This window comes from Leptidea sinapis, chromosome 3 (genome assembly GCF_905404315.1).
Source record: "Leptidea sinapis chromosome 3, ilLepSina1.1, whole genome shotgun sequence".
Taxonomy (NCBI): domain Eukaryota; kingdom Metazoa; phylum Arthropoda; class Insecta; order Lepidoptera; family Pieridae; genus Leptidea; species Leptidea sinapis.
In genome coordinates this window covers 1,597,253-1,741,431 of record NC_066267.1, presented here as the reverse complement: position 1 = coordinate 1,741,431, position 144,179 = coordinate 1,597,253, and the positions used below count along the sequence as shown (strand labels likewise).

The 144,179-nt window shown below is 36.3% G+C and overlaps 4 protein-coding genes, 1 long non-coding RNA gene and 1 other non-coding gene across 7 annotated transcripts; 2 read left to right on the top strand and 4 right to left on the bottom strand.

Annotated features, from left to right (window-relative positions):
* Positions 1-28,978: 28,978 nt before the first annotated feature.
* Positions 28,979-31,598, bottom strand: LOC126979482 (60S ribosomal protein L35a). The gene is made up of 4 exons (XM_050828807.1): positions 31,456-31,598; positions 31,026-31,246; positions 30,243-30,473; positions 28,979-29,044 (listed from the first exon to the last, which is right to left on the bottom strand). The coding sequence occupies exons 2-4, from the start codon at positions 31,242-31,244 to the stop codon at positions 29,021-29,023; spliced, it is 474 nt and encodes a 157-aa protein (XP_050684764.1). The 5' UTR covers positions 31,245-31,246; positions 31,456-31,598; the 3' UTR covers positions 28,979-29,020.
* Positions 31,599-39,713: 8,115 nt separating this feature from the next.
* LOC126979426 (dnaJ homolog subfamily C member 3) lies at positions 39,714-60,799 on the top strand. The gene is made up of 10 exons (XM_050828729.1): positions 39,714-39,918; positions 40,007-40,117; positions 40,226-40,320; positions 41,806-41,910; positions 45,449-45,775; positions 46,824-47,048; positions 49,042-49,159; positions 50,960-51,092; positions 54,916-55,045; positions 57,768-60,799. Exons 1-10 carry the CDS (start codon positions 39,840-39,842, stop codon positions 57,912-57,914), a joined length of 1,470 nt encoding a protein of 489 aa, XP_050684686.1. The 5' UTR covers positions 39,714-39,839; the 3' UTR covers positions 57,915-60,799.
* LOC126979442 (uncharacterized) lies at positions 60,790-74,282 on the bottom strand. 2 transcript variants are annotated; one of them, XM_050828752.1, is made up of 6 exons: positions 74,178-74,282; positions 68,709-68,866; positions 67,846-68,093; positions 63,880-64,087; positions 63,070-63,252; positions 60,790-61,508 (listed from the first exon to the last, which is right to left on the bottom strand). In XM_050828752.1, exons 1-6 carry the CDS (start codon positions 74,216-74,218, stop codon positions 61,186-61,188), a joined length of 1,161 nt encoding a protein of 386 aa, XP_050684709.1. In that variant the 5' UTR covers positions 74,219-74,282; the 3' UTR covers positions 60,790-61,185. The 2 variants fall into 2 exon arrangements, with proteins under 2 accessions (XP_050684709.1, XP_050684708.1); XM_050828751.1 differs by having other exon boundaries at positions 68,709-68,869; positions 74,178-74,275.
* Positions 74,283-80,750: 6,468 nt separating this feature from the next.
* Positions 80,751-85,370, bottom strand: LOC126979503 (uncharacterized). Its single transcript, XR_007732829.1, has 3 exons — positions 85,273-85,370; positions 83,378-83,580; positions 80,751-82,266 (listed from the first exon to the last, which is right to left on the bottom strand). It is a non-coding gene; the product is annotated as an uncharacterized LOC126979503 (long non-coding RNA).
* Positions 85,371-85,372: 2 nt separating this feature from the next.
* LOC126979054 (protocadherin-16) lies at positions 85,373-136,027 on the bottom strand (the record flags this gene model as incomplete). Its single annotated transcript, XM_050828243.1, has 13 exons — positions 135,744-136,027; positions 122,001-122,186; positions 99,593-99,682; positions 97,126-97,325; positions 95,310-95,507; positions 93,748-93,975; positions 93,154-93,348; positions 92,076-92,432; positions 90,747-90,893; positions 89,094-89,311; positions 87,960-88,080; positions 85,640-85,788; positions 85,373-85,445 (listed from the first exon to the last, which is right to left on the bottom strand). Coding segments are annotated over exons 2-13 (2,046 nt in total), but the record flags the coding sequence as incomplete, so codon positions are not given.
* Positions 111,647-111,719, top strand: Trnaf-gaa (transfer RNA phenylalanine (anticodon GAA)). The gene has a single exon. It is a non-coding gene; the product is annotated as a tRNA-Phe (tRNA).
* Positions 136,028-144,179: the final 8,152 nt, after the last annotated feature.

The window sequence follows — 144,179 nt, the reverse complement described above, 5'->3', positions numbered from 1 at the left end:
ATTTTCGGGCATTCAGGCGGACTTACTCCAATTATTTGAAAGTAGTTTAGGCATAGTCTCGTTATAGTTCTCACGAGCACAACTTTTTCCGAATATATGGTAGGTTAACATATGTAGTAGTTATTTAAATTAAATATTTATAATGACGATTCAAAAGGGCTTAGATTAAACCTATTTGAAGAAAATTTACTTGACTCTGAATTTAAGGGTAACTACCAGAAATAAGTACTTAGTACTTAATACTCTGGTGTCTTTCTGTCAGCCAGCTGTGTCTCATAAATCACATAACATTATGGTAAAATTGTGACCGAGTATACACTATTGCATCAATACTAACACATTCTTAAAACCAATGAGCATATTTTTTTATGAAAATAAGGGACGTGATGAGCAGGACGTTCAGCTGATGGTAATTGATACACCCTGCCCATTACAATGCAGTGCCGCTCAGGATTCTTGAAAAATCCATAAATTCTGAGCGGCACTACAACTGCGCTCGTCACCTTGAGACATAACATGTTAAGTCTCATTTGCCCAGTAATTTTACTAGCTACGGCGCGATTCAGACCGAAACAGAGAATTTTTTACACATTTCTACTTCACGGCAGAAATAGGCGCCGTTGTGGTACCCATAATCTAGCCGGCATCCTGTGCAAAGGAGCCTCCCACTATATCTAAAGAGTAATGAATGTAGAGGTTTGTAAGGATGGAAGCTAGTGGCGTTCTTTTGTCTCTGTCTACCCCGACAGAAAAATGGCGTGTGTGTGTGTGTGTGTGTTTTAAAAAGAATCAATTCCAATTCAGCGGCCAAGCAAAGAAAAAATGTTTCATTTACATAAGTAGCTATACTTATTTCTATCAGTTCTCTACGTGAAGGAGACATGCTGTTGTGAAGACAAAGCTCTGTTACATTAATGTTAGGGATATGACACTCGCAATAGGACAATTTGAGTTGCAACTGTGTCATTAAACTATTTCTCAAGTTTATATCAAAAATATTGGCGTTAGCTGAGTGCGTTACTGAAAGGGTATGTGTGAACATCATATTATATTTAACGATCAATGACTTTATAAAGGAACAAACACTGATATACATGACTATAATAGATATACAAATCACTCACAAAGCATATAACTAAATAACAATTATGGTAATAAAATCAAAAAAAGTAACTAAAATTTTTATTAAGGTTATAAGGCTACAAATTACCAAATCTTATTTTCATTTTAAAAAGAAGTATAAAAGAAACAATGTAATACAAAAATTAATAAAAGTGCATCTTTAAGATGAATGTGTCAGTGTGTACCTTTATTATATTGAAAAATAAAACTACACCCTAACAAGCATATAAACTCCTTGAACGAAGCCAATTTGAACACTCATGAAATTCCTCAAGTGTTGCAAGAATCTCCCGGTCTATCTTGCACACTCTTTTTGTAATAAAAATAATATGTTAGAGTTTTATCAACTTATGTTCTGTACCGTTTGTCTAATAAGAATTTTTCTCTTATTAAGTGGGGGTATCAAATCGAAAATATCAAAAAAATATATATATATATCAGGTATATATATACCCATATTACATAGAGTTACAAAATAAAGCTGGTTAAATCCATAGTATTATTTTTTATTTGTTTATTTCAGTCACACTTACAACTATTTTTACAGGCAACATACCCAATACAATAGTATAACCTATCCTTACGAACAAAATTTGTGAATATACTCAGAGAGCACGAGAATAAGTTTTTATATTTATTTATTAAGGTTTTATTTGAGGTGTTTGTTTTTCAAATCAGGTCAAATTCCATTGCAAATTCATTAGATTTCGTTTAATAGTTTTTTTTTTGACAAACGATTTCTCGTAGTCATTATAGTCACCGCAAAAAATTTTCAACATTAAAATGGCACTCGCGCCTAATTACCTACTTAACTACGTCATAACTATGATAAATATAAATTATATTCCGGTAAAAATATTTGCAGAACATTAACGACTCTCGAATAATGAATCTATTAGTTTCGTCGATTAACAGTTTGTTATTAAGGCGCGGACTGACTAGGATTGTAAATGCTACAACCAACCCTACAATATTTGTGTTGATGAAGTGGCTAAGATGCAAATGGGCATTTATTTTACTGATTTTTATTTCGTTTATTAAAAATTTACGTATTAAATTGAAAAATCGTTAGGTTTAAGCTTTAGAAAAGTACTAATTCTATTAAATTCTTTAAAAAAAAAAATTTTGAGATTTTTGACTCCAAAGTTTATTTTTAGGAAACAACTTCCATATTTTTATTGGATATTTCAAATTATATATAAATATTTATAATATTTATGTCTTTCTTGGTGCACTGTATTTTTTGCTTCGGAATATTTTCATTGCGTTATGTTGTAACCGACTCTCTAAGAAACCAATTTTTGTGGATATTGAGGTATGACTGCGCCTTAAGTGTGTTCGAACTACAATTAATACTATCATAGTTGATGTTACTTCAAGGAAAATTATTTAAATGTTACCTTGCGCAAGGGGTCGAGGTTGGCGTTTTTAACGTGCTTGGGCATTGCATGGAAAATATTTTAAAATCTTATAAAATTCTTACTATTAATGAATATTTACAACATAGATGAAAAATTAGGACTTCACTAGACATAATAAAATTCGGTCATAATAATTCATTGGGGTTCCTTCTGGTAATTAATTCGTCTGGTGTTACAAGAGTGAATCTGATCATGAATGAGGGTGGTGATTACTTGATTTTTTATATACTATCTTATATTTAAATTCTCATGTCGCGGTGTTTGTAGTTAAACTCCTTCGAAACGGCTTGACCGATTCTCATAAAATTTTGAGTGCATATTGGGTAGGTCTGAGAATCGGTCATCATTAATTTTTTATAACCCAATTTTTTTTTATTACTTTATAAGGCTATAAAACGTCTGCTGGTTCAGCTAGTGATATATACTTATAACTTATCTTTTATGCGTCTTATCTAGACGTGACTATAGCAGCTGTGAAAACGTCGAAAAAACACCTAATAAATGAACTAGGCTTGACTATTCTATTATAACTATGAATAAACACATCGATAGAAATAAGCGTTTGGTAGTGAAGAGACTAATCACTTACCAACACGTGTACATAGGAAATGATTGCAGGAAATCCCTAGTTAAATGAAATTATCAAAGTTGATTAATCAGTGAAACCATAACACTGTGTAACTCTCCTGTACCAGTGGGAGGCTCCTTTGCACAGGATGCCGGCTAGATTATGATTGCCTATTTCTGCCGTGAAGAAGTAATGTGTAAGCATTACTGTGATACGGTCTGAAGGGCGCCGTAGCTAGTGAAATTACTGGGCAAACGAGACTTAACATCTTATATCTCAAGGTGACGAGCGTAATTGTAGTACCGCTCAGAACTTTTGGGTCTTTCAACAATCCTGACCGGCACTGCATTGAAATAGGCAGGGCAATTACCATCAACTAAACATCCTATCCATCTCGTCCCTTAGTGTCATAAAAAAAAGTTAACTTTGGATTCGCCTCCGCTACTCCGTAGGTGTAAAAGCGACACAATCAAACTGTATGTTTGTATTTATAAAACAAGTAGGGACATGCTGATGAATACGTAGAATAAACAATGATGAAAAAACAGCGTCTTGTTGACAAATAGGTCGGGAGTCGAACCCACCTGACTCCTGAGACTGATTACCGAGTGACGTAATTGTGTTTACATTCGAACATGTGCCACCCGCCGCGCCCCACGCCCCTCGTATCTCACGGCCTTCCTCGTGAATATTTAACGATTTACCGATAATTAAAAGGGCGGCGGTGATCACTTGAAATAGTATATGATATATACTTACACCTTATATCATTTATACGTCTTGAAAGACTATGACAGCTGTGAAAAATTCGAATTGTGAAGAAATTGAGTGTTGAACTATTATACCTCTATTTTGAGCAATTCACGCACACTAATACAAAATATCATACAAATCGCGAGTGTAAGACGTAGCTTGTCACGCAAACTAAACTAATATATTACTGGCCTGTTTTTATCGGTTGTCTAACAGCAAGAGACTCTATCTCCTATTATATGTATCGTGCTAATGTGTACGTGGAACAAACAGTGGTGAAAAAACAGCGTCTTGTTGACAAATAGCTCGGGAGTCGAACCCACCTGACTCCTGAGACTGATTACCGATTGACGTAATTGTGTTTACAGTTGAACATGTGCCATCCGCTGTGCCCCGCGCATCTCACCGCCTTGTTCGTCAATATTTAACGATATACCGATAATATTACATAACAAACATAACAACGTAATTAATCTTAGGCTTATCTGTCTATGACTTATTAGACTATGTAATTAAATGTTGTGATCAAAATTGAAATTTTCTAATAAAACTGTCGTCACAAGTTCACACGATAGATAACAACTTTATAGATACAATGTCTTATATCTTGAAACGAGCTATTCTTGTACATATACAAATCTGAATCTCGCAAACGGCTCCAACGATTTTCATAAAATTTAGTATTCCGGTGATTTCGGGGGCGATAAATCGATCTAGCTAGTTTTCAATTAAAAAAAATATAGTTTCATCCGTGTTTTGATGAGAAACAGCTACATTAGAATACAAAGGTAAATTACGCCACCATATATAAGACTATAATATCATAGATGTGTAACCATATTTATATATAGGGCCACCACGTTTTTACAGTATTCTCATGAATTCTTGAGGTTTAAATTGGCTGAGAGGCTGATTAATGATTCGATTGGATAAATTAATCGATTTTTATTGTAGACAGCATAAAATAATGATGCAAACAATTAAAAATAGAACTTTTATCAACTTAATTTTTATTAACAAAACTTTTTATTAACAAAAGTTTAACTTTGCACCCATCCGTAAACAATACTGTCCTCCAATCATTCATATCCTATGCAAGAGGCTGCCTTGTGAACGATAATCGCTTTGCATGATGAGCACTTGTTAATGGTATCCGCACTACGCGTCTCCTGGAGAACTGCTAATCCTCGTGTAAAAGAGTTCTAATGGTTTGATCACTAACGCGTGTACCGGTCGCCTGCCGCAAACGGTTTTGTAAGGAGCGGGCTGTGCTGCAGCGTTCTCTGCGCGCAGTCAAGCGCACGTAGCAGTCCTTTTGTGCGGTAGTTGCTTAAACTTTGCCAAATCCTCGTCTCCTGGTTAGACTCCCAGTCTCTTGAAAACGATTCCAAGCATACTTGATCGCTCGCCCGGAAAAACCCAGCTGTAACGCCACAGAACGCTGCGCATGGCCTTCTTGATGCAATGTTACGGCCCTAGTTACGGTACGCAAGTCCATATGACGTTGAATTCTCGGCATAACTTTCTTAAAATGTTAATTCAGCTACTAGTTAAACAAAACTTACAGTGTTCTTGACAGAATCGTCAATTTGACTGAGTTGAAATCTGTCTTAAAATCAGGTAGAATCAAGTGTTTCCAATAAATTATCAAAAACTACCCACCTTAAACAATTATGCAGGTGTATTCCACCTGCATAATTGTTCAAAAAAAATTGCTCAAAAAAATGTGTGTAAACAAATAAGGTAACACCACGATAAATATCAGCTACTTAAGAATGCATAAAAAATAAAGTACCGCTAACGAGGTCGAAAAAATCAAGTGGCCCTTATTTTGTTTAGACTAGTATATATAGAAATCTTAGAAAACCGAGCAGAGCTCGGTCGTCCGGATATTTATACTTATACAACAGAGCAAAATTCACAAGTCAAGCGTCGTGACAGACACCACGGAGCCCCTCGTTCTATAAAATCTAATATTATCACAGCAACGTGGTGTGAGTTTACTACTTCTATATGATAAATTAATAAGTATTCATTGATTTATAATCTATAATATATAAAACTGCTGGTTTATTAATGAGAAGGCTAAAACTGAAAGTTGTTATGCATATTTATAACAAAATATATTAACTATTAATAAATTATAAAATGCCATAATGCCATTTAAAAAGATGTGATGCTATTTATTAATATGACAATACATATTGTATATTCCTGTCAATTTTATAAGTCCCTAAGGATAACTCTTTAAAGAGGGATTGTCCCGACGAACCCCACATCATCGAAGTGATGCATACTTCCTCCACTTTAGGTTTTCAATAGCTTCCGCCACCGGTCACTCTCTCTCACCTTGGTCTATCTCACCTTGAACAAGCATCTGTCTATCATAGGTATAACAAACAGCCCCTTGTGCAGAGGATGCATAGAGGCAGAGGAAACGCCAGAACACGTGCTTATGGAGTGCATACTCCAATCACTAGCATCGCTTCCAGATGCCTGCAAAAACTTAAAAAGACTGCTAGACATTGGAATGTTCTGGGCTGGTTGGAGTAAGAAGACATTTTTAAAATCGCACAATGACCCAATCAAGAGGTTAAATGTGTAATCAGCCCAGCTATACTAACTAAGCTTCCGCCACCTTAAAAACCGCTACCGTTAAATCAAAATAATAGTTTGTAATACAGGCAAGCGGTATAGTCGTACCGCGTTATAGGAAAACGAGTTTTAGGGGTATCACATATAACGCGTTTTTATGACCTCTTCATTCGTAAAATAATAATTATTAATCACATTTCCTAACAAATATATCCAGTTGTTTGCCTAGTATTACTATTTAATACACAAATTAATCACACAAACTTGTGTAGAAACACATGCTGAGTGGCTCATTTTTAAACACCACACGTTTTTATATTTGTTTATTTTTAAGTTGCTTCATTTTTTTATTTGTGTGTGGGTTGAAATAAATGATTATTCTTTCTTTCAAATTTAATAAAATAATTTAATATTGTCATAACATTTGACACACTTGCAAAAGTTAAAAAAACACGTGGAGCTAATTTTGAACTGTACAAATCTTTATAAATTTCACAGTACAGAAATATGTATATTTGAAATACGTGTTATAATGAGAAATGCCCGTGTTATACGAGCGATTCAGTATACTTAATGAAAACGAGTTATAAGAGTATAGCGTATTAGCGCGGTATATATTCTTGATAATGTAATGTATGTTCATAGTCATAACCATAATGTTAACACCAGAAACAGGCATAAACTTATAATGCCTACTACTCGGCTAAGTCGAGTTAGTAAGTATTTTGTGGCGCGTTGTATATGCTTTTACTACAAGATCCCAAAAAATATTTAAAACATATAACATACGTATTACGAAATTCAAAAGAATTGTTAAAAAACGTTTGTGTGGTAAAGGTTAGTATACTATAAATGACTTTCTTAATGAAACCACAGATTGCAAATGGAGCGACCGCCCTCGGGCTATTAAATAATAAGTTTAATTGTACAATATTACTTTGTAAACATATTTTTTCGATGAAACAAAAATATCGCTGAGTTTGTCGCGCCCATTCTGCTCAAATCTGAGGCATTCGTTTTGGAATAGGTGGTAGTTTTTGACTTTCAATAAGTGATGTCACGTCCTATTTTGAATAAAAATATTTTATTTTGAACTGTATTTTATTCGTTAGATAAGGATAACAGTTATTATCTCAGACTGGTAACCGGATGGAAGTGATTTGTGTTCAACATAAGAATCGTTTTACTGCGACATGCGATGTACACACTCCGCTGCCCTCGACCTTCACCTCAAGCTGCAGCCGAGAGCTGTCAGAAGCACTCAGCAGCCAGAGTCCATATCTGTCGATACATCTGGCTGAGTGATCACATATACATGCATATGCAATCAAACTATTGTACTGAATGCAGCGGACTAACACAGATTTATAATACATTACGCGTTCATTTTAGTTTAGTTTACTGTTTATCTGATATTGGTTTTTAGCCTTAATTTTTTTATGACAATAAGGGACAAGACGAGCCGGAAGTTCAGCTGATGGTATGATACGCCCTGTCCATGAAAATGCAGTGCCGCTCAGGATTCCTTAAAAAATCCAAAAATTCTGAGTGGCACTACAATTGCGCTCGTCTCCATGAGATATAAAATGTTAAATCTCATTTGCCCAGTAATTTCTTTAGCTACGGCGCCCTTCTGACCGGAAGACAATAATTTTTACACATGACTGCTACACGGCAGAAATAGGCACCGTTGTGCTACCCATAATGTAGCCGGCATCCTGTTCAAAGGAGGCTCACACTGGTAAGCTCACATGTAAAACCGGGTAAATACTTATTTCATAAGCATCTTGTCTTACGTCTAATATGTAATACTAATTTACAAATACGACAGTACAAATATTTAAGGCGGCTTTATAACTGGATGCAATTATTTCCTCGTGAGAAACGAATTTAGAACGAGATAATTTATTACAATATACAGGGTTATTATTATTCCCGTACAGAGGTATTTGCCATAATTTTAACCCCCATGTGCATTATGCAAAAGTAAACCATTTTTGAGTTATCAGGTTATTTAGCTTTTTTTTATGGAAAAGGAGGACAAACGAACGTACGGGTATTCTATATTATTATACGTACTTCCATACTTTTTCGAATGAGTATTAGTTTTACACTTTCAATAAGTGATATGATATCCTATTTTGAATAAAAATATTTGAATCTCAATTTAAAGCGAGAATAATAAAATAACTAATGAATACATTGTTCTAAGTTTTTGCTATGAGTTTCACACGAAACATGCTGCAGATGCACGTGACAATGTTTTTTGACAACACAGAGTGGAGCTGCAATAGCGACATTAAATAAACACACGGGAATAACTAATTTATAGTAATTATAAAAAAAAACATAATTCACATAAATAAATTAATTTTCCATAATATCATTTTAGAACATCCTGTAAGTAATCTAGTAGCCGCGGACTGACGCCTACTTGTTCCACGCTGGTCCGTAGCCGTTCAGTAACGCTGACGTGAGTAGCGCCCACGTAAGGGTGATTTAAATTATGTTTTTTAAATTAAATAATTTATCTGTACAATTTTTTGTTAAAGTGATAACCCCCACTGCTGGGATTAATTACACAAATTAATTTGTAAACAAAATTTATGAAGGATGTGGGACTCGAACCCGCGACCTCTCGCGTTCCGTGCAGTAAATTTCGTTTTCAAATAAATTTGTGTAATTTATCTGTTTGAAAATACATAAATTTAAATTATTCACTTATATTTATTTTTTATGCTTAGTTATGGTTTTATGGTGAATTAGTTCTACCCGCATTTACTGTCGCCATTTTAGCGCCATCCTGTATACTCTCAACAGTGTAATACAGAGAACGTCACGGTCGCACGCTCGCTGGAAACAAAGCGATGCACCCGCGAGCCGTGACCTCCACCAAGGTCACTGCCAGTCACGTGCGGATATAGATCATACATGGAATTTCTGTATTAGTAATTGTAGTGTGCCTTACAGTCGACGGATCTCTTACCAACACGAACAATTTCACAGATTACGATATCAGAGACGATAACAAAATAATAGAAACGAAACGCCAGTTGTCTACAAGTTTTGAGACTGATCTTTTTGATTCTATAGCGTACAGAGCTGCCTGACTATCTGTGTAAATATAAATACATTTGCCAACGTAACCTTTATTCAGGATGGTTTCCCCACATTCTATTATGGCATTCCGACTGGAAGACAGAGGCAAGGTTTCCCTAGTTGAACAGTCATAATAAGAGAAACAGTGTCCCACTCACTCGGGAGGAAAGCCAGCCTTGTTTACAACGGGAAGTAAAGTTGAGCAATTCATCCACCCAACCAAATGTGTGTGAAATTGTGCAATAATAAGTAACTGGTTGCAATTTGATCATTCAACTTTTTTAAGGCCGCTATCCCAAGAAATCGCCAATATAGGGCGTAATTGTAACCATTTCTTCACGGTTTATATAAAGCTTATATTTTTACAAAAAATAATTATATATCTTCAGAATATGAGAAGAAAATTCAATTTTTCTTCACATTTTTATTTTTTAAGAACAATGCGAAAAAAATACCTCTAGCTTTTACAGTTGATATGAATTGTACACCAATACTATTTAACATAACATAGATTTGTTATTTTTGTAAAAAAAACTTTTGTTATATTTGTTATAAATTAATAATGCTTCTAATTATGAATTAAAACTATGCCAATCTTGTGTGAGAGAGGTAACCTAGCTCCGCTCGATTCCTCAAGGCCATCGGCCCGGTCCCCAGCCTTAAGGTGGCTTGGCACCGACTTCAAAGCTCTCAATATTAACGTAAGAATTACGTAAATTGGATCATAAATCTCAGAGTAATCGGTGTACATACGTAAAAAAAACCGATCGAATTGATAAACTACTCCTTTTTGAAGTCGGTTAAAAATAATTAACGGTTCACTCTCGTTGGTGATGTCCCTAATTATAATATCAATTAAGCCGACAAATATCCCTTGAGCGAATTAAACTCGTATTTAGATTTATGATGCAATTAAATTATAAATGATTGATATTTTATTTCAAAAAGTTTTTAGGTAATGACTAATGTATCAGTTTGCATTTTAATATAATATTTAATTTTAAAAGTCTTTCACAATTATTTTTGTGGTAATAGGTTTAGTAGATCCTTAACAATTTCCTTTAGCAAGATGTATTGCTGAAGGTTGATTTCTTCTTTGATTGATTCTAGCAGGCTCGTCAAACTACACAATAGTGAATAGTGTTAATGGTAAATGTATACACTATTATAATGACACGACTATTAGAAACAGTCGCTAAATAAATTTAAAGGTTTTATAAATAAATAATAATTCTTAAGATATTTTTCTGTTGTAAATATTTTCACTCGAATCATCTAAATGAACAAACTGCCTGAGAACATTTTTCATGTTTTGTCTAAAATAACACTTATAATTGTCCAAGTTATATACATTTTCCAAGTTAAACATAATATCATCGGAACTAAACATCGGAAAAACTGAGCTTTTATAAAAAGGATGTAGCAAGGAACTCTTAGCCTCTACTTAAATCAAAACGCTGACCGAATTCTCAAAACTTTGAATGTTCTATTTCTAAGAGATCAGACGGTATTGGTAGCCAACTAGAGCTGAAAAAAATGTGGAAAATTTCATCCAAAAAAATAATCATATAAAAATTTACTGTTTTTTTTTGTATGAAAATAAGGGACGAGACGAGCAGGACGTTCAGCTGATGTTACTTGATACGCACTACCCATTACAATGCAGTGCCGCTCAGGATTGTTGAAAACCCCAAAAATTATGAGCGGCACTACAATTGTGCTCGTCACCTTGAGACATAAGATGTTAAGTCTTATTTCACTAGCTACGGCGCCCTTCAGACCAAAACACAGTAATGTTTACATATAACTGCTTCACGGCAGAAATAGGCGCCATTGTGGTACCCATAATCTAGCCGGCTTCCTGTGCAAAGGAGCCTCCCACTGTTAAAATTTAGATTTAAATGTGTAATAAGATTCACAGCATCGGGCAATATAATCTGTTCAAATTGATTTAATACAAATACACGTTTTGAACGAAAATACCAAACTTTTAACTTACTAAATGGAAAAATGTTAATAAATCATAAAAAAAAAACATCAACAAAGCTACGAGATTTGCATAAATGTACACACACTGTAAATGAATATCATTTTACATTACACATTGCTGCCTACGAAAAATACAATATGGCGACGTAAAACTATATTGTATTTGTACATAGCCCGAATTAAAATATAAATAGAAAACCTGCTAGCTTCACAGATCAGGAAAAGGGCATTCAAATGTTTTATCTATTATTTTATCGTTATCATAAAATTTTATTTATACATAAAGTTTTACATCTAGAAGCTTCTTCATTCCTCTTTATGCAAAAAAGACAAAAATTACACTAAAATACAACTATAAGTAGTTCTTACCTTTTATAAGTATGGATAGACTGTGCGACATTGATTAAAGATTTTCACATTCTTTAAACATCTGACTTCATCACATTTTTAAAACAAGAAATTTCTTTTTTATAACTAGTTGACCCCGCAAACGTTGTTTTGCCATATTTATATATAATTATTTTTAGAGTTAGGCCGTTTCTTGGACATTGCAACATTACTTTATTTTTTATATTATTCTAAAATAAATGTAGCAACTTATACTTAAAATTGTAAAAAATGTTATTTTTAGTCTATATAGTATACATATTCATATACATGTAGTAAAAAAACGGTTATTTCAATATTACAAAAAGGCACTCCAATTTTATTTGTGTGTGTGTGTAAGAAGCCCTAAAATAATCAATTTAAATAAGGCCTTGTTTCAACGTATATCATATCAGTTATCTATGTTTACTTTAGTAACGGAAACGTGTGGTGGACTTCTGTAATCACTGATATGTTAAACTTTATAACTTAATAAAACATACACACAATGCCAGAATCGATTCAGCTATTGCTGTTGAGAAAATCCTTTACCGTAGTCATGGCAACAAGTTACAAAACAATCTAAATAAACTCTATATTGATACAACTATTGCAAAACGTTTTACCACTACACATACAAACGTATAAAAATTAAGAGACTACCAAGGGTTTTTAATTAATGTAATATAATATACACACTTTTTACACAAATTATCATGCCCCAAGTTAAGCATATATAGCCTGTGTTATAGGTTACAAGACAATGATATATTTAATACAATATACTTACTTAAACATACATAAATTCATATAAACATAAATCTAAATAAATACATTTAAACGTCCATGACTCATAAACAAACATCCATATTAATCATATAAATATGCTTGCACCTACCGGGATTCGAACCCGGGATCTCTAGCTTAGTAGGTAGGATCGCTAACCACTCGGCTATACAGGTTGTCGACTATGTAATGAATAATAATAAATAACTTTATACAGTATTAATTTGAAAATTTAAGAAAGTAAAACATTTTCAATAATAAAATGTATGTTACGTATAAGTATGAGGTGGAACGATATAGAAACTCAGAAAATTTACATTTATATTCAATATGAGATTTTACGTATTATATTTATTTTGTACTTACCTCAAGTTATTCTGTAAGCCTCAAGTAGGGCGGGCGGGCGGCGCCTTTCAGTGTTGTCAGCTTACTGAAGTCGACACTCGGCAGGCTGTGGTATCAAGCTGCCAGCTGAACAAAACTTGGCAGGGCGGCCGAGTGATTCATTAATTACACTAATTATTCTTGATAATACATTCCGAAAGTTTGCACATCATATTTTAAATATTAATCGTAATTAAAGAAATTATATTTTTTTGATCCTCTTAGCCCAATTTGTTTAAAAATGGCCATAAAACATTTCTCTTTTTGAAATTCGAAATAAATATATACAATTAGTTCACCTAGCAAACGTTGTTTTGCCATATTTTTTTTTAGTATTTGTATATAGGACAGTTTGTTTACACCGTAACATTTCTCTTCCTTAGAGAGTTTTATACCCGTCATAACTTCTAAACGAAAAGCCTAATCCGAATTATTTAAAATGGAATTCACACATACACAATTAACCTTAATCATCAAACCATTTAAATGGATAAAGATTATTACTATGGTATCAATATTACCACTATTTGATACGACCTGAATTTGAACTTAATAACTTAAATAAGAATTATTAATATGTCTTAACTTATTATAATTAGACATATACCATCGTGGAATCTACTAAGAATTAGATTACATAATTATATTGATTGTAAGAAATGATGACGGCTGGATTTAAATAATTTTTGATCAGTTTACCGTTGAATGTTAAATGTTAGCTGAATCAGTTTTAGGAGATTAAAATGCATTTTCGGTGACCGCTTTTAGTTGATTTGGTAAGTCATTTACAATAATAATAAATATTACTTATGTACAGAGACGTGCGTTGGTTTTCCCATGGCCCATTTCGTCAATCTGATACTTTAGTTTAATGAGTGGGTGTTCAATATAGGTACTATTGAATACTGAATATAGGTACTGTTATTTTGAATTAATACATATATTATATTAACGGAACCAAATTGAACTAAAAAAATATTAACTGTGGTGCTTCATTTATTCAGGTTCTTTTTGAGGTAGGCACTGACTTATTGCCTATATGGTATGCGGTCCCCTGTTTATATATATCATTTTGAGGTCGGTGGGTATAGGTGGTAGTCGGATAATAAGTTTCATTTGGAGTGATGATGCCACTTCTGCTATTTCTTTGTAAAGTTTATGTATTTGACGTTGAAACTGTATTAAAAGGCATTTATTTTTCTCAAAATTCATTCCTTTAGAATTCTTTTTGATGTCATTTCTAATATACTAGATACTACTACCGCTTCGGAAACAAATGGCGCTCTGAGAGAGAAGAAGCGGCGTAAGAAACTCTCCCACCATTCTTGTTTTGCGCTCTTTGAGGGTGACGATTTTTGTAAACGTTTATTAAATAACGGTCATAACATTTATTTCGCTAAATTTTTCTTTGAGTAAAATACTTAAATACTGTCTATTGAAAGTAGCTGTAAATGAGCTAGAAATCGTGTCAATGTTGGATCGATATTATGTTAAAACGAACCAACTAGCTATCGAAGGCTGTATTTGGGTCACGGCGACGCACTACTTAGATTGAAGAAAAGTTAATTTGAAACTTTATTACTTTGTAGCTGAACGACAGCGTAGTAACTAGAAAATGGTAATGTTTTATTAGTAGATATGTTATCCCTACTAATATTATAAATGTAACATAAGTTTGTTTTATTACTATTATTACTACACTTTTAGCTACTGAACCGATTTTGGTGAAATTTGATACATCGATAGACTGGCGTTTGGAAAGGGAATAGGCTACATAACATCCCGAAAAAATCCATGATTCCCGCGGGATTTTTGATAAACTGAAACTCACGTTGACGAGCAATGACTATACCAATAGCAGGTTTACTTTGCCATAGCAATATGTTATCCCTACTAATATTATAAATGTGGATGTAAGTTTGTTTGTTACACTTTTAGCTACTGAACCGATTTTGGTGAAATTTGATACATCGATAGACTGGCGTTTGGAAAGGGAATATGCTACATTTTATCCCGGAAAAATCCATAGTTCCCCCGGGATTTTTGATAAACTGAAACTCACGTCGACGAGCAATGACTATACCAATCGTAGGATTAGTTAGCCATAGCAATCTTCCTCGAAATAAGATTCATATTATATGTTGGGAACGGGATCGGAAACGGGAACCGGAACTGAAATAGGACATGAGATAATCTTCAATTCCAAAGTTGCTTAATATTTTTAGAAACCCCTTTAACTACGCGGACGAAGTCGCGGGCATCAGCTAGTTATAATTAAAATCGCAATAATGCCACCAATTTTCACTCTTCTTCAGAGATTATGTTTTCAGCTATCCAAGTCTGTTTTCTACTTCATTAAAACGTTACTCACAAATGTTAGTCAAAGTCAAATAAAGGTTTTCAAGGAGCTTTCTTCCACGTCCTACAAAGCTGTGAAATGAACTTCCTTGTGCGGTGTTTCCGGGACGATATGACATGGGTACTTTCAAAAAAAGCGCGTACACCTTCCTTAAAGGCCGGCAACGCTCCTGTGATTCCTTTTGTGTTGCAAGAGAATGTGGGTGGCGGTGATCACTTAACACCAGGTGACCCGTACGCTCGTTTGTCCTCCTATTCCATAAAAAAAAAAACATTATTACGTTACTTGCACTGAACGCTTTTGAATCATCATTAAAAACATTTTTTGTACCTAATTTGAATTACTGAATATGTTCGGAAAAAGTAAAGCTTGTGAGAAGAACATACAAGAAACTCACCGGCCACTCTTTCCTTTGCTGTTAATGGTGACTAGAAATAAGGGATTACTTGTAACTAATTCTACATAGTTAGTTAGTAATTCATAAGATACATAATAGCTTAAAGAATAAATGTATACACTCCCAGCCACTGTTTAGGCATTATCTATAAATGAATTGCTAAATGCTTTATGAAAAAATAGCTCTGTCGTAAATCCTACTACTCCACAGCTGAATATCTAAGTGATCGGACAGCCTGGAACTAGATTATGATTATTTTATCGAAATATTGTTATTTCTTGTTGTCAGTACAATATTGTATATTTTATTAAAAAGAGCGCAGAAGAAAAATCCTGGGAGAGTTTTTTTCGCCGGTTGTTTCCGAAGCTCTAGTAATGTTAGATTACATCAAAAAGTTTTCTAAAGGAATCAATTTTGAAGAGAAAATAAGTGCCTTTTATGCCATTTCAATCAAATAGAATATATAATATACTATACTATACAAGGGTTGTAATATATATAACAAATTAGTTTGTAAGGGCTGCATCCAATATATATGAATCATGTTCAAACTTAAAAGCGTTCAAAATCAAATAATTCATAAAAAGTTATGAGGAATAAACTGCAAAAATATAAATTATCGTTAAAACTTTTAACTCTCAAACCACAAATACATATTTATTAAAATTGCATTACTTCGCTAGATTATGGGTACAACAACGGCACTTTTTTCTGCCGTGAAGCAGTAATGTGTAAGCTTTATTGTATTTCGTTCTGAAGGGCGCCGTAGCTAGTGAAATTACTGGCGAAATGAGACTTAACATCATATGTCTCAAGGTGACGAGCGCAATTGCAGAGCTGCTCAGAAATTTTTGTAGTTTTCAAGAGTCCTGAGCGACACTACATTGTAATTGAGCTGGGCGTATCAATTAACATCAGTTGAACGTCCTGCTCTTCTCGTCCCACACAAAAAAAGCTATTAAATTTTTCATTTATAACATAACAATACTTCGATATAAGACGAAACTGCCAGTAACGCAATCCACATGAGTTATAAGACAATAGAAGCCACAGCAACATGGTGCAGGAAATACTCGTGGTGTCGGGTTTGGTTTCCTGGTGACCGCAGCCGCGAGAACACACTATCTTGAGCATTCAACAACCTTGACATTCTATACTCGGATATAGGAATCGTAGAGTGTTGAACATTAACGTTTCGTTTACATTATCTTTATAGTTTGAAGTGCCCTTCAATAGTCACTATAAATATTTCTTTTTTATTACTGAATTTACCATAGGTTCGGAAAAAATTGAGCTCGTGAGAAGAACGTACAAGAAACTCAACGGCCACTCTTTTCAATCAAATAGAGTATTTTACAATGGCTGTAATATACATAACAAATTATTATTAAATGTGATATTTTTGAGCTTGAACTCATTGTTTGTGTAAGGATGCTTTGTGAACATGATTATCATTATTACACAACACACAACTAGTAATTGCATCTAATACAATGATTTATTAACTATAGCACCTCGACCTGGCACCACAAGCAGTCCGTTCACGAGTTGACGCATGGACCAGCCATCGTTCCCTTCGCCCATATTTGAGGGAAGGAGACGACCTGGCATACGACGACGCCGCAAACAATGCCATTCAGTGAGCTAACGAATGTTATAGCATACCTACGGGCTACGCATGATAACTAAAAATTACAAAATGTATGCTCACAAAACAAGCCCATAAATGATTATATAATGCAATTACAGTGGATTTATATAAACCAAAAGAATTGAAATTTCATGTTACATTGATTATACAGTCATAGTAGAATCAATTAATCTTAGAAGAGTTATAAGTGGACCAGGAGAATCTATTTTCCATACTTCTTTATCCTCTATAACACCAGTTCACCAGTGGGAGCCTCCTTTGCACAGGATGCCGGCTAGATTATGAGTACCACAACGGCGCCTATTTCTGCCGTGAAGCAGTAATGTGTAAGCATTACTGTGTTTCGGTCTGAAGGGCGCCGTAGCTAGTGAAATTACTGGGCAAATGAGACTTAACATCTTGTCTCAAGGTGACGAGCGCAGTTGTAGTGCCGCTCAGAATTTTTGGGGGTTTCAAGAATCCTGAGCGGCACTGCATTGTAATGGGCAGGGCGTATCAATTACCATCAGCTGAACGTCCTGCTCGTCTTGTCCCTTATTTTCATAAAAAATAAAATAAAAAGAAAGTCCTCTATAACATCATTACATTACATATTATCACGCCTCTTTCCCGTAGGAGTAGGCAGAGACCACTTCTTTCCACTTGCTACGATCCTTACATACTTGTTTCGCTTCATCCACTTTCATTATTCCTTTCATACATGCTCTTCGTCTATCCTCTATAATATATTCTTTAATCGTATAGTAGGACTTTTGAATAAGGCGAATCTTTATAACATTTTTATATTAATAACTTGTTGACCCGACAGACGTTGTTCTGTATGTAAATGTTTTTTATGAATTTGTCAGTAATATATCATAACATCAAGAATTATTTCGTAAAATATGCTCCCTGTTGTTGTAATGAAATTGTTTTACAGCAGAACTGTCCAACCGTGCGTCAATATATTCTCTCATAGAAAATATGTCCATACAAAACAAATATCGGACGACGGGGGACACATCAAAGGAAAAACAAATTTGTTGTTTTTATTTAATTCCGAACACTTTCATATTTATTCACCTTTTAAACCTTCCCTGGACTTCCACATATAATTCAAGACCAATATTAGCCAAATCGGTCCAGCCGTTCTCGAGTTTTAGCGAATCTAACGAACAGGAATTCATTTATATATATATATATATATATATATATATATATATATAGATTAATAAGTATGTACCTACTACAACGATTCATTTCAAATATTACTTATTATTGTCATATATACGAGCAGTGCCGGATTAACCACAAAGCTAGAGTAACAATTGCTACGGGCCCCACGCGAATAGGGGCCCCGCATTATACACCCACTAACTGAGCGTAGTTTTTTTAGTGAAACTTATTAAGATGGAGAAGTTGGAATATTGAATTTACTTGATATCACAAATACGTCAAACTTTCAAACTTTTCCTACCAAGATAATCGTCAGACTCTCGGTAACAGACTATTTCCAATATAGATTAAGGCTCTTTCAAGGAATTTGCTACGGGCCCCACACTTGCTTAATCCGGCACTGTATACGAGTAAGGTTGATCTGCAACTGAGATACAACATCATATTAATAAAAGGACATAACACCGAGGAACCCGTTAGCTGTACACAGTAACGTCTTGAACTCATATAATATTGCAATCTAGCAATTATCGTGCACGTGTGACTGGCACTCTTTGTAATTTAACACATTCCTCAATTTTACTACTCTTTTTTACTTTTCATTATCCCACTGTGCATCTGGGTAATAAACAGTCTTTTTTTATGGGAAATGAGGACAAACGAGCGTACGGGTCCACCTGGTGATAAGTGATCACCGCCGCCCACATTCTCTTGCAACACCAGAGGAATCACAGCAGCGTTGCCGGCCTTTAAGGAAGGTGTAGGCGCTTTTTTGAAGGTACCCATGTCGGATCGTCCCGGAAAAACCCCACAAGTAAGTTCATTCCACAGCTTTGTAGTACGTGGACGAAAGCTTCCTCAAAACCGCACTGTGGAGGTCTGGTATTGCAGCAGCAATCCAAGTACAGAGGACTAATTCATGCAATTCATTTCAAAGAAAAATGCGTTTTGAAAGACTAAAAAACACATAAAAAAATATATTAAATAAGCTTTGCCCCTAAACTAAAACCTCAGATAAATTAATTAAACGGTAGGTACCAACTATTTAACAAAATTCAAATCCTTATCACAATTATTTTGGGTAACATGTCATCCATTTGATTCTAAAGATGATGTTAGAATGACCATAATTTCATTCTACATGCTTGTGATGAGTCATCTACAAAAACAAATATTTTTCCTCTCTGATATAATTTTTTTTATGGAAAAGGAGTAGTAACGAGCGTACGGGTCACCTGGAGTTAAGTAATCACAGCCGCCCACATTCTCTTGGAATACCAGATACAGGAGCGTTGCCGACGTCCAAGGAAGGTTTACGTGCTTTTTTTGAAGGTACCTATGTTGGATCGTCCCGGAAACAACCCACATAGAAGCTCATTTTACAGCTTTGTAGTACGTGGAAGAAAGCTCCTTGCAAACCGCACTGTGGAGGACACACATCCAGATGGTAGGAATGATATCCTAATTTGTGGCGTGTCATGCGAAGGTGGAATTCGGCGGCAGGAATTAGGTGAAACAGCTGTTCGATGCTGAAATGGCGTCTCTACGCAACGCCAAGTGATCCAGCCGTTCATAGAGCACTTAAATATAATTTTTACTTTTACTAGTATATACTATATCCTAGTATATACTATATCCTAGGATATACTATATTATAATTATGGTTACATATCACTTGCGAAGACAGCGACATCTGTTGACGTGAATGAACCTTAACGAGTAATGTTCTCATTGTAAACACATGCACGACGAGTCAACAGTCAACACCCCGTGCTTTATGAGTTTGTTTGTCAAAGAAAAAAATAAGAGATTACCGACTGCCGTACCTCCAAATTCACCAACAAAAATGTAGATTCTGTGTTTGAAAGTGTAGATACCGGTTTAAGTATTGAGCTCTCAGAGTATTTACCTTGTGTTTGTATATAATTATATCTCGGTGTTTGGTCATGCTGGAGTCAGTGGAGGCTCTGACTTCTGGTTCTGGTTGTGACTGACCATGGGGTGTGATATATAGGAAAATATTCCCAATGTTAAGTTATAACGAAACATAAGCTATATGTAGTCATATAGTTGTTTAAGATGCTAAAGTCACAACGACTTTGACGATTGAGTGACGCCAATTCACTAAATAAAATCTACTCGAGGGTAAGGCAGGATATGACGGGGTGGCAAAGTAAGGTCGTAACCCTACCAAAATAGGTAATGCAGTGTCACTGGCAAATTTATTTCATTTGACGATGTTTAGCATAAGTTGTTAGTGTCACATAAAGTTTTGTTGAGGCTCTGTCAAGCCTAAACTACTGATCGTATCGATATAAAACTAATTAACATTACATGCGAAATTTATCCTAGATGGTTTATGGCTACTTATTTTTTTAATATACATATTTGTAATAAGATGAATAAAATTTAATTTATTTCCGTTTAAAATTCGCCCAGCGAAGCGGGTGGAAACGGCTAGTTGACGTATATAAACTGCGGGACTTTTCGTTATATATGGTATACAAGCTGCCTTATATATTTTTTTTATTAATGTTTGTTTATTTTACTATTCTTAACCAATTAATTTCGTTTTGCTTTGATTTATAACCTCAACTAAATCAATACAACTTATAAGTACAGTTTGGGAAAGATGGGGTGCTAATTGGGCCTGACCCAACCGATGCATTCAAAGCTGAGACCGTTCAACAACACTGCACAGGATGCCGACAATTTGGCTGTGTACTCATCTAACAACTTCCTATGTCAAACACGTCCACACATCTATATGATTAATCCCCTGAAGCACCTAATTGTGTAAGTGTGTCAAATGTCAATGTAATATTTACGACTAACTACTTCAATTCACTTCACAGAATCCTTACTAATATTATAAATGTGAATGTAAGTTTGTTTGTTACGCTTTCACGCCTAAGCCACTGAAAATATTTTGATGAACTTAAGTACAGAGATAGACTAGAACTTGGAAAAGGACATAGGCTGCATAATATCGCGAATACGAGGTTTGGAGGGGTTGTAATAGGGTATGGAGGTTTAGACTTTATCAAAGATGACACCATGAAACTTTGTATTTATGCAATAGATAAGAAATAAATAAATATTTGTTCTAGCGTTTTTTAAATTTCGTGTGTGGGGTTGAAATAGCAGATGTAATTCGATTGGAAGTCCAAAGTCACGCTTAGCTAGAATTCGATTTTGATCATATTTGGTACAAAAATAGAACGCTTAAGAGTTTCAGGAAAACTTTAAGAAAAAAAATGGTTTTCCCATATGAAACTATATCATTTGTCGTTCTTACGAATATCAAAATGTTTTAGCAAAGGATGGAAAAACACAAAATAAAGTAGTTAATAAAAATATATTAAAAGCTAAAAGCTAGTAATCTAAGATAAAGAAATTTAAAAAATGTCGACAGCCACCGAAATTTTTTCACCTCTGGCTGTTTCTCGTAAGTTTTCAGGTTGGTCTGACATACTATAATACATATGCATTTTTTTATGTAACTGTTATTAATTATGGGCATACATATCCGTTATGCTTTAAGATATTGCTTCCTTCACAACTATCACGCTTCTACTTCAATAGAAAGTAACTACTCTATAGGTTTTAAATAGCTTTCTTTATTTTTTTAATCGAATCTTTTAACATAGGCCGCACTTAGAGACCGTATTAAACCGCTTATGCCGCCTGAGTGTCAGTTATGAGTTTTTTTGGGATTAAAGAGATGACCCACCTATCTGAGCCCTAAAACAGCACCTCAAGAGTAGGTACAAAAATAAATTCAATGGTTTCTCATGCGCCACATCATTCAAACCGGAAAATACAATATTAGAGCAGTTGCATTTTGCGCCAGAAGCTGGTGTAGTGGCAGTATTGCCCGGACAAACATATTCAGCCGATAATTCAACTAACATGTCCAAGAGTTGTCGAGAAACATTGTCTCGGCATACGGACACTAGAAGACACACTTTTCTAGAGGTACGTATGCCTATGAAGAACAACAGAGCAAAGTATAACTCTTCCAATAGCAAGCTTCCTGCCTGCCAAAGAAAACGCACAAGCACCGACCGTCTGATTAGCATGTCATCGAATTGTTCGAGGTGACGCCGCTGGTATCCGGAACTGTGCCTTGTTAAGCTCAAGTTCGTGGGTCGGGGTGAATGATTACTCTCTTTTGAAGACACTCAGTTTCATCGAAGCCAATTTAACTTTGCCTTAGGTACTCGGGGGAATAGTGTTCTCGGGTTAAGCTGAACAATTTTTCAGTAGACCTTGAAAGTCTTTATCGGCACTCGCAACTCATCGGCAAGTAATCTTTCACAGGGCACTGGATCCTCGACAATTCTAGCAGCTCTGCGTTGCGCGCGGTCAAATGGGTCGAGCTGATACTGGGGTGCGCCACAACAGAGATGACAGCTATACTCCAAATGCGGCCGGACCTATGCTTTGTAGAGCGCTTGAAGTATTGCCGTGCTTTATTTATGACGTTCAACTTCTTCGAAGTCAATTTGGCATGATGTCCGATCAACAAAGACTGAGTGAAATTTATAGAACACTTCTCGGAATTAAGCTTCTTGAAAGCATATTTTAAGCTCTAAAGAAGTTCAAAGCTTACATACTCTATATGTATGTAAGCTGCGAATGCTGCGGATGTAGGAAAGCGATAGCTGCTTGATATATTGATAGCTGCAGACCCATATTTAAAAAATATAACTTATTAACGATTGTTGAATTATACATATTTGAGTGTTGAGTGTTTGTTCGAAAAAATTTTTGCGAATTTAGTAAATATTTAGAAAACACTTCTCTTTTTCCATCCAGGGACAAAACCCAAAAAACTGCTAGAACTGGGCTAGAACTACATTGTTTGCAGAGAAACTATTTATGTATGTGCATAAAAATCTATAATCACATCACAAAGATAATACGAGAGGTATCGTCAAATAGGAATTTCTCATCTAAATTGAAAATATACCTTTGTTAAAACTGCTTATATTCTTATATAAACGAATATTTTCAATTGAAAAATTTGCATTTTTTAATAATATAATATATAAATAATAATAATTTAACATTTGAATTTAATTAATATTTATGTAAGTAATGATTTTGTAAGAGACCAGTGTTGAAGCCTTTGAAAATGATAAAAAAATAAACAAAATAATAGTAGTATGAAACGCATTGGAAAAGGAAGAGAATATAACAAAAATTAAAGGAAAAATAAATTACAGGCGATCCGAGGTCGGGAAGTGGAAAAGTGGGGCGTGTTTAAGGGTAAGAAATGGTTTATCTCGATTTCCCGTGAAACTACAAGTCCTATGGAAAAAAGGGTAATAGCAAAGTTGTAGGAAATAAAAAGATCTACAACTTTTCTTTTTACACTTTTTTGACATAACCTCAAAATTTAAGTGACAAATTCAAATAATCTATAAAGGATGGACACGAAGAATCCAAAGCTGAAAAGATCTGTGTACGTCATCAAATTTTGCGAGCAGCTTTCAACCCGGAACACGGCTTTCTGGACTTCAAATTCATCAGCAATTCAATCCCATCAGCTTCAGATGACCCAGCCTCAGGTACACTCGTTTGTCATGCTCCTAGGTAAAAAGTTGTTATGGTGTTGATTTGAGAGTTACTTATGACGTTTTAGCCCTTTTTCTAATTAAGGCTTGACTTTTCCGCAGTGGCGATAAATTGTAAATATATTTATAACTACAACATTCATCTTTCGAAATCGGCAGTGCCCCAGGGCACTAAATTTTTGACAGACGCTGCGCGAGCGGCAAAATCACGCCGATCTGAGGGCATACCGCGTGATTAGTTTCGCCGAACGGAAAGGTTCATAAGTATCATATTTTGACCAAAATGAATAAATGAAATTTTATTCATTTTCTGACCTGCCGCTGCACACAAAAAGTAGCTCTCTCACACATAGCGTAAATATACCAGGTACATAACTACCTATAATTTACAAAATCAACTTACGCGTCGTCATTTAAGCAGAAGATTCGTTAATGTTGGATCATAAAGCGGTATGTTATGTAGTATACAAACACGAAGATCGGTTTTATTGGCGGAGAAACATTCCGTGACGGCGTTCTATTAATATCTTTTAGAGTAGGAGTGCCGACGGATGTTTCGCCCGCGCTCTACGGGTGACCTTTCGTAAATGGCTGCAGAATGCGTCCTCTTGTGCTTTTGCTACTATAGAAGATACCTTCTTACTTAGGGTATTTATCATTCAGAGTACACGCATGGGTCCGATTTCGAGTAATATAGGTGCAGTTTTCTATTCCTACCTGCAATGACGTTCTTGTGTATAGAACGTCATACTTTTCTGTCCCAATAAACTTATCGGTGGTAACTCACCTTATACGTACACACTGTCTGTCAATGGGACGACGTATAGCTTACCAGTGATAGAAGTTTGAATGGAAATTTCAATTCACGCGTCCCAATATAAGGCGATAGGAATGACTTATCGGGTATATTGGGACAGCTTCAGATTATTGAGAGCTAATTACTGACAGTAGAAGGTAGTAATTTATCTCTATCTGTAGATAGTATATTGGGAACGGCTGTTAAACTATTGGACGAGCAGATCGTATACCTTAGTACGGGTAGCAGACCTTATAAAGATATACTTTATTATAATAGAAAAAAACACAAGCTAGTATTTTTTGCGGTCGACTCTTGACTCACATTCAAAGTGAAAAGAAGCCAAGATTTATATGACGAAGTAAAGAAGTTTTAGCAGTCTCCTCTGCACAGGATGTCGGCTAGATTATGGGTAGCACAACGGCGCCTATTTTAGCCGTGAAGCAGTAATGTGTAAGCATTACTGTGATTCGGTCTAAAGCCTAGTGTTTCGATCTGAAGGGCTCCGTAGCTAGTGAAATTACTGGGAAAATGAGACTTAACATCTTATGTCTCAAGGTGACGGGCGCAATTGTGGTGCCGCTCATTTTTTCAAGAATCCTAAGCGGCACTACATTGTAATGGTCAGGGCGTATCATTTACCATGAGCTGAACGTAGGTATCCATCCTATTCGTCTCATCCCTTATTGCCATAAAAAAATCAATGTCTACATGACATCGTGTACTGGTTTAGCGCCAATAACCTATTGTTAAATAGTCATAAAGCTAAATATATTAAATTTACTGCGCCAAATGTCAGAAATGAAGATGCGAATATTTTATTAAACGGAGAGTTGCTACAACCGGTGGTATCTGCTATATTTCTTGGCATTGCTCTTGATTCAAAATTGCTATGGTGCATTGCAGCCGATATTAATACCATCTTAGTGCTGCAGAAGAGGGCTACATGGAGCAAACTAATAGTTTTGCACTTCTAGCTAATCGGAACTATTTGAATTACGAATGTTATATTTTTTGAAACGTTGCGACCTTCTTAGTAATAAAAAAATAGATTTTAAAAGTTCTCTCTTCGAAGTGTGCACGAAGCACCTTGCTTGAGCACAGTGACGCGTTGGTTTGCTGAATTTGAGAGAGGTCGGGTTTCTTTACATGACGAATTTCGGGAAGGGCGGCCTTCAACTGCTGACAACGAAAACAATGTGGCAACTTTTAAGCGGTTAATTCAAGAAAACCCACGGATTATCTACGAGACAATTGGAGGACTATTGGGGATTGGTATGAGCCAAATCAGAAAATTTTACACGAAAAATTGATAATTCGGAAGCTTTGTTGGATCCCTCATGAACTGACAGCGGAGCAGAAGCGGGCTCGCGTGGAATGGTGCTCACAGATGCTTATAAGGTACGACCACGGACATTCTAATGCTGTTGATGACATTGTCACACGAGATGAAACTTGGATTTATTTTTTTGAACCCGAAAAAAACATCAATCTTGTGAATGAGTATTTGGAAATGAGAACAGGCCAACAAAAGTGAGGCAGGCGAGAAACGTTGGTAAAAAATGATCGCATTTTTTTCTCAGCTACGGGTCTGGTTCCGCGTTCTCCTACTAGTGGGAGGCTTCTTTGCACAGGATGCCGGCTAGATTTTGGGCACCATAACGGCGCCTATTTTGTTGTGAAGCAGTAATATGTAAGTATTACTGTGTTTCGGTCTGCAAGGCGCCGTAGCTAGTGAAATTACTGGGCAAACGAGACTTAACATCTTGTCTCAAGGTGACAAGCGCAATTGTAGTGCCGCTCAGAATTTGTGTTTTTCAAGAATCCTGAGTGGCACTGCATTGTAATGAGCAAGGCGTATCAATTTCCATCAGCTAAACGTCCTGCTCGTCTCGTCTTGTATTTTCATATAAAAAAAACATCATGACAACGGTTCTTCACACACGGCCAACAAAACTAAGTCAGTTATACGTTCCGAAAAAGTACAACTCGTGACCCATCCTGCCCCGACCTAGCACCCTGTGATTTCTGTATTTTCCCCTTAAAATCAAAAATTTGATTAGAGGTTTCACTTTAACAATTCCGAAGAGGCAGTGATAGCGTTCAATCGGCACGTAAAAAACATGCGTTCAGATCTGAGGTCCTTCTTTTTAAAAAAATAGTTCGATCGCATGAAAAAATGTTTCAAATGTAGAGTATTTTGAAAAGCAATAAACATAATATTTTGGTTATAACATGTTATTTTTTTCTGGAGTTTTCCACGGCAATTCTTCAAGCCGGCCCATATTCTAGCGCTCTACAAAGCGCAGGTCCGGCCACATAAGGAGTATCGTTGTCATCTCTAGTCTGGCGCACACCAGTATCAGCTCGATCTATTTGACCGCGTGCAACGCATATCTTCCACCGCATTTATCACGAGGAGTGTTCCGAAGAGCTCTTGCACCTGATTCCTGCCGCCGAATTCCACCTTCGCAAGACACGCCACAAATAAGGATATCATCCCCACCATCTGGATATGTGGCGGTTCCTCCACAGTGCTGTTTACAAAGAACTTTCTTTCATATACTACAAAGCCGGTGGTTGAGCTTCCTTGTGCGGTGTTTCGGGGACGATACGATATGGGAAAACCCAAAGAGGATGTAAATACAAGGTACGTAGGTAATAAGTGGCGGGACTGCCTAAGTAAAAATTGAAATTTAGTTTAGTATGAAATGTGCAGTGAGATTTGACATAAGTTTGAAATAGTAATTACAATATGGGGACGAAGTATAATCCGCATAAGTTTGAAAGCGAACAGTTGCATAAAACGTAGTGATGTCGTCTATCTCTGTTTTTTACAAGATTATAGGTGTCATCTGTCTATCTATCAATGACTTCTTCCATTCATTACTTAAAGGCCGGCAACGCTTCTGAGATTCCTCTGTTGTTGCAAGAGATTAAGGGAGGTGGTGATCACTTAACACCAGGTACACACCTTTGTCCTACTTTTCCATGAAGAAAAATAACTTGTTACCAGACTTAGTATTTGTCTTGAACTTCAGTTTATCTAAAGATAAAACCAAAGCATTGCCTTCCAGATGACAGTGGTATTGTCAACATTTGAATACTAGGCAAGGAATTAAGGGTTGTTGGAGACATTGGTTTTTTTTTCATAGTTAAAGTGCAAAGCTTGAATGTTCTTTAAATTAAATTGAACTATGTTCACTTTACCCCTTTGAGTAGAAAGTTCTTCTTTAACATAGTTGCGACTTCTTAAGAGTCAAGAGGCTGGATAACAGATATACCTGGACACAGAAAAGCTTTAAGGGTAAATGTATAGACTTTTATAATAAAGTACCAGCAACTGTTCAGGCATTATCTATAAATAAATTTAAATGTTTTATTAAAAAATGGCTGTCGTAAATCCTACTACACAGCTGAATATCTAAGTTATTGGACAGCCTAGCAATAGCAATGATAGTACAATATTGTACATTCAATTAAAAGAATGCTGAGAGAGTTTCTTGCGCCTCTTCTTTTCTCTCAGAGCTCCATTTGTTTCCGAAGCGGTAGTAGTATCTAGTATATTAGAAGTTACATCAAAAAGGTATTCTAAAAGAATCAATATTGAGAAAACAAATGCCTTTTTATGCTTTTATTTCCATGGAAGGTGTTTACACCACCTCTAGTACTGTCATCAGAATAACAATGCATGTTGAAGGCTTCTCCAAGATGTTACGGTCTCAGCCACAACCATTGATCTGAATACCGAGACTAGTGAGATATCTGTTGATCCATTTACTATTTTCTTTTCTTTCTTCAATAGCCTGGGCATTTGATATATTTTGGGTCCAGTAACATAATATCTGGTACTACCAGATAAGGTACCAGGTGCCAAACTTGTGGTGGTGTGATGTAAGGAAATTCTTAATAAAATATGTAGCAAAGGTCAACTACATATTACCAATAAAATTAGTTTTTGATTTTTATATTTTATTTACTCTTAAATATAAAGTTCTTAAATTCTTGATGGATACAACATCTGAAAAAAAAATATTCAGTTACAAGCTGTAAATAATATGAAAAGTGCACAACATATTATTTAGTGCTAAAACACAACATTATGGGTTTTTATGATCAAGCCACTTTTGTAAAAAAACAATGTAAGCACACTTTTCTCCTTGGTCGTGTGTCAATCAACAAGCCTAAGTGTGCTATAAAAGTGGATAAATAATACATTAATGACTCAAAAAAAGATTGTGCGAGTTATTATCACTAAGGTTATTTTATTTATATAATATTGATGTGCAAAATGCGGAAGTAATTTAATAAAACGAATATTTTTTCATTAAATATGGTACAATATTATTTACAAGTCCCCAGACAAAACCCGCTTGTCAGAATGGGACAATCGGGTTCTAAATTCAAAATAAACAGCTCAAACTGAAATAGTATTTACATAGCTCTCTATTGACCGTTAATATTTTAAACAACTGAGTAAACGCAGAAATGTATAGACATAGCTGTCAAAGGTTATTATGGTGTCATTTGTGGCATGTGCCAAATTCAGCTTTGATTTTGTATGAGGTGCATTGTCTATATGTATAGAACATCATTAGTTATAAAGAATAACATATAAATTATTTAAGTGATTAATGTTCTGAGTGACAAATGCAAATATAGGTAAATAAAAAGAATGAGAAAATATTGTAATTGATAATATTAACCCACTAAAAAAACTATGTTTGTTATTCACTAATTTAAATCTCATTTTCTATGCTGTAATGTTCTAACTCAAAATATTTTTTTTGAAAATTGAAAAAAATTATGAGTATCAACCAGCTGTAACATAACCCTGCTTAACCCAAGTCAATAGTAGGGAATCTAATATGATGTCACTTATCACACAGTTAGCAACATTGCTAACTATAACCACACATGCAGCTTTACTAGGTCCAAAAATAATTCAATTAAATTTTTTTGTGATATGGCATGTGGCTGCACCATTCGGGCTCAACTTATTTTAATTAATGATAACTTTTTTGCTAACTGTACTATTGTATTTACAAGTACAAGCCCTATATGAATATTCTTTCCTCTATTTACTAGGCTTACACCAAACTTAGTGTACTCATATTAGCACAATGGTATTCTGCTATACATCATATAATATCCTTTTGCTTTGTGTGTTAAATACAATAATTAAAAAAATGAATGGTGTTTTATTCAATCATGCTTACCACTCGTATCCTGTGTCCCATAGCTTGAGCTGGTAGATTTGACTTGAAGCGAGCTCGGACACTGCCAGAATTGCCATGGGGGCGAGTCACTTTTCCCCAGATTGCACGCAACTTTGTTTTCACCCCACGAGGACCACCAGCAATTGGTGTTCTTTTCTTTGCTTTGTATACATATACACATTTTTTGCCAGCATAGAATACCGCATCATCTCTGCTACGAGCTCCTTCAACCTGTAAGTTTATTTTGTAATGTATTTCTTGAAAGCAGTTCTATGAAGGGGTAGAATTGTTACTAAGATGTGATCAGCAAAAAATTTTCCACATAAAGGTTCAGGTTTCAAATGTCTAAAACATCATTTTCACACACCTAAGCTAAATTTTCATCTCAATATATTTAATATTATCTTATGCCTACAATTCACCTTAAATATTAATGATAATAACACAACAAAAAGCAATCATTTCCATTAGAATGTATGACGACAGAATGAAGTAATTATTTTATTGATCAGCTCTTGTAGTACCAAATCAATAATTTAACAATTCACTTTAAAATCACCCCAATGCAACATTGTTATCGTATAGCCGTAGCAGTGGCAAGTAGACTAAACAATTTATTAACAATTCATTGTTTTTCAAAATTAAAATTATAGATTAATTCGTTTCATCTATTTTGAGAGCTAGTCTGTTAGTTATCTTTAATTAATAAATGTCAAGCACAAGTAAGATTTCTGCAAATTAACTGCTAAGTGTTGATTATTAAAATACACAGACTTCACATACTTTCAAAAGTGCAGTATTTTCGTGTTGATTACGAAGACCACGTTTGTATCCAGTGAACACTGCCTTGGCGTACAGCCTACCATGACGAGGCTTTGAAGCTTTACGTACGGCCTTTTGAGTCTCTACAGGTGCAGCAGGCGCTTCTTTAGCGGCCTTTTCTTTATTAGGCTTAGATTTAGGCACCTTAGCTTTAGGCGCAGTTTGCGGCGCGTCTGCCATTCCTAAAAATTTCAACACAGTCAGTTATGATACTGGTTAAGGTTATGTTGACATACAATTTTTAATCTCAATTTATCTAAACATGAATAGTCAATCCAACACTAAACAACAAACAGAAAAATTAAAAAGGGATCCCTTTGGTCCCTTAAACTATTATTTCGTTACAAATTAGTAATTACAGATTTTAAAATAAAAAACAAATCACACTGACCGGACACTTGTTTATGAAAGGAGAGAAAGACCGTAAGCGGTGTTGCCAAATGCTTGGAACTTGGAGTTGGAAGTGGCAAATGGCAACTATTAATTATTAATTACAATCCAATTTATTGGCGATTACAGCTTGCGAGCTCTTTTATAAAAATTAAAAATATCCCAATTGATTGAATAATAATAATTTTGAGCACTATCAGTGCCTAAAAATTACTCAAACCAAAACTAAAATAAAATAAAAGAAGCATACACTCATCCCGTAGTGGGCTGGGCTTACAAACTGTCCCGGCACGCTACGGGATCAGTTCGGTAAAGTTATAAATACATGATCAGATTTGGTACTGTCGAACCATTGAACGTGGTCCAGTAGTGGATTATATTGGACGGTATAGCGCATTGTCCCTAGCACAACATTATTACCGTCCGGACCATACCGAATTTGACGCCGAACCAATAGGTGTAAGGTGCCCACCGGACCGTCCTATGGTCCTGCCGTACCAAATCCGATGCTGTGTTCACGCTATTATGCGAGGAAGCGCGATTGAATTCCTATCAGACCAGATTTTTGAAACAAACTAAACAAGACTTTTTAATTTAAAATGCCGTCATGTTTTGTTAAGTGTTGTAGAAACCATACGGATCATCATCCCATGACGTTACAAGATTCAATAACATACTTCATTCATTAAAATACACTCAAACTCATTATTACACATGATGTTCTGTTGGTTAAAAGCGTGATTTAAGAGTTCGTAAAAACTTGTATGCACTACATTGAAAGAAGAGCCTCCCCCCTACTTCACTCATCTCGATTCTGTGGAAACATTACTTGTAGCAGTTTTATTGCAGGATTCAGGCAGTAGTAGTGTAGTTGCAGTTATTAAACAGAATTGCATTCCAGGCCTTGCATTGGTAAATGAAAAAGCAGCTTGTGTCAGGTCAGCTGCTCATACAGATTCCCAACAACCTTCTCAAATCTTCTCTCATGACTTTTACACTACCTTGAAACCTAAGATGTTTGAGAGTTAATCCAACATGTGGCAGATAAAGCAATCTAAAACTTCGAAAGGCAAATTTTATGGTGAATTAATCAACAGTTAGCCGGTTACTAGTAAACCACTCTTGCCCACCAGTATTTCTAGCCAATCTTAGAATTAGAGAGCATTCTCTGTGTGACTGTGGACTAGACGAGGGAAATGTGGACCATTTATTATTTAGTTGCCCCGTAATGTCTTATATATAAAATTCTCGTGTCACAATGTTAGTTACCTTATTCCTCCGAAACGGCTTTACTGATTTTTACCAAATTTTATATGCTTATTTGTAGGTCTGAGAATCGGCTACTATCTATTTTTCATCCCCTTAAAGGTTAAGTGACCACCCCTAAATTTTCATTTGATGTAATTTTTTGTTTTTATTTTTTTATAACAACATTAAAAAATACATACAACCCAAAATTTTCAACCCTCTTCAATCAACCCCTATTTATGTATCGCGATTTTTATATTATTCTGTTCCATCCACAAATCCGCTATAGGGTTGCAAGATGGAAATGGATCAATACTTACAATAATTGTAGTACCATGAATTTGGTAGGTCTGAGAATCGGTTGCATCTACTTGTTACACCCCAAAAAATTTTTTATTACTTTTTATGGCAATACAACGTTTGCTGGGTCAGCTAGTATGTTTTCTAATAATATAAGAGCGCAAAAAAGAATGCTGGGAGCGTGTGGAAGTGATGGTAGTGTTAAAAGTGAAATCAAAAAGAATTTTTAGAGACTGAGCGTTTGGCGATTAAATAAAACAACTGCTTGACTGTGAGGAATAAGTGGAAGATATCCTTTATTTGAAAGTTACATGATACTTATATATACAAAATCCTTAAAACTAGTTACCCAATTACAATTGTTACTTAAATATTTACAAGTCCAGAAAATACACACCAATACATACATACACACAAGCTTACATTTTAAGCAATAGTACAACGTTTCATTCAATAAGAATTGAGAATAATATTATGTGTTCTATCTCGCTCTAAAACTAATGCTATCGCAGTAAGCCGGCCAGAGAGCGCGGTTTGTGTAAACTCGCGTCGAATCTCGATCATACGATGTCAATTAGCATTCAGCACCTACGCTGTCGCTCATTGATTAAAATTGCATGAATAGCGATTGACCCCCGACGACGACCCGACGACGCGTCATTCGAGGACGCTCGGCCTTGCTGTGCGGTTGTGTAACGCGGAGCATATGACTGATCACGTGAGTATATCTGCGGTCGTCGAGAGAACGTAACGAGTCTCGTACATCGATGCGATGACTACCGGTGATCTGTATGATTCTATGAGTTGACGTACAGCATTATGAAATGGTTCTTATCAGAGCTAATATTACGTTATATAAAATAAAATGTTCTTTTCAGAACGAATCTTTCGGCATACGCTTATTACAGTTATTATTTCTACGATCTATAATGCTACGTTACAAGTTAGATATTAGACATTTGTATTAATTGATATTATTGGTTGTAGGTACAGCTACAAATTCTAAAGGAATAAATTTTGAGGAAATAAGTGCCTTTAATATCTTATGTCGAAGTCTCCCTTGGACAATTTATACCTCCTTAGATTGCCCGCACCTCTTCTATGAAATGCCTCCTCTCCCTATTTTTCATTCCTTGTGTAAATATTTTATGTAAATATATTCAACAAAATAATATTAAGTTATGTGCAAAATATTGTTGCACTTTGCAGACACGCTGCAGTAGATGGATACCTAATTATTCCATTATATTCTTTTCTATTCTTCCGACTGTGGCTTCTGTGGAAGACACATCTCTAAGTGATCCGTGTAAAGATTACTTATAGTTTTATTTTCTTATAATATCTGAAAAAAATAATATGCTATTAGACTAGATAGGTATTCCAATCCCTATTCTATTCTATTCTTTCTAGTGGCTTCTGTGGAAGGGGCACCACAACTCGCCAATGTCACGTTTCAGTAGACCAACAAGCTTAGAGTGTGTCATTTGATCGGTGTAAACGAATTTACAAGTGATTATAGTAATGACCGGTGCCCAGAATCAAAACAGATTTATTTTCTTATTATACCTGAAACAAATATACATGCTGTTAGATTATAATGGACAAACACTGATAATATTACTTATATAAAACATTTATTGTGTTAGTTATAACTTAATATTATTTTGTTTAATATATTTACATAAAGTATTTACAAAAGGAGTGAAAACAAAGGTGAGGAGGCATTTCATGGAGGTGGGGCGGGGGATTTCAGGAAGTATAAAGTTGTACAAGGAAGACTTCATTAAAGGGCAATTAAAGAATAAATGGTCTACATTTCCCTCATCAAGTCCACAGTCACATAGAGAATGGTCTCTAATTCTTAATTTGGCTAGGAATACTGGAGTGCAAGAGTGGTTTAAGCGTAACCGGCAAAGTGTTGATATTATTGATTTATTGGGGAATCTAAATTTCGAGAACCACGGTTTTAAAGGGATTACAGGGATCACATGTATATCACCATAAAAGACGCCTTTAGAAGTTTTGGAAGCCTGCCAGATGTTTGACCACCTCTCAAACATATTTATTTTCAAGGTGGAGCACAAGTCATGAGAGAAGATTTGAGAATGTTGTTGGGAACCTGTATGAGCAGCTGACCTGGCTCAAGCATCAGCACTTTCATTGTCGATTATACCTGCATGGCCTGGTATCCAGCAGCTTTTGGAGTCTGATAATATAATAGAATTGTTTAGGCCATGGGACTTAATAAATAAAATAGCTTCAAGTATAGCAATTGCCTCCCCTGTGAATACCGAAGTGACAGTTGGGCAGCTATAACTTAATATAATTCTTGTGGAGGGTCCATACTACAACTCCAATTGGGCTCATGTGTGTTTTAGAAGCATCAGTGAAAATCTTATGCCAATTTTGGAAAACTGAATGCATAACATGAGAAAATGTTTTGTTAGCTTCTATGGTGAACTTATTAAATGCCCAGATCTAAAATTATTAAGGGTTGGAAGGTGAGTGCATTGAAAGGCATTCAGAATAGGGGTAATTTCGAAAGTTGAAAAAAGGGGTTAGGGAGTTGAGAGTACAATAGGTAACTATTGGCAAGACATGATCTCTTATCTTGAGACATTTGGTTATTGTTGTATAGGCCAACTAATTGATCTAATTTATGCAGCAAAGGGTGATCCCGTAATTCCGCTAATTTAAAAAAACAGTTTATTAGCGAGGAACTGTCGACGAAGCGAGAGGGGAGGTTCTACACACTCGACCTGCATAGCATTAATAGGACTAGATTTCATAGCTCCTAATATAATGCGCAAACATTTTGCCTGTAATTTGTCTAACTTATCTAAACCTGCATTATTGCCTGGAATCAAAAGTAACGTGCCATAATCCATGTGGCTACGAATTATGGCATTGTAATGCAATCTTTGGGTGAAGGGGTGAGCCCCCCACCAAACGCCAGATAATGAGCGAAGGATATTAATATTTTTTTCACACTTTTGAGAGATGTAGTATATAGAACAATATCATCTGCATATTGCAAGATTTGGCAAAAGAGGGCAGCTGTGCTAGAAATATCAGATGAATACAGGTTGTATAGTAAAAGACTGAGAACAGAACCTTGAGGTAAACCTTTCCAAACTGATTTTGGAGGTAGGTATGAGGATGGGCCTTTAATGGTAATTGTTCGCTCCATTAGCATATTGCATATGAATCGAGTTAACTTCGCTGGAATACTCAGCTGAATGAGTTTGCTCCTGAGCAGAGGAAGAGACACGTTATCATACGCGGATTCTATATCTAGAAAAACTGCCAAAAGAGGTTCTTTTTGGAAAAGTGCTAATCTTATATCAGTGGTAAGGATACCCAAGCTATCTAATGAGCTCTTCCCCTTTCTGAATCCATACTGGGAATCGGAAATGAGGTTATTGTATTCAACAAACCACTCAAGTCGATGTTTGATCATATGTTCACATATTTTTGCAAGAGTAGATGATATTGCATTGCAATTGGTCTATAACTGGTGGCTTTAGATGGACTCTGACCTGGTTTGAGTATAGGAATGATCACTTGATTTTTCCAAGATGGAGGTATGGCACCGACATCAAATAGGTTATTGATAATTTTGAGATAGTATTCTTGGGATCTGATTGATGATTGTTTAAGGAAAGAATAGAGGATGCCATCGGCCCCGGGAGAAGTGTCAACTAAGCCATCCAATGCCAGAAGAAGTTCTGAAAAAGAGAAAGGAGTCTAAACTATGAGTTGATGAGAGAGGGATTGGAGGTGAAGGGAGATAGTCTTCATTAGGAACTGAAAGGGGTGACAACCAACCTAGATATGGCTTGAATCCTTTGCAGATGCAAAGGATTCAAGCCATACAGATGGATCTACACTTGAGTCATGCTCCAAAGGATTGTAAGAACCCCTAAATTTTTTAACTTGTTTCCATAAAATTGTAAATGGAGTACAGGGATAAGCTCTGGCAAAAATTGATCCAACCTTGTTTTTTCTTTTTGGCAAATAAATTAGTGGCCTTGGCAGCAGCTTTTTTATAATTAATGAAGTTGGTCAAAGTCATGCTCCTATTATATGTTTTTTCTGCTAATTTTCTATCCTTAGCAGCCTTGGTGCATTCTGAATCCCACCAAGGAGTTGAAATTTTACTATTGGATGGTTTTTTATGGGAAAATTTTGGTCAGCACTAAATATCATGGCCTCTGCTAATTTATTATAATTTTCAACAGCATTTGAATGGTTAGGATCGGGAAAGCTTAAAATTTTTCATCAAGGCAAGTGGAAAATTGCTGCCAATTAGCATTTGTTAATCTGTATTTGAGAGAAGGGGAAAAATTTTGAGCAGGGATTACTTTATCAGGTAATGAAATGATAATAGGATAGTGATCACTGCCATTGGAATTTTGAAGGATGTTCCAAGAAATAAGAGAAGCAAGACAAGGAGAACATAGGGTCAGGTCAACTGCACTTTTTGGATTTTGAGAAGGAGCAATCCTGCGGGTTGGAGTGCCATCATTTATTATGCAGAGATTACATTCATCAAAAATATCAAGAAGGGAAAGAGAAAAATAATCAGTAGTGCTAGAGCCCAAGACATGTGATGTGCATTAAAATCTCCCATTAGAATCATAGGAGAGGGAATAGACGAGATTAAATGGAGGATGTCTGCAATCATAGTTGAATGAGGTTGAGGGATGTATATAAAGACCATGGAGATGTTCAAAACTTTTACAGCAACAATATTTATACCAGGATGTTGGTTTGGAAGGATTATTTGGGAAAAGGGAAGGGTGCGTCTTATAAATAAGGCACAGCCTGCGCCAACACCATCTGCTCGATCATCCCTGAGGCATGTATAGCCCGGGACCCTGAAGTGTGATCCAGGGGCCAGCCGTGTCTCAGATATGGCGATGACAGGGGGAAGGTATTTATTTATAAGATGAATAAGGCTTGGTTTCCTAGGACGTAGGCTTCTGGTGTTCCATTGAAGAATGGACACTGGGGCCATGATTGTTACAAAGGGATAAGATGTGAGATAGTTTATGGGCAACGTAGGACGGTATGTTAAGAGTGTTACTTGATATGAGAGTTAGAATGAGTGAAAGGAGAACCTCCAGGAGGTTTTCATTCTGTACTGTAGAGGAGGGAATAGACTGATACATTAATGCTGAGCCATTGGGGAACACTGAACGTACCTCAGCAATAATGGTCTGATGAGCAGCTTTATCATAGGACTTGCTTAATAGGGCTCTAGAGTGTGGAAGAGAAGTAACAGTTTTCCTATATGAGGTAGTGGGAGCAGAAAGAATACTAGTCTGGCTCATGTGGGTTGTAGGGGCATTATGGGATGAGGAAGGACTACTGAGAATTTCTGTGAATGGCCTTGTAGATTTTGGGCAACGGTTTGCTGCCTCTTCATAAGAGATGTTCTCTTGCGACATTATTTTTTTAATTGTTCTTTGCCTACCATGTTCAGGACAAACTTTATTGGTGGAAAAATGTTGTCCAGAACAATTAATACAATTTGCATCTTTTTCAAGTATATTAAATGAGTCACCAGAGTGGGATTGGGAACATTTATAACAACTTGAGTTGGATCTGCATGTAGTTTTAATGTGTCCAAATCTGCAGCAGTTCTGACATTGAATGGTGGGGAAAAGGTAAGTTTCTACTGGAAGGGAGTTATGAAATAGGAATATTCTGGTAGGGAGTGATTTTCCTTGGAAAGTAATAACTATAGTTTGGGTTGGGATCCAAGAAACTTTATTATCCTCAATAACTTTTCTATTGAGTCTGCGAGCTTTTAATATCTTTCCACAATCTGTGGGAAGATCAACTGACTCGACAAACTCATTCGTGGATAAGTCCACCGGAACCTGGCGGGCAATACCCATCTTTGTAATATTATAATTAGGTATATTTGCTTCATATTTGTTTGCAGTTAAAAGTGGGTTATCTAAAAATTTGTTGGCACCTGAAGCTGATTTGAAGATTACTGCTATTTTATTCCTACCAACTTTTTTAATACCATCCGGGCATATATTGGCAACTTTATGTCTGTGTAAAAGTTGACCAAATTTTATAGGTCTTATTGTTAAACCTGAAGAGGGATCTTCTTCAGTGCGGGAAACATGAATAATGGACCTTTATCTAATGAGGTGTATTCTTTAATCCCCACAACTAAAATTGGGTGATTATATATATTTTGTATGGATGCAGAGGCCATATCGGTATCAATAATTGTCTTTTTAGAGACTGCATTTGCGTTATGTGTTGCGCTGTCCTGTAAACGACGTTTCGATCCAGGTAATGGAATATCCGGAGGATCCGGAGGTTCTGGGGGGGTTATATCCATAATGGATAAGTTGGTAGTAATTCTAAGTTAGTAAGCACGCAATTAGTTATTATCTATGTTAAATTGTTAATAAATACTTACTAGTAAAAAATACTCCACCACCAATAAGATAATAAAACTGCTATACACAAGTTATTAATAGGCACTGTAAGAAAATGTAATTATAAACTGAAATAACACTCGACTCACGCGTGTTAGCTACCAAAAAAACCAAACAACTATTCTTCAAGTACTATGTACCTTATTCATAATTATCATTCCAATCCCTATTATTTTACCGACATGTGACAGTGACATTCTTAACTCATCATGACAACAGCTTATAACTGATTTGGACCAATGAAATCATACCACGAAAAGTAACCAAGGCGAGATGGATAATGAAAATAGTTGTGTCAAATAACTTTAGTCTATTTTATGGAGAATTACAATTTTTTTGAAAACTTTGTATAGAGAAGAAAATAAACATAATGGACAACCTATCGAATATACAATGGAACAAAGTTGCGCCATGCCTTGTTTTATTAATTTTAGATGTAGTATTAGAATGTGAGTTTGAATAGTTCTCATTTTTATATTTTGATCAAGTAAATGAATGAAAAGTGTGCTGTACCTAATTGTGTGAAATGCGTGTTAGTTTCAGAATGTACGACACAAGCAGAAGTGAACAAACACTTACAACTCGGAATGGATTTCCTAGTTCGCGGTCAGCTCTCTGATGCTCTGACACACTATCATGCAGCTGTTGGTGAGATGTTATTCTAGTGTCATATACTTATAATTCATTATTTTTTTAACATTGAGCTTACCCTAATATTAATAGGTAAATTAGATACAATATTCTAATTATTTGCAGAGGGTGACCCAAACAATTACCTCACATACTTTAAACGAGGCACAGTGTATTATGCTCTTGGAAAAGCCAAATTTGCTCTACAAGATTTTAGTAAGGTCAGTATTATTATTATTAAAAACCTCCATTTTGTTTAACCAGGATAAAATCGAATATGTGTTTGACAAAATATAAAGATGGATGGCCAATTTATAGATTCAAGATATATAATGGTGGTCATATAATTATGGTTATTAATAAAGAACACTTATTTAATGGGTTGATTTTATTCAAACCATCAATATTTGTTGGCTTGACAGTGGGAGTAAAAAAAACCTGGGGAGGATAGTGCTGTTAAGCTGTTAGACAGAAACTTGGATCAATTATTTAGTTATCTAATTCTAAAGATATGATTACGGTTGCTTGGACTCACATGTACCTGCATGATAATGATCCAAAGCATACTGCACACACTGTTTAGGAATTTTATGCCTCACAATCAGTTTCTGTCAGCTGTTGGCCAGCTAACTACTCAGAACTAAATATAATAGAGAACCTTTGGTCCAAAGGCAAGAAAAAGATTTAAATCTACAATATCTGCCATGTTGTTGTTTTACAGCCGTTCCCACTATACTATCTACAGATAGAGATAAATTACTACCTTCTACTGTCAGTAATTAGCTGTCCCAATATACCCGATAAGTCATTCTTGACCCCTTATATTGGGACATGTGAATTGCAATTTCCATACAAACTTCTATCGCTGGTAAGCTATATATGTCATCCCATTGACAGACAGTGTGTACGGATAAGGTGAGTTACCATCAATAAGTTTATTGGAACAAAATAGTCAATGATAGTTACGATTTTTATCTCAAATGAGATAGACAGAATATTGGGAACAGCCGTAAAACTTAAAACTTGCAGAGCTGTTTTCTTAGATGAATGGAATTGTATATCTATTGTGAAGTCTTTCAAACTGATAAGAGTCAGTGACTCGCCCTTTTAAATCAGGTATAAGCAGTAAAAGCTATGTACATACAAACTATTAATTTTAATTTAAAAATTATTAAATTACTTATTTTCTATACAGACTTCATATTCATGTGATTTATTTAATCTAAGTTTCATGTAAAACAACTCTGAAGTAATTTTAAATTTCCTTAATTCTATATCCAGCTGCATTAATATTTGTATGTGTTACTAGTTAGAGAAATATCAATATTGTTAAATAAAATATGTGATCCATCTTTGATGATTCATTTGGCTGTTTGTTGCATCATTTTACATATTATATTGTAATTGAAATGATTTGTAAATCGATGTAAATGTAAATCTTGATATAAAAGAGTCGCAATGAGTTTCTTGCTACTTCTCATTAGCTCAACGGAGTAGCGGTAGATTCAATAATTTTTTTTTTTTTTACATTCATAAGTGTCATTTCCGTGACCTATGTGAATAAACTGATTTTGATTTAATTTGTATGTGGTTCCTATCATTTCACTTTTATTTCCATGCTCTTGTGTGTTGTCCTTCTGCATTATGTAGGCAAAATATATATACATTATTTATTAAAACAAGCAAGGTGAAATATAAAATTGCAGGTGTTAGAATTGAAGCCGGACTTCACTTCCGCCAGAATGCACCGTGCTGAGGTTTACTTTAAGTTAGCTGAATACTCCAAAGCCAAAGAAGAATTCCTACAAGTGGTATGTTCGTATAATTAAATGTTACAAAAATACATAAATAAATATTTTAATTATACACATTATTAGGAACATTCAACAAATATTTATTAACATAATATATTAAAAAAAAAAAACAATTCAAGTAGATACTTGTGAAGATGCTAGGGATTGTCAAGTAGCAAATATTCAGACACACTCAGCCAAAGCACCAAATATTTGGTTGTGGTGGTTCAGGAAAATATATATTTTTTCTAAAAACTGAGGATGAAGAAACATAATTTGATAAGATTTATTTAAAAATATATATGTGCTATATAATATATATGGTGTCCCAAAGTCATGGGACATGAAGGGAAAGTACCTTAAATATCGTAGATAGAGTATTTTACTGAAAGAAGACTTTATATTATTTTTAAAAGTTAGTAATTCTGCATTCAAAGATTTTCTAAAAGTTACTTAGCTCGTCTGGGAATCGAACCGACTTAAATGTATAAAAACACCCCTACTTTTATGATATGAAGATATGAGAAAGTAGTCAATTAAGTGGGTATTTTTTTGTAAATTAATTAATTAAATGCTCAAAATGTGTTCCCTCCTGTCTTACACAAATCGAAGCAATGAGTCTGCTGCCTTTTGATTTTATTATCATTTTATGGTGAATACTCGATATGATATGGCACAATTCTGTTTGTAACTCGTATCGCTTTTAAACTAAAAAAAAACTATAAGTGGGTACTTATTTACGAATAATCAATGCTATCTATGGAATGATAATATCTCTACTTTTCGAACATCGTCGTCGGCAATAAATAACTTTCTTGAAATTTGACTCAAACATTTTACGTTGTTCCTTTTTTTTAAAATACTATGTTACCTACTTAAGAAGAGTTATTAGTTTTTGGCCATTCTTTCGATTGGCATCATAAAAGTAGGGCTGTTTTTTTTGTACATTTAAGTCGGTTCGAGTCCCAGACGAGGCAAGTAATTTTTAGAAAATCTTTGAATGCAGGATTACTAACTTTTAAAAATAACAAAGTCTTCTTTCAGTAAAATATCGTATCTACGATGTATAAAGTACTTTCCCTTCATGTCCCATAACTTTGGGACATCCTGTATATATATTTTTAGGCGCTAGTGTTGGCTATGGGGTACTGTTCTTTATTTTTCTTCCATACACATTCCACATTCTCCCTCCTTTTTAAGCCTAAAAATGCCTGAATATGAAATCAGTATCGACCGCTAGCGCTTGTTGCACTAGGTCACGTTTTTTATAACTTAATACTTACCAATTATTGTAATAAAAATATATCAATTGTCAATATTTATACTTATCATTGCGAATGTATATTTGAGAAAATTTTGGAATCTACACTAAAAGTTAATTTTGTAACAGCTTACCCACATCTTCCACGTTATCAGCTACTTTTTATCTATATTCGCCGCCCAATACCATCATAACAAATTAAACAGCATTGATATTATGTTTTTATATAAGTTGTTAAATTACTTATTAATATGGCGTTACTCACGATTTATCTGTGTGGGCGTCGACTAGTTTCGGACCATTCGGAGGTAAATCGTGGCTTTACCATACTATTAAATAACTTAAGCACGATTTTATGTAAAACAAAAAGTAGTCAGGGGATGCCCTCGTCTAGGCTTTAGTAAGCTACGTCCACATATAGGCCGGTTGCTTAGCGCTTAGAGCCTAGTGGCTCGCATTACCATTTTCGAAAATATCTTTAAAATTGATTACAGAAAATTCACCCTTAAGCCATTTCACAGCTTTTATCATCATTTTGGGTTCATGACATGTCAAGTTTTTCTTTAACAAAATTGTATTTTTATGGAGTTCAATAGCTGGATTCCACAGAGGTTCTTTTTTGAAAACTGATGCAATTAATATTTCATATTTTTTTTCTAAAATGCCTCGCGCCTAGTGATTAAAAATATATATTAACGATCTACCGTTTGTGGTAGATGATAGCCATGAGATTGTATTGTTTGCTGATGATACTTCACTTATTTTTAAAGTGAAGCGACGTGCAGATATTGATGACGAGGTAAGCAATGCACTCTCAAAGATAGTACGTTGGTTTGAGACGAATAATCTGCACTTAAACAGTAAAAAAACAAAGTGTTTACGGTTCATTACACCAAACACAGCGGAGGTACAAACCAACGTACTTATAAATGACCAGAGATTGGAACTTGTGGACACTACGGTCTTCTTGGGTATCACGTTAGATAAAAAGCTTCAGTGGGGTCCACATATTACCCATCTAGCAGATAGACTCAGCTCTGCGGCATATGCAGTTAGAAAGATTAGAGAGTACACGAATGTTGCGACCGCTAGATTAGTGTACTTTAGTTATTTTCACAGCATCATGACGTACGGTATATTACTATGGGGTCATGCTGCTGACATTGATATAGTGTTTGCATTGCAAAAGAGAGCTGTTCGTGCTATATATCAGCTTGGTTAAAGACAGTCTCTCAAAGAAAAATTTAAAGAAATAAATATTATGACTGTTTATTGTCAGTACATTTATGAAAATTTAATATATGCTCACAAAAATCGTCACCTTTTTGCTCTTAATAGTGATTTTCATTATTATAACACTAGAAATAAGGGATTGCTTGTATCTAATTCTAGTAGGCTTCATAAGATACATAATAGCTTTATGGGTAAATGTATACACTTCTACAATAAAGTCCCAGCCACTGTTCAGGCATTATCTATAAATAAATTTAAATGTTTTATAAAGAAATGGCTCTGTCGTAAATCCTATTACTCCACTGCTGAATATCTAAATGATCGGACAGCCTGGGACTAGATTGTGATTACTTTATAGCGACTGTACAATATTGTATATTTTTATTGAAAAGAGCGCAAAAAAAGAATGCTGGGAGAGTTTCTTGCGCCGCTTCTTCTCTCTCAGAGCGCCATTTGTTTCCGAAGCGGTAGTAGTATCTAGTAGTATAAGAAATGACATCAAAAAGAATTCTAAAGGAATCAATTTTGAGAAAATAAATGCGTTTTATGCCTTTTAAAACTAGTTCGTTTAATTCGTTAGACGCTAAGCGACTAGCTAGGCGCATAGCATGCAGAGCGGCCGTTGGCGACATTTTGAAACGTAACTATTCTCTTGGTGACTCGCTAGGATCTAGGCGCAAAGCAAGCCGCCTGTCTATGCCGACGTACCCAAAGAACAACTAGACTGACTGATAATATTGCTGTCATTCAGTATTAATAATACTATCACTGAAAGTTAAAACACATTTTTTTATTGCAATAAGGGACGAGACTAGCAGGACGTTCAGCTGATGGTAATTGATACGCCCTGCCCATTACAATGCAATGCCACTGAGGATTCTTGAAAAACCCATAATTTCTAAGCGGCACTACAATTGCGCAGTCATTTCACTAGCTACGGCGCCCTTACATAATTACTGCTTCACGGCAAAAATAGGCGCCGTTGTGGCACCCATAATCTAGCCGGCATCCTGTGCCGGAGCCTCCTGCTACCTATTCAATATATTCCATTCCATCCTGAAGACATACGAGGACCCGTACAACGAGGAGGCGGTCGCGTACTACAACCAGTGCGACAGCTGGGTGTCCGAAGCACGCCTGGCGCAGGCCTACATCCGCGGAGGTGACCACCGCGCGGCCGCTGACACTCTGTCGCGCCTGCTTGAGGTGTCGCCATGGTCTGCTGCGCTGCGCCAGCTCCGAGCTGACTGCTACATCGCGCTAAACGACCTGTTCTCAGCCGTGTCCGACATCCGGGCTGTCAACCGACTGCAGCAAGACCACACGGACGGCTACTACCGCCTGGCCACGCTGCTCTACCAACTCGCTCACGTCGGCGATGCCTTGAAGGTTTAATATATATTAATTCACAATTTGTTATGCTTTTAAAGTGATAGCCCTCACTTCTGGGATTAATACACAAACAAAATGTTTATGATCGATGCGGGACTCGAACCCACGGAAGGAAGGAAATTTACTTGATTCCTAATATGCAAATATTGGGGTTGAACAGGTTATCCACAGTAAAGTACATTCTGTAGATGAAGTCACAACCTGAGAGTTGAACAAAGCATACAAGATTTTATGATGATATGTCACTCGAACGGTTAGCTCAGTTGGAAGGAAATTTATTTGTGTATATTATATTAATTAACAAACTATTTTAATATGTTTGGCTATACTATTTGTGACTTGTTATTGTGTATAAAGTATTTTAGTTAGTGCCGCTTTTGGCGGTATATATTGGTTCGCTTTCAAAATATATTATTTATTTTCTTTATCTAAAATAGACATTAACATAATTTGAGGTAGTGGCTCCCAGTGAGCAATTGTGCTTGTTTTATTGTGTGTGTGTGTGTGTTATCAGCTGATATTAGACTAATCACACACATACCCTTATGTACATTTTTCAAGCGTATGAGTTTTATTCTCTGACCTGTATAAATACCACTGGACTGGCTGTTCCATATTTTAGAAAGCAAATTTTTTGTACCTATTTGAAGAGCCACTCGCGAGCGTCCATAGAACTAATTTTGACGTAAAATACAAATGACTGCGAAGGAACGTACAATACTCTGAAGTATTTTTGCATGTTGAATTAATTTCGTTCGTTTTCCGTTTTATTTATACTTCAAGAATCAACATAATAAGATACACAATTTTTTTTAAATAGTTTTCCACCATCTCTCTATGTTTGCTGAGGTTGTCATCACTAGTTTTAGTACCGCAGACTCTCGCTACATAGCCACCAGCGCCAAAATGGTGCATATCAAACAGGCACAAAAGCACTTGGACAGCCGCCAGTCCAGTGGTATATAGTAGAGGTCAGTGATTTTATTATTATTAAGGCGGTTAGTTTTTAAATTTATTAATACAACATATAGTGTGTTGGCCACAGGAAGTTCGAGAATGTCTTAAACTAGACCCGGAGCACAAACTATGCTTCCCATTGTACAAGAAGCTCAAGAAGGTGGACAAGTTGCTGCTGCAGTGTGAGGAGCTCAGCGAAGGCGGTCAGTTCTCGCGCTGCGTGGAGTCGGGTCGACAGGTGTTGAAGACAGAAGATACAGTCACTCTTGTGGTGTTCGAGGCCAAGCGCTGGATATGCAGTTGTTCTGTCAAGGTAGTTTAGGATAATATTACATTCGAAGAAATACGATCAAAAGGGAATTTATTACAAAAAATTCCAAACCAATAAATAATAGTTTAATAAAACTATAAAACACGCTTTATATAAAATTCCGCTGAAAAATTGAAAATAAATTTTAATTAATTTAAATTGAAAATAGTTTATAAAATATATATCACTATGAAACAAAAGCGTGGGGTTTAGAAGAATTATTATTTTAATAATATCTTAAAAAGCACCCCACGTTTTTTTTATAATGAATTATTATTTTAATAATATCTTAAAAAGCACCCCACGCTTTTTTTATAATGAATTATTATTTTAATAATATCTTAAAAAGCACCCCACGCTTTTTTTATAATGAATTATTATTTTAATAATATCTTAAAAAGCACCCCACGCTTTTTATAATGAATTATTATTTTAATAATATCTTAAAAAGCACCCCACGCTTTTTTTTATAATGAAATATATTATATTTACACTATTTTCAATTTAAATTTATTAAAATTAATTTTTTAATTAAATGTTATATACAGGTGTTTTTTTAAACTAAGTATAATTAAGTTTCCATTTTTTAGTTAATTTTTTCTATAAAAGGGTATTTTTAAAACTATTAAGTATTTTAACATCAATTCCTGCCTTATCGACTATAGATAAAACTTATATAAATTGGCAAAAATCTTATTTTGCAAATTGAATAATGGAATAATGTTATCAAATTAATGTATTGTCATCGGTCCTCGATAAATCTACAAAGTTTGAATGAAATCTGGCCGTTTAAAGTGGGTCAAATCGCGTCTAAAAAAACGTTCCAAGCCACAAACACAACATTTTAAGGAATCCGTGCTTAAAGTTTAATAAATATTAGTGTATTCCATACATGTGGGTTGGACTACTAAGTCATGATGTCATTTAAAGAGTGATAGTAAGGCTGCCTTTTTTTGTGAGTCCGTTAATATGAATGACGTCACCAGTTTTGTGTTCTTAACTCGATTTCGGCATGATTGTGGTTTGGAACGTTTTTCTGGAGTTACGTCCAATTACGAATGACACTGACTACTTCATATTCGAACAGAAATTAGGCAGAGACTTTTGTAGACATCTACTTTCACTTTATTTCTATGTTGTTAACAAATTTTCTTGACTAAGATTAGGTCTGCTGGATTTAGTAATTCTAAAACTCATTCAGCTCTTTCACAGTATAAACGCATTAAAATTTCGACTTCACTATAATTGTTTTCAGTGTTAGTAGTACTAGTGTTTTTGTCCGCTATTGCCTCTGTAACTCATAGTTGATATTTCAGCTCTGAATTACTATCATTCCGCGAGATAGATTGTCCATTATTTACGTGACTTACCAATTCACACACCCTGTTAAATGGGTTAACACTGATCTTTATTATTCTTGAAAAATCCAATTGCGCTCGTCACTTAGCGACAGTTCATGTTAAGTATCATTCAAATTCAAATATTTTTGTTCAAAATAGGATGTGACATCACTTATTGAAAGTCAAAAAACTACCACCCATTCCAAAATGAATGCCTCAGGCCTGAGAAGAACGGGCGCATCAAACTCAGTGGGCTTTTTTTCATCAAAAAATATGTTTACAAAGTAACATTGTACAATTCATCTTATTATTTAATAGCCTGAGGGCGGTCGCTCCATTCCCAATTTGTTGTATCATTAAGAAAGTATTTTATGTTATAGTAACCTTTACCGCACAAACGTTTTTTAACAATTCTTATGGATAACGTAATACTTTTGTTTTGAATATTTTCTGGGATCCTGTTGTAAAAGCATATACATCGCCTCACAATAGACTTGCTAACTCGACTTAGCCGAGTATAAGGCATTATAAGTTTATGTATGTTCATGGTGTTAACATTATGGTTATGACTGTTTCTAGCAAATTCACTTATGTGCCTATGAACATGCAATATTAGCAATGTTATAGTAAATAGTGCGTGGTGCTTGTGTTGGTAGGATGAGCAATTTACCGAGGCGTTGTCTGCATGTGGCTCGGCTATCAAGCTGCAGCGGGAGGCGCGTGTTCTGGCGGACCTTGCTGATGCCTACATCGGACTGGAGATGTTGGACGATGGTATGATACAAGCGAAAATATTCTGACATTGATATTAGAAATATTTTAAGTTTAATACCACGCACACTAAGAATTTTTCCACAGGTATTTATTATTAATACACACAAATTAACAAAAATGAAACATCTTAAAAATATATAAAACGTGTGGTTTTTAAAAGAGGAGTCACTCAGCGTACCAGTGGGAGGCTCCTTTGCACAGGATGCCAGCTAGATTATGGGTACCACAACGGCGCCTATTTCTGCCGTGAAGCAGTAATGTGTAAACATTACTGTGTTTCGGTCCGAAGGGCGGCGTAGCTAGTGAAATTACTGGGCAAATGATATTTAACATATTACGTCTCAAGGTGACGAGCGCAATTGTAGTGCCGCTCAGAATTTTTTGGGTTTTTCAAGAATCCTGAGCGCCACTGCATTGTAATGGACAGGGCGTACCAATTACCATCAGCTGAACGTGCTGCTCGACTGGTCCCTTATTTTCTTGAAAAAAATGTGTTCCAACAAGAGTGTGTAGCAACACTGATCTTCTGTGACTTAAAGGGGGACACCTGGCCTGAATTAAGTTGACTATACATTAGACATATATAAGACATAAAAAACAACAATTAGAACAAAATCAAAGTAAAAACAAATAATAAAATAAGGTATCAAACTCTCCGTAATTCATCCCATTCATAATTCAGGGGATAAATCGTGTGCTAATAGTTTTAATTCAGTTTTAGTTTCATCTACTATTTATAAAATATATGAAGTCTTTTCTAGTTATAGAAAAATCTTATTTAAGTATCAGTATAGCTGTAGGCAAAGATCAACACAGGATGCAGTATAGAATCTATCAGAATTTATAGCAGACTGCTTGGATGCAAAGAAAAATCATATTAATCATAATCATCGTATTTCTGGACCCTGCGAAAGCCTTGGACACAGTTTCTATACAACGACGTTTAGACAAAACGGCTGCAATTGAAATAAGTGGAAAGGTGCATGCACTTTTAAGGATTATCTTATAAACAGAAAGCAAAGTTAAAAATTCATCAATTACCTTAGCTCTTTTCGTCCATAACTTACGGAGTAACTCAAGGCAGTGTCCTCGGTCCTACCCTATTTCTGACTTTTGTGATGAACCTTTGTCACTTCATTTCAATAAATAGCAAATAATTTATGTATGCTGATGATAAGTTCAAGATTTAAGATCAAGTTTGAAGTAGGACTTCGAAAAACTTTTCAGTAGCTTCAAAAACTTAATATTCCTAAACATTCTCAAAAGAAAGCAAATCGCTTTTGGTATTACTACACGATTCCCTCATTCATTCGTTCGTGTAGCCTCAGAAGATTTACAATTAATTAATTGAAACAAAATCTTGACACAAACCACTGTATGCTCTTGTGTTTATCTAAATCTAATCGAAAATAATAAAATCCCCATCCTCGATAATAATATAACAAAATTTATTAACATCTACTCCTAAAACAATTTTATTTGTTAAAAAAAAGCTATGTTTGGTTATAAAATGAAATGTTTGCTGAAATTTAATATTTATTTATAAAACTTACAGCATGATTGTATGGTGCGTATTGTGCGTAGTGTGTTTGTTGCATCATTTTGCATATTATATTGTAATTGAAATGATCTGTAAATCTTGATATAAAAGAGTGGCAATGAGTCTCTTGCTACTTCTTCTCATTAGCTCAACCCTTTACGAAGTAGCGGTAGATTCAATAAGATTGTTTTTTTGACATTCATAAGTGTCATTTTCGTGACCTACTTGAATAAACTGATTTTGATTTGATTGTGTTACAGCGATCAGAACGTTCAAAGAGGCTTTGGAGCTGGATGAGGGCTTCCAGCGGGCCAAGGACGGGCTGGCGCGTGCGCAGCGGCTGCAGAAGCAGGCCGAGCAGAGGGACTACTACAAGATACTGGGAGTGAAGCGGTGAGTGGCACATTTATATTACTATTTAAGTCAAGTTAATAAGTCTTGTTGGGCGATGTATGTGCTTTTTTTGATCCCGGAAAACAATTGTGTTACGAAAATAAATAAATATTTTGAATGTTTGTGTGATTAAGGTTATTTTAACAAGCTTTAAAAATAATCTTATGCAAAATAAATCTAAATTAACATTACACAGTTCCGGTCCCTACCCAATGTCAGTTAAAATTTATAATAAGTTACCAGAACACTTAAAAGCTGAAACCAATATTAAAAAATTCATAAGCTCTTTGAAAAAGTTACTTTTGGAAATAAGTTACTATTCCATTAATTAATACTTAGAGGGGAAAATATTTGAATGTCTGCCCCTCTGTCGTTCATTGCTATGCCTTATTACGAGGTGCATGTGATAATTATTTAGTACTACAATTTTGTTAGTAACTAAGTCGCATGTAACGCAATTTAATTAAATAAATAAACATAAATGTCATTCTCAATGATACTATATATTGGGAATGGAGCAACCGCCCTCAGGATATGTAATGATATATTTTTATCTACACCCATGCTTTAAATCCTCTATTAAAGATTCTGAAACAGTTAGCTTATTGCCAACATTAAAACACCCAATGTTCTAATAATCATTACATCATCCAAACAAAAAATTAGCAAGCCGTTGTGGCTTACGCGGTCCGTTATCGTAGCAAGTATATTACATGATAATCAATTAATTTACACTAAAACTGTCGTTAATTGAAGACTGTGTTAGATAAGCCCTCGAAATAGCGGGCCAACGAATTATTGTTCTTTACAGCATACTTACAATATTGAGCATTAAAATACCTGTTTTTATTATTCTAGAAACTGTATTAATATATTTATCTACACCCATGCTTTAAATCCTCTATTAAAGATTCTGAAATAGTTAGCTTATTGCCAACATTAAAACACCCAATGTTCTAATAACCATTACATCATCCAAAGGAGTGTTGTAATGTTGTACTGAATTTCATAACAACACTCCTGTTTTTTTTTTCGATCCCTTCATGCGCAAAGAGTTTCAACAGACAGTCACATTCTTATTGCTCAATGCGTGGTATCTGTAGGAATTTAAAAAAAAACATTTTCGTTTACGCGCGTTCCACACTACCAGAACGACGCGCGCCGTAAAAAAAAGTAGGTTATTCGAATCCCCGCCATTTTTCTTTGATAATTTTATTGTTTTGTTTACAAAAATGAGCGATTCATTTTAAACGCTGCAAAAGAACATTATATTCGAGTGAATTTTAATTATTGCACTATACAAAATGTAAATTATTACTAAAATAAATAATTGTTTCATTAATACTTAGTTTATTTGTATGTAATCAGTAATCAATGATATTAGGTTACTACTAGGACTGGTGTTTTAATGTTAGCAGTAAGCTTACTGTTCCAGAATCTTTTAGAGGATTCACATTCTGGGTGTAGATAAAGTCTTGTATGCAACTTTTTACTTTTTAACAAAAAACATTTTACCGTCAATTTAAGAAAAAAACTTGTTAATATAATTTGCCAAGTTGCTAATAGGTATATTCTGTAATTTTAAACGTTTTAAGACTGTATGGATGTACCTTCGCCATTCCTTGAAGTAAAAAATAAAACCACTTACCAGGAGATAAAAGAAAGTACGAAACTTCAGCGGTCCTTAAAATGAATATATCTTTTCGTTATGATTAATAATCAATAATTAATAGCTTTTATGCAAATGTTGTGTAATAAGGGGTATTAAAACACGAATGTGGATTTATTATAACGAATGATAATAGTATCACGAGTGTTTTAATACCTAATTATCAACAGTTGCATACAAGACTTTATCTACACCCAGAATGTGAATCCTCTAAAAGATTCTGGAACAGTAAGCTTACTGCTAACATTAAAACACCAGTCCTAGTAGTAACCTAATATCATTGATTACTGATTACATACAAATAAACTAAGTATTAATGAAACAATTATTTATTTTAGTAATAATTTACATTTTGTATAGTGCAATAATTAAAATTCACTCGAATATAATGTTCTTTTGCAGCGTTTAAAATGAATCGCTCATTTTTTGTAAACAAAACAATAAAATTATCAAAGAAAAATGGCGGGGATTCGAATAACCTACTTTTTTTTACGGCGCGCGACGTTCTGGTAGTGTGGAACGCGCGTAAACGAAAATGTTTTTTTTTTAATTCATACAGATACCACGCATTGAGCAATAAGAATGTGACTGTCTGTTGAAACTCTTTGCGCATGAAGGGATCGAAAAAAAAACAGGAGTGTTGTTATGAAATTCAGTACAACATTACAACACTCCTTTGGATGATGTAATGGTTATTAGAACATTAGGTGTTTTAATGTTGGCAATAAGCTAACTATTTCAGAATCTTTAATAGAGGATTTAAAGCATGGGTGTAGATAAATATATTAATACAGTTTCTAGAATAATAAAAACAGGTATTTTAATGCTCAATATTGTAAGTATGCTGTAAAGAACAATAATTCGTTGGCCCGCTATTTCGAGGGCTTATCTAACACAGTCTTCAATTAACGACAGTTTTAGTGTAAATTAATTGATTATCATGTAATATACTTGCTACGATAACGGACCGCGTAAGCCACAACGGCTTGCTAATTTACCTCTAAAATAGACAATAACACTTGTCTGTATATCATTATGTATCATAATAGGATATCATCCTCTCATCTGGATATGCGGCGTTCCTTCACAGTGCGGTTTTCAAGAAACTTTCATGGAGTGAATAAGCTTCCTTGCGCGGTGTTTCCAGAACGATACGAGATGGGTACTTTAAATAAAAGCGCGTTCACGTTTCTAAAACGCTCCTGTGAATCCTCTGCAACAGCAAGGGAATGTGTGCGGCGGTGATCACTTTACATCATGTGACCTATATGCTTGTTTGTACAATATTGGAATGAACACAATCCATGGAGCAATGAATCTGATGAAAACATGACGATTCAACTTATTTCCTATGATTGCCATAAGGAGAACAATAATCATATTTTAGCGTATACGCTTGATACGCTTGATGAAAATATAGGCTGGCTATATCCAGCCTATATTTTCATAAAGATGCAAAAAAAGTAATTGGATTTGTGCCAGTGTATCATATGTGAAGCAGTAATGTGTAAGCATTACTATGTTTCCGTCTAAAGGGCGCCGTAGCTAATAAAATTACTGGGAAAATGAGACTTAACATCTTGTCTCAATATGACAAGCGAAATAATTGTAGTGCCGCTCAGAACTTTTGGGTTATTCAAGAATCCTGAGCGGCACTGCATTGTAATAGGCATGGCGTATCAATTATGATCAACTGAACGTCCTGCTCGTCTCGTCCCTTATTTTCATAAAAAAAATCGTTAAACTAATATTTACCACATAATTTGGATAGAACGTAGGAGTAACATAGATATGATATTATTTATCTAATATATAAAATTCTCATGTCGTGGTGTTAAACATTGAACTCCTCCGAAACGGCTTGAACGATTCTCATGAAATTTTGAGTGTATATTGGGTAGGTCTGAGAATCGGACAACATCTATTTTTCATCCCCCCAAAATGTTAAGGGTGGTCCACACGTTTTTTTTTTTTTTTTTTTTTTTTAAATTTGTTTGATTATAAGTCAGCATTATAAAATACATGCAACTTCAAATTTCCACCCATCTACGATCAACAGTTACTTTTGTACCGCGATTTCAATATCGGCAATACAACGTTTGCTGGGTCAGCTTTTGTGAAACTCTCTACATTTATATTTTTGTTTGTTGCCAGGTCGGCCAGTAAGCAAGAGATCGTCAAGGCATACCGTAAGGCGGCGCAGAAGTGGCACCCCGACTCCTATCAGGGAGACGAGAAGAAGGTGGCAGAGAAAAAGTTTATCGACATCGCCGCGGCCAAAGAGGTGTGTCTCGCTCTATGTATTTCGCCATGGTCCCTGGTGGTCTCATGGTAGCTCTGGTGCCATGTTAAGGTTTAGGCGAAAGCAGTAATGCAGGATTAGACAACCAAGTCCTGACTCAATGATTTACTATCATTATCGGAAGAGGTCCACTGTTGGACAAAGGCCTCCACCAACGATTTCCACGACGATCGATCCTGCGCTGCCCTCATCGGTCGTCCATCCTGTGGGGGGCCTACCAACACTGCGTCTTCCGGTATGTGGTCGCCATTCGAGGACTTTACTGCGCCAACGGCCATCTGTCCGTCGAACTATGTGCCTGGCCCACTGCCACTTTACTTCACTGTCGGTGACTTTGGTTCTCCTACGGATCTCTTCATTTCTGAAACTCCCAGCATAGCCCTCTCTATTGCCCTCTGATTCACAATACTTATATAGGAATGTCGCAAAAAGTGTTCCACAGAGAGAATGTTAGTGGTCTTATAGAAGTCTCTGGAGTTATAGAAATCTAGTTAAAACGAAGGGAAACCTGGGTCATGTGTAGGAGATCCTGTCGCACTGTAACACACAAGTGATATTTGGGGATACCTGCATACAATATTTCGATTTGTGCCAAACACCAACGATCAAATTAGCTATACAGCTGGCTAAAGTAATATCCATTGAAAGATTTGCCTAAAATAAAGAAGGGCACAGGGTGGAGAATTCATTTTGGCAACAAATTTATTTATTTATTTTAGATGTACATACATACTTACATACTAATTCAAGGTTGGTTATTCTAATTTGGTACATTCAGCATTTTAAATAAGAAAAAATTAAGTAACTTAATAATAAATTTTAATTCTAGAAACTGTACAATGTAAATAATTATAATGTGATGAGCGTGAAATTAAATAAATTAAAGGAAAAAATAATAAGTGGTGTGGTCGTTATTTTTTCTAAAACTTTCATTTATATATGACCTAAACGTGTCATGAAAAATGTCAACCAAATATGTGTCCAACAAATATGTGAGAGGCTACATCTGTCAACTGCTGCAGAGCTTTTTGGTCTATGCTGCGTAATAAATCCTGGCTTGTTAGTTTTTTAAAGGAAGAAATTTTAGATAATCACCGCAGTAGGCATCACCGTCTAAACGCGCAGATGTTATCATTACAGTTACACAAAGTGACTTAACTGTTCTGAGGAATTGCTTCCGTTTAGAGTGCAGATGACTAAAAAATCCTCTATATTATAGAAGAGTGCCTGTAGCAGTCTGTTGTGGTGATGTGGCAATGGCCAGCTATTGTTATTGCTATCATTATTTTGATGTTGATTATTTTTAAGCTCAGAAGACAGTAACTTGTGGTCCTATTTTGTAAATCCGCATGCAGTCTGTGGTCAGTGTTGATCTACAGTTCTGTGGACCCTTGGCAAATCCACGTATGAGACACAAAAGTTGTATGAAAAGGGACCTCCATTTTGCATCCCAATTTTGCAAGTTCATATTGTGTGCCAAATTTACAAGTGATCCTATTTTCTATTGAAATTAACGTAATCGTTTAAATAAAAATTAAATTAGCTTACCAGTTGTCCTAAAATTTCGACATCGTGCGAATGAATGAATTGATTCCAGGCCAGGTATGGCTAACATCTTTTGAGAATTGAAACTTGTTAAGCTTAACACTCAGAAGACTCAAGCTTGTGTGTTAACCACTGGGAGAACCTCATTTGTCGTATCCACAGCTCTTCAACAACACTCCCCTACATATCTCACCAAGTATGGGCTCCTCAGTCGGCTGCATGGCCAAAATCAAATTAGTTTCTAAACTGGATAACATGTGACGTTAGCCTACAGATAGCCGCTCTATAAGCCACAGTTCTAGTAGCCACGTGTTACATCAACTCGAACTAATTGTTGTCGAGGATCCAGTACTCTACGAATTCTTCGATCGATCGGCGTTTCTTTTCGTTGTTTCTTCTACAGTATTTATCACGACAAGTGTTTCGAAGATCTTTTTGTGATTCCTGCTGCCCTGAACATGAAACTTAACTTTACCTACTTGTGATATTAATCCTCTACAGGGCGGCAAGGAACTTTCTGTCGTGTATATCAACACCGGGTCATTTCAACTTCCATGCGCAGTTTTTCAAGATTGATACGACCTTCTTAAGCGTGTAAACCGTAATGTGGAGTATAGCCGGTGGTTCCCATAAACAATGTTCGGCAGCGGCGCACAAGTGGCACCGTGTACAATTTCCATAAAGATGACATAACAACCCTGGAGAATCCATTGACTTGTTCGAAACAACGTGGAAGAGATTAATATATCGCCATTATTAGTACTGCGATCTTAAGCCAGTTCTTCAGTTAATCAAAAATGGCAACTACATTAAAAAGTAATCATTTGTAAAAAAAATCTTACATTTTAATTTTTATTTTAAATAAGATTCTTCATTATTGGTTAGTTTCAAATAACCATGGTATAATAATATACTCCGCCTGATATAATAGCGATCGCTATTATCGTGTCGCTCACATCTATAGCAAGCCATCGCAATTCAGTATGACATATTTATTTATTTATTAAGGAAACAAACAGACACATCACTATAGCAAATAAAATATATAATATATATGACATAGTCTTAGACCATCGTGGGAAGAGAATACAAGGCGGTGTATATTATTATACCATGCAAATAATGATGTAGTGTATCATTGTAAGTTTTATTGCCCCAGGTGCTGACGGACCCTGAGAAGCGCGCGCAGTTCGACTCTGGCGTGGACCCTCTGGACCCCGAGTCCGGCCGCCAGCCCTTCCAACAGAATCCCTTCCATCACTTCCAGCACGGCTCGCCCTTCCAGTTCAAGTTCCACTTCAACTGACCCACACCCACCAACCATCTTACCATCTCTATTGTCCATTTTGAGTCTATTCTTCCGACTAATCCTCTCCTCTCCTCTCTGTTACATAATGTGCAAACAAGCCTTCTAAATTTTTATATCGCAATATACAGGGTAATCGTGATTTCTTGCACAAGATCTCAAAGGAATAGCCGATTAGCATCGTTAGATATTAAAATTTCGAAAATCCATCTATAATATCATTACGCCCTTTTTGCACACCAACGAGTAGATAGACGAGGTAGTTTAGTAGCTGATAAGAGCGTGCGGCGCGGGTCGTGACAGCCAGTACAGCTGCGATGGTGAACCCACCTTGTACCATCGATAAAATTAATCAGTGAGACGCTCCTTTGCACTGGATACCGGCTAGATTATGGGTACCACAACGGCGCCTAGTTCCGCCGTGAAGCAGTAATGTGTAACCATTTTTGTGTTTCGGTCTGAAGGGCGCCCTAGCTACTGAACTTACTGGGCAAATAAGACTTAACATCTTATGTCTCAACGAGCGCAATAATTGTAGTGTAATTCTTGGATTTCTCAAGATTCCTGAGCGGCTCTGCATTGTAATGGGCAAGGCGTATCAATTACCATCAGCTGAAAGTCCTGCTCGCCTCGTCCCTTATTTTCATAAAAAAAAATATATTCGCACGCAAAAATTTTTTTATGACAATTAGTGGACTGTATCTAATTCAAATTCAAATATTTTTATTCAAAATAGGATTTATAATCACTTATTGAACGTCAAAATCTACCACCCATTCAAAAGAGAGTGCCTCAGACCTGAGAAGAATGGGCGCAAGAAACTCAGCGGGCTTTTTTTTTATATAAAATATGGATTACAATGTAATATCGTACAATAAACATTAATAATTAAAGAGCCTGAGGGTGTTCGCTTTAATCCCAGTCCGTGGTGTCATTAAGAAAATCGTTTATGCTGTAATAACCTTTCCCACACAAACGTTTTTTAACAATTCTTTTAAATTCCGTAACACATTTGTTTTGTACATTTTCTGGGATCATATTGTAGAATATACATCGCCCAACAAAAGACTTACTAACTCGACCCAACCGAGTAGTAGGCATAACAAGTTTATGTTTGTTCCTCGTGTTAACATTATGAATGTCACAGTTTCTAGAAAATTCCTCAATGAACATACAAAACATTATCAAAAATGTATTGAAAAGCAACAGTCAAAATGTTTATTTCTTTAAATTTTTCTCTTAATGATTCTTTAGGACCTAGGTTATAAATCGCGCGAATAGCCCTCTTCTGCAGCACAAAGATAGTATTAATATCGGCCGCACTGCCCCATAACAATATACCATAGGACATAACACTATGAAAATAACTAAAGTATACTAAGTTAAATGATATTAGTTATTTTGGAAATGTATGTTCAAGCGCATTTCGACCTACTTGTTTATTATGATTGTAGTAAAATGACATTAAGGTGGGTCACTATTCAATTTTGTCGGTAGTACGTTAAGCCTCGACACGTAGGTCGAGCATGGCTTTGATTTGAATGGTGTTCTAATAGTTGTTTTACCATTTACTGAAATTTTCAAGTTAATAGTATGTATTTGTTAGTAAATTCGTTTTTACTAAATTATTAAATGTAATAACAGCACCATAATTGCTTCACTGATTAATTAATAATTATAGCCTCCTTTTTGCCTAATATTATAAAATCACCCTGTATATATACCGCGCGTGTACTGTTGCCCTAGTCTTCGTCCAGCGCTCCGCACAGCTTTATTCAGTTCCATAATATGATGATGTGATAATTTGATTGGTTATTGAGAATTATTATAATGTTCATGAATTAAATTATCATTTGATTTAATTTAAAACTATTTTACATACAACTTTGTAAAAGCAGTTATAAATCTGTACTTTTTGTGTATGTATACTAACTATAAATTGTAAGTTAGGATTCCTGTGTTCTACTATTAACGTTTATATATGTATCCATAGTTTCAAATGCGTGATATATACAACATTAACGGCCGTTCCCAATATTCAGTCTATCTTATACTTGAGATAAAAATCGGAACCATCGTTGACTTTTCAGTCCCAACATATAGCTTACCATCGATATAAAGTTTGTATGGAAATTGCAATTCACGCGTCCCAATATAAGGCGATAAGAATGACTTATCGGGTATATTGGGACAGCTTCAGATTATTGACAGCTAATTACTGATACTATAAGGTAGTAATTTATCTCTATCTGTAGATAGTATATTGGGAACGGCCGTAAGTTGACCAATCAAAACGCATATCTAGTCCAATCTAAAAAATAAAAAATTATATTAAACTTTTTCTAATGAATGTTATAACAGCTAACTACAGGGAGTGTTCCTTTGATCCAGTTTAGGTTAGGATTCACAAGTTATGTGCTTTATAATGAGATCACTATGTTAATTAAAGCTTTATTATAATTAAACAAAATTTTGTATAAATAATACAAGAAAAGCATAATAATGTTGCCATAACAAATAATTTTTTTGAAGCCAGTTAATAATGATAGTTAATTCTTAATATTCCCCACCCTAACCTGTTTTGTGTCAATTTTTCCTAGTATACTCCGTGATTGAGACAATACAATGTAGGATGTTAATACAATGCGTGTAGTGGTCCTAATGTTATTGCGAGTGACGTCACTCATGTTTCAATGTTGCCAGCCGCTCTCCGCCATCGTTCTTTTCCAACACTAACGTCATTTGTTGACCGCGGTAAAACAAATGGTGTTCTTGTTGGTGGTAGACTCGGCTACTGTCGAAATGTCAGTGTTTTATATAATTAAGTTATTTTTGTTGTGATTTATAACTTGTAAATATTTAGAAATATAAGCGATTATAAATTGGCACTGTTTTTTATTTACAAACTGATAGTTATAATAAATAGACATATTTTACATAAATTCTATTATAATCATTTATTCAGTCTTAATAAATAGTATTTATATTTAAATAATCTTAAATTACCTATTTGAAAACATTTACCATTATAAATATTCATTAAGATAATTTTTCTATAAAATAGATTAAATTCGTAACTTTTATCCTGAAATTGCGATTAAGTCCCTCTTATTAAAGTAGTTGTTCCAGCTTATTATATGGGTTCCGAGATGAAGAACCATTCATTATCAAATAAACGCTATGGGGACATTTGGACTGCCCAGTGATTGCGCTTGTGTTTAGCTATAAAACTTCGTAACGCAATTACGGACGGTACGGGTAGTCAGCTTAATCAGTTAGGTCTGTCGTCCCAGAGTGGAAGGAGTTTAGTGTGTCTGGCGCTAGAGGGAGCCAGCTTCCTGTCTCTGGCGACGCGCTCGATCTCGTTGGCCAGCCTGCCCTCGTCGTGCAGCAGCTGGCACACGTAGCGGTGCGCCAGGGCACAGTCCTGTCCGCGGTAGTGATAGACGGCCCGCGCGGCGTCGTGCACCAGCGCCAGGCAGCGACCCTCGCCGGGTACGCTGCTGTTGCTGCCAGAGCCCTCCACGGGCCGCGCCGACTGCGACCAGATCCACAGCAGGCCCGGGTTCAGCCCGCCCGTCCAGAAGTCCACACCTGCAACGTCCGGACTTACTAATGGCCGTTCCCAATATAATATCTACAGATATATAACTACCTTCTACTGTCAGTAATTAGCTCTCAATAATCTGAAGCTGTCCCAATATACCCGATAATTCATTCTTATCTCCTTATATTGGGACGCGTGAATTGCAATTTCCTTACAAACTTCTATCGCTGGTAAGCTATACGTCATCCCGTTGACAGACAGCGTGCACGGATTACCGTCGATAAGTTTATTGGGACAGAAAAGTCAACGATAGTTACGATTTTTATCTCAAGTAAGACATAGACTGAATATTGGGAACGGCTGTAAGTGAAATCTAGTCCATGCTTCAGTTACATGTCACAAACGACAATTTGGTACGATTATTTTCGTATGAACCCAAAAAGGTTAGATCTTTATATGTCTTGATAGACTATGACAGTTGTGATGACGTCGAAACAAAATTATATTTAGGACTACCCTCTATTTAGAATAATTCACTACAAACAACTACAAAGTGTCATACAAATCGCAAGTGTAAGACGTAGCTTGTCAAGCACACTAAACTAATAATCCTGGCCTGTTTTTATCGGTTGTCTAACAGCAAGAGACTGTCTCGACATATTAATTTTCTATGCCAACATGTCAAAAAATCAGTGGTAAAGCTTATAGGCCGAAACATCATCTTGACACATATTACCAACAAGCTACATTCGGCCAATAGCTTCAATCCTTGTTTGACACCAGGCGAAGATAATACAAGAAAAGCTGAAAAGTTCCACAAGTAGGTATAGACTTGTGTTAAACGTGTTCTTTTAAAAACTTGCTTATTTTTACTTTTTATGTGAACAAACAAGAAAACTCTTCCAGCTTCCAACCAAATTGTATAGTCTGTATAAACAGAGGCGTGCTGGAAAATCCGCAATGTACACGGAATGATGTTCTTATGGTGTCTATGTAATATGACATCGTGCGCATGACGTAAAAATATATTAAGTAATTCTCGCTTCATACATAAGACAATCTCTTCTTCAACTATGATCGCCTAGTACCAAAACACTGATAATGCTTCCTATCTCATTTTCTCCCACGTTAAATCTTATGAGTTTATGTGTCTGTCTCATTTGACCCGCTTTTTCGTTTCATCGACTCTCAAATCGTAATGATGCTAAAGAAGTTTTCACTTCAAAAACTGACAGCGGTAAACTGTAAATCATCATGCTAACATTATAAAAATTGTGAGGAATCAAGCCTGGGAGACAAGGTCTGTGTGCGGCAACTGGTCGCACTTTACTGTGTCGTTGTAGATGATGAAGATGATGTAGTGCATAATATGCAAAATGTAAACTGATTTTAGCGAATATCTCGGGTACCAAATCTTTCTCGAGGAAAAGGCAAGATGTCAGTTTTTCGTCAATTTGCTATTCAATGAGGCATATATTGTGTTCAAAATTAATAATTGAAAATTAGTAAAAAATATATAAAAAGCACAACCATGGGAGATCCATACGTTACGTACCCCGTCTTGCCCCCTACAATAAACTGTCAGCCCAGCGTCCACCACCAACGTACCCTTGAGTTGTCTATCAGCCAGGATCTTGGAGACCACCACCTTGTGCTGCTTGTCGCTGCGCAGCTCCAACAGCGCGGCATGTCGCTTGCGGCACGCGATGCTGGCGCCCTTCCAGTCTGCGGTCTCGCTCGACCACCAGTAGCACTCCTCCCCCACACGAGTGAAGTTCGACTCACAAGGCTCTGTGAACAACATTGTCGTTAGATATTCTTCGACTGAATGGTGAGATTTACAGCAGTATTTTTTAAATAGATAAAAACTTTAAGGGGGTTTAAAAATTTTGGCCACGTCATATTTTTTTTTATATACTTTACTTACTTATAATTCTAATATAAATATAACAATAATTAAAAATCTTTCACTAGTAGAATGGTAGGCATGCTATGAAGTAGGTACTTACTTATCAAGGAACGGAAAGTAACGGTTACTATATGGCACACGCACATTTCTTGAAAAGAGCGCATAAAAAAGAATGCTGGTAGAGTTTATTGCGCCGCTTCTTCTCTCTAAGAGCGCCATTTATTTACAAAGCGGTGTTAGTGTTAGAAAAAGACATAAATAGAATTTTAAAGGAATCTATTTTAAGAAAAATAAAAGTTTTATTCCTTTTTTTTGTCGTCGACACAATCACCACACCCATGAATGCCCACCTTTCGATTGGCACCGTCGTAAGTAATGTCTTAGGTCGACTAACTGTTAAGATCCATCTGTTAATCAATTTGTCTCCGCATCATATTTTAATATAAATCTGAAATATGAAGATGCGCGCATCTCATGCTCATGCACTTCACATTAATTGTAAAACAAACCTGGCTTAGTCTCTGTGCCCACCACCAAATGATGCAGGCCCTCTTCCACCTTACGCAGCCGCTTCTCCATGAGGTCGACTCGGTAGACCAGCTTCTCAATCGCACCCAGCAAGTATAGATCCGTCTCTGTGACTTGCTTGCGAGGAGGATCGTCCAGGCGGTCGATTGAGTTTGATGACTGAGGATGTGAGCCGGAATGGGCGGGGCTCTGGAACGATACGTGCTCACTACAGGTGCTGTCTAAGAAAAAAGCGATTCACTCGACTGTATGAAACGTGCAGTCATTGATAGATTGACAGATGATTGTTATAATCTTATAAAAAATGAAATCCACTAGATACGTTTTAAGCAACTTTTTGCTCCCAAACTTAGCCGGTTTATACTTCGTCGCCAATAGCCATATTGTAATCACTACTATTTCAAACTAATGTCAAATGATTATACCTTTCATACTAAATTTAATTTTTAATTAGGTAGTCCCGCCCCTTATTACGTAGTATTTACATCCTCTTTGTAGGTTGGGGATAAAGTCTCCTAAATATTATGTAGGTTTAGACTTGTTATAAAATCTCTGTAGGCATCTGTATTATTTGTATCTAGCTGGCTTTGATAGCGTTAAAAGGTAACATTTAAAAAAAAGCAAACATTAACAAAATCTCAAATTAGTCTCCAGTGTTTTTTTCCGTATTTCGATATTTTAAAAACTGACAAAATGCAACGATAGAAATTAAGACGTTTACACCTAGAAAAAGATTCAGATTAATCCATTTTAAAACAAATAATATACAAAACTGGCGGTGGTTTTTAACATGATTTGTAGAATTATGTTGACCTATTTGTAAGATTATAATTTGTTAGGTATCGTGAATCTATTCACATCGGATTCTAACACATTATTACCTTACACTCACTAATAGGTACTATAAACTAATGACTAGTGCACTAAATATAAAAATATCAATGTAATGAAAAAGCTCAATAAATAAATACATGAACGATGCGGCACTCGAACTCGCGTACTCTCGCGTTCTGTGCGAGCGCTCTTCCACTGAGCCAACGGTTCGAGTGACGTAAGGTTTTTTTTTTATGGAATAGGAGGACAAACGAGCGTACGGGTCACCTGTTGTTAAGTGATCACCGCCGCCCACACTCTCTTGCAACACCAGAGGAATCACAGGAGCGTTGCCGGCCTTTAAGGAAGGTGTACGCGCTTTTTTTTAAAGGTACCCATGTCGTATCGTCCCGGAAACACCGCACAAGGAAGTTCATTCCACAGCTTTGTAGTAAGTGGAAGAAAGCTCCTTGTAAACCGCACTGTGGAGGACCGCCACACATCCAGATGGTGAGGATGATATCCTAACTTGTGGCGTGTCGTGCGAAGATGGAATTCGGCGGCAGGAATTAGGTAAAACAGCTCTTCGGAACACTCCCCGTGATAAATGCGGTAGAAGACACACAATGAAGCAACGTCTGATCCAGCCGTTCACAGAGTACTGGGTCCCCGACAATTCGAGCTGCTCGCGTTGCACGCGGTCAAATGGATCAAGCTGATACTGGGGTGCGCCAGACCAGAGATGACAGCAATACTCCATGTGTGGCCGGACCTGCGCTTTGTACAGCGCTAGAATGTGGGCCGGCTTGAAGTATTGCCGTGCTTTATTAATAACGCCCAGTTTCTTTGAAGCCAATTTGGCTTTGCCCTCTAGATGGCCACGGAATTGGCAATCGCTCGAGATTTCGAAACCCAGTATTCCGATACTAGGCGAGCATTAGGGAAGTGTTGTCGAAGAGCAGTGATGCGACAAATGGGGTTTTTTTAGTGGTAAACGCGCAAACTTGAGTCTTCTGGGGGTTAAATTGGACAAGGTTCAATTTACCCCATTCCTTGACCTTCTCAAGAGAGGACTCGATAGAAGACACAAGTTTCTCCCGGCACTGGTCGACGATTTCCCGAGAGAGACGTGCATGGCCCGTGTATACGGCATCACCAGTGCTGTCATCTGCATAGTGTCATATCTTTTGCCGTATGGGCCAGGATGTCATTCCTCATGTGCAACGGCGGCATGGACGGCTGGCTGAAGTTACCAAGAGCAGCTTTCGACAACGACCAGAACTTGCGTGTTCCGGTCGGGTAATTGGAAAGCTGCTCACCGATTTTGACGACGTGTTTTGACGTTGCACGGGCGATTTGCCGCTTAAAAAATCTGGAAGCACGGTTGTATTTCCTCTTAAGAACTATGCAGTTTGGATCCTTTGTGCCCAGCGCCGCAACCCAAGTTCGATACGCCTGTTTTTTGCAGTCAGATGCAGTTAAAGAACTGACGCATCGAACCAGGGCTGTGATCTGCCACCGATCGGTACTACAGAGCTTGGTAAAAAAATATCCATGCCCTGTAGTATCACATCGGCTACTGCAACGGCGCAGGCACTAGGATCATCCGAAGGGAAACAAACCCTGCTCCAAGGGTAGGATGCAAAAAAGGAACGCGGCGGGTCGCTGGTGGTCTGCGACGTGGGCGTCGGATAGGCACTACACTCCTGACCAGGCAATGGTCGGACGTTCCGAGAGGGGCGTCGACAATGACCTGGTAACCATCGGGATGTGTAGTCAGCAGAAGATCCAATAAGGACGGCATGTGGCTATCCACATCCGGGAGCCGCGTTGGCGACTCAACCAATTGGGACAGATCGTACGCCAATGCAAAATTATGCACAGATCGCCCTGCGTAGTCTGTGGTACGTGATCCAAGCCATTCGGCATTGTGCCCGTTGAAATCACCCAAGACTACGATTTCAGCGGAGGGGATCTGTGCAAGCACGTCGTCAATTGCCGCTTGAACGCAGCCCATGAGATGATCGGTTTCTGCGTTACCACTATGGGACCTGTAGACACACGCATAGATGCGGACGCGGTCCTCTAAATCTACGCGGAGCCAGAGAGTGGACAGGTCCCTACCCTCAAAATTGCCGAGACGGCGACAGCAGATATCCTCCCTAACGTACACACATACCCCGGCATGAGGCAAAAAATTGTGCTCAATTTTGTACCCGGGGTACGTTAAATATGACGTATCGCTAGGTCGTCTCCGTAAGGAAACACAAGGCCGGCTTCGCCGTCTCAAGGTGGTGGTGGACGGCGTTTAAGTTGGAGTGAATTCCCCTGATATTGCAAAAGTCCACGTTGAGTGTGGAGCGGGGTGCCGTGGTGTTACTGCCTCGTTTGTCCTTGGTCATGCGCGGTACTGTGCCCTCCCCAGAATACGAAGGGCAGCCCGATCTAGAGTGCTCGGGGAGGGATTCTCCGACTCTGGTAGAGTACGGTACCCTCCTGGGGTACTATCTCTTTAGGGACCGCTTTCATAATCTTTGTTGGGGAAGGGGGGGGGGGGGGAATGGCCTCCGGTCCTCGACACTAACCTATGAGAAACATAGCGGCACTAGGCCGCTATTTCACGCCGGTATTCTGTGCGAGTGTGGCAATTAACCCGGACAAGTCTGGCCCGATTGTGCTGACGTCAGAAGACGGCTGCGTGACTCTCCCACTTCTAAAAAGCCCTTAGTCGCCTCTTACGACACCCATGGGCCTGGGACTCCCCTATTCTTTTTATGCCCCGGGGAAAGTACAGGGCAAAAGGTTCATAAATCTTGATGTCGTATTATAATACTGTAATTATTTTTGTACAATAATATCAGCTGGACTCAAGTGGAGCTTCGCGTAAGTAGTGGATATCTACTAATTGGACTGTTACCAATACATAAACAAAGAAACAAACACAAACATGATTATATGTATATAAAAGAGAGAAAGGATAAGGACAAAGATTTTACATAAACAACATAGACAAAATATAATTCTAGAATTTAATATGTACCTAACCCGCAGTCGGCGTACACCTACACCTGAGTCACAAATTTTGGTCTGTGTTCGGAGTTGGCAGAACTGATCATAGATCACATATCACTTACGTAGTTAGGTTTGTATTTATCCTTGTAGGGGCTGGGCGCTGGCGGCCTATTCACGATCTTACCCCCAGGGGGAGGCGGCGCTTCCCACTCCTTGTAGGTCTGCGGCCCATGGTACTGCGTGGGGACGTGGTTGGACTGCGGGGGACCCTGTGAAGGTCTGTGGGGCCGGGGAGGAGGTGGTACCAGGGGGGTATCTATACGTTCTGTAACGTAGTAGCCTGTCGTCGGGGGCAGTGCCAGTATTCGACCTGGGAACCAATGTAATAAAACTGATTTTATTCTATGCTGGATTGTTTCTTTGGATACTGTGATTACTTCACGATGTCATACATATTGTAATGACCGCGTGCAGATTCAAACTAATTATCTGATCCCGAGTGCATTTTGCTAAGAAAGATATATTTAAAACTTATGAAATACCACTCATATAATCTTATAATAACAATTCGTAACAATAGATATCCTAATGAGAAATAAGATCTTATAAAATTACTTTTGTCCTTTTGATTGATCTTGTGTCATATTTTTTTTATGATAATAAGGGACGAGAAGAGCAGGACGTTCAGCTGATGGTAATTGATACGCCCTGTCTATTACAATGCAGTGCCGCTCAGGATTTTTGAAAAACTCAAAAATTCTGAGCGGCACTACAACTGCGCTCGCCACCTTGAGACATAAGATAAGTCTAATTTGCTCAGTAATTTCACTAGCTACGCGCCCTTCAGACCGAAACACAGTACACAGTACGCTTACACATTACTGCTTCATGGCAGAAATAGGCGCCGTTGTGGTACCTACCCATAATCTAGCCGACATCCTGTGCAAAGGAGCCTCCTACTGGAAATATGGTTCAGTTTGGTTACCTTGTCTGTTCGGCGCGGGTTCTGTGATGGCCCACTCCTCGAGCAGCTGGCTGAAGGGTCCTGGGTAGCTCGACTGACAGGAGTCTTCTTCCATCGTGCTGTTGTCCGAGCGTGCACTCCTCACCGACACACACACCAGCAACAGGTACAACAACATTCTGCTAAAAAACATTACAATATGTCATGCAATGTTTTGATAGAATCAAAACCGTACCAACCAGAGGTAACGTAGAGTCCCGAGCCTAATGGCGCCCCTCCAGAATCGGCGATTAAAGGCGATTACACGCGAGCACGATCTTGTGGAGGGCTTATTCCCTCCATAATCGTCAAAGTGATCGGTAATTTGTCGGTTTTTCGGGCACGCATCAAAGGGTATTCGTGTGTAGTTGTGTGCGCAACACTGGACAAGTGGACAGTGACGGAACCATATGTACTTCGCCTCATCGTCGGGGCGTTGTTATGTTTTTCCTTTATTTAGATAGTGATACTAAGATGGAATGACTACTGGGTGGTCGAGTGGTATCGAGGTGAAAATTACACAAAATATTTCCAATCGTTCTGATGGTCTAATACCTGTCCATTAATTAACACCATATCTTTATTGAATAGTGAATTTCAAACACAAGGATTCTAATTCTCCTTTACATTGATCGGATTAAGATCCGATTGTAAGCAGTTCTGCCCGATACTGACTCTAGATACTAAAAGAAACCAAAGAGAAATTGAAATTTAGTTTAGTATGAAAAATGCAGTTAGGGGCCATCCATAAAGAACGTCACACGAATTTTAGAACTTTTGAACTCCTCCCCCCGTCCTTGTCACATTTTTATAACCTGATGTGACGTCACACATTTTTTAAATTTATGTATGTATTTATATATATATATATATTTTTATTAAATAATAATCTAATAAAATCAACATAAAGTCCAAAATTTCATAAAACCAAAAAAACAAACGACTAGTTAGAAAATAACGCCGCTCTAGAAGTTAAATGACGTTGCATGAGAGATTATCGCATAGCGAGAATGCTAAATTATTAATAAATATAGATCAAGTTCGTAAATTTTTAAAATTTTTAATTCACATCCAAACTGTACGTTTTAGTATTTTAAATTTTAACATGTGACGTCACAAAAGTATTGACCCCCCCATGCCCCTTGTCACACGATGTCACACTTCGGTGATACCCTCCCTCCCCATTAACGTGTGACGTACTTTATGGATGGCCCCTTAGATTTGACATAAATTTGAAATAGTAGTAACTTAGTGGAGTTTGGCTATCTCCGTTTTTTATAAGATTATATCCGTCACCTGTCAATCTGTTAATGACTGCACGTTTCATACATTCCAAAAAAGTCCTGCCGGGTTGGTTCACGGTAGCTGGCGCAGTGCAATCTTAATGGAATAATACTAAAAGAAACCTGAATGATATGACACATCATCACCATTTCTACTAATGCTGTCAGCATTGGCATCTGAATTGTTAATTTCGAATGTCCACAGATAAACATGTGTTCAGCCGCTATGGCTTTTCGCAAAAATATAGAGAAGCTAACAATGTAACTATTTCAAATGTTGTCGAATCACGATATTATCTGCAGTGAAAACTGCTCACTTTAATAAGCATTACCGGCGATAGATATCTCTCTATTACGTAAACAAGACCAGCAGACTATTCATGTAAGAATTTGGAACACGTTTGCATATTAAGTACAATTATTATTGTTAGTGAATCATGTTAGGTGTTGGCACATCACATGCGGGCTGAAGCGGATTTCAACGTAAGAAGGTATTCCCGTCACGATCACCTCAACATTACAACACAGAAAATATTATGACATAGGTACGATATGGTACGTGTCCATTGCACTGCCAATGTTTGACTTGCCTTCGATAATATTACATTATACTAGCTGACCCAGCAAACGTATTGGCGATATTAAAATCGCGATACAAAAGTAACTGTTGATCGTAGATGGGTGAAAATTTGAAGTTGTATGTATTTTTTTAATGCTGACTCATAATCAAATCATAAATGAAAAAAAAAATCGTGTGGACGAATTTTTTATTTTTTATTATTATTAACGTTTCTTAACATTTAGGGGGATGAAAAATAGATGTTGTCCGAGTTCAAAGTTTAAAACCATGACACGAGAATTTTATATATTAGAAGATGTCAGACTTGTCAGTGTTGTCGTTTTACTAAACTTCTTTTATTTTATAGGTCGCCATAAAATTTAAATTTTGAGTCTTTTTTCGTATTTGACATTAAGCGACGCTTGTTACTGTATGTGAGGCACGAGACGAGCAGGCTGTGGCGCTCAGGATTCTTGAAAAACCCCAAAAATTCTGAGCGGCACTACAATTGCACTCGTTACCTTAAGACATATGATTCTCAAATGCCCAGTCATTTCAATAGCTACGTCGCCCTTCATTATTGCTTCACGGCAGAAATAGGCGTCGTTGTGGTATCCATAATCTAGCCAGCATCCTATGCAAAGGAACCTCTTAGTCAACAAATAGTCAACTAAGGTGGTGAATGCAACTATATATTATTATGTATGTAGCTACCTACTTCCGTTGATATGTGAATCTACCGACACCACAGTGCCACCCAAACCAGTGGGAGGCTCCGTGGCATCGGATGCAGGCCAGATTATGGGTACAACAACGGCGCCTATATCAATCGTCAAGAAGTAATGTATTAGCATTAGCAAAATTACTGGGCAAATGAGACCTGTCATCTTATGTCTCAAGGTGACGAGCGCAGTTGTAGTGCCGCTCAGAATTTTTTGTTTTTTCAATAATCTTGAGTGTCACTGCATTGTAGTGGGCAGGGCGTATCAATTACCATCAGCTGAACGTCCTGCTCGTCTAGTCCCTTTTTTTCATAAAAGAAAAACCAACCATATGTGCGATATGGCAGGGCCGCCGCTTACTCTGGAGATCACTCCCTACTTGACAGAGGAGTAGGTAGCAGTAGTAAATTAATTCAAATGAATGATCTCGATCGATTAAGTACTAACCCCCTTATTCATAATAGTCTACTAACATAAAGCATTGCTAATTCTCACTCTGTCTTCTTTTAATGACCTAAGTCAGAATAAGAAAAAACACTCCTTAGCGGCTGTTTTAAGTTAGCGGACCATTATGAATAAGGGGGTAAGTATTTAGGTACTCTAAATGGCTTAAAAAGCGCAGACAACGAAATATATTACGAGTGATACCGCGACTTGTGCGCCCAGTCACAATATTATTGTCAGTGATAGCTCTCTCGTATTTGCTGGTGACGTAAGTGTTATGATATTATCTGGTCCGGCCGGGCGCGGCCAGGCTCCCGCAGCGATTCTCGGAGGTTGTATTACGTAAGGAGAAAGTGTTTGAGAGAATGTTTCGTTCGAACATCCGCATCGCGCTCCGTGCCTCGGCCGCGTGCTTCCCGCGCACTGGGGTTGCCAGGAGACGCGACTTTATTATTGCAATGGCGACTTTCAGAAATGATTTCAATTGAATTTTTTCGTCGGTATTCAAAGTTAACTAGCAATAAATTGTATTCATTGTTAGGAGCTCGAATGAAACTCCTTCCAAATAACAATACAACATCTGCCATAGCGGTCACAATAACGTTTCTTCTTAGATCATTAAAACGTCTAGATATCAATATGACAGCTATAAAAACGTCGAAAAAAAATTGACTTTAGAACTAACCTCTATTTTGAGCAATTCACGCACACTAGCACAAAGTGTCATACAAATCACGAGTGTTAGAAGTAGCTTGTCACGCACACTGAACTAATATATTCCTTGCCTGTTTTTATTTGTTGTCTGACAGCAAGAGACTCTATATAGACGTATAACTTATCTAAGCGTTTTTTATTTATATTTACAAGTTGTTATTCTCTCATTTTGTAGATATATACTGCAATAATGTGGATATTAATTATGAATTCAATAGTGTGTGTGCAACTATTTGTGTCGAAATAAGTAGTCAACAAAATGTCTAAATAAGTAGTATAGAAAAATATTTAGGTATGTGTGTTCTTTCTTAGGAATACACACCTGTTAGAAAGTACCTACCCAAAGAGCAACGAAAGCGTGTTGCTTTTATAACAGAAACAAATTTTGTTTTTTCTTAATTTATTTAGGGGCTTTTATATCTATGTATGTACATGTCAGCTCCATTATAATCTAAGTATATTAAAAAAAAACAAAATTCTTATCTTAACAAACTAAAAAAAGTTATTAAAAGGAAACGCAAATTGTGAATTAGAAATGCCCGCCATGCAAGTTATTGTAAAATTATTTGTCTTTAATATAATTATCAATATTGTTATACAATGTTACGGAATCTATCCCAAAATAAAAATAATTGTGAATCTCTCCTAATATTCCTTTAATTAACTATTATCTAAAAAAAATGTATTGGGTGAATCATCTGGTCTTATCTTTGAGCTACAATAATTGTTACTAGACTTGGCAACACAGTTTATGTCTGTCGCGAACGTCAATCCAACTTGATTCATAAAACGTAACTTTCCCTCGCTTATCTGTATCTTTATTGGTACAGGTAATATTTTATAACCTCACTAGCAACATTGAATTACTACTAACTCGCGTTGTCTTTTTAGTAGTCGAAGTTTTTACGTAATTAATCTGATATATAAAATTCTTGTGTCTCGGTGTTTGTAGTTAAACTCCGAAACGGCTTGACTGATTCTCATGAAATTTTGTGTGCATATTGGGTAGGTCTGAGAATCTATTTTTCATCCCCCTAAATGTTAAGGGTAGTCCACCCCATGTGATTCAGCATGAAAAAATAGATACAACTTCAAATTTTCGCCCTTCTACGATCTACAACTATTTTTGTATCGCGATTTTTATATTATTCTGTTCCATCCACAAATCCGCTATAGGGTTGCAAGATGGCAATCGAATACAACAATTGTAGTACGATAAATTTGGTAGGTCTGAGAATCAGTTGCATCTACTTTTTAAACCCCAAAAACTTTTTAATTACTTTATATGGCAATACAACGTTTGCTTGGTCAGCTAGTATATAATAATAATAATAATTACGTAGGTAGCAAGATTTTATTTAAGCTTATGCCAAGCACAACTTTATTGCTTAATTTATAAACTATATGTTTACATAAAGTATACTATCTAATCCGACAGACGTTGTTCAGTACGTAATAAGTAAAATAATGTTTTTATTATGAATTTGTCAATAATATTATCATAACATCAATAATTATTTCGTAAAATATGCTCAGTTGTTTTAATGAAATTCTTTCACAGCAGAACTGTCTAACCGTGCTTCGATACATCGAAATAATTAAATTATTTTTCTTTGATACGATCTTTTTTATATATTAGGCATTTGTTTAGGTGAAGCGAAGTACACCGGTCACCAGCTAAGCCGTGTTAAGTTATTTATAATATTATAAGTAACCCGTAACCACTCACCTAAGATTTGTTTGTTTCAGGCGACGAAATTCAATGTTCATATATAACCATGCGGTAATAATATTGCTCACAGTTAAGTACACTGGACCGTCTACGGCCTACACTGGATACTGACTGACTACTCTGTCATCCGTTGGCTTCCACGCTCTCTGCCACCACCCACAAGTGATGGGGGAACCACCACTACAAACTTTACAAAACGGCGCCTATTTCAGCCGTGAAGCAGTATTGTGTTAGCATTACTGTGTTCCGGTCTGGCGCCGTAGTGAACTTACTGGGTAAATGAGACTTAGCATCTTCTGTCTCAAGGTGAGGAGCGCAGATGTAGTGCCGCTCAAAATTGTTGGGTTTATCAAGAATCCTGAGCGGCACTGCATTGTAATGGGCAGGGTGTATCAATTACCATCAGCTGAACATCCTGCTTGTCGTACCTAATCGTCATAAAAAAAACTTCAACACATAACATTAATTAACGTATGCATAAGCATATCTACATATAATACCTAAGTTGTACTAGTAATAATACTGTAGGTACTCCAGAATAAGAACCAGGTCTATAATACATTTATAACCTTCTTCCCTAAATTTATGCATCATAAAAAATATTATGCACTTATCACAAAAAACGATACTTTAAATATAAATTTAGAATATAATAGAGTTAGATTATAGTAACCTGGTCGTTTGTAAGTGGCTATTTTATGGATCAGGCTCCGAAGTATACTTATACTGTAAGGAATGATGGTGAAATATCAACACCCAATTACGTTTTTCAAAGAGGTAAGAGACGTCGGGAGAATATATATATTATTGACCAGTTAGATGACTTTAAAATGGAAATTAAAGAAATGATGTCTAGCTTTTTAAAAAACCAAACTAGGGAGTCTCAAAAAGTCTCTGAAACACTAAAAGTAACTTTAAAATTATAACTTTAACTTTTCTCATGTCTCAGAATCAAGACCACGAAAATAAAATTCTTCATTTAGAGAGCCAGGGAAAAGAAGATAAGAAATACATCACGTTCTTAGAAAAAAAAAATAGAGGACATGGAAACAGGTAGCCGTAAAGCCAATTTCGTAGTAAAAATGTTCCGAAAGCTTCCGGTGAGTCCAAGCAGGATTTAATTGACATGGTTATGTGTCTCTCCCAGAACATAGTCTGCCCACTAGCCAAGTCTGATATTAAGGACATCTATAGAGTACGTGGAAAAACCAATGAAAACAAGAATTCACCAATCATTGTAGAAACTGGATCTACGCTTCTAAAAAACGAATTTCTGAAATCTGGCAAGATTTTCAATGTTAAACACAAATCAAAGCTATGTTGTAAACATCTCGGCCTTAAGATACAAACAGATACACCCATTTACTTATCGGATCACCTGACTAATAAGGGATCTCGCCTATATTTCCTTGCTCTACCTATCAAAGTCGGGATCGTATAAATATTGTTGGACTGCTTATGGAAAGGTGTATATCAGAAAAGATGACAACGCTCCTATAATAACCCTAAGGAGTGAAGAACAAATCGATCAACTTATGACTAAAGCATGACTAGGTTGTAATTTTTACTTAATTTTCTGTATTTGCAATGTAAATGTTTTTTTATTTGTTAATTTCGCAGCTAAAGCGCTGAAATACTTGCAAATTATTAATAATTTTCGTATATTCGTCTTTTTTGTTATTCTTGGCACACTAATACAATCACTCCATTGTCCTGTACATTTAGAATTAAAAACAAATATTTATACTTTTATATACAAACTCTTAAATGAACAATTAATCCTTTTAAAAATACATATATACACCTAGGTTGCAAGAGTCTTTCACTTACACATTTATTACACAAATAGTTAACATTACTGTAAATACTCTGGAAAAGAACATAAACACTTACAAAACACATACATTGAACAAAATAAACAGTAATAGAGCACACATATTATCATTTGATACAATGTCACAAAATCTTTTACAGTCATACAAAATACACCCAAAACTAATATTTTATATACACAACAACCATACAGCGAGTATTATTCTGTCTGCAAAATATTTTTATGACATATATATTGGTGACACATTACAAACACTCAACGAAATAGACAGCATTTCAATGCTATTTCAATATCCAACTCAGTTGAATGTGATTGCTCCAGTCTCTCTCATCACATTGCTGTAAAGAAAAGTGACTTTACCATATTTTCATAGAACATCAGGAGTATTTATCGTAATTTTCATGACTTTGAGTTTGTTATCTACTCTAAATTTTGAGCCCGATGTATTAATTTTAACAGAGTGCAGATTAAGCTCTAATAAACCCATTCCCCAACTTAATAATTATAGCTCCTATATAACTACACGTCAAATGAATCAAAATGATGGGGTAACGGTATATGTAAAAAAGTCACTTAAACCAATAATCCAAGAAATACAGCTTCCTCAAGCATCTTGTTTGCAGATTGATGTTCTAGATAATGTTGTCCTTGGTATCTACCGTTCTCCCTCATATACAAACATTGATAGCTTCATTGAAACACCCAGCACACACTTAGATACAATACCACAACCACAAAATAATTTAATAATAGCTGGAGATATTAACATCAATATTCGGCCTAAAGAATTTGAACCATTTCATGAAAATAAAAACCGTATATCTTAATACTTTGTCGACCTATGGTATACTACCAGGTCATATATTACCTACTAGAGAACGGAACTGCCTGGATCACTTTATGTTGAGAATCAATAGAAAAAAAAACGTCAGCTTCTATTGCTATTTTGCAAACAACAATCACTGATCACTACACAACATTTTTATCACTATCCAAAATAAAATATTATGAATTTGTAACAAATTTACAACTACAGCACACTATAAAAAAGCCCTAAGGTATTTACAAGAAAAAAATATGTCTGACTTAATATTCTGTGACGATCCTAATTTACTTACCGACCTTTTAATTCAAAAACTAGTTGACGCCATTAAAACCAACTCTACTACTACTATAATTCCAAATAGTAAACGTGTAATCAAGCCATGGATTACCCCGGGAATACTTCGATGTATCAAAAACCGTAACAAGCTACAAAAACATTCTAGGAAAGAACCACATAATACAATTTTAAATTAACTTATTATCGATATAGGAATTATTGCAATAATCTCATTAAAAAATTAAAAAGGAAATATGAGAGTGAACTTCTTACTAAATCATTAAAAAACACAAAGTTAGTATGGAAAAATGTAAAATATATAACTTACACAAATAAACAAAAAAATCAGAGTACAGAATTATTAACTATTAAAAAGACTCCAGATCAATCAGTGAATTTTGTAAATGAGTACTTTGTGAACATTGGCAAAGACTTAGCTCAGCAAATTCAGCCTAAAGCAAAAACCTTCCCTGTCGTACGGCCCAATACATCTCCACAAATAAATTCTTTTGTACTATTAGATACTGATCCAGTGGAAGTTGAAAGAATTTTGAATGGCATAAAATCAGATAGCGCTCCAGGATGGGAAAATATCACGACTAGATTTCTATAGTTAAGTATATGATCTGAAGTATATTAGCAGTGAAGTTGTTCCCATCATTACTCACTTGGCTAACCTCTGTTTCAAAACGGGCATCTTTCCAGCAGCATTGAAACAGTCCATTATTACTCCGGTACACAAGGGTGGGAGCAGAGATGATGTTAATAAGTACAGACCTATCTCGATCTTACCCGCCATATCTAAAGTCCTAGAAAAAAAAAATTAATGCAAGGCTCGTAAATTTTCTAGATAAATTTAAAATTTTAGCGTCTATACAGTTTGGGTTTAGACATGGAGTTTCCACCGAGGATGCAGTTACAGCACTTAGCTCGCTTATAACTCAGAGTGTAGACGAAGGTTGCAAGTGTCTGACTGTATTTATAGATTTAAAAAAAGCCTTCGATACTGTTTCTGTCCCAACCCTTGTGTCCAAGTTACCAAAAATTGGAATACGAGGAACCCCTCTAAAAATATTCAAAGACTACCTATGTAATAGAAAACAGAGGGTCAAGATAGCATCCTATACTAGTAGCGACGCAGATGTGTCATTTGGCGTACCTCAGGGAAGCGTGTTAGGCCCAACATTATTCTTGATATATATTAATGACCTCTGTAACCTCCAAGTCACAAACGCAAAAATCTTCTCCTATGCCGATGATACTGCAGTTGTCTTTCATGGGAAGACTTGGTCTGAAGCAAAGAATAGTGCTGAGAAGGGCATGTCACAAATTTATGATTGGCTTAAAGACAATCTTCTTAGCTTAAACACAGCTAAGACTAATTGTATATATTTTAGCATATCCAATCGTTCACAACCAAATAAAAATTTTAATATCAAAATACATTCTTGTGAAAAAATGTTAAATAACTGCACATGTCCAATTATTGAAAAAGTCTCACATACAAAATATCTTGGTGTCATTATTGATTAGGCTTATCTGGTACCAACACATTGAGCACTTCACTGGAAGAATTAGAAAACTGGGATGGATATTAAAAACACTCAGACATGTCGCTTTAAAATCAATAGTCAATGAATCAGGCACCAGCAGAAATATTTTAAATGAAATTTATATTGCACTAGCGCAATCTTTGCTAGTTTATTGTATCCCCGTGTGGGGCGGCGCTGCTAAATCCAAATTTATTGAATTGGAACGTGGACAAATGAGCCTAATAAAAAACATGTATTTCAACAAGACACGATATCCCACTGAAAGACTATACAATATCAGTAACCTTTTGTCTGTTAGAAAATTATATATTATTGCTATAGTTCTAAAAACATTTAAAACTGTTCCATATGATGCAAGCATTTTATTAAAAAGGAGAATGGATATTGTTGCAAAAATTCCTGCAACAAAAACCGGATTTGCAAATCGCCAGTACAGCAAGTTTTATAATCAAGCTGCTTTATAATAGGGTTAACAAGGAAATATATATCCATTTAAAACCACTTTATGAATATAAAAAAATGCTAGTAAGTTGGATAAATTCACTCACTTATACAGAAACTGAAGAACTTTTAACACAATCATAATATTAATTTAACATTCATTCATTTGATCACAAACACACATTGACTCACACACACTTCATAATACCTCTCACACCTTCTTATCACTCACAACACACCTAATGCACACACCTTATTTCTTACTATACATACTTTTTAGAGTTGGATTGTCTGTAAATATTGTAATAAATATTAATAAGCTATGGAAGAGCGGAGTCTTCTAACACAGGCGCTATAGTGCCTAAAAGGAGGCTCCAATCATGAATATTGATTTATCTACATACTTGCTAAGGAAAATAAACATTTTGTATTTGTATAATGAGGCCCCGTACAGTTCCTAAGGTCGCAGCGAAGAGCTAATTATTAATTGTCTCCTTGATAATCCTACCGCTAGCCAGCCTTGTCGGGTATTATCAGTATTTCTAAACAATATTGTTATGTTTTAAAAGTGAAAAACCCCACTTCTAGGATAAATACACAAATACAATTTGAAAAACAAAATTTGATGAACGATGCGGGATTCGAACCCACAACCTCCGGCGTTCCGTGCCGGTGCTCTAACCAACTGAGCGGAGGTCGGGAGTTCGAGACCCGCATCGTTCATAAAATTTTGTTTTTCAAATTGTATATGTGTATCAGTAGTTTATTCCTATTTCACAAATCAAAATCAGATCAGGTTAAAATCACTTTATTCATGTAGGTCAAGGAAATTACACTAATGTCAAAAGTTTTCTTTTCTTTTTATATAAGTATCTAGCCACTTCGGAAAGGATTGAGCTTTTATAAGAAGAAGTGGCTGGAAACTCGTTGCCACTCTTTTAATATTATGTTGTTGTGTCTATGATCTCATCCAACCCCTTATTTATTGTGTAATGTGAAACTGAATCACTAACAAGCTGTTAATAGTTCGCAATAGCGCGTGCTACTATGTAACAAACTATTCCGGTTCCGGCCTAAAACTGTTACCTCAGGATATACTTGTAGTTTGGTTCTCTTTTAAATTATAGAAAGCCAACAGCCGCTTTATATTATGTCCTAATTTTTACTAGAACACTAGCTGACCCAGCACACGTTGTATTGACATCTAAAGTAATCAAAAAAATTTCAATAAGAGATGACAACCGATTCTCAGACCTACCAAATATATCGTACAAAAATTTATCGTACTACAATAATCACTATATTCTATTGCGATCTTGCGACTCTATTGCGTATTTGTGGATGGAATAGAATAATATTAAAATCGCGATACACAAATAGTTGTAGATCGTAGACGGGTAGAAAATTTGAAGTTCTATGCAATGAAATTCTATACATAAGAACGTTGTTCTATGTATTTTTTAATTCTGAAGCGTGACACACGTAAAGGATACAAAAATAAGTTTAAACAAAACTGTCAACAATTTATTAAATTAAAACGATAAAACATAAAATAGAAAGTAGATTTGATTTTCTAAAATACAAAAGTAGAAATATTATTTATTATATAACAGAAGAAATAATATTGAAACAATTTACATAATTTATTCTTAATGTAGACCTTAATATTAAATACTGATCTATAGGTATGTACATGATTACATTGTTATTGTAGAATAAAAATATTTAATATAAGTAAAACTTAATCTTAGTAACACAATAACATTTTGTACATCAGTAGTACTAGGACCAAGTGAGAGAATGACACAACTCATAACGCCATACAAAACCACCTCAAGTCTCCCTCTTCAACACGGAAATAGCTACAATATCATACAGATCACTAGCTGACCCGACAGACGTTGTTCTGTACATAATAAATAAAATACTGTTTTTTTATGAATTTGTCAATAATATTTCAAAACATCAAGGATTATTTCGTAAAAAACGCTCCCTATTGTTATAATGTAATTGTTTTACAGCAGAACTGTCAAACCGTGCGTCAATAAATTCTCGCATAGAAATATGTCCATACAAAACAAATATTGGAAATAAAAATAATTATGGGTCTCAAATCGAAATAAAAACTATACTTTCCCTCAAGTTGGACTAAATTGCACTCCATGAAGTAATCCCCATTAAATTCATTCATTAGTTTAGGAGTTCACTGGAAACAAACATCAGGACAATGGATTTGTATATTTTAAGAAATATCTTCTTCAGAGATAGTAGTTTCTAACTTATGATCACGTTCCAAAGGCTACTGACCTACAGGACCGGGGTAACTTGTTTAATAATTTCTTGTAGCCGTCAATATTAATATCAAAAACATCAAATTAAAATGTTTATGTTTTATTTTATAAATATCTACAACAAAAACACGTATGTGTAAACCAGATCTGTCTCGGGGCGACTTTTTTTTAAATGAAAATAAGGGACGAGACGAGCAGGACGTTCAGCTGTTGGTAAGTGATACGCCCTGCCCATTACAATGCAGTGCCGCTCAGGATTATAGAAAAACCCAAAAATATGAGTGGCACTACAATTGCGCTCGTCACCTTGAGACATAAGATGTTAAGTCTCATTTGCCCATTAATTTCACTAGCTACGGCGCCCTTCAGACCGAAACACAGTAATGTATACATATTACTGCATCACGGCAGAAATAGGCGCCGTTGTGGTACCCATAATCTAGCCAGCATCCGGTGCAAAGGAGCCTCCCACTGGTAAACTCCACTGATACTGATCACGGTTCGCTGATGATGACCACATAATGACAATGTTATTTCTTATGCTTCCTAAGTATCCTATCATCATACGATTTTCAATTTATATTACAACATTGTTATGTTTGAGATTGAGTTCCTCGAACAATAAATAAACTTTCTATTCATAATTGACAAGGAGAAAGCACAATATTGATTCTTATATCACAAATTACTGTAGATGTGTTATAGCAACACGAGGTGGAAGTCATGTAGTTGATCGTCACTGGGCGCTCGTTAGACCCCTCGCTGGGTGAAGGAGACGGTGGATCAGCTAGAAGTAGACGGTGAGGTTCATGTGTTCAGCCAGGGTCGGGTTGGTGGCCTCTGTCACGTCGCGGCTCTCCTCGTCCTGTTCAGGATCAGGAAACATCAGGAATATAATTTATATAATAATTAATAAGGGACGAGACGAGCAGGGCGTTCAGTTGATGGTAATTGATACGCCCTTTCCATTACAATGCAGTGCCGCTCAGGATTCTTGAAAGACCCAAAAATTCTGAGCGGCATTACAACTGCGCTCGTCACCTTGAGACATAAGATGTTAAGTCTCATTTGCCCAGTAATTCCACTAGCTACGGCCCCCTTCAGAACAAAACGTAGGCTGGCGACGATCGAACCGGACCGTGGTAGAAGTCTACCGTTGACTTCTACTACGTTGCGTCTATGGACTACTGCCCGTCTATGGAGGACTGCTCTACCTATGGACTACGTCAATTATATACCATCAGGTGTCCGTATGATGTGTGATCGTTTGTCCTCCTCTATCAAAAATATAATGAAGCAGGAGGTAGTCATTTTTTTTAATAATAATTAAGACTCATTAGTTTACATTGCAAGTGCATGGGTGATAGATAATTCCTATGGTGAAAGTTTGTATGAAAGTTCGTCATTATTGAAGATAACCATGAAAATTTGTATTTAGGCACTTGATAAAAAATAAATATTTGTTCTAGCGTTTTTAAAATTAAGACCTGTGTCAATGAAACTTCTATGTATAGTTGGTAGCTTATAACAATGTTTTAAACACAACAGTTTATTGTGTATTATGTATTTGCAAAGTGAGTATATAAAAAAAAAGTGTGTGTGTACTTATGTACGCACGCAAGAAGTTACACTTCTTTGGCCTAACAAAGCAAAATTCCTTAAAATTATTTATTCCTCGTGCTTCGTATTCTACGTTTGTGGCTTACGAAGTGGCTTCGACAATTAATTATTGAATAATGAATACGGCTGTATGGGCTTGAACCTTTTGCCTGTCCTAATAACGGATGAAGAAACCAAAAAAAAATAAAATAACGAATGTCGCAAACGTCAGAAAATTTTAGTAACCAACTTCACCCTGTTACTTTTGTGTTACAGTGTTGCGCGCCCATCTTAAAATTTCATTCTCATAATTTTTTCATAACGCGCCTAAAGAAGTATAACTTCTATAAATAATAAAATATAAATTGGTGGGTTACCGTGGTTGTTGCGACTCGCTCGTCCCAGCTCAGCTTCTTGACCCGCGCGGGGATGGTGGCACTGGGCCAGGCCACTCCCGAGCGGCCGCCGGCGCCACACAGGTGATCACTCATGAGGGCCGGGCTCACCGCGCCAGCACTCGGCAGCACCGGCGGGGCTGGAGCCACCTTGCTCTTGCTACTCGCTCTTGCAGGTTGTCTGCCTAGTCATTATAATAACGAGATACATTTACTATTTTATTTGATTAATGCGAGTGTTACATATTTAAACAAAACGCTTTTCAAAGGTTTAAAACGCGTGCAAATGTAACTTTGTTTTTAACCAACTTCAAAAAAGGATGTTCTCATCTGCAGTCCCCCTGAAAACTAGATCTGGAAAGGTCTTGAAACGTCGGGTTAATTTAAAAGTAAATTCACAATTTCAATTCAATCCTTTAAAAAGTGTTTTATTTAAAAAATACCTAACTAAATATATACGTGTATGTTACTTGATTTTATTGTCAACATTATGTTTCATTTTAATTTTTTCCATCTATGACGACAAAATTCCCAACAATGCACTCAAACCCTCTATACTCTGTTCTTACCTACGTGCCTACTTAGTACATAATTATATTGACAAATCAGCAATATATTCAAAATATATTTTGTTTCAGCTATAATTCGTGTGATGTTTTAAAATGATAACCCTCACTCCTTGGATTAATTACCCAAATAATATTTGAAAACAAAATTTATGAATGATGCGGTTCTCGAACCCGCGACCTCTCAAGTTCTGTGCGAGCCCTCTTCCAACTGAGCCAACCGTTCGAGTGATGTATCATTGATAAATTTTGTATGTCTTGTTCAACTCTCAAGGCGTCTACTGTAAAGTAAATCCTGTAGATGAAGCCACAACGCATCGTCCATAAAGTTTTCAAATTTTATTTGTATAATAAGTGTGTTGAAATAGACTTAGTATGTTTTTTCTTTCTTTAGAACTATTTAAATAGAATAGAATTCGGTATATCTATTGTATTTAGTATCAAAAGAACTGCCTTCGCCCGGTTCAGTTCATCTATTGGTTTAAATAAATAAAACTAAGAAATAATACTAACAACAAGTAAAAACAATGATAGCTGCAAAAGTATAAACTGCAGCGCAGCTAACAACGACCGTTTTCGTATACAATAAGGAATGATGTTACATACACAAAGATCTAAAGATATAAATAATAGCATTTTTTATGGAAAAGGACGACAAACGAGCGTACGGGTCACCGGGCGTTAATTGATCACCGCCGCCCACATTCTCTTGCAACACCAGAGAAATCACAGGAGCTTTGCCAGCCTTTAAGGAAAGTGTACGTGCTTTTTTTGAAACTACACAAGGATGCTCATTGCACAGCTTTGTAGTACGTAGAAGAAAGCTCTTAGAAAACCGCACTGTGGAGGACCGCTACATATGCAGATGTTGGGGATAATATTCTAATTAGTGGCGTGTCGTGCGAAGGTGGAATTCGGCAGCAGCAATCGGTCCTCCGGCCCTCGACACTAACCTATGCGACCATAGCGGCACCAGGCCTCTACTTGACGCCGGTATTATGTGCGAGTGTGGTAATTAACCCGAACGAGTCCAGCCCGAACGTTACTCTCCCACTTCTAAATAGCTCTTAGTCGCTTCTGAAGACACCCTTGGGCCTGGGACTCCCCTAATCTTTTTACTAGAGCACAGAGCACCCAGATTTTGCCCGAATGTCCCGCACATTCCGACAGCAGTTTCAAATGCGGCAACCCTCGATTTGTGATGCGCTACCACTCACTTCATACATGGTCTCTGTTATCACAAGATAATGTTGCCTAATATGTTTGTTCAGTCAATGGTTCGTTCAAACTATTATACAAGTCGTGTCTCACTGTTGTCATTCGCGGGTGTGTCCAGACTGGAGCTGGAGTCCAGGATGGTGGAGGCGCCGGCTGACACGCTCTGTAGCGACCCGCCAGATTCCGCCCCCACCGCCCCCACCGCTGCTCCCACCTTCCCGTCGGCAGCAGCCCCCGCCTTACTCTTCCTTGAGCTGCGTCTTCGCCTATCAACATTATTATTATTGCTCACCACTTACATCCACAACATTCGTATTCATCATATAAATACTTGCACCTACCCGGATTCGAACCCGGGACCTCTAGCTTAGTAGAGAGGATCGCTAACCACTCGGCTATACAGGTCGTCAATTATTATCAAAATGAAAATTAAAAAATGAGAGGTAAATATGTGACTCACTGCGTGTATATGTATGTCAGGAGTGCCAACACGGCGGCAGCGAGCACAACTAGCGCCACCACAAACGTGACGAGCACGCTCGCTGAGCGCACGCGAGTCCCGCCCTCGTCCCCCGTCCCGCTCACGTGCACCGCTACCGGCACTGACGTCTGACGGATAACAATATTGACAATAACATACAGTACACTTAAGGCCGTTCCCAATATACTATCTACAGCTAGAGATAAATTACTACCTTTAACTGTCAATAATCTGAAGCTGTCCCAATATGAGGTATATTGGGACAGCTTACGGACGATAAATCATTCTTATCGCCTTATATTGGGACGCGTGAATTGCAATTTCCCTACAAACTACTATTGCTGGTAAGCTATACGTCGTCCCATTGACAGACAGCATGTACGGATAAGGTGAGTTACCATCGTTAAGTTTATTGGGACAGAAAAGTCAACGATAGTTACGATTCTTATATCAAGTAGAAGATAGACTGAATATTGGGAATGGCCGTTATTAGCCCCCTCTCGGCCATGATCGTTACTTGTATGATCGGCAAGTTTATTTATTTATTAAAGCACAACACATCATATACACTACATTACAATTTTCTTAAACTTATGTTACAATTAGTAGTTCTCAAGTTTAGAATAAATGAAAGAATGGAAAAAAAATAAGAAAAACTAACTTATAACTAATGCAGATTGAGTACCAGCTAAGTGTCTAACTACGCTTTCTTTGAATCTGACCAGCCCACTACCAAATATATCAAGTTCTGAATTGGTATTGTTTTACTTATTGTACTCGCGAGTTAATAGTTGATCCTCGTTTAAGTCACTGAAATACTTCAAGATAGACGTGGAGTTTATAGCTAGCATAGCATATAATTTCAGTATACAATCATTTTGGCAATTTGGATGACTGAAAAGGTGTGAATTAAAATGGAAGAAAAGAAGTCGGTATTTGAGCATCCCAGTAAATTTAACTTATTATGTAATCCTAGTTACTAGATTCGCTCATTGTCCAGTGTCCTCCAGTGAATGCACGCAACTTTACGTGAATCCCTTTGATGACGTGCCCGAAAAACCAACAAGTCATCGATTGTCGCGATCGCTATGACGATTATAGACAATGATCGACCATTCCAATTACAGAGCATTATCCAGCTCAGCACAATGGCAAATTGTGCTGATGCTTAATTGGAACGTGAATTGGTTTCCAAATGAACCAGCAGAGTGCAACCTCATTAAATGTGAAATATGAAAAAATACTCAATATTTGTACCATCATCAATAATTATTAAGTAATACAGTAAGAATAAACATTGATTATTTATAAGAAACTACGACAAAACCAAAGCTTTTTCAACAATTAGCAATATTACTAACGATAATGTATATATAAAATTTCGATCAATGCCAACGTAAAGAAAAAATACTGTTAATTTTCTGCCAGAGAGTTGGTATCGATTGCACGCATCACGCAAAAAGGATTAGGTACTTTTGAGAGTACGTTGAGGGTTATGCCGCATAATGCGCTTTAATGCTGTGATTCTTGTTATGGACGTGAAACGATAAAAAATTCAATTGCGGGTTGCCCTATTTTACATAAATGGCCGCTACACGCTTCCGAATATTTTCAATTGAAGTAGCTTCATTAAGCAACAGCCCTGTCACAAACATAACAAGCGGTAGCACAATTTTTCCGCCGCTGCTTTTAATTCTTACTGTGGCTTGATTAACAATTAAACAATCACCGAAATAAGAGTTAATCTGCGTTATAAGAAATGATAATATAATAATGCAATACTTATGGGCAAAATAAGCCTGAACATACTGTACATTATTATAAGAAACGTGTAGATGATAGATGTCAATACTAACTCAATAGCTATCTGTTGAAATTTTATATTAGTTTATATTTAGCTTAGATAATTTATACGTCTAGATAGAGTCTCTTGCTGTTAGACAACCAATAAAAACAGGCCGGGAATGTTAGTATACTTGCGTGACAAGCAACGTCCTACACTCGCAATTTGTATGACACTTTGTATTAATATGCGTGAATTGCTCAAAATAGAGGTTAGTTCTAAAGTCTATTTATTTCGACGTTTTCATAGCTGTCATAGTCTATCTAGACGTATATATTATCTAAGGATAACTGTTAAAAATATTTTTATTGGTTAAAAATATTAGTTAACATTATTTGTTAGAACATTTGATTATTAGTTGGTGTTAATAAAGTTGAATGTTTTATCCTATTGTATACAAAGATGTTAATAGGTAAAATTTGACTGTATGTACATAGAGCATGTATAGAGTATCACCTGTCGGGGAGGTGAGCCGGAGTCTATCGCCGTGGCTACCACATGCAGCACACTGGAGTTGACAGCCCGCATTGCCTCCGAACGTAGAAACAGTTCCCCCGCCTTGTTCACGTAGAACAACCTGCAAATAACAGCCAATACTCACTCTAATTTGACTTTGTGTTAGCTTTTGGTGAGTGTCTGATGGTTGAGTGCTTTACTCCGGGGAATGATGCTGCGATTTATAATATATGTATAAAATGAGGGAAGGCAAGTCGGCAAGTAGTATACCTGATGTTAAGACGATAGGCTAAGAAGGTCACAAAGTCATATTGGTTCAGAAATACAGCAGCCGGCAATTCATACCAGAAAGTGCGAGGCATCAAGTACTTCACTAATAGCATGATTGCGGACAGCCAGACATCAACGTGGTGCACTTGAAATATTGTATTTTGTAGTGATTATATGGTGAATTTAGACTGCTGGTTGACCCTAAACTATTGTTTCGAATACGCCTCGTGATATGTGCGGTAAATGATGCAGAGAGACCCCACATCTCTAAGTAACGTCAGAGTTAAATCGATCGGAGAGGTCAGAGGACTTCGTTTCGATGAATGCGGTCGTATAAAGGACCTGGTACTGGGGAGCCCCTGCTCGTTTTTTTTTTTAGGAAAAGGAGGACAAACGAGCGTACGGGTCACCTGGTGTTAAGTGATCACCGCCGCCCACATTCTCTTGCAACGCCAGAGGAATCACAAGAGCGCTGTTGGCCTTTTAGGCGCGTACACTTTGTACGCGCTTTTTTTGATGGTATCCATGTCGTATCGTCCCGGAAACACCACAGGGAAGCTCATTCCACAGCTTTGTAGTAACTGCAAGAAAGCTCCATGAAAACCGCACTATGGAGAACCGCCACACATCCACATAGTGCGGATGATATCCTAATATGTGGTGTGCAAAGGTAGAATTCGGCGGCAGGAATCATGTGAAACAGCTCTTCGGAACACTCGCCGTGATAAATGCGGTAGAAGATGCATAATGAAGCGACGTCTCGACGCAACGCCAATTGATCTAGTGTAGGTTTTCCTAACGATTCATAGTCTGCAAGATTCTGGGAGTGAATAATTTGGTATGTGTATAAAGTGAGACTCTTACGGAGCGTGCAGTCCCTTCAGCGATAAGGTGACGTCATCCCCCTCGTCTCCGTCGTGCACGTCGAGCTGTCCGACTCGCACGAGTCCCCCGCCCCCCGCACCGCCCCCCGCACCGCCCCCCGCCAGCATGTCCGCTCGGAACTCGTACTGCGGGTAGCGGAAACGGGGCTCCCACTCGTTCACGTCGACCACGCTTATGTTGAGTGACGCTGTGTCATTCTGAAACCAGACACTTTTACTTGTATACTGTTGTAGACTTTCGTTACATATCACTGGTATTTTATCCAAATGGAAATATTCATTTACCGTATAACCATAAAGCTAACTGATTCCAATGAGAATGTAAATACTTCGTAATACGAGGCTAAATTGCCTAAGTAAAAATTTAAATTTAGGTATGAAACATGCAGTGACTTTAATAACACATAAGTTTGAAATAGTTGTAATTACAGTATAGCGATTGGCGGCGAAGTATAATCCGGCTTAATTTGAAAGCGAACAGTAGCTTAAAACGTAGCGGAACATTCTAAGGTGGTGGATTTCGACTATCTCCTTTTTTACAAGATATATATAGCCTGCATCTGTCGATCTATCAATTACTGCACGTTTCATACATTCGAGTGAATCGTTTTTTCTAACAGAGTTTCGCTAGGCTGACTGAGTCCACGAAAGATATTTCTAAAAGAGGTCCCACACATGAACTACTTAATATTCTGAATAAAATTAACTGTAAAAGTCAATGTATTATTGTAAATAGAAATTTCACTTCATTGGTTTATTCAGTAAGGTAAGATCAATTTTTTGAAAGTTTTAAGCTACAACAAAATAATAAATTTAAAATAGATGCGAGGGTTTAACATTACACTTTAATTATAACGTGTAAGGACGCACGTTTACAAATAACGTTCCTTAAATATTTAGTAAGTAAAACATGGTTATAAAGTTTTAATAAAGATTAAAATTAGGCATTTTTACCTTTGCAATATATTATTACCGATAGTTAGATCTAAACACAAATAACACATTAGACACAGAAATTCTGAAAGATGGCGTAAATACTGAATTAACTTGAATGCGAAAACCAAGCAAACGGCCTGAAAAGCCAACCCAGTCAAATTCCGGGCTTTGTGCGGATTGCAATGTCGGGAGCTCCTCGAAAATGTTCGTTCGTAATTATTTTTTAACCGCTGTAAGTTGCAGAATGACCATAGTCCTGAATTCTCCTGCCACTGTAGATGAGATGTCACTAGTGAGATCACCTCTTCCATTTAAATGTGTTGTTTTACCTGTGGGAGACTCCTTTGCACCGGATGCCGGCTAGATTATGGATACCACAACGGCGTCTATTTCTGCCGTGAAGCAGTAATGTGTAAGCATTACTGTGTTTCGGTCTGAAAAGCGCCGTAACTAGTGAAATTACTCGGAAAATGGGACTTGACATCTTATGTCTCAAGGTGAAGATCGCAGTTGTAGCGCCGCTCAGAATTTTTGGATTTTTCAATAATTTTGAGCGGCACTGCATTGTAATGGGCAGGTTATATCAATTACCATCAGCTGAACGTCCTGCTCGTCTCGTCCTTATTTTCATAAAAACATGAAAAATAATGCTACAGCTAAAATGTCCTCGCGCTAACATGGGACGTAGTGAACAAACCATGTGTCCGTCGGTGACCATGACCCGGTAGTGATAGGAGCGCTGGGTCTCATAGTCCAATGCGGCTCGGAGTAACACGTCGCCCGCACTGTTGATCGCGAACCGCTCCAGGAACCCGCGCTCCGACACGAAGAACTGCAGCGCACCCTGAAACAAACCCACTACCAGTTACCACTCGATCAACAATATTGTTTGAAGAGACCATTTGATACTCAATGTCAAACTTGACAGCTGTAGTGGAGATAAATTCAAATTCAATTTTTTTTATTGAAGTTATATTTGTTAAGGTTTCTTTAAAAAATGTTGAGAGTAAGAATTTTATGTTGCGCGCGCATTACTGTTATACAAAAGTAACAGGGTGAAGTTAGTTCTTAAAATTTTCTTACGTTTTCGGTATTCGGATAGGCAAAGGGTTCAAGCACGTAGAGCCGTATTTGTTATTTAATAATTAATTGTTAAAGCCATCGTTGCAAGATTTTTACAATATTGTTCTTTCTACAAACGTAGAATAGAACGAGGAATAAATAAATTTTAAGGATTTTTGCTTTGTTTGGCTAAAGAAGTATAACTTCTTGCGTGCTTACATAAGTACACACACACTTTTTTGAAAATAGCATTCAAAATCACTTATTGAACATCAAAAACTACCAACCATTCTAATAGTGTGCCTCAGACCTGAGAAAATAACATAATTCTGTACAAAGAAATATGTTACGAAATTTAAAAAAATTATTAATAATATATTTGTTATTAATTTATTTTCTAGGATGATACTGTAAAAGTCCAATAAAATACTTACTAACTCGACTTAACCGAGTAGTAGGCATAACAAGTTTATGTTTGTCCCTTGTGTTAATATTATGATTGTCACAGTTTCTAGCTAATGAACATATAGAACATTATGAAGAATATATTGAGAAACAACAGTCATGTCAGTAAGTTTATTACCTTAAATTTTTCTCTTTATGATTCTTTAAGACCTTGGTTATAAAAAATATAAGTGTATAAATATCGGCCGCACTGCCCCATAACAATATACCATACGACATAATACTATGAAAATAACTATACTTGTCGCGCCGCATCTATGTCAGTTAACTGTCTTATTTTAACCGCATAAGCTGCAGAACTAGGCCTATTCGCCAATCTTTCAATATGGGGGCCCATTGTAATTTGATATAATTTGGATAATTGGGCATATGTGTCTAAAAACCATTTCTTTCCTTAAACAACTTTTTTCCTTTTGGAAATAGTTTTGTGGAAATGTTATGAACGTATAGTCTGCATTTAATTTTAATTATTCGATCTTTGTAGGATTGATGATCTCACATCATTCGTCATCCTCGGAGGCAGCGTGTGCAGCGTCACCAGGAGCGTACCCGGCGCGGCATCCTCGGCCACGTGCGCCACGTACTCTCTCTTGGAGAAATGCACTCCGGGCTGGACTGGTGCCACTCCGGACTGGAGTGGTGCCACTCCGGGCTGGACTGGTGCCACTCCGGACTGGACTGGTGCCACTCCGGACTGGACTGGTGCTTTCGAACTGGCGGGGGGCGGTGCGGCGGCCGGCGGGGGCTCTGGACTGCTGGGCAGCACCGAAACGGACGCGGGGGCTCCACGAGGTGTCCGGCGTCGGATCGATACCGTAGCTAAGGCGTAACGATCCGGATTGTCCACCTGTGTCGCCTGGAATTATATTTTCAAAGCTTTATTAAGGTTGAATAAAAACACTAATTCGCATAAATTAGGTATTTCATATACCTATGCAATATATTACCAATACATATATAGAGAAGTCTAAATATCATTCGATTGCTCCTAAATCCTACTGTCACTGTGGATCAGATGTCATTAGTGAGATTGTTATTGTCATCTATTCCGTTTAAATGCTACAGCTAAAATCATAGACCAAGTATAGTAACTAGACATTGGTTTGACGTGGCCACCATGAGACGGATAATAAATCCTATATTTAAAGGTACATAATATAACACAAGTGTTCTTTCTCTATCACTTTTATATTGTAAAACGCAACATCGCACCATATTTCCTTCGATTCTAAGTAAAATTGTCACTGATGTTGAATAAATAGTGCATATTTCATACGTTTCACAACAATAATAGCTTATCTTTATGGACGCAAATAAAAGTAAATAAAGTATTTGTGCAGCGTTGTCAAGTTTGTTTAGCATACCGGGTGTGCGCTGAAATTGAAAAAACAGGCACGCATGACAAAACAAAAAATCACTCTCTCATTTCTTTACATAAGACTCGCATAAGTTTTTCTTTTTCTCGTGTGAGTGAGATGGAAGGTATCAATTAGTTGACTAAAATGCTCGATCACCCGTAATGGATGATCGAGCTACTTTCAATATTGATGTAGTGTGAGTTGCATGGTGGTATTGACCTTGACGACCACAGTGAGAGGCAGGTTCTCTCGCAGCAGCTGATCGGTGACACTCAGCCTGCCAGTGTCGCGTTGAACTCGCACAGCGCTGGCAGCCGTGCCCTCTGCCGACACCGAGTACTGCAGCGGGGCATTAATGCCCAAATCCTGGTCCGCCGCCGATATGGGACCGGGGCTCGTCTCCAGCTCCATGCCCTGGGAAAAAGAAACAAATAAGTAATTTGCAGTATTTGCTCCGATACCTTACAAAGAGTATGTGTTAAGAACAGGGGCGTGCAATGTGCATATCATTTAGGCAATTAAGCAGTGCCTACCTCGTTATGAACTTAAATTAATACAGCACTAGTGTTAAAGTTAATTTATTTAGTTAAATTTGGTTCCGTTATTAAATTACCAAACTTTTATTGAACACCCACTCATTTTTCCTCACGCTAGATATTAAATACCTACGGTAAGGAATCTTTGCTTATTCCAAAGCTCAACTATTTACGTCCAGTTAGAACCTTGCTAGAAAACCAATGCACGCCCCTGGTAATGAATCTCTTTTTAATTTTTTATTCGTCATTTAGATCGCGTAGTCTGTGGGAGTGTTACCGGCAGCACGTGGTCCAGCAGCTCGGCCACGTAGTGCTCGTGTGAGAAGCGCGGGTTCTGGTCGTCTGCGTCCAGCACCAACAGCCTCAGCGTGGTGTCGCTGACCCGCGGGGGTGATCCTCCATCGGCCGCCCGCAGCCGCACGGTCAGCTCTCGCACACTCTCGTAGTCCAGCGGCTTCTTCACCACCAGCGTGCCATCCAGCTCGTTCGCGAACTCTACGTACTCCTGTTAAACAAGTAATACACATACACACTCGCGATCAGATCGTCGTCACCGTACCGATTCCATTACACGAGAAGTTTTTGAAGTTATACTTCTTTAGGCGCGTTATGAAAAAATTATGAGAGTGAAATTTTAAGATGCGCGCGTATCACTGTAACACAAAATTAACAGGGTGAAGTTGGTTCTTAAAATTTTCTGACGTTTGCAACATTCGTTATTTGGTTTCTTCGTCCATTATTAGGATGGGCAAAAGGTTCAAGCCCGTACAGCCAAGATTTTTACAATATTGTTCTTTCTAAAAACTTCTAGAAAAGCACGAGGAAAACACACTTTTTTTTTATTATATCATATCTATAGATATGTATATTTTAGCCGTTCAGATAGCACAAGTCAATTATAATATTATACCCATTCAGATAACAAAAATTCTTATCAAAATTGTTTCTGACTATTTGTAGTATACTTCTGAATTACCAATTTTAAAATTAAAGAATTACAAGAACCAACCATTATTGATAGATATTGATATTAACAACTGAAATTTTTTAATTGTTTAAGCCAAGTCATTAACACGTTTTTTTAACAGGCTTTTATTACCACCATAAGTATATAAATATGTATGTAAGTATGCAACGGAAACTTTCAACATGATTTTCACCCACATCAAAATGATGGATTGAATTAAATCTTTGTACACTTACCAAGAACAGTTGACAATACAATAATTTAAACAGTCTAACTTTTATCAACTTGGTGTGTATGTCTGTTTGTATATAACAGAATATTTGAAACATTTCACGCTGGTCAAGGATTGCTGTCAATTTAATAATTTATAAAGTCTGTATCATTTTTCTTATCAGGATATTGACTAAAAGCGATTTTTATATCCGATACCCAGTGCTATATTTGTGCCTAAGAGATTGGCGCGTGCTTGCGTAAAAAATAATAGTTAGAAAAAAACTTAATAACACGCAATTTAAAAAAACAAACATTGTAACTTAGTGATTTCTATTTCGAATTTAGCAAGATTAAAATTCCCGCTAAATGCTCTGCTTTGATTTGCTGTTGACCAACAGTAAAAATGACTTTAAACAAATATGTAATTGCTTCAGTGTTTCCATGTCAAAATTATTGTTTAATTTATTTCTGATAAATTTAATAAATTCCATTTAGGTTGCACTATAAATACAAAATGGGTCACCTTCCTAAAAAAATATCTCAACTCAAGCACAAATAAATATGATTTCAAGAAAAACCATAAAGTTACTTTTGACCCTCTCCACCACTAAGGCGGATGAAGTAATAGTTTTGGAGGTTGTAAAGGGATATGAACGTACTGCTCCCGGGCCCGGCAGCACGGAGTAGTGCACGGTAGCGTGGGGCCCCGGCTGATCAGGGTCCCGCGCGGCTGCGGTCACCACCCGGGCCCCCACCGCGGTCAGTTCGGAAACGCGCGCCTGGTACGGGGCCCCCACCCACGACGGTGCGTTGTCATTCACGTCCCACACGCGGATAGACACCGGGATCACGAAACTCTGGAATTTAAATTATTATAATAGTAGAATTACAAAATAGAGTTTTGCAGTATTAACAACTAGCTGACCCGGCAAACGTTGTTTTGCCATATAAAGTATAATTCATGCGATAGTTTTATAAGTAATAAAATATTGCCTATATTATAGCCTGTACATGATTTTGTTCTATTGTCAATAGTTTTTGCAGCGCACGCTAAAATAGGTTTTCGATTTTACACCTTGTGTTACAAAATAGCTATTTTATTACGGATCCCTAATTTTGAAAAAAAAACATATATATATAGCCCTCCAAACCTATAGCCTTCCTCGATAAATGGACTACCCAACACTGAAAGAATCATTCAAATCGGACCAGTAGTACCAGAGATTAGCGCGTTCAAACAAACAAACACTGCAGCTTTATAATATTATTAGTGTAGATAAGGCCATGACAAAAGTTGAGAATAATACCTACAATAAATTTTGGGGCTAATATTGAACCAAGTTTATTTTACAATATTTCGTGACTCTCTCTAGAGAAGATTTGATAGAAGATACAAGTTACTTCCGACGTTGCTCGACAAATTCCCGAGAGTTTGTACCGCAATTTCAGTACTGTGACGAAGTACAGGAGGTGAACATGTCATTGATATGCATAATACAGAAATAACAATGTAAGTGATAGCACACAGACTTGAGCACCACTTAACTGGTGTTCAACCTATTTAACGTTTGGGCAATGAGCATCATTCTATTTTACATTGCATTGCTTGCGGCGGCGTCGTGAGCCGGATCGTGTCCTTCCCTCAAATATTTGCAAAGGGAACGATGGCTGGTTCATGCGTCTACTCGTGAACGGGTGCTGCCAGTTCGACCTGTTATAGATAATGAATCATTGTATTTGTTGGATGCAATTACTAATTGTGACAGTAATCACGACCATCATGTTCTCGAAGCATCCTTACACAAACAATGAGTTCAAGCTCCTAAAGGTTGTTGTATCCATAAAACGATATTTTTCTTCTTTATTACTTTTAATGAAATCTAATATATAAAATTCTCATGTCGCGGTGTTTGTAGTTAAACTCCTTCGAAGCGGCTTGACCGATTCTCATGTGAATGCATATTGGGAAGGTCTGAAAATCAGACAACATCTATTTTTGATCCCCCTAAATGTTAAGGGTGATCCAAGGCATTTTTTTTTTTACGTTGTTTGATTATGAGTCAGCATTAAAAAATACATACAACTTCAATTTATATCGGCAATACAACGTTTGCTGGGTCAGCTAGTAATTTATATTATTTAAGCACGACTTATATATTGGATGCGGCACCTAATAAAGTAATTTATTATGTATAAAGCCATTGTTAAATACTCTATCTGATTGAAAAGAGTGGCCGTTGAGTTTCTTATATGTTCTTCTCGCGTGCTCAATTTTTTACGAATATATGGTAAATTCAGTAATTTTAATGGGATATTTATAGTGACGATTCAGAAGAGCTAAGTTAAAGTTTATTTTACTTTGACTTTGACATGTCCAAATATGGAAAAGAGTAAAATTGGTTTGCGCTAACTAGTTGTGTTGTGAAGGACAGTTGAACACAGAGGGTGTGCCATGCGAGTGAGCACAGGTCCTACCGGGTCGGAGGAGTGGCGGCGGTCGCAGCGCACGTTGACATACACACTGGAGGGCCCCAGACGCTCCTCGCGGTCCAGAGCGCGCACCAGCGTCAGGTTCTTGGAGCCCGCAACCACGCCCACGGCGGCTCCGCGCTCCTGCAGAGACAGCGAGATGTCGCCGCGTACCTCGTCCGGGTCACCATTCACGCTCAGCGTACCTGCGTATCCAATATATATTAACTTTTTATTACTTTTAAGTGATTCTAAGGAATAACATACGTAAGACCTTAGGTACCTACGTCTTAGCATAGAAATCTCAGAATTCTTTTAAATGGCTCAGTTTTACCACGGCTAGATTATGGATACCACAACGGCGCCTATTTCTGCCGTGAAGCATTGTTTCGGTCTGAAGGGCGTCGTAGCAAGTGAAATTACTGGGCAAATGACACTTAACATCTTATGTCTCAAGGTGACGAGCGCAACTGCAGTGCCGCTAAGAATTTTTGGGTTTTTCAAGAATCCTGAGCGGCACTGCATTGTAATGAGCAGGGCGTATCTATTTCCATAAGCTGAACGTCCTGCTCGTCTCGTCCGTTATTGTCATAAAAAACACAACTTTACTTCTACTTCCCACAGCTGTGTTGAAAAACATCGTGTGATACAGGGGTGTGGAAACGAGTCGAAGGCGAGGGTTTTAATGTCGCTTTTTACCCTGGTATCACAATCTACCTTTATGCCAATATTTATGGATGATACTCGCGTATCTTTTTTTCTGTATCGTTTGAACTTAAGTCTTCAGAGATTATATTGTGAGTTTTATCAACTAGACTTAGAGCTAAGCTAGATAGTTTTGGAATAATTGTATTCATAACTATGGTAGAAGTAATATGGTATGTTAAGAGTATAGAGAACTCTGTAAACGCCTGGATCACATGGCGATGCGTAGAGACGTCACTTCATTGTTTGTCTTCTACCGCATTTATCACGGGGAGTTTTCCGAAGAGCTGTCAGCTGATTCCTGTCGAATTCCACCCAGCACGACACGCCACAAAGTAGGATATCATCCCCACCATCTGGTTGTGTGACGGTCCTCCACAGTGCGGTTTTCAAGAAGCTTTGTTCACGTACTACAAAGCTGTGGAATTAGCTTCCTTGTGCGGTGTTTCCGGAACGATACGACATGGGTACCTTAAAAAAAAGTACACCTTCCTTAAAGGCCGTTAACGCTCCTGTGATTCTGGTGTTGCAAGAGAATGTGGGCGTCAGTGATCACTTAACACCAGGTGACACGTACGCTCTTTTGTCCTTCTTTTCCATAAAAAAAAGGGATTTCGAGACGTTCTTAGAATAACAATCCAGAAAAACGTTCCAAACCATAATCATGTCGAAATTGAGTTAAGAACACAAAACTGATCACGTGATTCATAATAACGGACTGATAAAAAATGGCAGCCCTACTGTCACACTTTAAATGACATCATGACTTAGTAGACCAACCCACATGTACGGAATACACTTATATTTATTAAACTTTAAACACGAAATCCTTATATCCTAAATGTGATGATTGTGGCTTGGAACGTTTTTCAGGAACTACGTCCAATTCAGGTCCTGGTTTCCTAACAATTCAGGCATTCTTCATTACCAAGTAATGTTCACGGTAAAGGATTAGAAACGTATCCGCCGTTCGCCTAACGATAAGTGATCATTCATGAACGCATGCTACGAGAGCCTTATCCCACCCCTACCATGGGACAGCGAAGGGTTGCTGTCCACTTGAGCACCATCTTAACGAAGAACGTTTTTATGACACCATTTAAGTACAAAGAACCCTTTTGGCTCAGACCTCAGATGAGAGACCACCTTACAACAAATTCAAATATTGTTATTCAAAATAGGATGTGACATCACTTATTAAAAATCAAAAACTACCACCTATTCCAAAGAGAATGCCTCAGACCTGAGAAGAATGGGCGCAAGCTCAGCGGGATTTTTTTTACAATATATGTTTACAAAGTAATATTGTACAATTTAACTTATTATTAAATAGCCTGAGGGCGGTTGCTCCATTCCCAATCTGTAGAATCATTAAGAAAGTCATTTATGTTATAGTCACCTTTACCACACAAACGTTTATAACAATTCTTTTGAATACCGTAACACTTTTGTTTTGAACATTTTTGGTGATCTTGTTGTAAAAGCATATACATCGACCACAAAAGACTTACTAACTCGACTTAGCCGAGTAGTAGGCATAACATGTTTATGTTTGTTTGATATAATATGTTTATATATAATTGACTAAAGCATAATAAAAATTGTCTGGAGTCTGGGCGCTGATAACTGCGACACAGTCCGCGAGACTAATGCGGCTGTCAACGTAATAATGTAAATTATGTATGCTTGTTACGATAAATAAAGATTTATTATTATTAAATATATTTTGTTTCTTATAAACGTAGTTGCAGAAATACTTAAATCTTACCAACAATGCTCCCAACGGGCGTGTCCTCGCTGATGAAGAAACTCTCGACGGCACCGCCGCTCATCAGGTAACATCGACTGTCCTGGATCGCTGTAATCAATCAGAGACGTGACATTTTAATCTCAAGTCATGTGTACAGATCCTCCAGGTGTATAGGAATATGTTCGTAAAAGTAAAGGCACGTGCTACCATAAAATACAATTACGAGGTGGTAATGTCAACTAAGTGTACAGACAACGTCGTAAGAATCACTGATGAAATGAAAAGAACAAATATTTCAAACAAACCGATAATATTTTACAGACTAATTACCAAACATTGTTAATGAAAAAATATTATAAATTTATTCAATGAAAACAAATCTTATAAAGGGGGCGTAAATATATTTTATTTAAACAAAACAAATCTTATAACCATATTTACAATACTATGATTACGGGGAAGCGTACCAAGAATACTGGTAGGATTTCCACGTTGGATAGCTAGGCTGATCCGTTGACCGAAATAGCTTGGATTGCCAGTAGCCCTATTAAGGCGAGAAGATAGTACTTTCTACATTCTCCGCGCCTCTGGGCCCCAATGGCCAAGTGTTTTAACAAAAAATGTCACAAACATGTAAGACTCACTGAGCCCGACATATTTGCGACGCTTGCTGTCTTCGGTAGTCGAAGCAGCAGCCCCAGCACCAATTGACGTAACTTGGACATGAGATGGAGCCAATGAAACATGAACTTTTTCTATCGATATTTTTAGCTGCTAAGTGCGTTTGGTTTGCACTACATAAGTACTTGCAGGAATCTCAACAAAGAGCTGTTTTCGGATTTATGCCTTCACTTGTTCTGCGAGTTCATATCCATATGTACTAAGTTCGTAATAAAAATATTCCCGTTATTTTGGTTAAAATTGTCGTATCTTTTAATTAGGTTCATTCAGGGGTATGATCTAACACATTAATTGTTAACTCTATTTATCTTCCCAAAAGCTGTATGGCGTCAACCTAGATGTAGGCGAATTAGACGTTGTTTAACAATGGCGTAGGAAATAGAAGACTGCTTTAACGTATAAATACATTATGGTACGCCGTACGTTGTGATATAGCACTAAATAATAAATTTAATAAGTGGGTTCAGCTTTTCAATTGCAGTTGGTTTACGCCTGGGTATCCCTAGAACAGTTCCCCATATGTGCCGCTGCGGAGTCAATGTAGACAGCTTTTGTCACCATGACTTATCTTGCCGCCGCAGTGCGGGCCGTCTCTCACGCCATGCCGCCTTTAACGGCGTCTTGCGTCGGGCCTTTACTACCGTCAACGTGCCGGCTATCCTAGAGACGAATGGAATATTACGTGATGTAAGAGGCCTGATGGCATGACGTTGATTCCTTGGAGTCGTGGAAAGCCTGATGTGGGATGCGACTTGTATGGACACGCTAGCTAGGGTTTATGAACTTGATATCTTCATTCATTTGTGAGGAAAAGTGTGTTAACACACTCTGAAAGCGGAGTGAATCTGAATATATAAAACGATTAGAAACATCACGTGAATAATTAACAGCCCCTCAACCCAGAGTAACTTGTCTCCATTGGTCTGAAGTGCGTCGTAGCTACTAAAATTACTGAGAAAATGAGACTTAACAACTTATGTCTCAAGGTGACGATGGCAGTTGTAGTGATCAGAATTTTTGTGTCTTTCAATAATCCTGAGCGGCACTGCATTGTAATGGGCGGGGCGTATCAATTACCATCAGCTGAACGTCCAGCTCTTCCCTTATTTTCATTAAAAAAAGTTTTGTAATAGTAATGATAGTTCCTTACTTCATAAGCCGATTCTATTGTTAGTGAACCAGGTGCATATAAGCAAACTAAAATAAAATATAACCGAGTAACTGTTACACTAGATAATCTCAGCATCCGTGTGCGATGAGTGTGTGCGGTGAGATCTAATGTGATATTGAGGGCTAGTGACAATAGTAATGTGATTGCTGAGTACAATACAAATGTAGACCGTGACATATGATAACAGCGTAACAACGTTATAATTGTGAGCGTGTAGCGAAATCAACGAGCGATTAATTCGATTTGCGTGATCGAAGAGTTTTATTGTCGCATTAGCTCTGTATCCGCGGTTCCGATTGCAATATATCTGCGTGTGACTCGAGCGTACAGAAGTGGGCCACGGCGTGACCTCACACGCGATACTGTCTGCGGGACACCACTTGTTACCGCTCTAGATTCGACCATGACTTGACGGAAAATCGACCACGCAACAATATATACTAACCCCCGTATTCATAATAGTCTGCTAACTTAAAGCATTGCTAATTCGCACTCTGTCTTCTTCTATTGACCTAAGTCAGAATGAGGAAAAACACTCCTTAGCAGCTGTTTAAAATTAGCGGACCATTATGAATAAGGGGGTAAATACTTATATACTCTCGAGAGTGTTAGAAATGTCACAACTAAATAGAATCCCCAGCGAAAGATAAAAGTAAGTAAAATAAGATAGGTAAGTAGATGGGCTACTTAGGTAGAGGCTGTTGACTTAGCTAGAGAGTTGAATGTAAATAATGTACCAGTAGGAGGCTCCTATGCACAGGATGCCGGCTAGATTATGGGAACCACAACGGCGCCTTTTCTTGCCGTGAAGCAGAACTTTATTTATTTACGCAAAATTAACACTATTTCTATTTTACAAATTAATACTATAATCTATACGTATATACATGTATTGCCTTTTAGAAAGTTTGACAGGTTTAATTATATTGAAATAATAACGCTAATAATAATATTCTATAGATTGTTACTATTATGGTAGTTATATTAAAAAAGAAGAACAATGTAATGTGTAAACATTACTGTGTTTCAGTTTGAAAGGCGCCGTAGCTAGTGTAATTACTGGGCAAATGAGACTTAACATCTTATGTCTCAAAGTGATGTGCGCAATTGTAATACAGCTCAGAATTTTAGTGTTTTGCAAAAATCCCAAACGGCACTACATTGTAATGGACAGGGCGTATCAATTACCATCAGCTGAACTAAATGTTCGAAGTGTGCTCTATGTTGAGAGACACGATAATAACACAAATTATACTGAAAGTAAGTAGTATTTGTAACCCAATCACGACTTTCTCTTGGTGCCATTACAGGTTACATGAGAAGTCGAAGGTCACACTGCCATTAGATCCACATTAAGAAACAACCATTCAAGTTGAAGTACTCTCTATTTACGTAAGAGAAGACGCAAAGCGTTGGTATCCCGTATCGCAATAGACAGAACTAGGTTCGATCGCCCGCCGCCTTCCTACCAATGTCTTTTCCGTTTTCGAATCGATATGTAGGTTTATTTGACGCTTCTTAAGATCAGCAACGCAGCAAATACCATCGGGTAATCAAATCAAATCAAAATCACTTTTAAAGTCAAAGTCAAAAAATCTTTATTCACTGTAAAACTTTATAAATTATTTAGTGCAAGTCAGGATGAAGTACAAAAGTAACAATAGCATTCAAATGAGTATAACAATATTAATTAACAAAATTTAGAACATTATTTCCAATTATCTTTATCATTCAAATAATCTTTCACATTATAATAGGTATATAAATTATATTTTAATTTATTTTTTACGATAAATTTAATTTTTTTAATAGGTAATATTTTAATTTCATTTGGGAGTTTATTATAAAATATAACACAATCTACTTTAAAAGATTTAGCAATTTTACGGAGCCTAGTAGATGGAATTGCGAGTTTATGTTTGTTTCGAGTACTGACACTGTGTACATCACTATTCCTTTTAAATTGGCTAATATTTATAGGAGGTTCTCGTGTATGTACTGGCAGTGTACTGTCATAATATTTATTTCACTAAACTTTTCTCTCAATGTCAAAATCAATCTTTAATCATGTAAGTCACGGAAATTATACTTATGAACGTCAAAAAAATTTTTTGTTCGTATTGAATCTAGTGCTACTTCGTAAAGGTTAGAGCTAATGAGAAGTAATAGCAAGAAACTGATTGCGACTCTTTTAAATCAAAATTAACTTTTCATCGTTTTACAAATCATTTCAATTACAATATATGTTAAGTGATTCAACAAACACACTCATACGTCAAATAGTCAATGCCTTACACGAGTAAGTCAAAAAAGTAAATGTAAATTAATACAAAACAAAAGTTATTTCGTATAGTAGCTGCATCATCCAAACACACCGTAAATAAATAAAGGTATTTTGCGAGCATTTTATAAGCGACTACATAAAAAAAAATATAAAATAACTTTTAAGAATTTGAAACAGAGCTTCCCGTAACAGCATCATCCTGCCACCACAAGTAGCGCCCGTTTACGATCATGACGCATGGGCCAGTTATCGCTTCCCTCGACCAAATTTTAGGAAGGGAACGACCCGTACCACGTCGCCGCCACAAGCAGTGATATTTAAATTGTACTTAAACTTAGTAACCATGGCTTGATGACTATTCTCAGGTGTGGTCTTAGATTGTAAGGATTTAGTTGCAACTATAAAAGATAACGTGCTGTGTGGTATCTATGTGGAGCTATGTGGTGCTACAGCTGACGCCTGCAGGTGGAAACAGAACAAACAACAAAACTGTGAGATGTTCAATTGTCTCTACTCACCCCGGGACCGGATAGACAGCGCTATCGCTGCGAGAGGAACTCCATTTCTCCCTTCGTCAGCTAAATGTAATCAATAATTATATATCATTATATTATTAACAAGAGAATTAAAGTCACCGACATAGCCCAAATGATTGCGAAACTGAAGTAGCAGTGGGCAGGGCACATAGTTCGACGGTCAGATGGCCGGTGGGGTAGTAAAGTCCACGAATGGCGACCACGTACCGGAAGATTTGCAGCAATGTTGGTAGGCTCCCCACAAGACGGACCGACGATCTGGTTAAGATCGCCGGAATACGTTGGATAAGGGCAGCGCATGACCGGTCGTCGTGGAGAACTTTGGGGGAGGCCTTTGTCCAGCAGTGGACGTATTCCGGCTGATGATGATATTATTTCCTACTTATTTAAACATCACATAACACCACTATTTCGTTCTTTTTAAGATTATTTCGCCAAATAGGCAAAGATTTACGTGGGTACATATATTTAACCTTCTATTTCTTATAAATATAAATAAAATTAAAGAGAAAAATCTGAACTTATTCTAACTTTTAAAAGCTTTTACAAAGGGTACGCAATTAAAGGATTTTTATGATGACAGCACTAACTTATAATCGATTCTTTCATGCATACAAAACACGTTTAGTTTTAATTATGTTATTTACGTATAAGAAGATGATCACAGGTAGCGCCAGGAGCCCGTCTTAAGACCTACCGGTTAAAAGCCCAAGTCAAGATATCCTAATCGAGGAGGAAGGCCAACCGAAATCTTATAAAGCCAACATGGTTTTAAACACTCATAACCGAGTATTTATGATAAACCGAGGATTTTGGAGTGTCCCGATGTTTTTATCTTCACGGGGCAGCTGTCATCCTTATAAAAGTTCCTCAATTTGTGTGCTATTTATATTCAAAATAGGATATAAAATCACTTATTGAAAGTCAAAAACTATCAACCATTCCAAAAGGTATGCCTCAGACATGAGATAACGGGCGAAACAAACTCAGCGGGCTTCTTTTTTTTATAAAAATATGGTTTCAATATAAAATCGTACAATATTTAATTGCATGTGGGTTGCTCTATTCTCAATCAGTGGTATCATTAAGAATGTCATTTATGTTATAGTAACCTTTACAACACAAACGTGTTTTAATAACTCTTTTGAATTTCGTAATACATTTGTTTTTAACATTTTCTGGGATCTTGTTGTAAAAGCATGTACATCGCCCCACAAAAATCTTACTTACTCGACTTAGCCGAGCAGTAAGCATTATAAGTTTATGTTTGTTCCTGAAGTTTACATTATGTTATTGTTTCTAATAAATTGCATTATATTAAGGCTAACAGTTTCGCAGGTTCGTCACCGGAAATTTAAATTAATATTGAGCCATGGCGACGGGCGCTAAACCATAGACCAAGTATAGTAACTAGACATCGGTTTGACGTGGCCAACATGAGACAGATAATATCCTATCAATATAGTTACATAATATAACACAAGTGTTCTTTCACTATCACTTTTACACCGTAATACACAACATTAAAATTGTCACTGATGTTGAATAAATAGCGGATATTTCACACGTTTCACAAGTTTTCTGTGCAGCGCTGTCAAGTTTGTTTAGCACACCGGGTGTGCTGACCTTGAAAAATGGCACCGGCACGCATGGTGAAACAAAAAATCTAATCACTCTATCTCATTTCTTTACATAAGACTCGCATAAGTTTTTCTTTTTCTCGTGTGAGTGAGACGGAAACTATCAATTAGTCTAGTAATATACTTCTACTCTATACTTGGTCTATGCCCTAAACCTTACACACGAGGTGACGAGAGTCAGTCGGACAATATCGGAAGTGACGTCCACCTCCGATCTGTCACATCATCGAGCGCTATCACTGAGATGGATTCGCCGTGCTCTACAATATTGTTGAAAGTTAATGAGCCTATAATTTGATAATTCAACTCAATAACCCAACTACTTTCACTCCACTTTGCCGCAACCTTTTCTTTAATAATTCGACAAGTAAATACTTGCGGTTAACCATTGTTAATGCCGCCTTTCACCGACGAGATATATAAGTATACCTATTTACAAATTATTTCATAATTCCTATAATAAATTATATAACATTCTATAACCGTCAAGAATATTCCTTTGACATTGTAATGTCGAGGAAATTGTTCTTATTTCCGATACTAGCTGTTCCTCCCAAATTAAATAATTTCGTCCGCAAAATACGGTATAATCAAATCAAATCAAATCGAAATCACTTTAATCATGTAGGTCACGGAAATGACACTAATTATGAATGTCAAAATAAATATTTTTCTGATTGAAGTTAACGCCACTTTTAAAAGGGTTGAGCTAATGAGAAAAAGTTGCAAGAAACTCATTACCACTATTTTAAATCAACATTAACATTTTTCATAATTTTACATATCATTTCAATTACAATATATTTGTAAACTGATGCAACAAAAATACTCAAACGTGAACTAGTCAATGCCTTACACGAGTAAGTCAAAAAAGTTAGTGTAAATTAATACAAAACAGAAGTTGCTGTGTACAGTATTGCTGTGCAACAGTAGTTGTTGCATCATCCACATACACCGTAATTATAATATAAAAAATTATAACTATTAAGCATCTGAAGCAGATTTTGTGGTTTCAGAATCATCCTGCTACCACAAGTAGCCCCGTTCACGAGCATGACGCATTGGGCCAGCCAGCCAGGCGATGGCTTATGTGTCAGAATTTGCAATTAATAAAAATAGTACCTGGATGACCGAGCCTTGCCTTAGGATGGATTTTTAAGAAGGTAAAAAACTAATAGGACATCTAGATTCGAACCGGGGTCTTCTGCTTTCCGGATCACCCAATGTCCCATCTGAGCTATTAGTCTTGTATATACTGGCGAAATTTACCTTTGTATTCTAATGTTATTGTAGCAGTTTCTCATTAAAACACGGATAAAACTACGTTTTTTTTTAATTAAAACCCAGATCAATCTCTCGCCCCCGAAATTACCTGTATACTAAATTTCATCAAAATCGTTGGAGCCGTTTCCGAGATTCAGACGAGACGAGACGAGCAGGGCGTTGATGCGCCCTGCCCATTACAATGCAGTGTCGCTCAGGATTCTTGAAAAACCACAAAAATTCTGAGCGGCACTACTGCTGCGCTCGTCACCTTGAGACATAAGATGTTAAGTCTCATTTGCCCAGTAATTTCACAAGCTACGGCGCCCTTCAGACCGAACACAGTAATAATCTAGCCGGCATCCTGTGCAAAGAAGCCTCCCACTGGTAAATATATATATATACAAGAATTGCTCGTTTAAACATATAAAATAGCTATATATTTAGCCCCTGTGTGATACTGAATGACAACGTACTGTACAATACAAGCGGCACAGTCACATGGAACTTAAATATTAAACGATAATAGAAGCACTGGCAACCCCAGACGTAAGGAACACTGTGACCGTTACAGAGAGCTGGTGTTGTCAGGTGAGGAGGGCTTGCGGCGTCGCTAGGGGAGCCTGTCATGCGTGCTTCCGGCGAGCGACCGGCCGCGACTCACCGCAGAACATCCTCAAAGGTTTTGTATTGTTTGACGTTTGGTGTTTACTCGAGTATATTCGTAGGTAGTAAAAAAATGGAGATACGACTGTTTTGTGGAGAACCGTAGAGAGAGGTGGTAAAACCGAAAGAATCTGCTATACTCACAGGTTTTGTATTGTTTGACGTTTGGTGTTTACTCGAGTATATTCGTAGGTAGTAAAAAATTATAGATACGACTGTTTTGTTAAGCGGAGAGGTAGTAAAACCGAAAAAATCTGCTATGCTTCTTGGAATTACTCTTTATTCTACTACTCGGCTAAGTAGTGTTAGTAAGTCACTAAAAACGTTACTATAACATAAATGACTTTCTGAATCATAATCTGTGGTAGATTGGGAATGGAGCGACCGACCTCAGGCTATTAAATAATAAGTTTAATTGTTTAATTTATGAAACAAAAGAAGCCTGTTGAGTTTCTTGCGCCTGTTCTTCTCAGATCTAAGGCATACTTTTTTGAATGGGTGGTAGTTTTTACTTTCAATAAGTGATATCACATCTTGAATAAAAATATTTAAATTTGATTTCCAAGATACATTGAAGCTCCCATATTGAAGGATAATAAAAACGTAGTTCTGCAGAATTTGAGGTTAATAAGATTAGACAATTAACTGACATAGATACAGCACGACTAGTTTACTTATTTTCTTAGTTAATGTTTATGATATATCTATTTTAATTAATAATAATTAAAATAATAAATATATATTTAATTCTCGTAGTCTGGCTTCTACGGTATCTAGAGAATACCAGCGTTGAGGTGTAAAATTCCCAACATAATGCTGACTAGACACCATTTTGGTTCATGTCCATATTATTGTTATTAGTTATGAGATTTCTGTAAAGTTTTTGAACCAAATAAACCTTTTATTATTATTATGCAAGGGGCGTGCACAGTGCAGCCTTTTATTAAAATTACTTTCTCAATTATATACCACAGATTGGGATTGAAGCGATTGTCTGCAGGCTATAATTAACTTTATTTTAAGAAATTTTACATTAACTAAATTTTATTTAAAACAAATTCATTTTACAGGTCAGAGGCATACATTTTCGAATGGGTGATAGTATTTAACATTCATAACATTTAATAATCAGTGACTTTAAATCCTACGCATTTTAAATAAACAGAGTTGGTTCTTAGATTATAGATAGACACGCACACAAACACAAATTGTCATACAAAAATGGCGAGTGTAAGACGTAGGCGACTAATATTCCTATCTAGAAGTATAAATTATCTATGCCCTTTTTGTTATTTTCCATTTCGAATAAAGGAAGCACGGACTAGTAAAAAAATAAGGACTCCGTGTCACCTTACATAACAGTGTAGCACCAAAACAAGCCGATTAACGTGTACATATATAGCCCCATGCATACACTTACACTACTACAGGCCGATAGGCGGCCATTATGAGAATTGTCATCGTCTGTGACAGATCAGTTTGCGTCTCAATAAAATATTTTAAAAATGCCGTCGTGCGTTGTGAAAAACTGTAAAAACGATACTATATAAGCATTTGTGGCCATATATGATTATTTAAGGGAGAAAAATTGTGTAACAAGTACCCCTGTAACCGCACACACACTAGCATAACGGTTCTTCACTTGCTAATATCACGGCGTGGAGCCCTTCTTTATTTACTCGTCCGTGGAATCAAGATATTTATATTATAAACATCATATGACTTTCATTCTTAACATAAAATATAGCATGAAATCTAGAAGAGTGGAATTAACAGTTTCATTGAATTCAAATTCAAATATTTTTATTTCAAATAGGATGTGACATCACTTATTGAAAGTCAAAAAACTACCACCCATTCCAAAATGAATGCCTCAGACCTGAGAAGACCGCAAAAACTCAGCAGGCTTTTTTTCATCGAATAAATATGTTTACAAAGTACTATTGTACAATTAAACTTATTATTTAATAGCCTGAGGGCTGTCACTCCATTCCCAATCTGTGGTATCATTAAGAAAGTCATTTGTGTTATAGTAAGCTTTACCACCCAAACGTTATTTAAAAATTCTTTTGAATAACGTAATACTTTTGTTTTGAACATTTTCTGGGATCTTGCTGTAAAAGCATAATATACATCGCCCCACAAAAGACTTACTAACTCGACTTAGCCAAGTAGTAGGCAATAGCTCCTACCTACACTGTGAGCAATATCTAGATACCTCTAGATCATTTATACGTCTAGATAGACTGTGTGACTAGACACCTATTGCGAAAAAAATAGACTGTAGAACTAACCTCTATTTTGAACAATTCACCACATTAACACAAAGTATCATACAAATCGCGAGTGTAAGACATAGCTTGTTACGCACATTAAAGCAATATTACTGGCCTGTTTTTATCGGTTGTCTAGCAGATCTAGACTCTATCTAGACGTATAAATTATCTATGTTTTTTATGTTATTTTCCATTTCAAATAAGGGAACATATTAACATTATTAACATCATATGACTTTGTTAACATTAAAATATATTGCTTGAAAATTTAAAGAGTGGAACTAACAGTGGCTAGGTTATATACTGTGAGCGATATATAGATACATTATTAGCAACAACATTATTGAGATACAGAAAACGATTACAAAGAACGGTAAGTGGTTGGTGTTGGTATTGCAATCAGCACACATGAGTATGATGCGAGACGTTGCAACACCAGGCCACGGACCCAGCTGAGAGGCTGAGTACTGCACGACCGCTCAACTAAAGAATCAAAAGAATCATTAAAAGAAAAATTTTAAGAAATATACATTTCAACTGTTGCTTCTAAATACATTCTTGATAATCTTAAAATATATAAATTACGTGACACGTTGTTTGCCCGCGATGGACTCCTAAACTAATGAACAGATTTTAATGGGGATTACTTCATGGAGTGCAGTTTAGTCCAACTTGAGAGATAGGATAGTTTTTATTTCGATTTGGGAGCCATAATTATTTTTATTTCTTATATTAGTTTTGTATGGACATATTTTCTATTAGAGAATTTATTGACGCTTGGTTTGACAGTTCTGCTGTGATACAATTTCATTATAGTTAACAACAGGGACGTTTTATACATAAAGAACGTCATTGACAGGGTGCATATCTTACAAAATAATTCTTGGGGTTATGAAATATTATTTAAACATACATAAAAAACAGTATTTTATTTATTATGCACAGAACAACGTCTGTAGGGTCAGCTAGTGTTCTATATGTTCATAAGCACATTGATAAATTTGCTAGAAACTGTGACAATCATAATGTTAACACGAGGACCAAATATAAACTTGTTATGCCTACTACGCGGTTAATTCGAGTTAGTAAGTCTTTTATTGGGCGATGTTTATGCTTCTACAATATGATCCTAGAAAATGTACTAAACAAATGTGTTACGAAATTTAAAAGAATTTTTAAAAAAGGTTTGTATGGGACCTTCTCAGGTCTGAGGCAGTCTATTTTGAATAGGTGGTAGTTTTTGACGTTCAATAAGTGATATTGAATCCTATTTTGAATAAAAATATTTGAATTTGAATTCGAGACCAATCACCAACCGCATGACCTCCGGAGCTTTTATCAGCGCAGACTCATATCAGGTCTGGGCTATTTTTCTAAATTTTCTGCGAAGATATCCCCGTAGTCAACACAAAACCGCGTTGCACTGTGTTTCCTAGCGTATTATTAAAAACATATCACTTTATAACCTTCATTTCTGGGATTAATTACACCAACTACATGAAGCAACAACCTGAGAGTTGAACGATACATAAGATTTATTAACGATACGTCACTCGAACGGTTGGCTCAACGGAAAGAGCGCTCGCACGAAACGCGAGAGGTCGCGGGTTCGAGTCCCGCATCGTTCATAAATTTTGTCTCAAAATCTTTATATTATAATTTACAAAAACAATTTCACTAAAACCTACTTTCAGAAATTTACAATATTAGTTATATCTAATTATTTGACCCAATAATAGGCGTGAATTCAGATTAAAATAGTTGATTTGCTACGCTTTCAGAGATCTCATCCAAATTACGTCACAGATGTTAAAGGTTGAATTTATTTAGATTGTGACTAATCAAATCATATTTAACATTAAATTAAATATTACAGGAGAAAGCTTAAAATCATGATAGTATTTAATTATAATCCGCAATAATAATAATATTGACACACTTTTTACACAAATTATCTTGCCCCAAGTTAAGCATATATAGCCTGTGTTATAGGTTACAAGACAATGATATATTTAATACAATATACTTACTTAAACATACATATATTCATATAAACATACATAAATACATTTAAACATCCATGACTCGGAAACAAACATCCATATTCATCATATAAATGCTTGCACCTACCGGGATTCGAACCCGGGACCTCTAGCTGAGTAGGTAGGATCGCAACCACGTGCATGGTGTCAATAGTTATAAATATTTTATTGACAGATATGAGTAGAGTGATTATCATTTTGATAATATCGTAAAAAGCACCCCACGCTTTGTTTTTTAAAAATTTTTTTTTATTCACACTGTTTTTAATTTATATTTATTGAAATTTTAAACAGTATTCTTAATTTAAATTTATTAATTTTTTTTTTCTATTGTTTAGTTCGGTTTTCTATAAAAAGCGTGTTATTTAGTTTTTTTTAACTATTATCTTTTTATCAAATTAGTGTAATGTCATCGGTCCTCGATAAATCTAAAGTTTGAACGAAATCTAGCCGTTCAAAGTGGGTCAAAATCGCGCCCAAAGAAGTCGGTTACAAACATACAAACATAGAGGTGAAGCTAATAAAAAGCGTATAATAAGGAACTTGATCTGTGATCACAGTTCACATCAATGATTTTTTTTTATTATTAAGGACCAACAGTCAGGACAGGACAATTAAATTTAAACTAAATAATATATACTGTTTCTGTACGTAAAATAAATAGAAAAGGAACGCCATTGATAAGGTGATCGTTCAATTTAATCTGCAGAAGTTAACTCACTCACAACAACAATTTCATTTAACGTATTACCGCTGTTCAACAATACTCCTAGTGATCACTTAACATCAGGTGACGTATGTACCCGTACGCATTAGTCCTATTGCATAATATTTTACGCAACAGAAAAAAAAAATATCAATATATTTTATGACAAAGCTTAGGTATGGTTAGTGACTCTAGTCTAAACAATATTTTATGTTTTTAAAGTGATAACCCTCACTTATAGGATTAATACACAAATAAAATTTGAAAAACAAAATTTTATGAACGATGCGGTATTCGAAACCACGACCTCCGGCGTTCCGTGCCCGTGCTCTAACTGAGCTAACCGTTTGAGTACCTCCTCGCTATAAAATTCTGTTTGCTTTGTTCAACTCTCAGGTTGTGGCTTCATCTAGTCTATGAAAAAATAAATAATTAATGTTTTTAATAAAATCCGAAAGGTTACAGTTGAAAAGGAAAGGAAACTTATTTAAGCCCTTTATTTTTAACATTTCCATGGATATAAGTCTTAATGGTAAGTAGAGATAGTTCTGTTGTTTTTTGTTTAACATGTCCCGTGAAATATATTATATAGCCTTTCGTATTTAAATTTTTCAATGTCACATTTAAAGTTCTTTGAGTAAATATTTAGATTCCCTTTATTTTCTGATAATTTAATTAGACGAGAAAATTACCACAGTAGACATATGTCTACAGCTGTGAGACTCAAACTCAGTTTCGTGCCAGATTTTTGCGAGACAACACGCCCTGATGCCTGGTGTAGAGGCGAAACACGTGTCGAATTGTTTTGAGAACAAATATTGGCGAAATTAAGACTAAAGAAAACTTAAATCATTTGTATAATTATGGATTTCCACAGAGTAACGCCTAATGCAATAAATTTTCTATGTCTACTGTGACAACCGTGTTCCTATCATGATCAGTCAATACGTCGTCGGTACATTATGTCTTCACATTAGCGGGAAAGTAAGGTACGCGTTTATCTCGCGAACATTTCTAGAATGTTCTCCTCCAGGGCGTGTGCGGTAAAGTTTCATTAAGGCATGTGGAGCGTGACCTCTCATTCCGCTAAGTTGCCTCCAGCTTTCTATTTTGTTTGCGCCTCGTGAGTGCCGATAGCTGGTCGCCGGATTGTAGCTACTAGTCCCCGAGCCGTGGGCCGAGTGACCTTCACGCACAGAGAGCACTCGGAGATCATGCAAACATTAACAGACTTACCAAACAATGGACTTCCGCTCGGGTCGTGCAGCGTCACTAATTCGTTGCCACTTGTATTCTGTCACATCTTCAACTGTTCACAATGGTGCTGTCCATCACAGTAATGTTTGTTGTAGTGTATATGGTGTCATAGGAGCGACCTTGTGAGCTTGATGATGTGACCAAGTGTGATTTATAAAGCTTTGGCTCCAACCGTAATTAGCACATGCGAGTCGTAAGAAAATCGTATAGTGATAAATGAACTGAATGACTCACACTGTGATCATACTGTGAGATTAATGGATACACAGTAGAATTCCGAATAGCCGAATGGGAGGCTCTTTTGCACAGGATGCCAGCTAGGTTATGGGTACCACAACGGCGCCTATTTCTGCCGTGAAGCAGTAATGTGGAAGCATTACTGTGTTTCGGTTTGAAGGGTGCCGTAGCTAGTGAAATTACTGGGCAAATGAGTCTTAACATCTTATGTTTCAAGGTAACGAGCGCAATTGTGCTCAGAATTATTGTTTTTTTTAAGAATTCTGAGGGGCATTGCATTGTAACGGGTAGGGCGTATTAATTACCATCAGCTGAACGTCCTGCTCGCCTCATCCCTTATTTTCATAAAAAAATCCAAATAACCGAATCCAATAAAACCGGATAGCCGATTCAAAGTCAAATCATAAAATAATTAAATTTTAAAACCTTTTTTACTATAGAAAAGTTATAACATACGTTATTTACACAATACGACATCAAACAAGTAGTTAATATTTTTTATGGAAGACACGAGCGTACCGGTAAACTGATGTTTAGTGACTACATTCTTTTGCAACAACAGAGGAATGACATGAGCGTTGCCGGCCCTTTAGAAAAGTGTTTAGGTACCACTTTTTTGTAGGTACCCATGTCGTGACGTCATGGACATACCGCATAAGGAAGCTCATTGCACAGCTTGGTTGGCAATCGCTCGTAATTTCGAGACCCAGTATTCCGAAAGTAGGCGTGGCTGTAAGGGAAGTGTTGTCAAGAGCGGTGATACGGCAAATAGGGTTTTTTTAGTGGTAAATGCGAAAACGTTGAGTCTTTTGGGGATTAAACCGGAGAAGATTAATTTTACCCCATACCGCGACCTTTTCAAGAGAGAACACAAGATGCATGTTAGAGGCGTCCCACACATCAATGATATGCAGAAGAAATAGTCCAGGACACAGCATACAGCCTTGGGGAACTCCAGCGTTTCACACAAATATCTAACCTTTGACTTATGAGTGAAAAGGACCTCTTTAAAAGGTAAAATGAGATTTATGTGCTGTCACTCACTCTGGTGATAATTAATTCAAAATGTAGTGTAATTCAACTAAGTGAAGATAATCTTTAATTTATATTTATTAATCTTATTGTAATGGCCCTTTCACACCACGTTGTTATTCAGGCGCCGTCGACGCGTGTTTCTCGCAGCTGTAACGCACTGGGGACGCAATGACATCGCAACCAAGGAACCTGTTCACACTGTCAGATGTAGCACGACTTTTTCGCGCGCTGTCGATTAGCAGCTACGGTGATACAGACTCGCCCTGGCAGCTAGTTTGTGTAATTGTTAAGGCTATGGTCTCCTATTTTACGCCGTACGCGACTTCTCGTTACGCTGTACGCTGCGTCACAATGCTTACTATATAAATGTATTGTTGTGTTCTCTTTCACACGTCGACAATGGCGTGGTGACGCCGTACGTGGGATCCGAACACCGTGCGCCGCGTCTCTAGTCATTTCGAACCATTGCAGCGAAAAGGTCGTCGCTTGCGTCATTCAAAATAATGAGGTTTGATAAAGGAAGAGACGAGTTGTTGATTGAATCAGTAAAATCTTATAATGCAGTGTATGATAAAAGTGACAAGAATCATAAAAACAATATTTATAAGCATCAATGTTGGGAAAAAATATGCGATGAAGGAACTGATCCACCTGCGTCACGCCAGACGTATTGACCGCCAACGCTCTGCAACAATCTTACAAGTGATCTTACAAGCCACGGAATTGAACGTTGACGCTAACGCCAGACTGCGTACGGCATAAAATAGGAAACCATAGCCTAACACAACAAGTTTTAATAGATTAGATACTTTAAAAAACGTGGTATGAAAGTGCCCTTAGAAGATTATTTAATTATAAATAGCTAAGGAAAGTACGAAGCGTTGCGTTGTTTGAGCGGCAACTTCTGTTCATCATCATTGGGGAGCTGCTTAAATCATTTATACGTCTAGATAGACTATGACAGCTGTGAAAACGTCAAAAAAAATAGACTTTAGAACTACCCTCTATTTTGAGAAATTCACGGACACTAACACAAAGTGTCATACAAATCGCGAGTGTAAAACGTAGCTTGCCACGCACACACAACTAATATTCTTGGTCTGATTTTATCGGTTGCCTAACAGCAAAAGACTCTATCTAGACGTATAAATTATCTAAGAGTAGCTGATGGTTACTTACTCTCTTATCTGTCTGTAAATTAATAATACTATATAGAATAGGTATACGGCCCATTTCCACCCCGCACCATCATTCTAAGTAGGGCTACAAAAGATAACATCTTTATATAAGTAGTATAATAATACCGGTGAATAACATTAGGATTCTATCAGTGGGAGGCTCTTTTGCACAGGATGCCGGCCAGATTATGGGTACCACAACGGCGCCTATTTCTGCCAAGAAATGTAAATTAATGTGTAAACATTACTTTGTTTCGGTCTGAAAGGCGCCATAGCATAGTGAAATTACTGGGCAAATGAGATTTAACATCTCATGTCTCATGGTGGCAAGCGCAATTGTAGTGCCGCTCAGAATTTTTGGGTTTTTCAAGAATTCTGGGCGGCACTGCATTGTAATGGGCAGGGCGTATCAATTACCATCAGCTAAACGTCCTGCTCGTCTCATCCTCAATTCTCCTTCCGTTCCTCGTTTATTCAATCACATTTTCCTGCAAATTAGTTACCGCTCACTTATGTCGCATTAGTATGCATTTTTTTTAATCGTATTTACATAAATCTGGTGTAAAACAAAGCAATGTAATGAATCACGGGCTAACGAGGGGTGGTAGAGTGGTGACCTGGTGGGGTGAACCGAGTGTACTGACCCTGGCTGGACTGAGGGTGGCGGGGAGCGGAGACACCCCCGGACCGGAAACGACCTAAACTGCTGACTACTCTGTTTCATATGGATTACGATTATCCAATTAATATCTCACTATAAAGCATTATTTTCTTTATTCTTACATCCGCCTTTTGCTTGGCGGTAACCTATTAACTTAATTTTAATATTTATTAGTACATTGTTATTTTATAATTAGCAACAAAACTGGTCTATCAGGCACCATTTCTGAAAACATTTGTGATAAAAAGTCATAAATTTATCAAACGAAAATAGTGAATAATTGACAAATTTCATTCAATTCACATATTTATTAATAAATCGCTAGTTCTCCGCACCGCGACCGCTTTGCCTATCTCAGCCACCGCGACCGGTAGTATCGCTACAAATTACAATTATACATAGCTTACTAACACTTAATGTCCATCATCTTAGGCAAAATTTTGGAAAAATAATAATAATAATAGGCAAATAGCTTGTGTTATGGGTTGCAAGACAACGATATATTTAATACAATATACTTACTTAGTCATATATAAATATATATAAACATACATAAATACATATAAACATCCATGACTCGCAAACAAACATCCATATTCATCATATAAATGCTTGCACCTACCGGGATTCGAAAGCTCAAGAAAGTTAGCCCCCCAGATTCTTTTTATTTATTTTTTATTTATTACATCGTTAGTTCGCCATTTGTTCTTGATTGTTCTCTATAAACATTTGTTCTCGATTTTTTTTTTAAATTTGCAATTCATTAAAATTGGTTAGGTTAGGTTATGTTAGAACAGTTAAAACAACGCACGAGCCGAGCGTAGAGTGCCGCGGCAGCGGCCGGCTGTGCGTTGGCGGCCGGAGTGCCAGAACCAAATAGTAGGCGTTTCCCCCCATTTTTAATTCATTGTTTTTAAATGAACAACAAAAGAACAAACAATTATTTATAGCGAACAATTAAGAACAAACTACGAACTAACGATAAAAAAAAACTAACCGCACATTTCTGTCTGTAAATAATAATAATATGTTAGTTGATATTCATACAAACTATTTATTCGTTATATTGTATCTATTATTGTTAGTAATCTGCTTAAAATCCTTGTTAAATTTGTAGGTCGAACTGTATTTTGTATTTAAATTAATGTCTTGCAATGAGAGTGGTGTATGCACCAGTAACTGGCATTCATACCAGATTATAAATCTATAAGACCATAATTATTTTTAATGTTATGTATGTAATGCTGTTGGTGTGTCAATAAATAAATAAATAAATAAACGATATGCGATATTGAAAATTCAAAAATAGAAAAAAAATTTTTTTGCGGGGCTAAGTTTGATGAGCCGGATTCGAACCCGGGACCTCTAGCTTAGTAGGTAGGATCGCTAACCACTCGGCTATACAGGTCGTCGTCATAATCACGATGGCTTAACTATTGTATATATTATCTTTTTTGTTAATAAAAACTAGGTGTGTAATTATACATTTTAAAGCTTGGATAAAACTAATAAAAGTAACCTTAAAATTTATGATGATACTAAGAAAAAAAATTGTTGCAGGACTAACTATTTCATTTAAACTACTTTCGAGATACACCCACAGTATTATTATAATTATAAATAACTAAATCACAATATTATGCGAGCCCGATTCAGAGGTTGATCTAGAAAATCATTAAGATAAAAATGTCGCAAATAAAAAAAAATCTAATCTAATATATAAAATTCTCGTGTCATGGTGTTAAACATTGAACTCCTCCGAAATGACTTGACCGATTCTCATGAAATTTTGAGTGCATATAGGTAGGTCTGAGAATCGGACAACATCTATTTTTCATCCCCCAAAATGTTAAGGGTTTTTTATAACACGATTTTTTTTTAATTTTTTTACATTTTTTTTTAAATTTGTTTGATTATGAGTTCGCATTAAAAAATACCTACAACTTCAAATTTTCACCCATCTACGATCAACAGTTACTTTTGTATCGCGATTTTAATATCGCCAATACAACGTTTGCTGGGTCAGCTAAGATGATATAAAATTACTTTATATTATTTTGGGGTTTATCTTCATTAAGATCAAATACCTTTTCACAAATAAAAAAAAATCAAATATGATATAAAATTACTTTATAATACTCAGGGGTTTATCTTCATTACGATCAATACCTTGTCGCAAATAAAGAAAATCTAATATTATATAAAATTACTGTATATTATTAAGTTAAGAATACATAAATACAAGGTAAAAGACTGGTACGTATTTAACTGGTAGATAATAAACATGACGACCCGTATAGCCAGTGGTTAGTGACCCTGCCTACTGAGCTAGAGGTCCCCGGGTTCGAATCCCAGTACGTGCAAACGTTTATATGATGAATATGGATGTTTATTTCCGATGCATGTATGTTTATTTGTATTTGTATATGTTTATGTATGTATATCGTATACCAAGTTTGGGGCAAGATAATTTGTGTAGAGTCAATATTATATAAAAAAAAAACAAAGAACAGACTCTAGCGCATTCGGGAGGGTACACACGAAACTACAAAATATAAATGGCTTTGTCATTGCGTCAAGCATTCGATTGTCAATGTTCATTATACTTAATTATGTTAGTGTGTCATTCGTAAAGAAAAGCAAAAGCTCGCCATCGCTATTCAATAGGGGGACACTCACCTACTGAGACATGTGGTAGGTTAGTACGTAGGGGGTAGTATATCGATGAAGTAACCCAGTTTCAAACCTCACCGCCCGACTTAATAATTACTTAACTTTATTGTGCTATTCCACGCGTTTCCATATGTTCCTTGTCTAATGCTTTAGTGACAGTTTACTTAAAGGCATAAAAGGCACTTTTTTTCTCAAAATTGATTCCTTTAGAATTATTTTCGATGTCATTTCTGATATACTAGACACTACTACCGCTTCGGATACAAATGGCGCTCTGAGAGAGAAGAAGCGGCACAAGAAACTCTCCCAGCTTTCTTTTTTTGCGCTCATTTTAATAACATATGTACAATATTGTACTATCATTGTTATTGCTATAAAATAATCATAATCTAGTCCCAGGCTGTCGGATCACTTAGATATTCAGCTGTGGAGTAGTAGGATTTACGACAAAGCCATTTTCTAATAAAACATTCAAATTTATTTATAGATAATGCCTGTACAGTGGCTGGGACTTTATTATAAAATTGAATACATTTACCCTTAAAGCTATCATGTATCTTATGATACTTAATGTCTGTCTAAACTTTTTAGTTCCCGCACCTCTAAGAATGCGCACTGAAAAGACTGTACTAAACTGTTTTACTATCCTCACGTAACACTTGACAGTGCTGTACTTAAGGCCTATCTCAGACGACAGACTATCCGTGACGCACTTTTTAGTCTGTGATAATAAAACCTATAGAATTATATGTAGTAACGCATACGACGCGCAAAACGTCTGACACACATCGATGTATCGATGTTGATTCAATAAATAGAAAACAGACCAGCACTGTATGATATATCTTTGGCAAAGTATCATGATAGAAAATTGAGAAATGAAGTGTGCAAATTTATTTGGATATTGTTTTAGAACTGAATATTTAATATTAAACAGTCTCTTTAATAATCTTTCTGAAAATATGTCAAGTACGAAATAATACACTGCAATCTCTGTATTTCCATTGCATGTACATCCACACAGTTCTGCCGACAAAATGACCGAAAGTGTACGTCGTGTGCGTTGAGTCTGTGTAATATCTGCCAAAGACATTTTGCACTCAATGCAGACTTTTTGTGTGCCGTATTTTGGCGAGACAACACGTCCTGAGGATGCCTTGTGTAGAGGCGAAACACGTGTCGAATTGTTTAAAGACAAATATGGGCGGAATAATTATGGATTTCCGCAAAGTAACACCTACTTCAATAAAGGCACCACATAGATCGTTATAAGTGTGCAGCTGGTACAAAACAAATATGTAAGTGCACTGTCGTTCCACTTTTCATGCAGCACGCTATGACGCTTGCAAGTTGCAAACAAACAAACGAATACAACGGAAATATATAAACACTAGCTTTTACCCGCGACTTCGTACGTGTGCAATAGTTACTTAGGGCAGCATTTTTTATTTTTTAATATACTTTGCATATAATACACAACAAACTGCTGTGGTTAATACATTATTATAAGCTACCAACTATAGAACTTTCATCCCCCTTTTTCACCCCACATAGGTCTAAATTTTAAAAACGATAAAACAAATATTTATTTATTTCTTATCAAGTCTAGCCTAAATACTTTCTTCGATAGTGACGTACTTTCATACAAACTTCCACAACCTATTTCAAGCCTTTTATTCGCGATAAAAGGTACCCTATGTCATTTTCCAAGCTCTTGTCTATCTCTGTACTAAATTTCATTAAAATCGGTTCAGTGGTGTAGGCGTGAAAGCATTCAAATTTATAATGTTAAGTAGGGATAGCATACTATAAACATTTATACTGCACCATACTGTAATCAAACCTATTCAATGCAAATAAAGTTTATTTTATCTTATCTGATCTTATCTCACCTCACCTCACCTTTTCTCTTCTTATCTCATCTTATAAGATATATGTAATGTATTATAATATCAACGTAAAACTTTTATTATGGTATGTATTAATTTGTAGGTCTTATATTTTAATATCTATTCAATTATAGTTTAATTTTTGTTTTTATTTATTTATTTTAATCCTTTTGTTTTCCAACACTGCCTGTGGTGGCTGGAAGTGCACTGGTTCATGAGAGACAGACTCACCTTGAGCGAGCGTGGGTTCGGGAGTCACCACTACAGCCAGCGCCACCAGCAGCCTCAGCAGGGTTTTCATGGTGCTACCCGTCTCCGTCGCGGCTTCTCATCACGACTCCACTGGTCATTGGACTTGCTCCTCATCCGTTTCAACCTTTACTGCGTCTTCGTCCGTTGAATCTTCGCCGTTTTCGACTGTAATAACATTGAAAATTTAAAATAACAGTATGTGCTTCAGATCACACAACAGAAGTGAAAACTTGATCGAGGCGATGCTAATAGTGAATTTGAAGTACACTAACTAACAATTTGTCTAAATATGTGTAGATATACTAAATTTTTCAATGCAGCAATGGTTATGGTTTTCTTATAGATGCCATTGTCAGATCTGTACCAACAATGGCAAAAAAAAAGAATTATCAAAATCGGTTCACCCAGTCGAAAGTTTTGAGGTAACAAACATAAAAAAAAATACCGACGAATTGAGACCTTCCGCCTTTTTTGAAGTCGGTTAAAAATTATTTTGTTCTCTATTTCTGAAACAATAACATTTATAATATATTTAAATATGCTGCTCCGAAGAATGAATTAGATCAAAATGACACTTATAAATGTTAAAATTTTACTGCCACTTCGGAAAAGTTGAGCTTTAATGAGAAGAAGTGGCAAGAAACTGATTGACATCTCTCTTTAATCTATACCTATTTAAAGTTTCAGCATTTTACATTATAAGTATATATACAATGTTTGTAAAGTGATACACCAAATAAGCACTAAAAGATCATTCATTAGCACCATAATTGAGAACTATTTTTAGGAAACTTTTGAAAGAATTCAAACAAATAATCTTGAGTAAGTCCCAGACCTGTATAAATACAACTGGACAGGCTATTTCATATGTTTGACAGCAAATTTATTGCGCCTATTTGAAGCGCCACTCGCGAGCGTTCAGAGAACTAATTTTGACGTATAATACAAATGGCTGCGAAGGAACGTACAATACTCTGACGTATTAAACATTTTGAATTAATTTTTTTCGTTTTCCGTGTTATTTATACATCAAAAATCGACGTTATAAAGTACACAATATTTTTTTTGTAAATAGTTGCCCACCATCTATCGATTTTTGCTGAGGTTGTCATCATTAGTTTTAGTACCGCAGACTTTCGCTACATGGCCAACAGCGCCAAAATGGCAATTACCAAACAGGCACAAGCACTTTGACAGCCGCCAGTCCAGTGATATATAATAGAGGTCAGTGTGAGTAAGTACTAAGTTGACATATTTATCATATATGTTGTCATTTTACTACCCATCGTTGGCATGAAATAGAACTCATTCAAATTAGTCGAATAAAAATAATGTTCATTTCAATCGTTCACCATTCGTTCCCCAATATTCTCTATGGTTCCGAACTTCGTCGGTATGTCCGAAAACAAATTAGAGTAGGGTCACTGCCGAAACTTCGTTTAAATTTCGTTTATTTACGAAGTTTCGTTTCGGTTAAGGAGAGTAGACCCAGGAAGACAAGCAGCGCCCGTTCAAGAGCATAACGCATGGACCAGCCATCGTTTGTATGTAATGTACATTTTTGTTATTATATTTATAAACCTTAAAGATTTTTTGTTTTTTTTTAAGAGTTGATTAAGAACAAAGTCAAAAAATGGAAATCAAGTGAATTCTCTCTGTGAACCAAGTGGATGACTTATTGCGTTGCTTAGTTTTGTAGGGAATTAGGGTCAAAAAGCGGACCGCATATAATTATTTTTATAATGACAAGTTAAAAATAAATTCTATGACCACAATTGTGAATGTTAAAAAATATCGTCAAAATATGAAATAAGTAACTTAAGTAATCTAGAAAGCGGAAAAGATTTAAATAGTTTCGTACCGGAGCATAATATTATAACTTTACTTTCATTTAAGTTCGTTGTGCATTCGTAAGTAGGATACATCTGATTAATCTGGTTCCATCGCATCAAGGCTGAGATCTATAGAGTCGACCAGGACGTTCAGCTGATGGTAATTGATACGCCCTGCTCAGTACAATGCAGATTCTTGAAAAATTCAAATATTCTGAGCGGAACTACAATTACTCTCGTCATCTTGAGACATAAGATGTTAAGTCTCTTTTGCCCAGTAATTTCACTAGCTACGGCGCCCTTCAGACCGATACACAATGATGCTAACACATTACTGCTTCACGGCAGGAATAGACGCCGATGTGGTACCCATAATCTAGCTGGCACCTATGCAAAAGAGCTTCCAAATGACTATAGATTTTTTCGTCCTCCTTGGAAGTATATTAGGTCCTACGTTATTTCTGATAATGTTACAATTATATAATAGTATTTTTAATATAGATGAAAACATTGATTTCTTTTTTCTTAATTTTAAGGAACAAATTTATATTGTTAAATTCTTACCCCCTTATTCATAATAGTCTGCTAACTTAAAGCATTGCTAATTCTCACTCTTTCTTCTTCTATTAACCTAAGTCAGAATGAGAAAAAACACTCCTAAGCGGCTGTTTTAAGTTAGCGGACCATTATGAATAAGGGGGTTAGTGCATAAGTCAATAATTAATTAGTTGGTAAGCCTATTTGAATAAGTAAATATATATGTTTTCCTTCTGTCCAAGCTATATTTATCCTACGTGTTATGAAAAAGAAGTATGCATAGATGTCTTGGATTAGCCTAATTATAGGAGTAATAACCTTTTAGATGGCCATTTGTACATGTTGTAGATTAAGCACATTTGAAACTAAACGACCTTACAAATAAACTTGGTATAAAGTTATACCTGAGCAAAAACCAAGTAAATGCAAAATGTTTACAAATAGACATTTTGCTTACGATTGGTTTATTCGGACGTATAACGTTTTTACGACTTTTGGGCCTGATGGTTAACAAGTTGATATATACTTTTAAAAAAAGGGTATATTTTTCTTATGTAAAATACAAAAATCTAGCTCATTTTGCAATCTACAAACCGAAAAAACGTTAAAATAAATAAAATCGATTAAAATACATTCGAATGAATATTTAATCGATTAAAATAACATTAAGATCCAGTTGTTTTATTTAAATAATACTTATTAGTTAGGTGCAAAGTTTATGTTCAAATGACCATATTATTATGAATAAAATATATTCTTTTCTCAGGAAAAAAAGACTTGCGCAATTATTTAATTATCAATAAATCGATTTAAATAAGAAAATCGATACTAGTGAAATCCTTGTTCCTCAACGCTAACTTCACTTTGACAATGACATTCTGACAGATCATTTCGTTTCTTCGTCATTGTCACTTCGTTTCTTGTTGCATTCGTTGGATAACCGACTTGTTAACTAGGTACCTACCCAATTGAATTCCAAGGAAAGTTGTCTCTAGCAGTCTGTTTTACAGTTCATGACGTATGAGCTAATGAGTATATTATTCTTATCTGAGCAAAAAAAGTATCTTTTTATTTAGGTATACTATATTATATTTAATTACCAATTGTCTTATATTATAATGCAAAAAAATGTCGTTACAGTTACAGGTATACGTAGATACGTAGGTATTTTTTATCTAAAAAAAACAAGGTTCGTACACAGCTAATATAAGTATGTGATAAATTCTTAGCAGCTAGGCATTTATAAACCTACTATATCAGCTGTCAACATATGAGTTTAAGACATAACCTCATTTTTATATCTTCGATTACTCAGCTCCTAGATTGACAAATCCTGCTTAATTTTCAATTATGGATTATTTAAATGTAGGCTTTTAAATGGTGCTACTTTCGTCTTGTTATCAGCTGGGACCAGGAATGTATGGAAGCGTTACAGTGTAGTCAACATTTTGCATATTCTTGGGTTATTCTCAGGTATAACTTTGTACCAAGCATATTTGACTCACAGACTGAGACACATGCCTTTGAATAAGTTTAAATTTTTGATGATAATTGCTGAGTTACCTCTACGTGATTTATGTGGAATAATTGAGGATGTTGAGCACTTATTACATGAATGTGTCCGATTTCAGTCTAGTAGAGACGAAATTATAGGACTTATGGGTTTGAACAGATTTGATACGGGCATGTTTGTAAATATACTTGCCCGTCGCAAGTTGCATCGAAGGATGCCATAATTCTTATTTGTTGAAGACTGTATAACTTGTTTTTCCTTTTATTAACTTTGTTTTTTAGTTTAAGTTAAAAAAAATGTTTTTCTATTCTCAGGTATAACTTAGTACTCAAAAATTCTAAAAAAAATTGCTCGGTTCTTCAAGTCAAATTTAAAATATAGAGATACACACACTCACTTAGACATAGAGGCCATTATCAAAGTGATAAGTTAGCATTTACATTATTTATATATACTTACTTCTTGACTTTTCGCGTCTAATTTGTAACCATGGAATGTAGATTGGTTGCATACAGGACAGGCTATGCCTAGTGTAGGGACAGAAATCTTCTCATCAGTTTATCGCTTATATTTGATTAAATAAAAAAAATCGAAAACATTATTTTCACTATAGACAGAGTATCAGTCGTCGAATTAGCTATATATTATACTTAGATCATTTATACGTCTAGATAGACTATGACAGCTGTGAAAACGTCGAAAAAATAGACTTTAGAGCAATTCACGCACACTAACACAAAGTGTCATACAAATCTCGAATGTAAGACGTATCTTGTCACGCACAGTAAACTAATATTTCTGGCCTGTTTTTATCGGTTGTCTAATAGCAGGAGACTCTATCTAGACGTATTAATTATCTAAGATATTATAATTGCAGTTTCTTCACAAAAGTCGATTCTACGTAAGTAAATAGAAACACATGTTTTACTTAAGACTGACACAGGCTTTACAAATCGTTATAGTGGATATTAATAAGAGCTGCCATTCAGCTACCCCCTATTCATAATGGTCTGCTAACTTTAAACAGCCGCTTAGGAGTGTTTTTCTCATTCTGACTTAGGTCAATAGAAGAAGACAGAATGCGAATTAGCAATGCTTTAAGTTAGCAGCCTATTATGAATAAGGGGGCTAGTCTGTACACTGCAGATATTGTTGACTAGCTGACTCGGCAAACGTTGTTTTGCCATATAAATTATTTTTAGAGTTAGACCGTTCCCTGGACATTGCAACATTACTTTATCTTTCTAAAATAAAAGAATTTTTCTAAAATTAAATGCCAATCAAAGTCGCGTCAAAATCGGTCCAGCCATTTCGGAGATTAGCCGGAACAAACAGACAGGCAGACAAAAATTGTAAATATGTTAATTTGGTGTATGTACATATATTCACATGGATGAAGTAAAAAGCGGTTATTTCAATATTACAAACAGACACTCCAATTTTATTTAAATATGTATAGATGTTGTGGTGACAATGATAAAATTATAAGACGGCATTTCACACGACAATGTGTACCTGACCGAGCTAAATGTTAACAAGTGTGTGTGTCACTGGGTCAGTAGTAATAATTGAGTAAATAAGATCATCAATTTACGCAAAATATTATTCGATATAGTTCGATTAATTCACTGACGGACTCGTAAACGGCATCAATAATAATAATAATATTGACATACTTTTACACAAATTATTTTGCCCCAAACTAGGCATAGCCTGTACTATGGGTACAAGGCAACGATATATTTAATACAATACCGGTGGGAGGCTCCTTTGCACTGGATGCCGGCTAGATAATGGGTACCACAACGGCCTTTATTTCTGTCGTGAAGAAGTAATGTGTAAAAATTACTGTGTTTCGTTCTGAAGGTCGCCGTAGCTAGTGAAATTACTGGGAAATGAGACTTGACATCTTATGTCTCAAGGTGACGAGCACAGTTGTAGTGCCGCTGAGAATTTTTGGGTTTTTAAAATAATCTTGCATTGTAATGGGTAGGGCGTATTAATTACCATCAGCTGAACGATGATTCTGCTCGTGTCGTCCCTTATTTTCATAAAAAAATACATACTTAAAAATACATAAATACATTTAAACGTACATAACTCGGAAATAAAAATTCATATTCATCAAATAAATGATTGCACCCGGATTTGAACCCGGAACCTCTAGCTCAGTAGGCAGGTTCACTAACCACTGGGCTACAGGGGTCTTCAATATTTAAGACGCCTTTGAAATAAACATTTTAAGTTTCAAATTTTTTAAAGGTACATATTTAAATTAAAACCTATTATTTCTTTCGTTAACTTTATTACACCGTTGTAAGTAGTATCACAACCATAAGTGTATGTTTTGTATACTAGAAAGGACCATTTAATGTTTACATAAATTAGTTTTAGGTTGTACAAGTATTTTCTTTATTAATGTGTGTTGCCTCCGCGTGCCCTTATTATTGGTTCTAATAGGTTCCGTATAGAGTTCGAAATATTGTACATACTTGTGAAATCGCAGTGCTGCCACTGTTGTGGGCACAGGATTTCACGCATATACTGTCCCAAACATTACAGAAATTAGATTTGAAAACAAAATTCATTAACGATGCGGGACTCGAACCCGCGACCTCTCTCTGTGTATTTAATGAAGTGATAAAAAAAATTACTCAATGGAATTAAGACCCGGGCTGCGTACTGGCCAGTACACACTCTTCGCAATGTTGTCTAACTTGTGCAGCGGCATGGCGTCTCGCATTATCTTGCGTTAGAGTTAAATTTTCGCCTGTGTAAAGTACCGCGTGAGCTTCTAAAACCTCTGTCTTATAGCGTTGTGCCATCAAACTAAATATTATGATATAGATCTCAGCCTTAGCCGAGATCTATTAATATCTGCAACTCTCCTTAAAGAAGTGTTTATTTCAAACCGAGGTAAAACCTCACTTAATTAACTAAAATTATTGCAGCCTCTTACGCACATAAATTGTAATAGTTATTTATGCAACTGTTGTGTAGTAAGGGGACTTTATGTACACGCAAAATATGAATCCTCTAAAAGATTCTGAAACATGTAGCTTACTGCTAACATTAAAATATCCAAACGAGTGTTGTTATGATGTACTGAATGTCATTATAACACTCGTTTGGATGATGTAATGGTTATTAGGACATTGGGTGTTTTAATGTTGGCAATAAGCTGTTTTAGAATCTTTAATAAATGATTTAAATCATGGGTATAAATAAAAATACTGTGCGTATTAATTTCTCTTTAATCCTTATTTTTGTTAAATATAGACAATTATTCATTGTTTTGTTCAAGATTTCATACAAAATAAAATTTGTAATAAAAAAAATATAGAGGAATCGCAATAAACACTATCCTTTATAATGTATACAGTCACCGAGTAAAGCTAGTTTAAAAATAAACCGTTTTTAATGCAAAGAGCTCCCGTTGCGGCGACACGCCTAGAGGGCACGTCGCTATGCCTTGCGGCACACATCGCCAACCTCCATTGGTCTGCATAGCATGTAGCCAATCAGCGACGCGCAGTTCGCCGCACGCCACAAGCTGGCACCGCTGGCAGCCAGGCTTGAACGACTGTTGTCTTTGAAATCATCTCTTCCAATACTGCTGGATGACCAAAATGCTGCACTATATAGCTCTTATTCCGCGCTGCGATCCATATTTATGATGAAATTATTTTGACAAAGCGCCATGGATAGGCGCTTTTTTCGTTGGACATTTAAAAATGGAGCGGTCCCGATAGAATTCTCCCGATCGTGGTGCGGACAAGGATTCTCCAATATCGCAAAAGTTTACTTTAAAAGTGGCGCGAGGTGCCTCGGTACCATGCTAAAGTCACCTTGTTATGCTGGCATGAAATGTTCTGTTTGAAGTTATTCTGTAGCATGTTTAAACCTTGAGATCAGCTTGGCTATTGCCCACAAAAGCAATATTCCTCCCCAGTTAGTTTCTGTTTAGATTAATTTTTAAGCACCTGTCGAGTGCATAATACGATTTTGCCTGGTATTTGGTTCTAGGGCCAAAATCTCTAATACTGGCCACTGTCCTGGAGCCATCTTTTTACAACTTAATAATAATATCAAGATGATAATCAACTTCTTTAGTTAATTTCTGCTCAAAACGACTTACTTTTGGTTTTATGTTACCCCGTTAGCCATTGTTCTGTACAGTTTAGTTCGCCACGAAGCGGAGCAGATTTCAGAGCAGAACGCTCTGTAATCTGCCTTTTTTGCCCAGCCGAATTATTTATGACATTGGTATAGGGATTGTTTATTGTACCGCCAAATTTTATTGTAAATTTATGATCTAACAACCTTCTGTTAAGTTTAAGTGTAATTACGTCCTAATGCATACCAGCGTCCCTATATATTTCAATGTGCATTACTTACGTTACATACTAAAATTAAAATACCTAAATAATATGGAAATGACGAAACATATATTTACATTGAGGTATTTAAAGTATTTATTTGATTCAATGACGTTCTATACATACGTCATTGATTTGATTAGTCAGAATATTAAAGATCACAAAAAATATGTTTAAAGTTGTAAGAACGTGGCAGTAGTAAGGCAAAAGTGTGCTTAAAGACAATGTAAGCACACTTTTCTCCTTATTTAACTCGCCGCATTAAAATGTTTTCACATCAAAAACGTCTCGCGAGCAACTAAAACATGCCTTTCATGCTATGGTTAAAATAAGTTGGTCTTAATAAAAAGGTAATTTATTACTGAAGTGCAATAATTTAATTTTTTTGGTTTTTAATATTATCCGCAACATTTATAATTAATAGAATATCACATTTCAGAAGAAGTTGGAACTAGGCCATTCCACGCCAAAGAGAACGTAACGGACAATAGCGAGCTAAATCAACAATAAAGACAGGCACCACGCCACTCACAGGCCGCAATACTTCGAGGTGGACACACTTACCATTAACTAGAAGCATACCTGTTGCATCAGACCAGTTGGAATCCGAAGAGTAAGACTAAATCTACATAACATGGGGCACACTAAAAGTTTTGCACTTCTAGCTAATCGGAACTATTTGAATTTCGAATGTTATATTTATTGAAACGTTGCAACCTTCGTAGTAATAAAAAAAAAACAATTGGCGGAAAATCATTTCTCAATTGTTTTTTATCACACATCAAATTTCTGATTGAGATTTTAGAGCGTGATTTTTTATGATTTTAAAAGTTCTCTCTCTCCGCAAGACTGTGCCGTTCGTCTTCAAAATGCTTTTCTCCTAAGAGAAGCACCTTGCTTGAGCACCGTGTGGCAATGGTTTGCTGAATTTGAGAGTGGTCGGGTTTCTATACATAATGAATTTCGTGAAGGGCGACTTCAACTGCCGTCAACGAAAATAATATGGCTACTGTTAAGCGGCTAATTGAAGAAAACCCGCGGAATACCTATGAGACCAATCGAGGACTATTGGGGATTGGTATGAGCTAAATTCAGAAAATTTTACACGAAGAATTTAAAGTTCAGAAACTTTATTGTCGTTGGATCCCTCATGAACTAACTGAAAGCGGAGCAGAAGCGGGCTCGGGTGGAATGGTGCTCACAGATGCTAATGAAGTACGACCGCGGACATTCTAATGCTGTTTATGACATTGTCACAGGGACTCTTGGTATACCTAGAGGGTCACCAGTTGATCAACGACCGGCAGTACGGCTTTCGCCATGGTCGGTCGGTACGCGATCTTGTGATATACCTAACACACAGATGGGCGGCTATTGAAAGCAAGGGGGAAGGCCTGGCAGTTAGCCTGAATGTAGCGAAGGCCTTTGATCGTGTATGGCATAAGGCGCTCCTCTCAAAACTTCCATCATTTGGGCTTCCCGAGAGCTTATACAATTGGACCTCCAGCTTCCTCACTGGGCGCAGCATACAGGTCATTGTCGACGCTTATTGCTCGAACCCGAAGCCCGTGAACGCTGGAGTGCCCCAAGGCTGTATGCTATCTCCCACACTGTTTCTACACCTCTAACATACATTAGTATACACGGCCCATGCAGATCTCTCTCGGGAAATCGTTGACCAGTGCCGGGAGAAACTTGTGTCTTCTATCGAGTCCTCTCTCAAGAAGGTCGCGGAATGGTGTAAGTTGAACCTTGTCCAATTTAACCACCAGAAGACTCAAGTTTGCGCGTTTACCACTAAAAAATCCCCAAATGTAGTATCACTGCTCTTCGAAAACACTTCCCATACAGCCTCGCCTAGTATCGGAATTCTGGGTCTCGATATCTCGATCGATTGCCAATCCGCGGCCATCTGGAGAGCAAAGCTTCGAAGAAACTGGGCGTCATAAATAAAGCACGGCAATACTTCAAGCCGTCCTACATTCTAGCGGTTTACAAAGCGCAGGTCCGGCCACATATGGAGTATTGCTGTCATCTCTGGTCTGGCACACCCCAGTATCAGCTCGCTCCATTTGACCGCGTGCAACGCAGAGCAGCTAGAATTGTCGGGGACCCAGTGCTCTGTGAACGGCTGGATCACTTGGCGTTACGTAGAGACATCGCTTCATTGTGTGTCCTCTACCGCATTTATCATGGGGAGCTGTTTCACCTGATTCCTGCCGTCGAATTCCACCATCGCACGACACGCCACAAGTTAGGATATCAATCCCACCATCTGGATGTGTGGCGGTCCTCCACAGTGCGGTTTTCAAGGAGCTTTCTTCCACGTACTACAAAGCTGTGAAATGAACTTCCTTGTGTGGTGTTTCCGGGACGATACGACATAGGTACATTGAAAAAAAGCACGTACACCTTCCTTAAAGGCCGGCAACGCTCCTGTGATTCCTCTGGTGTTGTAAGAGAATGTGGGCAACGGTGATCACTTAACACCAGGTTAAGGTACGCTCGTTTGTCCTCCTTTTCCATAAAAAAATATGCGATGTTTTTATTAAATTCTTAATTTATATTTTATTTCTTCTTTCTTTATTACTTACTACTTGATAAAAAGTGAAACAAAATAATAGTAGGATGAAACCCATTGGAAAAGGACGAGAATATAACAAAAATTAAGGGAAAAATAAATTACGGGCGATCTGAGGTCAGGAAGTGGAAAAGGGGGGTGTTTTAGGTTAAAAAACGGTTTATCTCGATTTCCGGCAAAACTACAAGTCCTATGGCAAAAAGTTAATTGGCAAAGTTGTAATAAAGAGATCTATAACTTTTGTAATTATACTTTTTTCACATAGCCTCAAAATTTAGGTGAAAAATTCAAAAAACCAAGTGTTTGGTTTTTTACTTCTTTTTCAAAAAAAAAAATTCTACGAAATTTGGTGAAAACTTACCTTATTATGTCCCAAATATACTGTAATTTATTTGATTTAACATATTTATTTTTTCGCCTTATTTTACCTTAATATCAAAAAAGCACCCTAATTTTCAATCGAAAATTCTGACGTCAAAATATCATCTTTTTTCAAAAAGTTTGGGGCCTTTTTGTTCGTTGAAATATCTACTTTCTGATGGTGTAAAAAAAATATAAATTACAATTGTAAATGTTCGGAAAATTTAAGGGAACAAAAGGCATTTCATAAAATTACGATTAATCAAATCTATTTATAAATGTAAAACGGATAATGATTCAGTGTTAAATTAACCTTTTTTTTCAATTTTATTGATTTTCTAATCCATATTTTTGCTGCTACTTAATAACAGGTGTGAATTCTTTATGAAATGCCTTTTTTTGGACTTAAATTTTCCGAACATTTACAATTGTAATTTTTTTTACACCATCAGAAAGTAGATATTTCAACAAACAAAAAGCCCCAAAACTTTTTGAAAAAAGCTGATATTTTGACATCAGAATTTTCGATTGAAAATTAGGGTGCTTTTTTGATATTAAGTTAAAATAAGGCGAAAAAATAAATATTTTAAATCAAATAAATTACAGTGTATTTGGGACATAATAAGGTAAGTTTTCACCAAATTTCGTAGAAAAACCTTTTTTTTTGAAAAAGATAAATAAAAAACCAAAAACTTGGTTTTTTGAATTTTTCGCCTAAATTTTGAGGTTATGTGAAAAAAGTGTAATTACAAAAGTTGTAGATCCCTTTATTACCTACAACTTTGCCAATTAACTTTTTGCCATAGGACTTGTAGTTTTGCCCGAAATCGAGATAAACCGTTTTATACCCTAAAACACCCCCCCTTTTTCACTTCCCGACCTCAGATCGCCCGTAATTTATTTTTCCCTTAATTTTTGTTATATTCTCGTCCTTTACCAATGGGTTTCATCCTACTGTATTTTTTTTTTTGATTCAAAAATTATCGACACTGGTCTAAAATGTCTATTCACTTGCAACATTATTTGGCTGTCTGTGTGCGTGTTGGCGAATGTAAGTACGTGACGCTCACGCACACATTAATTATAATGTTACTTCTATATTGACAGGAACTATGAATGAACTATCGTTGTGACCGTTATTCTATGACCACAAGTGTATCAAGATACCATTCTTGAGAAGGTAGTGAAGCCCCTTATCAACACCATGTTCTATAACTAAGAACGTTCCTTTCAGCAAGACTCGGCGCCGGTCATAAAGCTCGGTATACACAGTTTTGGTTGAAAACGAACAATTCGGACTTCATCAGAGCTGAAGACTGGCCGTCGTCATTCTGATTTATGGTCAGTTTAATAGCTTGCTCTTAACGCCATGATAATTTGAAGTCCCTAAAACAATCCGTACGATTCGCAGTGAAGAATTTTCCTATAGAAAGAGTGCGTGCTTCTTTTGATAACTGGCCTAAACATTTAAACGACTGTATTGTAGCCAATGGAGACCACTCCCAATAAGCATTTGATATTTTAAATTGTTTTATATTTATATATTAAACTAACACTGTAAAAGTAATAAATGTTATTTGCAATACATATTTTTTCTTTGTTATTATTATTTATGGCAAGACTAGTATAGTATAAATATTTTATTAAAAAATGGCTCTGTCGTAAATCCTACTACTCCACAGCTGAATATCTAAATGATCGGACAGCCTGGAACGAGTTTTATGATTATTTTATAGCAATAACAATGACAGTACAATATCGTATATTTAATAAAAAAGAGCGCAAAAGAAGAATGCCATTTGTTTCCGAAGCGGTGAAAGTGTTTGAGTTGACTTCCAGAAGAATTCTAAGGGAATTAATTTTGAGAAATTTATATGCATTTTCATAACAGTGTCCATATGCACGTTAAGCATCAAATAATCAAATACTGCTTCCGTGAACACTTTGAAAAAAAGCGGCCAATTGTGAGTCGGACTCGCCCATGAAGGGTTCCGTAGCAGCAAGTAACATAATATAAAAGTAATATAAAAAGGAAAATTATATTAAATTATTTAAGTGGAAAAGGCAAAAAAATCTTTACTCAAAATCATACAGTGCAAATGAGCTCTCATCATTTATAAGTTCATTAAAAAAAACTACTTAACTACTAGATCTCGTTCAAACCAATTTTCGGTGGAAGTTTGCATGGTAATCATATAATGTTTTTTAGTTAGTTTTATCATTAATCAATCAAAAAATTATCAAAATAAGAATTTTAGATGTAACAAGGGGGGAGGGGAGCATTTAATCCTTTGGAAGCGTCCCTAGCGCAAACAATTCAGTTTAGAAAAAAAATATATTAGAAACCTCAATATCCATAGATATGAAAACAAATTATTGGGTTTCAGTTCTAATTATGGGGAACCCCCAAATTTATTGTTTTTTTTCTGTGATAATGTTAATGCGGTTCACAGACTACATCTTTTTACAGTTTTAACTCTAAAAAAGAGAAAATCAAATCGAGTCAAAATAAAAACTTACTTGTGAAACTTCCAACTTTTATCAAAGAAAATACACAGTCAGTCTCACTTTTCAAAAAAAATCACAACCTATACACAATTAAAGTTGTTTAAATACTCTTTAACATTATATTCACTGAACATAACACTGAAATCAAACTGCTTCAAACTAATACGACAAAAGTTTTTTTAAATCCAAAATTTTCCAATTGGTACTAAAAACGCTCCGTAAACAGGCTAAAAGCGTCCAAAATAATAGATATTGTTATTATTTTCGCTTGAATCGACACAGGCGCGACTTGTGTGTGTAGTATAGGTATACGCAATAATACAGACGAGCGTCTCGCAGTCAATAATGGCGCCAACTGTCGAGGGCCGCGTGCGGAGCGGCAACTGCAGCCGACTGCGTCCGTCGCCGGGGTCCGCGGTGTACCTATACCATAACCTATACCTACCCAGCCTACCCTACGGACTACGGAGCCACCTGCACGCTCGGTGAGCGGTGACCGGCGCGCAGTGGGCCGTGGCGCCGGTCACTACCGCCTGTTCACTGAGGCTAGGACTGCCATCCGTCCGGGTTTCCCTGGATTTTTCCTAGTTTAGAAGGCGTCCAGGCGAGATTTCAATAATTGTAGTCGGTGTAAAAGTTGTAAAGTCACAGCCGCACCGGAACGCCGCGCGTGGCGGGATCCGCGAACAACCGATTCTCCACAACCACAAAACAGTAGGCTAAAGAAATGAATATTTTATTAAAGACAGAAATAGTCTCGTCAGTTATTAAAAAAAACAAGTAACTGTATTGATTTTTATCAATTTATTTTAAGGTAAGCCGATATTTTTTAGCAGAAGAGATATAATATTATAGCAGAGATTTACAACAATTTACACTATTTTTATTTTGTAACGCTGATATCTATTGAGCGTACTTAGACATTGCTCAGACTTACGTGAAACTTAGCTGAGTGTAAGTTTAAAATAATATTTGATATCGTTTTTATAGTCATTTGACAGCTGAAATTATACTAAGCTGGCTAAGCTAAGTTTGCGTTTTATCACACTCAGCTAAGTTTTACGTGACTAAAGTAACTAACTAAGTATGCTCTATACATCTCAGTCTAACGGCCGTTCCCAATATTCAGTCTATCTCTTACTTGAGATAAAAATCGTAACTATCGTTGCATTTTCTGTCCCATTAAACTTATCGACGGTAACTCACCCTATCCGTAAACGCCGCGCTGTCTGTCAATGGGACGACATATACCAGCGATAGAAGTTTGTACGGAAATTGCCATTCACGCGTCCCAATATAAGGTAGCTAGTGAAATTACTGGGCAAATGAGACTTAACATCTCAAGGTGACGAGCGTAATTGTGGTGCCGCTCACAATTTTTGGGTTTTAAAAGAATCCTGAGCGGCACTGCATTGTAATGGGTAGGGCGTATCAATTACCATCAGCTGAACGTCCTACTCTTCTCGTCCCTTATTTTCATAAAAAAAAAGTTTAAGAAAGAGTGTTTAGAGTAAGTATAAGATGGAGCACTAATATTAAAATACTTGTTGTATCTATAAAATTTAATATATTATTGTAAATATTTGTTTTTTTTTATAATACTTTAAGCAATAGCAAAGTAGATATATTTTTATTGGTATATTATTTAACCATAACATAGCCTTCTCTTCCGCTGTTTACAACACTAAGATAACGTGTATAAAGTAAATCCATAATTGAATGTTCACTATAGTTTTAAAGTTGTGTACCGGTCATGCGCTTTTTAGAGCGCTAGAATGTGTGTGTATACATAAGTAAAACTATTTGTGATTTTTTCCTTTGGCAAATTAAGTTTTTTTTATATCTGTAATAGCTGTTACCAGCGACTTCGTCCATGTAGAATTAGGAAAAAAGGATGTGCAGCTTAGTTCGCAATATTTACGAAAAATCAATAATTTTGTATTATTTGTTAAGAAATATACTCCTTGCCTAGATGAAGCTTCTTCTTTTTGAGTCTATGTTACGTGTGATTATTATTAGTTTTTTGTTCTGAAAATTCTTTTTATACAGTGTACGTGGAGGATTTTATTGAGCAGAAACGCTATTTCTATCCCTTGCACGTAAGCAATCCTTAGTTTAATCTATGTCAGATTTGCTCAACGTTGGCCCTTGTGATTGTTTATTGTCATAGCAAAGTTGAAGTTGATAGGATATTGCTATCTTATTCAAAAGGAAAATTCGACGGTATAATGCTAACAAACAGTATATTCTAGGGTATAATGGGTATTTGTGGTAGAAATACTTTTACTTAGGAAGTTCAGCTGATGGTTATTGATATGACCTGCCATTTACAATGCAGTGCCGCTCAGGAATCTTGACAAACCCAAAAATACGATTCTACAATTGTGTTCGTCACCTTGATATATATAGATGAAGTCTCATTTGCCCAGTAAATTCACTAGCTACGGCGCCCTTCAGACCGAAACACAATATTCCCTCACGGCAGAAAGGCGTCGTTGTAGTACCCATAATCTAGCCGGCATCCTGTCCAACTATCTAACCGTTTCCACATCTGAATATGACACTCAGCCACAATCACGTGCCATTGTAAGTTAGTGATTCACCAGGAAGCGTTTTCTAAAATTCGTTGATTAAGAGCACTAGCCTGGTCAAATGAATGTTACCTATACTAAAATGAATATTTCATACAATAATTACAAATCTTCTTTTGTCTTGTGACATTGCAGAAATTATCATAAATACTATGAAATAAAGTTTCAGTGCCCGCCACACCCTGACAAAGATAGGTAGTTCTAAAACATGATTATCATTTACTTGTGCACATTTGTCCTCTCCAACATCAAGAAAGCATTAAATCTAAATCCGCTGAATGTGCTCTAATCTTTTCTTTAAAGATGTGCATGCATGTCGCTTGACGGTCGGGTGACGCCTATAGTTCGCAGCAGCTGACCGTGTAGTGTATAGACTATTACTCATTTGTGCCAGTGATCCACGCTATTTTGTTTGTTTTTGTCAGTGTTTAACGTAAATGTTGTTATTTATTTAAGTGAAACTTTTATTCAATATTTTTAACCAGGGCTAAGACACAGAGTACTTACTTACATTATAGAAATTTAACTAAATATTATTGGAATAATATTCCATTAAGGGTATAAAAATCGCTTTATCAATCTTAATTTTATGCGTGGAAAATTTGAATGATAATGGGAAATAATAAAAGTAGACTAAGTCTCCAACTAATATTCTAATATTTTTATTGTACTCTGTGTCTTAGCCCTGGTTAAAATGGCTTTTTGTACAGTGTACGTGGAGGATTTTCACTTCGTCAAACATAGTTTGGTTTCTTTTCACCTTGAAAATCAGTGAAGTGTCGTCCGCAAACAAAACTACCTTATGGTTTTTCTCTATAAGAGTAGGAAGATCATTTATATAGATAAGGAAGAGGAACGGTCTAAGAATAGACCCTTGTGGTACCCCCATACTGAGAGGAGTCCCAGGAGATCTCCTGCCATTCACGTCGACCCTCTGAATTCTTTTGTTTAGATATGAAGTCAGAAGATCGAGTGCAGTTCCTTTTATACCATAGTGGTATAGCTTCCTGACCAGCGTTGAATGTTGAACACAATCAAAAGCCTTAGATAAATCACAGAAGATGCCAAGTGCATTCTGTGATTCCTCCCAGGCATCAAAAATATTCTTGATCAGCTCAACACCTGCATCCGTTGTTGAACGTCCCCTAGTAAAACCAAATTGTTTTAAATGAAGTAACTTATGAGAGTTAAAGTAAGTAGGTAAGCTTAAAATTATTTTTTCAAAAATTTTACTAAGGGTCGGCTAAACCGACACAGGACGATAGTTGTTCGGGTCAGAAGAGCATCCCGACTTAAATATTGGTGTAATTTTACTATGTTTCAGAAGGTCACGAAACACGCCACGGTTAATATAATTATTAAATACTATTGCAAGATATGGTGCTATGACATCAATTATTGAACTTATTATTTTAACAGAAATGCCCCATATATCAGCAGTTTTTTTCATGTCGAGAGACTTAAAAGTTTTAATTATTTCTCCAGGGCTAACAAAACTAAAATTGAAAGTTTGTTGGCATTCTTTAACATTTTCCAGAAGAAGTGATTCAGCAACACTGGTGGAGGAGACAAGAGTGCTTGTGATAGAAACTGGAATGTCAGAAAAAAAATTCTCAAAAGCAGAAGCAACTTCCTGCTGAGATTGAATTATAGTATTGTTTATTGATAAATTATATTCAATGTTGCGGTCTTTCACTCTTCCAGATTCCCAGTTAATCACATTCCAAGTCATCTTTATTTTATTCGGTGCATTTTTAATTATCTGTCTGATATCTTTTTTGTTTATTTTTTTTTATTTTGCTCTCAATGATTCTTTAGGACCTAGGTTACTTGTACTATTATATTATATTCTTTGCATAATAGCGCGAATAACCCTCTTCTGCAGCACAGTATAATGCCGAATAGCTCTCGCAATTTAGATGCGCTTTCTATCTTCACTAACTTATATCTCCCTCTCGACTTCCGTTCGCCTCTTATCTTTCGCATATTTTCGTAATAATAGAAGGGGTGGGTCAGCCATACTTGTACGAAATTGTGTTAAATTTAAAGAGTTAACGGATATCACACCAGTACCAGGTGTTATAGAATGAAGTGAAGTCGACCTAATAGATCAAAGCACAATAGTAATATGTATTTATAGACCACCAAAACTCGATAAATTTACCTTCGACACATTTTTTGACAGTTTATACAATATACTTAATAAAAATTGCTTCAAAAAAAGGAAAATCATTAACTGTGTGTGATATAAATATAGACGTGTTAATAAATAATAACATTACGCAAACCCTTAATGAATTAGTACATTGTTTTAATCTTAAATTAGCACTTAAACAGCCAACGCGCTTAGTAAGTGGCACATGTATCGATAATTTTTGGACCAATATTCAGAGCTGTTATAATATATAGCTGTTCTGTTGAAGAACTGGCTCTATCAGACCATACAGCACAAATTTTCAGCTTTACTGTTAAAAAATTTAGTCGGATAGAATACTGGTTTATTTTAAGAAGAGACATTAGCGAAGAAAACTTGAGTAAATTTAAGGAATACCTAAGTAGTATTACATTTTCGGATATTTATGCAACATCTGAACCAAATGAAGCATTTTTCGCACCACATATTTCGCAATGTTCTCACTTCTTTACTATCTCTGCTTTCCTTACATTAAAATAAAAATACAGTCAATTAGAAAACCAAAGTGGATATCAAAAGGAATAAGACAATGTTGCAAAAGGAAACGAGATTTACTATGGAAATATAGAAAAAAACCTAATAATAAAAATAAACAAAATTACAAAGTATATGGAAAGCGTTTCAAAATATCATCAAACTAACACAAAAATCCCAAAATGATTTTAAAATAAGAAATTCGCAAAACAAATCTAAGACTACATGGGACATAATAAATGAAAATAGATTAAAACTCAATAATAACAAAATTGAACGTATTAAAAAAGGCAACGAAATAATAAGTGACCCCTAAGAGATTGCACAAGCTTTAAATGAACATTTTCTTAGTTGTAAAATTTTGTCAACAACTAATGAAAGAGCAAACACTAACTGGAACAAGCCGAATTCGATTTTTATGAAACCATCATCGCCTACTCAAATAAATAGTATCATAAAAACACTAAAAAATACAAATAGCACTGGGTTTGATGAAATTTGTACCAAAGCAGTAAAATATGTATCTGATATAATATCGCCAGTTTTGTGTCATATTACAAATCTATGTGTAGAGAATGGTGTATATCCAGATAATTTAAAAACTTCAATTTTGAAGCCACTCTTTAAAAAACAAGATAGGGAAGACATGGACTGTTATAGACCAGTTACACTTATACCAATTTTCTCAAAAATAATAAAAAAGTATATTTGTAATAACTCAAACGATTATTTTGAAAAGAATGAAATATTAACCGAAAAGCAAAAAGGCTTTAGAAAAAACAAATCAATTAATTTAGCAATATACCATTTCTTGAAGGAAGTTATTACTAATGTAGATAAAAGACAGCATGTATGCGTACTTTATATGGACCTCACTAAGGCATTTGACTATGTCGACCATCAAATATTATTGGATAAGCTAAGCGCCTACGGGGTTAGAGGACACAGCTTAATACTTCTAAAATCATATCTCACGGAGAGGCAACAAATGACACAAATAGCGAGGTTAGTACGGCATGATAAAACAGAAACACCATATATCGGAGTCAAAAACCGTAACCACTGGAGTACCACAGGGTAGTATATTAGGTCCATTGTTGTTCATAACATACATAAACGATTTCCCTACGGTAACCAACCATGAGATGATTCTATTTGCTGACGACAGCACAGTGATATTTATAGATGAAAATTTAAATTTTTTTGAAAGTGACATTAATAATACTATAGGCAATATTATAAACTGCGGCTGCGGAAATTAATATACATATTTAAGACGTTACGACACTTGACTGATCCCAATACGGTGAAAACTGTATACCTTGCCTTATGCCAATCACTTTTGACCTATTGTATCCCTGTTTAGGGTGGAGCCCGCGTAACTATTATGTTAAGTCTGGAAAGAGCTCAAAGAGCTATTCTAAAGATAATGCTTTATAAACCTATCCGATACTCTACCAAACTCCTTTACTCAGAATGCCAAGTCTTAACGGTCCGGCAACTATATATTCTTCGGAGTGTATTAAGAAAACATGCGACCCTACCCCTCAACGTGACTGTTCTTGAACGACGCCGCACCCATATATGTCCCATAATAAAATGTAAAACGGCCTTCGCAAAACGTCAATATGATGCTCTCTCCTCTAAGCTTTACAATAAGATTCATGAGAAGACTTTTATCTACACACTAAGCAATTTTGAGGTAAAAAAGAAAACCACCACTTATCTTAAACAATTATCATATTCAGAAACGGAAAGTCTACTGTAACCTACTCACTAAGAATTACACACACACACACACACACACACACACACACACACACACATACATTCACATTTAATTTTTAATTTTTGTTTCGTTTGTCATTGTCATTTGTCGAGGAATCACTGACTCCGAAGATACAGTTTTAACTAGTTTCGGGGTCAGAGGTCTTTTAATATCACTGCAAAACCAAATTTTCAATGTTCAATGTATTGTTACAATTAGCGATAAAAAGATGAAAATAATTGGTATTATGTAATAAATATTGTACATTTAGTAATTTAAGTTATTTGCAGTGAGTGTAAAAGAAAATGAAATAAAAAGTATTATTATTATTATTATAAACTGGTTGACATGTAACAATTTAATCATGAATCTTGACAAAACTAGCATAATGACATTAATAGTCATATCATTCAATCAATAGACGCAATAAGATAGCATTGAACATTAAATATCTAAGTAAAAAAAAATCTAAAATAACAGAAACAAAATTTTTAGGCCAACATATTGATGATTGCCTAAATTTGAAAACCCATATTGAAAATTTGTGCATGAAGCTAAATAGATTTTCATTTGCATTGCACATGCTGTCTAAAGTAGTAAACCAGTCCGCAGTGTTAGTAGCTTTTAACGCATATGTCACATCAAATATTCGGTACGGGATCATATTTTGGGGAAATTCCACAGATAAGGATATAGTCTTTAAATGTCAGAAAAAATGTATAAGAGCTATATTTCATTGCCCTACTGATTCCTGTAAACCATATTTTGATAAATTTAATATACTTACTTTCCCGTGCCTATATATATATGAAGTGCTAGTATTCATTAGAACAAATGATCAACTATTTCGTTACTCTGATAGTAAACGCAGAAAAAATAAAATATGTTTCAAGCAGCATACAACGGCACTTTTTGGTAATTGAAGAATTGTAAGATATTATTTTTGCATGCCTACCCGGCAGATTGTTAGCACCTATGATTATAATGTAACACCAATGTACCCACTGAATCTATGCAATTAAATGACTTGATTTGATTTGATTCTCCCACCTCCAAGCCAAGCGCGCGTAAATAGTTTTTACTTTTAAAATTATATTTTTAAGTTTATTATTAAACGTTTCGCATATTCTGGGCTATTTCTCAGGTATAACGTTATACCATGTTTATTTGTAAGGACGCTAATAATAGTGTAAGATGAAATTGAACAAAAGTCTTCTGATGAGGCCATGGAGGGCAGGCGAATAAACACGGACAATCTCGAAGCAATTATTTTAAGCCTAAGTGTACAGCACTTGGCTTGACTTTTCTAACCTACAAGAAACGCAAATGTACTGAATAGAGACCGACATAATATCTCCCTTGTCTGTCTTGAAATGCAAAATAATATTGAAGCCCATAGACTAGGGATTGGTCTCCTTAAA

Bases quoted from the DNA above. Each gene is read 5' to 3' on its own strand.
- LOC126979426 (XM_050828729.1), top strand. From the start codon at position 39,840: ATGGACAACCTATCGAATATACAATGGAACAAAGTTGCGCCATGCCTT. The intron at 49,160-50,959 runs GTATGATACAAG...ATTGTGTTACAG, and splicing joins ACTGGAGATGTTGGACGATG to CGATCAGAACGTTCAAAGAG. The intron at 55,046-57,767 runs GTGTGTCTCGCT...TTATTGCCCCAG, and splicing joins ACATCGCCGCGGCCAAAGAG to GTGCTGACGGACCCTGAGAA.
- LOC126979442 (XM_050828751.1), bottom strand. From the start codon at position 74,218: ATGAACATTGAATTTCGTCGCCTGAAACAAACAAATCTTAG. The intron at 64,088-67,845 runs GTAAGTGATATG...GTATCGTTCCAG, and splicing joins ATAAATACAAACCTAACTAC to AGCCCCGCCCATTCCGGCTC. The intron at 63,253-63,879 runs GTTTGTTTTACA...TGTTGTTCACAG, and splicing joins GGGCACAGAGACTAAGCCAG to AGCCTTGTGAGTCGAACTTC.
- LOC126979482 (XM_050828807.1), bottom strand. From the start codon at position 31,244: ATGGCAGACGCGCCGCAAACTGCGCCTAAAGCTAAGGTGCCTAAATCT. The intron at 30,474-31,025 runs GTATGTGAAGTC...ATAAACTTACAG, and splicing joins AAAATACTGCACTTTTGAAA to GTTGAAGGAGCTCGTAGCAG. The intron at 29,045-30,242 runs GTAAGCATGATT...TTTTTTTTTCAG, and splicing joins TGGGACACAGGATACGAGTG to ATGTTGTATCCATCAAGAAT.